We start from the raw sequence: 144,179 nt of genomic DNA on the forward strand, positions 1-144,179 counted from the left end.
AGTAGAAATGGGGTGATTTTTAATCAGTAAGATTGACACTTTCTCACCTCACCCAGGGCGGGAGAAGTCATTGGATAATTTATCCCCTCCCCCCAAGAAAAAAGAACGATTAATATTCGAGAAAGAAACGTCTGATCTCGTAATCAATTTGTTCATTTAATATTAATTGACAGTAGTTAACGAAGTGGATAGTTTGTGAAAGTAACAACGTTTTTATAAATTGACATTAATATTGAATGGGAGGAAGCGAGATAGCAATAATGCGTAGACGTCGACACGTGTATGTTGTTGAAACTTCTGGGTTTGTACAAAGACCACTAAAAATCCCCATTATTTTACACCTAGTACTCAACTCCTGTACATCTATATATTAATACGTGATGCAAAAACTTTGGACCGCTTTTTACGAAAATTGCGCGGACGTAGGAGCATAAAATTTGGTACACTTATAGTTTATGTGTAGGAGAAGTGCAGGGCGCTAATATTTTTCAAAAATAATGCTTATAAAGTACATTAAATTAATAAATAAAACATTACACACACATGCATAGTATCTGATCGTATTTGACAAAACGTCAAAATCGATAGACATTGCGATGATATTGACGTCTCATATGAATAGAGTTTTATAAAGAGTTTGTTTGAGTTTGAGTTAAATAAAAATTATCCTTGAACGTATGTAAGTGGTATTGTAAATTAAATCGTATATGGTTGAATTTCAACCACTAGGCGACCAAAAGTTTTCATAAAAATGTCAATGTCAAGTACCATTTAACCTCTTGTCTGTAGGTAGACACAATAGAACACATTTTTATTATAACTTTCGTGAGACATACTAAATTAATTATTATGTTATCGGCTTACTCACGTAACTGTTTGACGAGTTGACGAGGAACTCGACTAGTTTCAAGCCATGCTAGAGGCTCATATTCCTGAGCAGCATCCAGCAACACATGACGTGTCGATAACATCTAATTTAAAAAACACATTGTGTCTCCCGTAGATTATATCTGTGTTCCGACATACTACGGGTTAAGGAAGTTACTACTTTGTTTTAAAAGTTAAGCCCGGTCTATCCACTTTGTATACTTACTCTTACTATGCTAAGAAGTAGTACTTCGGACGAAATTCAATGTATTTTACAAGCCTTTTAGTCATTAAAAAACGCTTAGTATATTATATACTTGTTAAAACTATCCTACCCTAATTCTGATCCGGAGACGCGGATTACCTAGAGGGTTTACCGGGATTCCAGCTCGAAAAGTAGGAGTAGGAACGGGGTGGTTTTTAGTCAGTAAGAGTGCCTCGTCCAAGGCGAGAGAAAGTACCGCCCAATTAATAGAAGTGACTAGTGAATGGCATAGGAAAATTAGATATAAGCATCGCCTGTAACAATAAGTACCTGTATTAATAATAGTTACCTTAAAAACCTTAAATGCTCATAAATGTTATTATGCAAGTTTGTTTGTATTTTGCTTCGGTGTTTGGCTTTATTAAATCTACTGGCATGTGGCGAATAGTCTAATTTTGGCACACCGCTTATTTGTGCATCTCCCGAATAAAACGAATAGCGATGTTGTGTCTATTTCTGTGAAGAGTTTTATTTATACTTGAGAAGCATGTTGAATTCTATAAATGTTATGTGTGTGAAACATATGAACAATGAAAACAACAAAATATTTCACAAAAATTTATTAAACTTAACATAATTTAACTTACCTAATACTGCTATATACTATCTTACATTTATACAATCAAAACAAATGCATACCACACTCTATAATAAAATGATCAAATGAGATAAAATAATATTGCATAAACACAATCACATTTCTATACTCTCGTATAAAAGTATGACAAACTACTTCAATATATTGGGTAACACTCACATATAAAGCACTAAAACGTGCTTTTTTTAAAACGACAAATACATTAGTTGTTTACGGTGGTAAAGTTAGTGAAGATATAAAGAAAAGTTTAAGTAAAATATCAGCGAAACTGATACAATGTCAGGGTTACGAAACTATATTATACATGACTGTAGCTACGCTTTTACTGAAGCGGCGTCTGCGCATGGACATGAAATTACATGACGAGAACGTCGCGCGGTTTGATGTCAGTTTATACTGCCGCGTAAACACTGTTATTGTCGAGTACAAGTGTTATTAAATATACGTGTATAATAATGTATTATAAACTAAACCTGTAAATAAGGAGAGAACGAAAAGTTGAAGGCTCATTTGGTATGTTGAGATCAATGACACATATGGTGCACGTCACAGTGGTCCCCGAGAGCGGCGCGCGGCGCGCTCACTCGTGCGGCATCTCCTCTGGATGTAACCAGCTGTCGTTCTCTGCACGCGCTAATTGCTTCTTCAGGCTGCAGTATAGCTTGATCAATGAGTCCTGGAAACCAATTTTATTGACGTTTTAGTATATTGTAGCTGTTACGAACCTATGAAGTTATAATCAACATTTGAGAACTATTTGAAAATGTGAGAGGTCAAAATACTATAGAATTTTCAAGTCATTGGTAGTTGTCGTCAGTTACTCTATCTTTGCTTTGTAGAATCATTGAAGTTTGTTATGTTATAGTTGCTAAAGAAAGCTTGAACTTGTAAGACGATTAACTTGATGTTACATTTGGAAATTGCTTGAATGAAATTCTAGGTACATATTTTCTTCGAAAGATCTATGCATATAGATATTTACCTTTTCTTTCTCTAACTGTATAATTTCTCTTTTCTGCCGTAACTCGTCGTCGTCCATTTTCTCCTCCAACTCTGCTTTGTGGTTGCTGAGGTAAGCAAACTCAGTCTGTATCTGGAATTATAGAAACAACAAATTGAGTTTGTTATTAGGCAACTACTACCGGGTCGTAGGAAAGTGATATTAGTTATGATGGTTAGGGAGTATTTGCTGATGCCTGAGTTTGTGAGAAAAATCTAGTTGCTCTCATTTTATTCTACTTGTGTTTAGACTTGTTGACGTGTTAACGCGATATTTTGAAATCTATTTGCCAGTACTTAGATCATTTAGTTAATAAATTAAAGGTTTAAATATGTGGCTAACAAAAACTTTTGTGGCTCACACATCAAGCTAAATCTAAACAGCAAGTTATAAATTCATATTTTGCAGTGATATAAAATCATAAACTGATATTTGCGTCTAAATTATAATTGAAGTATAAACAAGGATTACAGTCTAACAAAATTCGCATACATTTATCTAAAATGCATGCAAGCTATGGTTCAACCAACAATGTAGTCCGCACAATCTAAGAAGTCAACTCTGACAGTTGTCATGTAGTAAGAGGTAAATAAAATCGGTTGCTGTTTATGACCGATTCCTAAGTCATATCGAGTAAAAATAATTAGAGTTTGTAATCACTGGATTAGAAAATATACTAATATCTCAAGCTCTTCCGAAATAGCGTAAGACTGCGTAGAACATTGACTGATCGATAACATCAAAACAAAAAGGGTTTTGAAAGACCCACATCATTTTATACAATGTCAAAGATCGGCGTATATTAAATTATAGCAATAAAAAAATCAAGTTTGATATTCTATTTTTTAATATTTTATAATACAAGTATACTAAATGTATTAAAATAATAGACTTTTAAGAATATGAATTGCAATCGATGTGAATTCGGACAACTGACACATCACCAACCAGAAGGTTTGAAATTGTAATGGCGGCCTCTTAGTACTGTATATTATTCTATGAATAATTCGTCTATTTAAATGCATTTCTATAATATAAAGATAAATTTGATGCTTATAAATGATATCCTTTATGAAAGTGTATGAGTAACGAAGTAATGAATTAATATTATGAATTGGATTTTTTCATTTTTACGTTCATAATAACATTAAAGCGGTATATAGACTGACAGATGTCAGAGTTGACCCCTAGATTGTGCAGACTATAGTTTTGATGTTAGTAAGAACCTATATTTTCCTAGAGTGTGCCTAGTGTGTTCCTAAACGGTATATATTTAATGTATAGTTAGATTAGTTACCACTTTACAAGACAATAATCGGTTACGAACATTAATTCTTCTATTCTGTAGTTAGATTAGTTACCACTTTACAGAACAATAAATCGGTTCCTATTGTTAGGTTATTCTAGGTTTACTGTGTGAAGCGTTAACAACTTGTTATGATTCTGTTAACACTCATTAAAAGATATCTTACCTTTAGGTACTCCTGTGCAAGTTGTTTGTGTTCTTCAAATATTCTCTTGGACTCCTCGTTATTGAGGTCCGGGGAGATAGGCCTGAGGTGCGGGTCCAGCATCATGTGCATGGAGTCCAGCGCCGGGTCGGGCTCGGAGGGCGGCGGCGCGGCGCCTTCGCCCCCTGTCGACGCACTACTGTTACCTGCACAACAAAACAAAACACTGAATAAAAGAGGCATTTAAAAGAGAAGAAATAAAGCGCTGCAATCGCTTTGCGGACGTGCTATGAAATAATGGCAATCGCGCTGCAGCAGCTATTATTGCGATATCTATCGGTATATCCAAACATTTATTATAATAACAAATTTTAAATAATAAATCTCTATAGGTACCTACAAATAATTAAGAAACTCGTGTTCTGAAGCGCAGACTACGTCAACCAGAAGCCAGTACGGCCAAACATACATAATTCACCAGCGAAACAGTGGTAGCAACAAAATATTACGTATCATAAGACGCATACGCCACTAATAATAATGATGCCGCGCGCGATTCAATGACGCAATTAAAACAATGATCGTCTAATGGGAGCCAATGCGAGAACAATCCGTATGTTTGGAGGAATCGGCGGCAGTCCCACGGCACGGTTAAATACGTCAAGAGTTAAATTTACTCCGGAGTTGCTGATGTCAGACGCTTCACCTAGATTTCTTGCTTTCAACATTATGATTCCTTTCCCGCAAATAGATGGCAGCAGCGTACTAACAAGGCGTTGATAAGCTATTCATCATCGATACAAAAGTGCTTCGGCCTCGTCCAACACTATAGACACATACTGTCTGTTCTACCACATATGTTTCTGTAACCATTCCATTATTTTTATGAATTAATTTACTTGCCAGTGAGGAACCGCTTTTCGTCTATAAAATAAGTATTGGAGAGTTCACTCAATGCGGAAGTGAGGAGATGTTTACATCTATTCTACGCCTATTTCGATAATCCGTTCTATCACTTGAATAGCTTAAATATGAAAATACACCCAATATTTTCAGTTTACATACCACTAGACTTTTCGACACGTAGAAATATTTTTTCCAAGAATATTCACACAACGATAAAAACCGAAAAGTAAACCGCAAAAAATTTAATAATTAAAAATCACTAAACAGCGTCAGAACAAACGAGGAGTTCCTGAAACACGCTAACACAGAGTGTGATCCACGGTGAGGGATGGCCGAGGCTTTCCGCGGAGCGTCGCGAGTTGGGAGCGGCGGCGGGCGCGGGGGCGACACTCACTGTAAAATATCCAACTACAGCTGACTGTGTCCCTGATGGTGGTGACGATGGCTCCGGCGTCACACGCGTCGAGCGCGTCGAGCTGGCGGCGCAGGCGCGCGGGCAGCGGCGGCATGGCGGACCTCGCGGGCACTCGCGGGGACGCAGCGCGCAGGACTGTGCGCTGCACGCCGCCCGCTCGAAATACTCGGCGGGAGAGCCGGGAGCGGCCGTTGCAACAAACAAACCGCCGCTATTCGCGGACCGGTGACTCACCCACGTCAGCCCGAGCTAAATGCGGACACCGTGTGCTGCCGCCCTTCGCGAGGTTTTCTGCCGTTTTCGCTGGCAGGGCGCGCACCGCGCTCTGTGCAGCGGTCGACGACCTGCGCCCACGCGCTGCTCTTGCACCCGGCACCGCGTACTACCACCGACTCCACTCCACTCGCTCGACCGCACCCCGCTTCGCCTGCACTTGATTCGCTTCCTTTGATTCATAACCTACAGGTTATCGGTGATTGCAAACTTCGGTTGGCTTGTAAACATTCAGTAGCGGCGGCCCAGTGCCGACGATGCACTCGCGTCACATGACGCGTGCCGCGCGGCTGATATTCGCGTGGCCGCTCGCTGCGATAAATTAGGGACCAATGATTGCAGCATCGCAGCCCTAATTCAAAGGTGCGATTGCGCCGTGCATCGCCAGGCGAATGTGCAGTGCGCAAAAGCAAGCGTAGGTCCGACGTAAATGCAATGCATGTCGCCATCACAATGTGACATGTGTTAAAGTCTATAAAAGTGTCACATCACTTGGGCATGTTATTGGAAGAACTCGCCAAAAATGAAGCCCGTACTGACGGTAGTGGCACGCGAGTGCAGCCCGCTGCCCACCTGGTTACACGTACACCAGCTTGTTGTTGTGTGATAAGTAGTAAACATATTAGTCAGGATCTAACTACGAGGGAGAAAATACGTTGTACAGCAACATCACCACGTACATTCGATGCCGACTCGATGAACATGAGTTTTTTTTTTTATCAGAACGTAAACATTTGTCAGTTACAAGGCTTCTAATGCTTCTGGATCAGAATTCAAGGTACAGACTACCGCAGGAATAAATAAATAAAAAATAATATATTTATTTCGCACGAAATGAACTTTTTGTATGTTCAAAAAAAGATCTTAAAAGTAGTACCAGTCCAAAACAATCCTTTGGACTTGATGTTTTCAATCAACAGCAGGAGGAGGCTGTGACAACAGACCACAAACAGGTTGTCATCGAGCGCGAGCAGCACGTGCCCTTACAGCGCAGTGCACCGCTCGGCGTGCCAACTCCACCGCTTTAATAGCTCATTACACCCGGAGTGTAACTTACGCAGTCCTACAGAGCCCAGAATAATCCAACGCATAAATCGCAACAGCGGAAGTGGAAAACGAAGGATTTGTTTTAAGTTTCCGCAACTAGACTTTGTGTTTTAAAAACGCTTAAAGGAAATGTTTATAAATTTATGACCGATGCTGCCTAGGATGCTGGAATCCGCTTGAACTCTGAATTCCTTAGGCGAGGCGAGAGGGAGTGTCAGACTTTTACTGACTAAAAACCACCCCGTTCCTACTCCTGCTTTTCAAGCCGGAGCCCCGGTAAACCCGCTAGGTAGTCCGCAGCTCCGGAAACTCTGAATTGCCTAGTACTGTTATATGCAAATTACTGAGGGATAAAACAAAAATGTTACAAAGATACTACTTATGGGTCTTTAATTTCAAAGACACGGTAGGTAGTTACTAACGAACGAGCTACGCTATTAAGTCCCGCGATACCTACGTTAATGAACAGCATGTAACTGAAAGTGGCTAATTGCGTTACACAAGTGATAATTAACGAGCGGGGGGCGTAGAAAAGGCATCGGGAGCAAACTCGTTAACAGATCGAGCGCCTGTTGGGAGACCATGACTAACACGGCACGTTTTACGAGTGCAAACTTCGATGAACTATAAAATTAAAATTGAGAACTGTACATTCTTCTGGCGCAATCTACGCAACGGAAAGATAAGGGGAGAGATTCCTCAATGATGATGGCCTCATTGAGATTTGTCTATCAATATGTAATCCTTAACTGTTTTACGTCTAGATAAGCTCAAAATTTAAAAGCACTTTGTTTACAGAATAGGATTGAAGCATTACATTCCTATCTCAAAATGGAGATACGGATGCGATTAGTTAATGGGTTAAGGTAAAAGGAAGAACGTTTTCTACGACCAGAAGCATTGGACAGCAACGTACAGTTGGGCGCCCTTCAATAAGTTACAGTGACGATATCCGCAAAGTGGCTGGCAGTAGTTGAATGCGAGGAGCTGAAGATTTAGTAGTGAGGCTTTAAAGACCTTAGTCCAGAGAATAATCGCGTTCAATATACAAGATATTGTTTAACAAAAACAATTCCTTAAATGTCCAAACAGCCAATTCTCATGGTTGTCTAAATGAACCAAAAAAGTTTGCGGTCAAAATCACGAAATAAAACAATGGGAACAAAAAACTTTAATATGTGAATAACTCAACTGTTCTTAAGGTCGTTGTACGAATAGTTTTTTACTTCAGTCCGAAGACTGATGACCGCATCCAGTTCGTTTCCATAGATTTATTGACAAAAAGTTAACAATACTTTATTAGGGAACATTACGCATGATTAAAACAAATAATTGCTGTGGGATTTACCATCCGTAAATAACGACAATTATTCTTTTTGGACTGTATCGGATCTGGAACCATGTTCCTGATCCCATACATTTTCATTTGAGATCTTTCAAATTCCTGGCCAGTGTCACATAAGTTTACAAAGAGCGGTTTACTGCACATTTTATTTAGACGTCTCGTAATCCTTGTTTAACGTAACGTGCGATCTACAAAACATTTCGGTAATACCATAAATCTGGTGAGCGAGGGAAAGCTCTCTTTGATCGGTGGCTTTAATATGTTTTCGATTTGGCGTCGGGACGGGCCGCAGACCGCTCCGATTGCGTCAGTCGTGGTGACACCTCGCGGAAACTGTCCGCGGGCCGACACTTATTCTATTAGCGGGCCGATTTATGAGCAGCCACATGACAAGCAGGCAAATGTCTGTCTACAAAGTCGGTTAACGCTTCTAGACGTTGAAATGTTACATCGACTCACGGAAACTTTTGCATGTGTCATTAACAGAGTATTTTTTTTAAACGTTTCACTATGTTAAATAGGTGCCTTTACCCGCCCAAATTAAAATACCTTTTTACTTTACTTACTTTAAGGACGAGTGCCAACAATTCACAAAATGTCCAGACTTTTAATGTTGGGATCACGATCACGTTAGGCAACTGACAGGGAATTACGTCGTACATTTAAAAAAGTCTGATTCACCGGAGACACTTTCATTCGATCCGGAAATATCTACCGAACGTATTTAGGCGTCCTTGTGTACGATTTTAAAGCACCTAAAGGACAATAATACGCGCGAATCTGTAACGGTAGCAGACAAACTCATGACTCATTCGAGTTTAAAGTAGAAATATACATTTGTATTTTTTCAACAACTGTTTAAATTTATAACGAAGAGCTTTACTCGTAAATCTATAAAATTGAATATGCAAGTTTGGATGAGCGGACAGTTTACCATGTTTAGCAGCAGATGGCGAAGAAGATAATTTTATAGTACAATGCTATTTGGATATTTAGCGCCTTTAGTAAAGAGGGCAGTTTACAATTTCGTGCCAACTTCTACGGCGAAACTAGAACTGGGCCAGTCACCGTTAATGTGCTATATAGGTGATTGTATCCAGATCACATCAAAGAGCTGCCGGCGGGGATACGAAGCAGCAGGAGTCCGTAGGACAGATGCGACTCACGATTTGCTATCTCAAGGAAAGTCGTAAAAATCAATAGAAACGGACGTACGCTGCGTTTATTCTGGAGCTCAGGCCGAACGTAAAGTTCCAAGTATATTGATGGTACAGTCAGCGTGAGGATTGAATTCTTTATAGCGGCCGAGCAGAGTGGTCGGCTTGTGTTAATATACGTAAACCAGCAGCAGTCGAGGAATGTTGGTGTGGAACAGTTTACTACGCGGTGCGCAGGAGTGGGTGCTCAGCCACTCGGAAGTGGATTACATGAGCAACTCCTATCCTAACGTCCTATTGACAATCATGTATTTGCCTCTCATTCCCGAAACATTTAAACAGTTACATGTATCTTGTTTTCCACTTATTTTTCTGAAATGTTGCCAAAAAGTTAATGAAGAACATTAAACTTCAAGTATCAGAAAGTAAATATTTGTGATCAAATTAACTGATAAACAAACAACGTGACGCTACGCATGTTGTGCCCTAAATGGTTAATCATGATATGACAGGCGTTTGTTTTACTTTCTTTTTGCTGAGCACACGCTCAGCCAATGTTATTAATCCAGACATTTGATGGATGATGATTTGAGCATGTTATCTATTAACAATTATGTATTTTCCTCTTAATCTTGTCCAAAATATTACAATTGCAGTCTAACGCAGTGATACAATGCCTTCCGCCGCCTTTTTCTTTACTTATCCAAACCTTGTCAGAGCCACATTCCATTCGCTCCTATCAGAGGACATCACAACACATTCCTTCATAATATCATCATAATCAACACAATAGAATACTTTATTTAATCTTTTCCTTCCCTCCCTTCCATCAACCTTGCACCTTATAACTCTCTAAATAAATTCCATATTATTGCGACATGATTTCATCCTAGATCTGTGAACTTTTTGCTGGGATCACGGGTTAAAGTTTAGTTTATGCTGTAAGTATAAAATAACTGTATGAATCATCAATTCGTAAATCGGAGCTCTCATGTTATAAACAGGAAATTATTGGATTTCTTCTGCGAGCTAATCAATATGGAATGTAAAGTACTTTCTGAAATCTTTTTGGAAGCAGTTTTATCTTTTTGGGTTGATAAAATAACTAAAGTTTGTGTCATTACATTGGCCATGTTTGGTCGTTTTTGGGAAGGTTAGAAATGAAGATCTACTTCATCGCATTTCCTGTTCAGTTCAAACTATTGTGCTGTGTCACTTCTTAACAAGCTTAGTTTGATGTTTGTATTTCTCTTCTCTAATTCTCTGTGTTTTATTTACTATTAGACATGGTAAAGATGTAGAAATTTGTAAAAGGTGATTATTTTTTTCATACCACTTTTATTTTCAAGTGTACTTAACAAATACGTTTTAACAGAAGCCAAATTACCCAAACCCAGAAGGAATCTTTGAACATATTTTGGTGGAATATAGTAGCAGTAGCAGCAATAGGAAGTAATACAAAAGCTATTGGCAAAGGTAGCGTTGTGAAACTCGCGCTGAGTCACGGAGTATTTCTGAGGTGCGCACCCGAGCGCTCAACCAGCCCCTACGCCACATCTTACGTCGCTGCTATCTTACATATTATATCTACACATTTTCTTCCAGATCAAATCTTATAAAACTCTTGTTTTACCTAGTTTGGTCTGAGCGGTGGGTACATTTTAAATTATACATAAAGTTCGTGTATAGAAGCATTTTTGAAATGACTTTATGGGAGTCTATTGTTAAACCACGTAATAAAAATGTACTATGTTGAAGTAATTCTTTGACTGGAAATGGGAATATGTTGTAAAGGACGTTCCGATTCGAATCAGGAAATTATTACAATGTTTACAAGTACCAATTAGAAGATTATTATTACAAATTGCTGAACTTTTACGGGACCGAAAAATTCCACTAATAACAGGTTGAAAAATTCAAGAAACATTCTGCAAGTCAGGCTCATTTGCTGGGTGTTTGACCCTCAATTGCCTTTAATGATCAGAAAGAGAATTACATGCAATTTAGTAAATGGCTTTCTGCTAATTAGAAAGCGGGTTCCATGCAGTGATAGCTGGGCATTGCGTATAGGTGCATCGGAACATATAATAGAGCTGACGATGCGACGGCATAGAAAAACAGCGTAACGATTTCGCGTAAACGTAAGCGCACGGTGAGCGGCCGCGGCCAGGGCGCGTGACGCAGATACGAGCCCCGACCTACTTATGTCGTAGAAAAAATCAGCAGATGTTCAACTTTGAGGCGCGGGATATATCGAGCAGAATGTGTTGTTCCGAATAGAAATAAACTTGTCACATATTTTGATTGTATCTAGAGCGGGCAGCGGTTAGTCATGTCGTGATGCCGATGCCAACGGCCCGGCCGCTGCGACCAACCACCAACTATAAAGGCAATCGCGCTCCAGACTGAATCACTGTAGGCGCCGTCTGCAAAATGTCTCATCACTGCCGTATTTACGATGTTTATTATACTGGTTGTAGCGACCACATATGGTACGCTGCGGCGCTGGTTCACTCCCAAGGTCACGTGAGACCATTGCTATTGGTAACAGATCAAGATCAAAGAGAATGGCCGGTTTGGCTCCAATACAACGGTTATAAACGTAACGCGGCGTAGGCTGAAGAAAGTCTACGATCACTGACATAACACTACATGATTGTCCAACTCGAGTAACGCCTGTACGCTGTTCTGGGTCAGGTGTAATCGATGTCTCGAGCGCTTTATACATTCAATCATAGATTTGTTTAAACTGCGAGTTATTTTCAAACGAACCAGATGCAACATTCGAGACCGTTACCATAGGTAAAGGGTTACTTGTTGCTTGTTAATACTACAGAGTACACACGGAGCGTGTAAACAACACTATTTTGGAATCTTCAAAGAGGATTGTTTATTCACGTCTCTTAAAGATCTCTTACAACAAAAGAGTTAACATTGGGAATAATTTTAGAGTGGTAATTTTGGACAGTGGCCGAGATGTTACGGTCACAGGCCGGTGTGGCCGTACGAGGCTGGTGAGGCATGGAGGGTAGCAACCCGAGTGTAAGTGGCCCGTGTAATTGTTCGGTGGGAGCGTCGCAGGCGCAGCTCTAGTCGCGAATCATAAAATAATTAGCAGTGATTCATCGTCGCGCCGAAAGCGTCACTCGTCGCTGCTAGATAGCCGTTAGCTGAGAGATTTTGGCATTACCTTTTGACAGACGATTATTTCACTGTCGCCAATCGTTAGGATAAAATTTACCGCGTCATTACTGTGTCAGTCAATTCGTATTTTGATATTGATTGATGGGAGCTAATAACTGCAATACATTATTTCAGAACAAGTTCGAATATTGCGGAGTATTTTAAATGTTTATTTACAAAGAAGCAGTGTACGTACATTGTAAATCTCTATTTTTGAAATGAATTCCCAGTATGAAGATAGTTTTAGTAGACATTTGGGGAATTTGAAGTTGAAGATTGTTGACCACGCTACACATTAAGGATGTCCCAAGTAGCACAGAAGCGCTGAATAGTAGCTGAATTACTGTTCACAATGAAATCTTCAGCTGAATAAACCTGCTGAATAAGAGCGTTAGAGGCGCCTACTCAGCTGATATAACTCTGATTTGGGCACAAATTAATCAGCTGTTAGCTGAATAATGTAGCTGGTTGCACTATATCAGCGTTATTTGGGCATTATTGAAGGTAACAGTCGCCCCAAGAGCTGAATAATGACCGATTATCAGGGTATGTATTACTTTTTATACACCACAAGGGCTGAATAATAGACTACTTGTTCCTTGTTTATCACCACAAAATACACTCCAGGATATTAGCAACTCTTATATGGAGCTGACAATTCACAAGTGGCAAAATTGTGAATAATTTTCACCCTACTTCTTATTATTTTGATATGTTTTGTATGAACCATTTTGTAAAGTGTTTATGGGGAACAGGCAAATATTTATCGGGAAGTAAAACTTTGTTTTTCCTCATGTGCATGAAATTCGAATGGGAAAGAAAGTTTATTGTCAAATATTATATAATTATAGAAGAATATTTTCACGCGCTCTCAAAATATCACTGCTTTCCTGAAAATTATAGTATTAAAAACGTTGATGATATTATTATAAAAAAATTAAGTCTTTTTATTTTTCCTTTGTAATTTGAGAATAAGCTGTAAAATGAAATCATTACACTTTCTATTCAAATTCTTTTGAAATTTTCGTTAACTAAACAAAAACCAATTCTTATTTATTATTTATACATAGGTTTGAATCTAAAAAATGGCAGACAAGCAATGTGTACCGTATTAATTAAAATTAAACAGCATGAGCTGTTGAAGTGTTTACTCATGGTACATGAATCAGTGACGAGCTGATAGGAGTGGTTCTTGTGTTACACAAGTCAGCTACAGATTCATGTAAAGCTTGATAGTGGGTAACCCATAGTGATCATGTAGGCTTTATAAGAGCTATTATACGATTGCGTGTAACAAGCTGATTAACATTACACAAGTTCCACTGTGTGCAGCAAAAGGCATTATATCCTTGTTATTTGAAGCCACAGAATAACTGATTACATCATAATAGCTCACGTGATCTTTCTTAAAATGCAAGTCGTCTAAGAGTTCAGTTGTGGTCTTCAATTCAGAATGTAGCGTAGTTAAAGTCCACAAAAGTACTTCAAATTGCTTAAAGCTGTATAATACTGAACTTGTTACCTATATTAACGCTGCAAGCGTTGCAGCGTGGTCTCCGTGACGCGTAATAACGTTCTTATTCAGGTGGAAGCTCACTTTTCACCTATTGCAGGTCGAGTGTACTGTAATAACTCTTTATAAGTGCTAAAGTAACCGAAGTTACCTCGTGTGACATCTTATAATGCAGTTTTGTGCTACTTGGGGTATTAAAGTGATTTGATTTGAAAAGGTGTTGGGATTTTCCCAGTTATGTGAATTATTCAAAAGACCAATTTTAATTGAACTCTCAAGTCTCCTGATCAACTTGACCTCTAATCAATAAAGGTCAGAGGTTAATAAATATATATCATACATAATATCTACACGTAGACATTTTATTACATTCAATTAAATTGTAGACATTTTTAGTGATCATTCATGAAAGAGGTTCTGAATATAGGAGAGCTTACATTGTTCTTTTGGGAGAATCCAATAGCCCATGTCCATGGATGGGAACAGCCTGACGATTATGATAATGATGGCTGATCTTATTTCTCCAAACTGATAGAGATTAAGACCTAATAGTGAATTGGTCCCTGTATATTTTGTTGCTAGAAGATGTAGGTTTATAATTCTGTTTTAATGCAGCTAGTGTATGAAGACTATATAAATCAATGACTTTATTTGCCTTAGTAAAGTGACGTAGGGACTTAAAGGGTTAGATGTGTCTGCCAAACATATGACTCTGATATGTGGTCAGCAGCTTTTTAAGAACAAGCTCATCTATCTGAATGTATTAAATAAGAATATAATTTACCTCAAGTTCAAGGACAATCGGTGAAAATACTGTTAAATAAAATAGGGAAATTATTTTTGATGAAATTATGCAAGTTAAACGCACCGTCCGTTACCTGTTATCTTCCTTTTGAAAGAAACTATCTAATGTGTTTGCTTACATAATATTTACTGTTGACATCATAAATGTCACCACTACAAACTACAGTTCAAAACGGACTACTCACTCATGTAAACGTCAACGAACACTTGCAATTTATCGTAACCGGGTTGCACTGTTATCGAAACCTGGACGGAACAGTCTGTTTGCGGCATTTCAGTGCGATCACTGCGATCACTACGAGCACTGGGAGGACGGGCACATCGAGTACATCGAGTCGCCGTGCCGCGGAGTGCCGCGGTGGCGCGGTGCAGCGGTGCAGCGAACGCGGGCGATGCGCCGGCCGCGGCGGGTGCGCGAGACTGTACGACGTCGCACGTCGCCGAGCCCGTCCCATGCCTCCCCGATAACCTTAAATTAGATTAATTGTATCGCGCTGATTCATGCGTGGCCCGCGACGCGCTTCTTTTTGTTGACACCGGATAAATGCGTTAGCTTAATTTAGATTTGAGGATTATGAGAGGTGAATGAATTTTTTTCGTCCATGATGCACCGTGGACCGTGAGTAAATTAACGACGTGTGAACGGCCGAGATTGTATTGTAAATATTTTATACTTGCATACAATAATAACATAAACTGACGTAAGTAGATAATTGGAACAACAAAAAAATTGTTATTGCAACGTCCGTTTTAGCAAGATTAGTTTAAAATAATAAGGCATCAAATAGTAATAACAAAAGACCAGACAAGAATAACAATAAACGTGCTTAATCAAGATTTCATCATGAAGCCGAAACTACCTGCTAAGATAATGAGTTCGCAAAAAATGGGTTTCGCGTTAGCTGTGAGTTAACCGCACACATTCCGAGTAGCCGTGTTGAGAGTAGAGGCGGTGCGAGGCAGATCGTTCGCTGGAATCATGGGGAGATGTGTTCGAGCCGCTAGAAACGCCGATACTGTATAAAAATCAACACGTTTGTTTATTTGAGCAACGCATAACGGGCGAGGTGCCCGCCGCGGCGGCACCCATGAAAATATTACGACTTATTTACTTTACCGCGATACTGTTCTTACCGCATTGACGTCTGCTCTCTGACTCAGCAGGGCCGAGACACGAGGCACGCCTCACTTAACACTCACACTCATTTGCAGCATTTCTGTATGATATTAAATGCTGATACACTGACACATGCATTTTGATCATTTTCGCATCCACAGACAGACACCAATACCCATGTTACCAGATACCAGTAGGTACTAACATTAAACTTATAAAATTTTCTTTTGATACAGATCAAGAAATTAAATTATTTTATTCAATACTAGCTTTTGCCAGTGGCTTTGTCCGTGGTCCCGTCGTTTTAGACCATAACCTACCCCTGTTTCAAATATCATCTTGATCCCTTCAACCATTTTGACGTGATTGAGTAACATACACACAAACACATAGACGTACAAACTCACAAAAATTCGCATTTATAATATTAGTAAGACTTCCCTTGTTCTGCTTCGTTTCTTAGAGCAACAGCAGCAAAAACAATTTTAATGTCTGCAGGATTAATTCTATACAATAATACAACATTAAGCGATCTCAGTCAAATAGGTTTTACAGTTTTTCTATATGCAATTAACATAAATACACATCTATAATCATTTGCTTGAAAACTGCAAAAAGTATTATTTTCCAGGATGCAAAACGCTATAACAATGTAACTATGCAAGTAATTATTTGTGATAAAAACATATTCATTTGTTAACGTTTAATAGCGGAGGACAACAATGGTCAGACATAATATAAACGTTATGTTTTATATGGTAGCGGTGTGTAGTGCTTTGTGACATTCGCGATGTACTTGCCCAACGCGCCGCTTGTTGCGACGGCAGGAAGCGACAGATAAACAAAAGGCGATCCGTCTAGCCATCTGCGCGGATGCTTGTCAATACCGACAAATGACCATCATCTAATGAATTCTCAGATCTAACAATATCAACCGCCATTGAGTATTTACATTACATTTGGTGCTTTTCCGTTACGAATAGGTATGTCTGGGAAAGTTTCAAGAGTAGACGCGATTAAAGAAAAATTGTTGAGCTGGAAGTCTGGCCGAGTGAATGACATAAAGATTTAGTTATTACCCGAAACAGAGCAGAAAGACAAGGACCACTCTAACAGTAATGTCTACTGAGAAATATAATTTCCTTACAAACTAATCAACAAGTCAAACACGATCAAACGCATGCCAAACGTAATGATTTAGAACTACGCACGAACGAGAACCGCTCAACCAAAAACGACAACAGAGTTGCAGCACAAGTAAAGACTTCCTGGATTTGGTTCTTTAGCGAGAATAAAACTAGGAACCATCGGTGGGCAGGAACAACCCCGTTACCGATCTAACAATACTTTGGCTTTGCGATCGGTCGTTGGTCCCACACCACCCGGTTCCTAGAAGGTAAGCGGACACAGTCTAAAATAGTCGCGGCCCCTTCCGAGAAGCGTGACTCATGTCGGGACCGTCCTGAGCCGCATCTGGACCGCATACACACACGCGTATAGCTAATCAATACATACGTCACGACTGCTGCTGTTTTTATGACATTTCTGCATGCGCACGTTAATATTTTGTGGTCGATATAAAGATGGGGTTGGAAAGTTTCCTTGTAAACTTCCTGGAAATTGGATGCGATGTTCGTGATTTGATTTCGTGATGGCAACACATTGAACAGGTGAACCAAGACCCGTTATTAAGGAAAAGGACACAACAGGCTTAGGCAGCAGAGGCCGAAATCGAAAAAATCCTCCTTACTCATGTGATTTTTGGTAGCCATTGCCAAATCTTGGAAATCCAGATTATCAAGAATGTTTTTGTACAAGGAAAACTAACAGTTTTATAGTTCGAACCGTTTCAAAGAAGTTGGCCATCTTGTTTTTATGCGACGTCCGACGAGATATTCCTCCTTTAGCCGAGATTTATTTTGTTGCTGAGTTAGAAGCGACTCGACTTAGTCATGGAATTCTCAATAAACTCCATTGGTGGCGGGATAGCGTTCTGCGAACTTTGTAATCAATACAAGAGATTTATTGTATAAATGGGGCTACTGTTTTGCATTGTTTAGCTCCTAGGAACTATGATTTGTAATTTATTTTTGCTTCAAGAAATCGGGTCGGCGTATTTTATTTATTTTATAAATTATTTAGGAGTCGATGAGACGCAATCATTGTTTAATTTAATACGCAAAATTCTAGGCATTACCGAAATAAAAACGCATGAAAGCACAATCGAGGTCATGGACTCTCGGTATTTTTAATTTCGTCTAAATTAGTTTTGACGTTATTTATTTAAAGATTAATGCAAACTTTCCTATCTTTACGAGTAGTGAAATTAATTCATAAAAAAGACTGAAGAATTGCTCATTAACGCATGGCGCCACGGCGCACCGCAGCCAGTCCCGCACTCCACGCAACTTGCGCCTACGCACCTCGTGGTACGTGCAGGTTTACGACATTCACGACATACACGCAACGCTTTTATTGCGAACCAGTAAACTCTGCTATTACTAAACACTTCGACGTTAACACCAATCCAATTTGACCCCAATGTGTCTGTTGCAAGTTTAAAAAAAAACACACTTCTATTATGTTACTGGCTAAATAAATACGCGCATGATCTCATCCAAAATCTAATCTAGAACTCGGCGTGTATGAAAAATTCTAATAATAATAGTAATGCCGGAACTACAGCGGCGACCTCTCATTTATTGTAGAGAAATGTAAAATTATTCTATGTATTCTGGTAGAACGCTTCTCCATTCATCAAGGCGTTAGTGGTTAGCAAATAGGTTACACGATAATTCTGGCAATGTTTGTGCTAATATTTCTTCCCCATTGACAGTTTCTTTAAACACAAGAACTAAGTCAAAGAGGCGTGACTATAAACAGAATTGTTGCAAGCAATAAAAATAATAATATCAAACAAACAAGATTGGCTCGATCATCCTCATATAAACACATCCACTTATAATGTACAGGATGATTCACTTTGTGTTTAAACGCCTGGATTAGACGCAGTAGTATCTTTTAATACCGTACCGCACTTATTTCGAGCAAAGTGCAAAAATAAGTTATGTAATAATAAAACTAGTATAACATGTCTGTTCGTATGACTAAGCGCTTGATATTTGAGTGCGCGGTATTTGCTGTCAAATGGCGGCGCGCCTGTACCACCGGCTTCTGAGAACTGCTAACACTATGCATTATAATTAACATTAGGGATCTTGTTGTTGGCCAGATTGTAAATGATACTCCAACATATCCTCCGCTAGAGCTTCAGTTAACTCTGTTTTATTTGTGTGAACGTCCGTTGATGCGTTGCATGACAGAATGACAGATATGTATGCCTACTACTGTTTTGTTGCTTCTTAACCCCTATTGTGTTCATAAGATAATTTCATATGCATATTTTGTCTTATTTTATAAGCATTTCACAACAGAACTTTGGGTTCTAAAGTAGATTGTTGATCATGATTTTTGGTATACATTAAAATTAATTGTATGTATTGTTCTTGACATTGATTGAAAAGGATGTTGGTTATATGCAAACAACCTTTTTGTATTTCTACAGTCAGTAATGCATTCTTGTGAAACTTGTGTTGCCAAATTAAAATATTATTTTAAAACTGAGAAATCAGCAGTACTGGAGGAGTTCTTACTTTCTGGAGCATAATTCATAATGCATTTTAAACATTTAAACTAAGCTTTGAAAATCCACGACTAACATGTCTTAATTATCTGAAAATAGCAAATTTAATAGCTTAAGTTAACACGACAAAATAAATAACAAACGATAAAAGGTCAAAAATAACGAAAACAAACGGCAAAAACACAGTTAGTAATGTTAGTAAACAAACAAATAACAAAAACAAAGCGACTAGTGGTGCATCTGAAACTGCGTACGTAACAAACGCTAGCGTGCTGAGTCACGGCGTGTCCTGCCAGGATCGGATATTTGCACGCGGTTACTCACGCACTGATGCACCCGCACAGCTTTAGACGACAATCTCCGATCTGAGTTACGGCTGCCACTTGTCTTGTACTATACTATAACTAACTATCGCATTAAATATAACGTTTTATGGCCTGCTTCTACTTATCTCTAGGTAGATTTGTGTTTTAAAGATTGATATAGAAAATAGTAGTGAACGTAGATACTACTATATTTTGTTAATCTTTATATGTTATAAATCAAAGACTTTTGTCACTTTTGTTTGGTGTTAGAGATTAAACTTATAATAACGTATGGAGTAGTTCCTCAGAGATAAACTATAAAAAATTTAATGGTTCTTTGAAGAAGAAGTTTGTTCGTTGTTTGAAGAAGGTATGCAAATAGAAATAGTGTATTACTTTTTAGTACAAAAATAAAATCTATCAATGTCGAATGTAATTATAATTAAGAACAATAAAGGAATAAAAACCAAAGCCGAAATGAGAAAGATATTTCGATTGGAAATGTAAGAAATTAACCAATAAGTATTGAACCCTACTCTGTATTTTGAAAAGACAGGCTCACTATTAACCCCTTGCATTTTTATGTTTCACAAAAAAAAATTAGATCGAATGAAGTGACAAGTGCAAACAACAAAATCTTGTCTTGCGATGTTTTTTTAGGATCCGAAACAGGCGATCAAGACTTATTTGGCCGTACAAAAAGTTTATAATGACGTATAGAATCAGACTGAGTCTACGCTACAAGTGTATCTAGTGCCAATTCTTTTTACATCAAAAAGCTCTTCTGGGACAATACGTTACAGACTGCGACCGTCTATAGTTTATTTTCGCTTCAAATCGTTAGATGACTCAATCTCTAACACCTTAATTCCACATTAAAACAATAGCAATAAAAATAGGGAGATTTATGAGCATTTCTAGTGTTGGTACGTATTTATATAGAGTTAAGAGCCATTTTAAATGAGTCTCACGTGCCTGTACGTCAGGCGGGCACACGTGGTCAGTAGACGTATCTGTGAATCATCCAAAGTGCGCTACTATTCTTATACCGTACTGTGAAATATTAGTTGCAAAACGATTATAATCTCTCCTCAACATAAGGCCATTTTTAACGTAATTTGGTGTCTACGGTAATATTTCGTTATACACGTATTGTTCATATTTTCATGTTTCAAATCAAATGTTTTCATGAATTGTAGTTTTAGATCGTGCAATACAAAGCGTGCTTATATAGCCCTATATCACCAGCTTCAGTTACAAATAAAGTACCAAACACGATAGAAGTAAAAGTTTCGATTCAAGTTCTGTTTTCGACCAAAATACGAACTGCGAAATGCGCACTAAATTCCATGACGGCGTGGGTAGACGGGAAAAAGTTCAAGTTCACGTACGATTTATGTAAAACTATTCACAGGTAAGACTGTCAATTTAAAAACACTGTTTCGATTGGTGAATTACTGTTAGCGCATATAAAAATTCTTTGGTATTTACAGACACGATCACGGTCAGACACAATACCAATTAACACAAAGAGAAACAACACATTTTAAAATATATAAATAACAATGATTTTTGAAAACAACATCGAAACCCTGCATGCGTGACTCACCCACAGTATAGTATTTATCAAAGCCAGCAGTATTTCTCACTTCCACATAATCATCATAACTGATCGGCACGTCGAGCAACTCCCACGAATTCTGAAAAATTAAACAATATGCTTACAATCAAAAAGTCACAAGCCACTAAAAATAAAAACAATATAAATAAAAAAAGTAAATTCATATATACATATAATACAATATATTGTGTTAGTTGGTCCTTCACCAATTTTGCTATCTTCCACTACAGAATTTCTCGTCTTCAAGGGATAGGGCAAGGTAATAACAACATACGGTGTGTAAGACTTACTGGATCCACTTCGATCTGTAATGGTGTTTGATATCTCGGATCGATCGGTCTCTGAGACAGATTCCCGTTGTACTCTTTGACGGGCGTCATGGGACTGTTGGCGGCGCTGAGCCTGTCACAGTAATTCTGGTTGTAGTCCTCCTTCCTTACGGAGTTGGAGTTGCTGGTGACGGACGGGCTGCGCGTGGACAGCTTGTCGTTCTCGCGGCTCCAGTAGTGGTCCATGTCGACGTGGCGCGGGTTCATGTTGCCCACGTTGTAGTTGGCGATGGGCGACAGGCGGCGCGGCGAGGACGTGTCGCTGAACACGGCGGGGCTGCGCGCCAGCAGCGACTCCTGCGGCGTGCTGGCCTCGCTGGCGCCCGCCGGCCCGGGCGAGCTCGACGTCCTGTTGATGGTCACGGCCGACCGTCCCGCTTCCGTATACGCTTCGGGCTTTTTAAACTGCTGTGGGATCCGAACCGGTCCTATTCTGTTATGTACATCCGGTTCATCTTTAGGTAAAGCCGAGGTTTTGGGGTGCGCCTCGGCGGCCATTAAGTTCTGTAGCTTACTCACTTGAGTTTCGACGAAGCTGCGAGGCCGGGGCGGCTGGATGGTATGGTCGATGTTTCGCAGCAGTACGGGGTTGGAGGCGGTGGTGTCGGGGTACTGTGTCGGGATGTGTACTTGGGACAGGATGCCCTGGTCGGTGTCGGTGTCGAGGCTGTCCTGCGTGTCGTATTGCATGTACTCGTCCTCGGAATACTCCGAGTCCTCGTCCTCGCAGTCGTCGTAGTTAATGGGCGTATCCGCGCCGGGGAAGAACTCGCACAGCGCTGACATTATGTCTACCACCTGAAACATTAATACACGGTATTAATATAAGGCTTATACATTTTAGTTAATTTTGTCTTTTATGATTCAAGTCAGTGAATAATATAGTTATGGATAATGGTTGGTTCCTATTGTTCTACACTAGCATTTATTATCATATAAATGTTTTATTTTTTACATTCCTGAACCTTAATTTCTTTTATTTTAAAAATTGCTTCAGAAGAAATAGGTTAACAGTTTCTCAATACACATTGAATTTTACAACAATTATTTTATTACTTTTAATATACTCACGACACTAATAATTTCAAGAGTCTGCTGCAGTTTCTAGCCTACATAAGAGTATATATGACAAAATAAAACAACAGCTAAACAGCTCTGCGACAGGTGGCTATTTCAATGAATTACTTGCTATTGTCTATTTGTATTGTTTCTAGTTGCCAGGTGGCCTGTGCAGTACAGTGAGTAATCGCTTTATAATAGCATAACCTTTACTATTGGCAATAGATAGGCCCACTCATCATTTATATTTGCACTAGCTATATCACGCGACGTGGCCTCGCGACGCACAAATGTTTAGATAGAAATATATCATTCATACATAAGAATAATTAAATTTAAATTAATCTTTTGACTGCCAGAAAGCCACAAACAAACTTCGATTGCATTTATTGCTATTATTGTCATTGAATTAGTTTGTAATTAACTACATTAACTACATAGAAATATAACAAATCAAAATTCGACTTATGTATATGGAACGGAAGAATTTGAAGTTTGGCGCAGAGGGCTTCTTATTATTATATTTTTATGGTTGACATAGCAGTCAAAAGATTATAAGATATCTTACAATACCTACGAAAAGGTCTTCTATCTAACACAATGGCGATTGTCTAACTTAATTAAAATAATAAAATTACAATTGTATTGTCTTATGCTTACTTTAGCCATGCTGGGTCTCTCCGCTGGAACTTTGTGCCAACATTGTGTCATTAACTGCTCTATTGGCTCAGGACAACCCTCTATCAAATTTGGCCTTTGACCTAGAATTTTACAATAAATACTTTTTTACAACAATTACTTTCAACTTATCTAAAGATCACACTAAAATTAATGAAAACACAGAAGAAAGAAGAATTAAAAAAAAAAAGAATGACAGACAAAAATTTAACTAGTTCTTAATTTAAATATGATATTGTCAGATCTCAAAGGAGTATTTAAATCAAATGATGTTAGAATGATCTGCAGTATTTAAGGTAAAACATAATAGATGGTAGGCGGAAGGCTGACTGAATCACATTGTAATGATATCATGATTCACTGGAACTAAACCTTTAATAGGTTGTTTTATTGTTTAGGTTTGATGAGTAAACTGGTACAATAAAGGTTGACTACTTATGTATTCTTTTATTGAGGGTCATAAAATATGGCATTAAATTATAAGCTATAAGGTTTTAACTGGTAAAACATAATTTCATTTATAGATTAAGACATGTTGCTATGCACGCTTTTGATAATACATAACATATTTCTTACAATTTGCTTGTCATATTAACACATACATAAGTAGGTAGTTCATTAGTGCAATGTCATAATTTTGCTAAAGTCTTAGTCAGGAATTAGTGTAAGAATTTATTTAATATCACTCACAATAGTTTAAAAGTAAGTATAGGTATATAGAAAATGGAGAAGATTGAAAAGTCACGATCCTCAGCATGAACGAAAGGACATATATAGTAAATTAAAAATCCCTCAGCATGAATTGGTCCATGCATAGCCATCAGACATCTTTCCCTAGTTACGAGACACTCATCAGTACTACTGTACTACTTACAACTAAATCAGTATATAACAGTACCTGTATGCACAGCCCACATTATCCTAAAAGCTGACCCTCCTTCCTCGAAAGGTTTCCTCCGGGATAGTACCTCCCATAGTATAATACCCCATGAGAACACATCACATTTCTCAGTATATGTTGACCCTTCAAACACCTGTAATAAAAGAAACATTCATATAAGGAAAATGATACATAATTTACTATCTTTACTAAGAATAAAATTATCAATAAGAAAGAGCAGAATAAATAGATTTTAGTTTGATAAGATATTGATAATGTTTTTATTGCTGTGTACTTATAAATGTGTACTGAGCAATGTACGGAAATGTTGGAATGTTGTTCCTGATGTTTGGCCTACTTTGGACAATTTTTATAAGTATATCCTTAAAACATTGTTTAGGAGTGATTGCTACATGAGGTTTTGAATAACATTTTAGATCAAGCAAATTTGAATACATATTTAGATTCAGTTGGATATCCAGAGGGATTTATTTAGTCAAGCAAGAGGCGTATCAAAATAGATTTTGTTTATTGGCTAAAATAAGATAATTAGCTACATTAGGATTAGAAGCTGCTCTTAAAAATACAATCAACAGCATATTTTAGTTAACTACACAGTAATTTAAAAACAATCTTGTAACTATTACAATTAAATCTGGTGTTAATGAAGTAGGTTGATTAGCAGAACCACAAACTATCTAGATAATTATATTTGGCGCCATTTAACTATATCTGTTTATAAGTCTTATCATTATATTCACATAATAAATCTACTTATCAATGCATTTATCAATATATTTATTGTTTCCTTGTTTACATATGAAAATGTGATCTAAAGTTTGTGCAGAAACTTTATCATTTCTTTCAAATAGTAGATTGTTTTAATGAAGAGATAAGATTTGGCAAGCACTGCTTAATGTCTGGCTAGATTGTTATTTAGATACAAACTTACACTTTATCTAAGTACAAAGTCCTTTTTGTCTATGAGCTTGATCCTGCCCATGTTAGTACTATGTTAGAATTAGGACCTGTTGCACAATGTCTAGATAGCCACTTTGTACCAAAAACATTACAATTATCTGTCACTAAGTTGAGGGTCACTTATATGAAGATTGTGAACCCAGAGCCTAATGTATTTATTTATATACATACAAATATTATCAGTTTCATTTGCAATTTAACAATCTTTATATTATCATTATGACCTTTTAGTCCAATATGCACACTTGTTTGGTAAAGTTCAAGAATATATCTTATTTGTATTCATTTATTTAAATTCTTGATTTTCCTTTAAATCCCAGAAGGCAGATTGATAATATGCTTTATTTACTTTAAAGTGATTCAAAGTCAAAGGATTTATTTGCTAACTAGCTTTTGCCCGCGACTTCGTTCGCGTGGAATAGTGACTTCCGGCAAATTTTTGGTTTTAACCACATAGTTCCCAATCTCGCGGAATCTCTTCAAAAATGAGACGTAGAAGATATTCCAGGGAACTCTTCAAAAATCAACATAATGAGCTCTGCGTTTGAATTTAATAGATGTATACTCACTTAGGGCATTGAAAAAATTGTTTAAAAACGGACTTAAACTAAAGAAATATTATAATCTTTCCGAAATTAAGATGAAAACTAACTTAAAACTAAAGAAAGCTACGAATTACGAATTTATAACATTTAAAAAAGAAATTATATTACAACCTATCCTCTATGCTATAATAACCAAGCTTAAACTAAATAATTTAAAAGAAACGACTTAAATCTAATCTATCTAATTAATAAATAAATTAGACTTACAATTTTATTAAAAAACTAACTACAATAACTACTAATAAATCGATATCAAACTAAACCTACGTTAAATAATTTAACCAGAAAACCAGAAAAACCCAACAAATAAACTTATTAATTGTATTTACAAATACAACGAAACCAATTTATTTAGAATATACGAAACAGCAGGACCACTACAGACAAATAATCATACGACTGATAATACACTTTTTCTACGATAGTACCGAAGCGCTCGGCCGATACCCAACCAAATGAATGTAACGAAACCATAGCGCGATCTATTTCTATTTTTATTTTTTGATTTTTGAAATAAAACTATCCTATGTCCTTTCTAAGGTTCTAAACTATATCTGTACCAAATTTCAACCAAATCCGTCAAATAGTGGCCGAGATTAATGGTATAAGCATAGAATAGTGTTCGACGTGATTCTTTAATTTGACATAACTTTTTTATTTATGAACCGATTGACATGAAACAAACACTAAATGTAAATTTAAGCATCCCACAATATATTCGTGAAAACCGCATCCAACTCGGATCAGCCGTTTCTGAGATTAGCGCGCACAGACGAACAGACAAACAGACAAACAGACAAACAGACAAACAGACAAACAGATAAACAGACAAACAGACAAAAAAAAAGTTAATTACATTTTTGGGTTCGACATCGACATAACAATAACCCCTGCTATTTTTTTTATTTTTATTTTCAATGTACAGACAGCACTTTTCTACGATTTTATTATATGTATAGAATATAGATGAATACAGTTATATAAAAGGTTATATTATAAAAGATTCTCAAAGCAAATTAAAAAGGGTATTTATCATGAAGTTGATTCTACAGTAGTGAATAGAATAGTAGAATGTCAGTAGCCATTCTTTTGATGCCGCCAACATAGATGAGACACAAATTTTCCTCAAACTTTATAATATTATGTGGCGGACACCTAAATCACGATTCTCACTTTAATTTTTGGTACAACCATTAACCAATTGTCACTTCTCTTAGAATTTAAGTCCTAATTCTATTTTTGGTGGTCAAAGGTGGTGGTCCAAGTGATGTTGGACACGCCACATATTCATTAAAGTAATCAATCTCTAATTTATTTGCATGCTCCGGCTGTAGCCCTCTTTAATTTGCACTGACTCCATAATAAACATTAAGCCTACTTAAAATTTCAACCGTTACTTATCAATAATGTCTAATGAAGACAGGATCACACACAGATTAATAATATTACAAAGAATTTGTTATCTATTAGACATGAAGCCTGTTGTCAGGCATTAAACTCTTATAGAATATAGGTGATGAATTATTCTTATCTATGCATTTTAAATTATTAATTATTGAAATTCAATCTTTACTTTTAAAAATAATGTTTGTTTTTATAGATATCACAAATTGTAGATGTTGATTGTGATTAGTGCAATGTATATTTACATTCCATTGGTAAAAATCTCAATATCAATATGTTTTAAACTCTTCGGTAACATTAAAGGTGTAAAAAGTTTGCATATAGTAGTTCAATAAATATTGGAAATAAAATGAAAATATTAAAAGATTATTAAGATAATAAAGTTCATTGGAAACAATAACTAACCTCAGGTGCCATCCATGCAGCACTTCCTTTGTTATTTGTCATGTAAGTAGCTTTGTCTGCAGCCGTTCCAAAGTCACAGATCTTTAGCCTTTGCCCTCCTCCCACTAGTAACAAGTTTGGCGGTTTTAAATCCCTGTGTATCAATGGCTTTGGTTTCATTGCATGGAGGTATGCTACACCCTGGAATGTTACAATGGATTATTTTACTATATGTACACTTAATCATTTGATTGCTCACTTGTCCAAACAAATAAATAAGTTTAATTTAATTTAAATCATCAATAATAACTGTCACAACCTAATAGTACAATGACATGAGATATTGTGTTTTGATGAAATATGGAAACATTTTATATAATTGAGACAAGAGTTCACAGATATCTAGTGATTAGAACTAAGAGTATAACAAAATTTTAACCTCGGCACATTGTCGAGCCCAACTCATTGCATGAGCTGCGGTGTATTTAGGTTTGGGGCGGTTGTGCAGCACATTGTATAAGGAGCCTCCCTCCGCGTACTCCATGACTAGACAGACGTGGGCGCCCTTCGTGCACGCTCCATACAACCGCACGATGTTCGGATGTGACACACGAGACAACTGTCGCACTTCTATTGAAAATTCCCGCTTCTCAGCCTCAGAATTAATGTGTTTTACTGCTACTAGTGTGTTTCTCCACAAACCTTTCCATACTACGCCAAACGCCCCCTTGCCCACCACCTGGCGACACAAATTGAACACTTATAGTCCTAATTAACGTTCTACTGCTTAATAAAAACCAAATTACGTCCCAATATTTACCGATAACTCCTGAATTTCATTGTAATCTATCTCCTCCACAAATGTCTGCTGAACAGGCGAGTCTTGCACATTGGAAGCCATGGGTACACTTAATATCACATTATCAAAATGACTAGCACGTTAATATAACGTTATTTATTAAGATCTACCTAATTTTCTTTATAAAAATGTAAAAATAGTTGGTTATCTCAATTTTCTCAGTATTGTTTGGCAGAGAAAAGCAACTGCGACAAGGCAGCCATCTTTGAAACTGTAGAACAAATGTCACACCGTGATAGTGGTGTATCATTCCGATAAACGAAAAATCGTAAATATGGTGATTGTTTACGTTCCAGTTTTTACCAAAGATTTTTTTTGTTCCTAGATTATCGACTAATTTATAAACATAGAATCATTTTTATAATTCCAATAGAAAAAAATACTTTTACTTCGTTATAGTTTATCTATAATCACTTCTTGTTTGGTACTCTGCAGACTGCAAAAATAGTAAATACTTAAATTTTATTAATCGTGCTAGCTATCTAAATAGATAGATGTATAAATAAAAATCTACTTAAAATTAATTTTGTAACCCGATTTACCAATATGTTTAGTACTACTTACTGACCTTTCATGTTTTTGATTAAAAACTGTTGCCATCTGTCTCTATTAGAATGTGGGTACTTATTCAAAGTATATACCAACAAAGATACTATAGTTCTACTATAGGTAGGTACCTAGTTTATTCAACGTTATTCGAGTGTTTAGTGACCGGACAAACAATAACAACAAGTAGATGTATGTTGTTTATTTTTCTTTATTAAATTACAAAGTACAGGATTTTAGTACCTAAAGAAATGGATATTTTCTTATATACCTACACATGGAAATCTAATAGGGATAGGACTAAACGAAAAGATAAATTAGTTATTGAACCTCACATTATCCCCAATAATGCTTCGTGAACTTGAGCCCACTAAAGCCTCTTCGTCGATATCAACAATTAAACTGCAGAGCTCTTCGAATTGCTCCAAAAGACCAAATGCTTCTCTACAATTGAATGTCGCTGCGACTTCTTTAGGTGTTTGATTTCTGTGATTGACTGCATATAAATCGGCTCCTAAGTCCACTAGGATATTAATAAGCCGAATGTTGTTGCTCATGGCTGCAAAGTGTAAAGGTTGTCGCCCACCCGGTGCATCAGGGTCATTCACTATTGCACCTTTCTCTACGAGAAGACGTAGTATTCTTTCTTCTTCTCTGGTTGGAATACACATCATAACAAATTCTGAAAGATAAATAAATAATAAGCAAAAATATTAAGAGCTGCAGTAGGTGTCTTTTTTTTTAAGAACTCACGTAGGAATAATCCTGTGTCCATTGGAGTTAACCTTGGCATAAGTCTAGCGCCATGGTCGAATAACATAGACGCCATTCGCCAAGATGGCCTGAAAAATAATTTGAATAGGTTGAAACATAATTTCTGCTACGAGAATAAATACGTACCTACTTACCAATATCTACCTACTTGGGTGCCGTTAAGAAACTAGAAATATTTACTCGTTTACGGGTGGACTATGTCCAGCAGTGGTGCTGGACATAGCCCTCTCCAAAGTCTCCCACAGTACCTACACCCACTGCAGCCTTTCGCATCCCATCACTGCCATCCCCCTTGCGAATATCGTCACTCCAACTAGCTGGATGGCGGGCTACACTACGTTTTACCATTGCCTAGAGGTTTTTGATTTTGTATTGATTATCTACTTGGGAAAAAAACTTCTCCACCACACATTGGATAGGGTTGTTACAAAATATAAAATACCTTCTCATCAAGCACAAGGAGAGCGGTGTCATGCCCAAATGGTCTTTAATATTGACAGTCACTCCAGCTTTTAACAGCAACAAGACTGAGTCTTGGTTTCCCGAACATACAGCCAGGTGCAGAGCATTGCGACCCAAATGGTCCTTGTCGTTTATATTAGCTCCTCGGCTGCAAGGTTTTACACACACTTACTAAGAATTATGTCGTAATATTGTGACTAAGCACAGAATGAATAGATAGGTACATGTTTATAGTACAAAGACAGGTTTGATTATTAATGTAGCAAAGATGCTATGATTCGGTTATATCAAAGCTGTAGGTAATGTATGATAGTTAATTTTATAAATTTCCTGTCTAATGCATTCTTGAGAATGTGCGTATTTATGTAGCTATGGTTAGGTAAGCGCACATTACGAGTATCAGTAAAGAAGCAAGATACATAGTTGGTTACTTAAATGCAGATACTTAGGTGTAGTAAAGAGTAATTAAGTTATTTACTTTAGTAATATCTGTAACATCTTTTCGTCGCCCATTTCAGCAGCTATCAAGAAATCATTGTCATTGTGCAGGAATTCAATTGCCTTTTTGTACTTATTCGTGTCTTCATTTGAAAATAATGATAAGACTGATAAAGAGGCATGAGATTCAACAAATTCTTGATCGAATAGTGATCGCATTGATGTTGGAAAGGAAGGTATCTCGGCATCTAAAGATTCGTCCGAATACGCTGTGCAGACAACATGAATTAATTAAAATAAGTTAATCTAAATTTACTATCAATACTACACACATACACAGGCATATATCTAGTTGAGAGCTTAGTAGGTAGGTATATCAATTACGAAAAGTGAGACTTACCAGGGAGGTCAGTGTAGGTACTTACATGGGAAAGTAATTTAAAGTAAAAAAAACGCTTAAAAAAACTTAAATAAAAGAAAAAATAAAGTCATGAAAATTTAATGAAATTAAGACGATAACAAATAACTGCATAATTCATTTTAAGCTTTCATTACGGGCTATGTTGTCCTCCGTTCTTTAGAAAACTGAGCGATGCGGCTTCAGGTGTAGAAGTCAATGGGAACGTGCTGAATTGTTCACTCTCTAATATTGTTTCCAATTTTGGTACATTTTCTAGCAGAGACGATTTCTTTTTCGTTGACATTATCGTACCTTCGAAGTCCAAAAAGGCATCCTTATTTCTCAAGTAAGATATCACTATGGAATCATTGTCACAGTCAGAGTCACCAATCAATAGTTCGTTATCACTTTGAAGGTTAATGTCTATCATTTGCATTTCATCAGACGAATCGGTTCCTCTCAGCAGCGGCGGTACCAATTCATTTCTGAGATCGGTGCTGGTTGACGGCAAGTCAACAGGCGCACCGTTGTTATTTAGGTATTTCGTCAAAACCGTATCTCTGGCGTGAAACCCATTGTCGATAAGCAGTTCCTTAGAACTTGGATCACTGATGCAGCTTGAGTCCACAAGGACGAACATTGGCTCACGGTCACTTCCAAGGAAATCGAGATCTCTAGGCGTAAAGTGGACGCCCACCTCATCTTCGCTGGAAAGAACATAGTACGTAAGTGCGTTGAAGAAGTTTCTCAATGAAACTGGCGAAGTTTCCTCCCCTTGTTCTCTGGAACTAACGAAATAGTTTGTGTAGAGCGCTCGTTCGTTGACGTAACAGAAGGGTTATTGAATAACTTGTACCTGCTGAGAGTGACCGCGTGCGACTCGCGTTCTGCGCGGAGCCTGCTTTGCACTTGCATTAGATTCACGATATGAGCCGGTAAAATCTCGCGGTCGGGGTACCAATACGTCATGAACGATATGTATAGGTCGTTTGTTAATCGAAAGGAGCACATTTTAAGGTAATTAAAGAACCAAAACCGTGATGCATACGTCGGTTGCGCAATCTCCCTGGTCGGTTCTCCATCCTGCAGTCGCTGGCTTTCAGTGGATGTAACTGCGTCGTTGTAAGTCCCTCCTGGCGTACTCGTTGTAATACTTATCCTATTGTGGATCTTTTTATTCATATTAACTTATGAACGTGCAGTTTTGCTTAAATTACATTTACTTTTTAGAAAATTACTTTATTTTTTTCTATATTCTCTTTATTTATTCAATATTGACAAATGTACTTAACACTGACATTGATTTACGTAGGCCAGCATTTTGAAAAAGTATATGCCTATGTAAGTATTGCAGTAGGTAGGTACCTATCTAAGGTTTTACTAAAAATGAAACATCAATTTAAGATAATACTATTTTATTTAATACAGCAAGTTTACATTTACATACATATATAATAATTAACTAATACTAATTCAATGTAGAGTACATTAATAAAATGTGAAGTTTTACTCCACCGTAAACTATGAATGTTCAATGAAACTAACAACTATTTGATAAAAATTGGTTACATTTTATAAAATTATGTAGATAACAGATAATAATTATGATGAAAACCGAAGTACTCCAAGAAGAACATACAATCCACAAACTTTAAATAAATTTTACCGAATTACCTAACATTTTTCTTGGCAAAAGAAATTACAAAATCAAAATAAACAAAATAAAAAAATTAATTGTGATTTCATATAATTTGAATACTACTTAGGCCTTAATTGTAATTTATGTAAAATAAGTAAATATTAAATATTCTGACACTGTTATAAACTATTCCTATCACTAGGGTTTGTTAGGTATCCGCTACAAACTGCGAATTAAATGCACGACAATCTCCCACTCCAAATCAAAACCTGCTCTGGCGTCCATCCGACAACAAGCCTGGCCACCACTCTATCTGCTGGATTGCCTAATGTTCCATCCTGGCTGTTTATTCAAAGACCTGACCGTTTAAGGAATCTCAGGTTGTTGGGAATGGACACCGCTTTCAAACAACGCTTTACAGTATCAGTCGCCGATAGACAGGAATGTCTTGCTCTTGTACTCGCGGAGCCGAGCGCAGCAGCTCGGCCAGAGTGTAGAGGTCGTCGCGGGGCCTGTAGCTGTTCTGGTGGTTCATCATGCTGTCCGACCGCTTCCTGGCGACCATGAAGCGCTTCATCTTGTTAGCATATTGCCTCTTTCGACGAGCCTCCTCATACCGTTGTGCTAACTCTGCCGGACCAACTTGATACATGTCGGGGTAACCATGAGCGAGGGCCATGCGGTTTTGTTCAGAGAAGTATGAGTGGCGAGGATAGTCTCGTTCACGAGGTGAGATGACGACGGGTTCACTGTACCAGATGTCTCCATTCTCATCAACCTCGGGCTGCTCGTCTTCCGGATTTACATGTCCAACTCCATAATAGCGTTCTGGAACCCATTGGTTCTGTGCATTCCATTCCTGTTTCTTGCGTTCCTGTGCCTCCCACAAGTTGAGCAGAGCTCGGACATCGGCTGCGCTGAGACCAGAGTCTCGTTTGCGACGTTCTGAGGTAGGCCTAAACGTAAATGAAATTATTTAGTTACGATAATACTGTGATGACTTACATACTTACACCTATTCAAGGATGGAGGTTTATGTTGACCTGAAGTTCTTTTTATTTCCACCGGAATTTTTGGTGGCTGTTTTGGCAGAGGCAGCCGCTCCGCCCACCTTTGTGCCACTGCCGCGCTTTCGGCGGTGTGCGTCGTGTTCGTGAGTCATCGAATCCACGGGCGAGAGAGCATCGTGCTCCTCCGGTCTGAAAAATAGAATACTGTAAGTCTAGTGTTCTTATAATAGCAAATGCAATTGGTATTGGCCGGATGACTAAAGCACTCACTTCAGATTTTTCTTGCCCGAGCCAGATTTGGTGGCTACTTTAGTAGCGGCCCCCGCGCCGCCGACTTTAGTTCCGCTTCCTCGTTTGCGACGGCGCGAGTCGTAGCTGGTGGCCAAACCTTCCATTGCTGGGGGTTCACCATACAATTCCGGCCTCATGATCAAGTTATCGAGCTCCCCGTTGGGTTGCGGGGAGTCGAATCTCTGATCTACGCCCTGTTCGAATCCTTCGGAATTTCCTGCGAAAGATTGTGTTGTGTTTGAAAGTCGTAAAGTTCGAGGTCGCAAAAACATGAATAATCAGCAATGCAGATACTGCCATACAAATATTAATTTTAAGACAATGGATAAAAGTATGGCCCATAATTATCCGTTGTCTTGAATTTTTTTTTATAAAGTTATGTTAGTGTTGATAACCTAGGTACGGCTAGTTTATATTAGAGGCATTGAACCATACGCAGCACCAGAAAAATCCATAAAATGAGGTAGGTAAATGTTCCTATAACAAGTAACTTCATCACTATCTACATATTTGCAGTTCCAGATTAAGGTTAATGATTAGTTAACGTTTGTATAAATCCTTACGCCTATAACTCTATTCTTGTCCACTTAAACTGCATCAGGCAATAAAAGATGATTATAGTCGGCGGATTTGCAACTTGTTCGTTCGTACTGGGCTATTGTAGTACACAATTTCACAATCAGTACGTTATTATTGTACAGTGCACATTGTCAGTGTCCTGTTAAGTCCTAGGAGTTGCCTGTTCAAATACGAAATCTTTACTTCTTTAAATACCTACATAAATAATAATCAAAAATATGTGAGATGTCTTGTTAGGAACCTAAATTACCGATATACATAATATTAACGTTACGTAATAACGACTGATTGACGCCGAAAATAAAATAGCGATTACGTAGGTACTTACGACGAACAAATGTGCAAAAATTTAAGTTGAAGCAAAATTTCTGAACAAGTGAACACAATAATAAGTCAACTTATAACCCTTTTAATAGATACATAGAGGTACAATATAAAGCAACAAGTTCTCAGGGACCATTGACATTACCTTCCTCGCTTAGAGCCAACGGGTAAGGCTCCAAGTCATTTTTATCGCTCTTATTCAGGAAAAGCGATTGAGTGTCGTCTTTTGTCTGGTCCCAATTCTCGGGAAGCTCACCAATTGGGCCGCCATCATCTAAAATGTTATTTACATTGATAGTGTGTCTCGAAAATGTTCAAGACATTGTGCGTACCTACTGTGGCTACTGTGTACCTATTGAATTGATTATGTATAGACAGATAGACACTATAGATCATTATATTTTAGTCTTCGGTAGCGGTCGATTGGAGAGTTTCTTCATTTTGAGTGACATAAAAATTAAATGAGCAATTATTTTAGAACTACATTTACAAAATGAAACCAGGTATTCATTTCACATTCCTGGACCTATGAACCTTTGGTGTTGTTAAATAGGTCCATGTGTCTCGATTGAGTGTTATGTGCTGCAGATACTACCTAACCCTTAGACTGAGGGAGAAAATATCTAGAAACTTGCTTGCAAAACAGCTATGTAATTTACATAGAAAGTTGTGTGTTTTATGTGAGAGACGCAATAATTTTGTGAATGGATGTGATTACCAAGAGTAGGTAGACTGATACTTAGTATAGTGTGGCTAGCCAGGCCGCTGTCGATGGGTAGGTACCTATAATGAAAAGCTAAGTCATCTGGAAAGTTTTAACCTTTTTATCTAAAAGATCGAAGAATGTCTAAAGGAATACCTACATTGACCTAAACCTTCAGTGGAACGATAAGAAACTACACCTAGAATAGGAAACAGCGAGCAACCTGCTTAGGTATGATGAATGACCTAGAACCCTACCCTACTAGGTATGGTTTGATTAATCAATACTTTTCATGTAAAGATACGTACTATCCATCTTTCTTTTTTTAGACTGCCTCCCTAGGTGCACGGATTGTAGGTAAGTTTGTATCACGTATGATTCCTGTGTCAATAGAGATATAGCCGACAATATCAATATGATACCTGGATAATTTGTAAAACGAAAAGGAGGTGTAGGGTCCTAAATACGTGCCTTATTGGAAACTCCATTGGGAAAGAGCAGTCGTAAGTTTGAGCTTTAATTTTTTAAACTCTACAATTTTAAGATGGCTTAAACGGAGTAGATGTACCGTACTTAATCTGTAAGTATATTCTTATAATTAAGACATCATTTTTTAATATCGTCACCATGAAACCATCGTCACCATCAGAAGAGTGAGATCGTTAATTCTGCTATGTGCACCAATGTGCAGACATGTTTACGAAAGCGCAGGTGACGATGACTTATTCATACATGAGGGTGTTTTTATTGGTGTCCTTTATTTTAAGGAGAGTGAAATGGTCTCCTAGACTCTTTTATCAAGGAAGAGGATTCATTTTTATGTACTCCCCGACTACCTTACGTTATGCTCAATATGTCTCAGCAGATATGGCCAAGATTTTACCTAAGAGGTCTCGACTGAAGAGAGTTTTGGCTCCGGACCAGGAAATTTTTATTGATGTCAACTCAAGGCCATCCCTCAAAACATCAAAAGAGCTAACCCACTGTATATACCTTTAAGAACGTAGATTGTCTCTCATCTGTTTGAAGTTTCGAATAAATTTTATATCAATGAAAGCAAAAAGGGTGGACGACCACCTATTGATCTTAATTGGCAATATTTTGTGTATACGTACCTATGGTATACGTATATATTCTTTGTCCATATAATCCAGATAAATTCTACTTTGTGAAAATGCCTAAAATCGTGTTCATCAATAAATCCATTGAAAATGAGACAGCTCCGGCCTCCCTATCTTTGACCTTGAATATTTATAAGCCCTTTGTTGACCGAATGAAGACATCAAAATAACAACGCCCACATTATTCTCCCTTAAACTGTGACGCGCTTTCTATAAAATCTTTGTGAATGGATGTCTTGAATCGATAAAAGCTCCTATTTATAATCTATTATGTCCCAAAGGTCACAGTTTATGGAGAAAATATGGAACTACGCCGCAGAACAACATCGGCGCAGAAAGGACACCTGTTGACCTGTTGCTATATATAGATAGAACACTCCCGGCCGCGGCTGATCGATACTCTCACCAAAACAATACAAACGAACCGACATGATACCGATATCCTGCGCGTAGATTAGTAAGCCTGACATATGCTAAAAACTTTGATAAAGCCGTTGAAAAGTAAAGGGTTACGTACCTTTATTTGTAGGTGTAGGCACCGCACCTCCCATCAGAAAAACCGCAAAAAATGCGGCTAAATTAAATAATAACATCGTTGCCGAATTTCAGTATGCAAGGATAATTAATGTAGAATTATTATGAAAATGAGGAGGAACACTGGTTGCGACTGTTATGTGACCGAGCGCAGGGAGCGAGTGCCGTTTAGCAGAGCTCAAGCTGGAGAGAAAACCCATTGCTCCTGTCGATAAATTCGCGACATGCGCAGTGTGGAGTACAGGGACGTATTCACAAAGAATAAACACCCACGCAATTTGTTGTTGTTTATTGTTTAAATACCTTCCTAGCTGCTTAGCATAAAACTAAACTAATTGATTAGGTTCATTGATTAGTAACATTCTTATCTACCTAATTATTATAGAGGATTACAACTTAACAGTCCATTAACATTTATTTTATAAAACTTACAGGCTATGTTATTAAGGACTGTTTTACCTAACTTAGTTGTTACTAATTGATTGATCACCTAACAAGGGCCCTCAACTCGGGTAGCGGTGGTAACTTAGTTATGCGATCATACTATAGTAAGCACCACTTACAGCACTTTTTACAGAACCCCTATATACTTAGCTAACTGTTACTCAGTCCGCCCCTGCGTTACCTAGGTCTGACGTCCGCACGGCAGAGCTAAATAAGCCCTTCATAAAATAACATTATCGTGATGATGAGTCCCGACGGTAGAGGCGTCGGTACATATTAATTACATTACATTAAACATGTTCAAGCTTTTTACACTCACTTGAGATCACTGAATTAAGATTGTAACCAAGTCCGTGCCTTTAGTAGTGAGATTGAGCGCACTTCCCTTGATTGTAGTTCTATTGTGATGTGTACCTAGGTTAGAGGTATTAGGACGAAGCATCGTCTGAAATGGGTTAGAAGATGTTACATTTACAATGGTTATATCTATAGACACATGCTTAGATACCTATCTACAATGTTATACAATTGGCCCGTACCTAAATACACGGTACGTAGGTACCTTTATCAAAAGCTTGTATAATGTTTATGATTAGTTGGGTACCTATTTATTTATGTTAGGAGCCCCGTGTATCAGACCTACGAGACTTACAAAATCAAATGTTTTAGTTATCGACGTCTTACCCTAAAGATGTCAATAGTTCTCGAACCTATAGCCACCTGGGACTCTTTATCGGTAGCTAATGTTTACGACCATTCTACCAATGTGACCATTGAACGAAAATGTTAGCAGTCTATACCGGCCACCCTACAAATATTTCCCTTTAAACAAATACCAAATAAAAAAATATATAAACCGTAGTACGTTCCCTCATAAATGTAGGTAGGTACATTGGCAGATGGCGGTACTTACACACTTCAACAATAGCAGCTGAAGGTGCACAATGGTCGCGTAACGAGGCCCATCTTCTTGTTAAACACACAAAGGCAAGCCAATGGAACGTTCCCGTTTATGACGAGACCACGTCCTGTAAATAGACTCCGTACTCTGTATTGCTAAGAATTACCTACCTTCCATTTTAAACTTTGACATGGTTTATGATTTCCTTTGATGTAACTCTAATGGGGATAAAATGGCCATACGATATCAGACAAATTAATTTTTCTAAGTAGTTTTATGTGTGGGAGGTGACTATGTGATTGTGGGTAGGTAGTAGTAGTAGGTACGGAGTCCTTGGTCTATCGATTTCCCTACGTCGGGTAAAGTATTATTGAGATTTTTCAAGCTACATACTTTCTAGGGATATGCCGTAACAAGCAAAGCAGGTCTGTAAGAGGACTCAGGGCTCCTTAGAGGTGCTGTGGGTACCATTACTGTAGTTTTAGGGAGGTAAGAATATCCCTTGTTATGTTATTTATGGGTTCAGGTATTACGCTAAATGAATATTATATTGATGTTAAGTAACCAAACACCGTTAGATTTAATTATCATCCAAGTGTTTAAGTAGGTAAGTACTTCGACCTGGGGCATTACGTGTGGGAGAGCCAGCTTTGGCACTTCCGGCGTAATATAAGAAAACGAGCGTGAAACAACTTTTGTGTAGTTTCCCGTGTGTGAGGCTACCGGAGGCCGAATCCCCCTATTCCTATTTTTATGTAGGGTAATAAATATTTCATAGACAACCTCGTTTGTGCTTGTAAGTGCATTTAGCGAGCTAGGAGGTGCGTTCGATTCTTGGGTCGGGCACGGGAATGTTTTATTGGGGAATATAATTATTAGAAATTATACAGAGGCAAATTTACCTAAATTGAAAAAATTAAAACAATTTTGTGCATTGAACGCCTTTAATAATATACAAAAATATTCATACATAAATATGTAACAATTACCTACAATCTGATTACTATCCTGGATGTGAATATCTTAGTATTCCTAGATAAAATGAAAGATAAATATTTAAAACTAGATCATAGGCTCTACAGGACAAATATTAACATCTATTGCAATTACAATAAAAAGTAAAAAGAAGTTGTGACATTATGGTGTTAAAAAAAAACATAATTATGTACAAGTAAAAACAAAATGAAAAAGAAAAACAACTTATTGAGAATTACCACATAAATAAAACCATTGAAAATGCACTCCAGACAAATTGATTCATGCAGTAAGATAAGTGTTATCAATTATGTACTACCTGAATTGATAATAATTTATACCTACTTAAACATAGATACTCAGATAATTACAAAATTAGAAAGAACAATAAATGAAGTTGGTATGCAAGTTACCATCAAAGGTAATGCAAATACATACAACAATGACTTTATACCTCCTAAACTTTTAATGGTTCATTTTCAGTCTATTGCATTACATTAGTGCTTAGTGCTTAAGTGAACATGCAGTACTAGCTACTTTATTTGGGCATTATTACATCAACAATCCTAATCATAAGACAAATTGTACTAGAAAAAGGCGAGTCTACAATTACACATTACCCCCAGGTATGATAGATACCTGATCTACGTTTAATATCAATATTTTATTTAAAAATACATAATACTTTACGAGTGCAATTTTACTGCATTTTCGGTTAAAAATCTATTGGTGTTATATTAATTTAAATCTCATTTTTAACATTATTTAATTGGTTCCGAATTAGGCATAGTTGGATGCAATATAAAATAGGTCTAAGTTCACATTTGAATGTCCTAAGTACTTAATGTATTTGTATTATTGCTTATTAAGTTTGTAATAAAAATGACTATAATATCAGTGTCTTTTACTAGAATAGTGTACTATGTAAGTATGCTTTCTCAGTCTGTCAAGTTCTAAGTTATAAAAATTAATTAATTGAAGGCAGTACACATACATGGCCACATGGAATTTACATTTGAGAATCTTAAAACTATATGACATGCAAACAAGCCACTTTAACTTAGCTTCAGCAAAGGTCAACTAAACACACACTTCAAATGTTTTAGTCTATTTAGTATTTTCCTAATATTAATAATATCCTATAACTTTTTCTTTTTATTAGAATGTTTCCTACTTTTTTTCTTTTTACCATCATCAGAGCTAGAGCTGGAGGAGCTACTGGACTCAGTGCTTGATGATGAACTGGATGTGCTGTCACTACTGCTAGTGCTAGAGGTGGAATACTTCTTCTTTCTCCTTTTCAAAGACTTTTTCTTACGGTCCTCTTCACTTGATGAACTAGATTCAGTACTACTTGAAGAGCTTGATTCTGTTGAGCTATCAGATGATGTGGATGGTTTACGTTTCTTTTTGACAACCCTTTTAGTTTTGACCTTCTTTGAGCTGTTTTTGGTTGAGGTTTTCTGTTTTTTCTTAGTGTCAGTAGGTGTGGGAGTTCTGGGTTCAATATTCTGACCATCTTTCTTATGCCTCTTACTTTTGGTGTCTGGTTCTTCTTGGCTTTTGCGTTTTAATTTATTATTTTCTCTTTCAGTATTTCTGTCATTGTTCTCATGCCTATTCTTATGTTCTACAGATTTTTCTGACTCTCTTTGCCTGGCTGGTGAAGACCTTCCCCTTGGTTCAGAATCAGAATTACGTCTATTTCTTGTATATTCATTTCTTTGTGACTCTTGTTTGTACTCTTTAACATTTTTGTCGGAATTCCTTGAAGAGTTTTTATCATTATGGTTTACTTTACTTCTATCATTTTCATGTTTGTCTGAGTCATATTTGTACTCTCTTGTGCTTCTCTCTGAATTTCTTGATACACTATGATCATTATTTCTACTTCTGTCATATTCTTTCTTATTAGACTCATGTTTATGATCTTTACTGTTTTTGTTAGAATTGCGAGAAATATTATTATCAGGAGAACCATCTCTTTTTCTATTATTATTGTGTCTGCTAGACTCATTTCTATTATATTCCTTATTATTTCTATCAGATTTTCTTGACACATTATTGTCATTGTTATGATTATTTCTGTCATCCCTCGATCGGTCACGTTTTGAACGGCTTCTACTTCTCTTCCTATGTGACCTTTCTTCGACCCTGTGGTTTGATTCTCTTTCACGTCTGCTATGTCTGTCTGATCTATGTTCTCTTTCTCTATCTTTTTCACGGTCATCATGCCTTTTATTATTGCTGTGATGATGTCTATCATGATTCCTATGTTCATCATTTTTGTTTCTAGAATGTGTAGGCTTATCATTCTTCATATTGTTTCCCTTTTCCCTTTCTAGAGCTTCTTCATCATTGAAATACTTTACACCTCTGCCTTTGCCTAACCACTTCATCTTTGACACAGATTGAGAGAAATCTACATGAATTCTTCTGTCATCAATTAATACATTATCCATTTTGAAATATGCATCTTCACAAGATTTTTTATCATCAAATTCAATGAAAGCATACTGTAAAGAGTCACCAGTTTTTTTATCTCTAATGACCTCACAGCTGACAATTTTACCAAATCTACTGAATATAATCTCTAAGTCATCATCAGTAGTAACTGGATTTAGTTTGCAAACAAATAGAACATTTTCAGGAGGAGCAATATCAGCATCTGGCAGGTCACCTACAATTTCTAGAATAGTTGCACGAGCTTTAGCTTCTTTCTCTTCAATCATTTCCTGTATTTCAGCTGCAGACTTGCCTTGTGTTTCATCAATTTCCTCATCTGGAGCGATTCTACCACCCTTCAGACGCTCAGCGCTTGGAGATGGTGATCTTGACGGGGCCCTCAGTCCATGGGGATCATTGAAGGGATCTTCAAGTACTACAGTGTGTGTTATACGTACATCGCGATACGGACGGTAGCCCTCGTCACATATAACATCGTTCAATTTCCTCAGCACATCATGCCCCTCAGTAACCTCGCCGATAACGCAGTGAATGCCATCCAAGGAGTCTAAATCAGGCGCCAAGGTGAAGAAGAACTGCGAACCGATCATCATATCTCCGGTGCCCACCATTGAGAGCAAACCTGCGCCTGTGTGTCGAATCTTGGGCATTTTTTCACCAGAAAAGAATCGTTTGTCTGGTCCTTCCAGCAGACCGAATATAGACTGTCCGCCAGAACCTTCACCTGTTGGGTCACCGGTCTGAGCTATGAAGCCACTTCTGATCGTATGGAACAAGTTGTAGTTGTAGTATTTCATCTTGCACAACTTTAGAAAATTCAAACATGTTACGGGTCTTTGATCTAGATATAAATCCACCGTAATGTCACCAAGAGTTGTTTCAATCACAACAGCCATTGTGTAAACAGTGAAATGTGTCCAATTGTCTTCACATTTATATTAAAATACTTTAGAAACAGTAAAAACGATAATCACTATTTATGCTAAAAAATTTGACACATCATACGAAGAAATAAATACATAACCTAACTTTTAGAAATATTTGATTGTTGCTAGAGTAAAAAAATATTTTTAGGTTATGGGTACAGGGTAAATTAGAAAACGCTTTAGAAACGGTAATTGTTCAATAATAATAATTTTGGGCTACAAATAGATGCTTTTTACACGAGTTGATAAAATATTGTAAAAAATTGTTGCTAACGCCCTCTTACTATGAATAAAAGCATTAACTGTACCAATCTTCAAATAGTGTTCCACACAGAACTGGTTTAGTAACACCAATATAAAGAAGATGGCGCTCATTTGAACTTTGAAGTCTTGAAGAGTTGGGATAAGAAAATAGCAGCTATTTTAGTGATATTATAATACAGAAAATATAGTATATTCACAGAGATGTAAAATCACTCTATAAAAAATGCTCCATCGAAGACCAATGCTTACCGGATTGTAAATAAGTAGGAAAGGTAAATAAGTATGTACCTAGTAGTACATTTAGTAAAATAAATGACCGACGTAAAGTATTTTAAAGATTTCTTATAAGTATGGCGATAGAGAATATATTTACTTAAATATGTAGGTATTATCTAGGTATTAAAAATTGAATAATTTGTCTACTTTTGATAATTTCGTAAAAAAATCCAATACATAAGGGACTGATCTGGGAATGTGACTGCGGAGCAGAAACTCTGTCCTGTACATGTACCTACTTAGATATGTAACTAACAAAGTAAGTATCAATGTTTCATAATAACTTCCAATATGGAAGTGTCGAACGCAGGCCATGCAATTCACCAATTTCCGACTCACGGTTCTAGAAAATCTAATAAAGGCAGTTTCACTCACCCTGCTTCCGCCCGCACCCCTAATAAAGTGACTATTGAAAATTTACCAACCATTCTTCCAAGAATATAAGGTTAGCCAACATGAATGACGATATCACCTAAAGAAACGTATATTGCGAACGAAATACAACACTATAACGGGGTGTTAAGGTTGGTTTTTTCAAATCAATTTCGTGTTAAGGTGGTTTGAAATTGTTGCAGCTTCCAGGAGCGAGGTTACGTGTCGAAATAATAAAATAAAGTGTACGCGATGGAAAATATGATATAAACAATAGGAAGTAGTGTGCGTCTTTTTAAAATTTTGCCAATACATTTTTTTTTTATGGAGGCAAGGGTAAGTGATATTTAATTTAATTTAATATTTAAATATTAAAGGTACTTACGTATAATTTAGTAATTGGTTAAGTACTTACCTACGTACATGTTGAGTATTTTTAAAAGTTACCTCATCTTATATTATTTTTACGTAGTTACACCATTCTTCTATCAATTAAGTATGCATCTACACCACAAAGATTAGTCTTATTTTTCAGTGATCGCTAGATTCTTTTTTTGTGATAAACCAAAATAAAAGTACAACCAACCAATTTTTCGAAACACCATTTCGACACCAGCAATTTATACTACGCTAACTCAAAAAGCGTACTTTACAGTAGAGGCGTTTAAAGGGAAAAACGTGATAACTTTTACATTAATTAAGATACTTTTTTGAAATTTGGTATGCTTAATATTTAATTTATTCATTGTAATATCTCATATTTATATTTCCTTAATTATTTCTATTTTTTGATTTAGCGCAAGTTAGCCGTATATAAACGTAATTCATCAAAAAATTTTTACATCTTATACACGTCTAACTTATGTTAGCGTAGTGTAGTACGGGACGTCGTAGTGCATGATCAATCATCTGATGCATATTTCAATATTTTTATAAAGAACATGTACTTACTTACAAAAGGAATAGTCAACGTACCATTAATAAACGAATTAATACGTTAACACATAAGTATTTACTACGTAAAAGTCGCTAAGTCGTTCTATTTACAAACGAACAAGTATACACACGAACGCACTAAACTACGCTAACTATGAGTTAGTGCAGTGTTGCACAGATTTTGACCAAAGTGATCCCCGCGCACACTCCGCTAATAATAGTTGGCGTAATATAAATCGAGTGATTTCAAAAAGTACCTTTACTTAGCGTTTTATAAGATTTGTAACTTTCTTATTTTTGCATATTTCTTCTCAATTTTTTAATGACGTATGTAAGAACACATTTTAAGCAACTTGGCATAAAAAAAGATTTTACCAAATTTCGAGTTAGCGTAGTATAAATTGCTGGTGTCGATTTGCAATTTGCGAGCGCGGGCGCGTGGTTCAAAATTCGAATTGAAGTAGTGGCGCACGTACGAATAGAATAGAACCGTAAACATTTACACTAGTGATTGCGAGTGTTGTTTGTTGTTGAGTCGGCGGAAACTGCCGTATGTGTTGGGACACCTTATAGGCGGCCTGCCTCATGGGAACGAAATACAAATAATACCATAACAACATTGATTTTCACCATACAAATAAAATAACAAAAATACACAAAAAGTGAAAAAAGTTTGTTATCTTTTTTTTGTTAGACTTAATACTGGCCATTTTTGCAGAAAAAATTGCAGATGCTAAATAATGACAATAAAAATAAATTCATTTTTTTTTTCATTTCAGCTAATGGCGTTTTATATTTTTTTTCGAGAACTATAGCCAGTTGGCGTACACAACTTAGTATGTAAACCTCTTTGCGGTTATTGAGTAGTTACCATAGATATAAATATTTATGTAGTTACTATAAGGAGGTTTTTCAAGGTTTTCAGTTTTTTTTGTCAAAACTTTTTTTAATAGACCAATAGAAGAATTTGAGAATACTTCAATTAAGTAAGTGTAATAAAAAAAAATAAGTTCTTTTCTGCATGGTAGGTACCAAAGCGTAAACTTTTCTACGTTTATCGCGATATGATCTCCATGAAAAAGCAATCAAATCGCAAGTGAGCGTCAAACCGAGGCTACAAATAACTGTGGATGTGTTTTTAAGGAGGCATAGGCCACGGTCGCCAGGGGTGACGCCTGTATTTCCATACAAATGTTGCATAATTTAAAAAGGACTCTGAATGCGCTGCTCGCGTTATAAAACTCGTGTTTTATACGATTCATTACGTAGAACGTCATACTTATATTATGTGCACGCGTTAAAGCGTGAAGTTTCAATGCGGTATTATCTTAATACTCGTATCTACACAACTTTTAATCCCGGTTTAACTTAATGATTATTACTTTTATGCTTAATGGCGTACACATGCCTTAATAATATTGATTCTTTTTCCAACTTTTGGTTGCTTAACTTCACCTGACTGATCTGGAAGGCTTTTGTCAAGTTAATTAGGTACGTAGGTGTTTTAAACGCAAAAAGTTTGTATACATACATAAGTTCACGCCTCCCAAGGGGCAGAGATAGGACCGCCAATTGCTACGAATCTTACATACCTCTTTCGCTTCACTAACAGTCTTCAGTCTTTTCATGCATGCTTTTAAAGTTTGCATTTACAAAATATTACTCGGGCTCACTTTCAATATCATAACAGGTTCCTTATACAACACGTTCCTGATATTTACCTATAACGTAGGTAAATACAATTTTTATATCGATAAACGAGGGATAAGAAAGAAACTCTTCGACAAAAATCCCTAGTAATCTTATAAAGCCAAAATACAAGCCAATAAATGAACATTGTGTCCGGAAGACTCCCTACTGGTAGATTTAATCTGTTTAGAGTTTGCCATAAAACGTAGCCGATAAAATAAAGTGAGGCGCGCAAAAATCTCCTTGTCTTATCGCTATCCGGCAAGATTACACATAAAAATGTTAAATGATCTTGAACGCGTATTGAAAAAATACGAGGAAATGGCGGGAGAAATTGGAAAATGGCCGCGCGCTACTTTCGAGTGCGGTGTTTGGTGAGATGTTCGGTGTAAACACGTTCTTTGAAATTATAACATAGTTTTTATAAACTTAAATTTTTGTTTGATATCCATTAGTAGTAATGTACTGAGAGTCATTAATTTTACCAATAATATGCCATATGTGTTGTACAGACAATCTATAGATATTTTAGAACTATATACCTAGTTCTAAACTTAAATTTTATTATAACTCAGCAAATAACCATCTAATCATATTGTTTTTATCTTTGGAAACAGATCAGTTAAAAGGTGAAATCAAACTATAAAATTTCGCGTATCGCATTTCGTATAAAAAAAGATTTTTTTAGGTGAACATATAAATATCGTGTATCGTTAAGTAGGTAAGTATAATTTTAAGGTTATTAGACGTGTTAATTTTAATACCATTAGTTTTTTTAATCAGAAAATATATTTCTTTACAAGTGCACCGTAAATTAGTGAATGGGCTGTAGCTTAGCGTTGGGGTCGCGAAGTGTTAGTGACGGCGACACGCGAACTTGTCGCCTCTCGTGAAATCTAATCTTGACGAGTAATGGCGACTATAACATCATGTTGTTACGCCGTTCATTATATTCATAAGAAACCAACGTCAGTAGTTTTAGTTTACCGTTTATTTTGTAAATGTAGGTGGTTGCATTTTTATCTTCTCTTATACCTATATAAAAATTAATTACTGTTCGTTAGTCTTGAAAAACTCAAAAAGGCTGAATGGCACAAATAATGCAAGACCAAAATTAGCTAAATAGATTGTGGAAGTCCAGGAAATGTTTAAAAATAAAAAATATTGAGGCGGTACGAAGTTTGCCGGGTCAGCTAGTTTTAAATAAAAGTGTTATGCTTGTTGTGAGATTGTTTAGTGATAACGTTATGATATAGGACATAGGGTGATATAGGTTGATAGCCTTTTTTGTGACCAAAATATATCCAACTAATTCATACACGTATTAAATAACGTAACACAAGTACCTGTTTAGCGGATGTTAAAATAATTTATAAACTTAGGTAAGACGTGGAATAACCAACATACACTATAGTATCTATACGAATATAAATTGTTATTACTTTGAAACTGATAAAGGGAACTTAACACTTAAATATCAATACCCAGCCCCCTCTTAACTAGTTCGGGCTAACAATATTGCGAAATCAGAAGGTGTCTACACGTGAACATAAAATATTCTTTACGATATTACCATACAGCAAAGTAATGGTATAAATAAAGAAAGTGTCGTGTCGGGGCGTTCGGTGGGCCGATTGGCTTCGATTATTGCCCCGCGGAGACTAATATCCCTTTCTTTCGCAAATGTTTTTTGGGGAATGTTATTTTTTGGCGCGTCGGTCGCAGATGGCGGGCGGGCCTCGTGAAATTGCTGGCTATTGGAGTGTCTCCGACGGCACAGTTGGGATTCTGTAAGTAGGGTCACTTACGTTAAGTAGGCTCTTAGTCGGGCACGTGTTGTCCCGTCACAGTCAGCAGGTGCGTTTCAGGACAGTTGCGCAATTGTGATTGAAATTGCTCCCGGTTTGTGGGGGTTGATTTTATTGCTTATTCAGCTGGTATTGCTCTTTTGTATTTATATATTTTTTCGTTTATTATTATTGGCGCTCTTTGTTTCTGATTGGGTATATACCTATCTGAGTTTTTAGAAGGAGGGTGGATTGAAGTTAAAGAACAAGGAAGTGTTAAAATCACCGTACGAAACTATTTTTGTGCACTACAACTACATTATTACGGAAAATTCACATTTACTCACCATAACTAGGCAAGCAGCGTACGCAGTTTCTAATATAAGAACGGAGGCAAAAAGTAAACAAGGCACAGAGGCAGTTTCCGGCAGATATTAAAGGCATATCTCTCTATTATGAGCGGGAAGTTCTGTAATTTAAGGGCGTTCGCAGCGCCGCGGCATATGGCGGCTCCAGAAGGGTTGTGACCCTCACACACGTGGAGCATATCGATGTTTTGATTTTCCATGATGAATTAGGGCTGTTATTGTTATTTATTTACGTAAATGATACTGTGTTTGCTTTTTATTTTTCTGAGTTAAGTATAGGTACTTACAAACTTTTTAAATAATGTTGAGCGTATAGATTTATTTAAATGATAAATACTATTTAACGGTAGGAGTACTAAGTAAAGACATCTAAAATTTTTAATTTATTAACATATTAGACATTACAATTACAAACACAAAAATGTTGATACCGCTACGGATGAACTACGTGCTACGAACCACACAAGCATTGCTGTCGTAGCACCGCTACGAGCTACCTGACTACGTTCTCGTAGTAGGCTCGTAGTTACCCTTTAATTTTCAATGTCTTTAAAGACATGATACACTTAAATAGAAGTCATGGATCACAAGATCGATTAATCGGTATTTTAGAAATAGGTCAAACACTGTAATATTGCTAACTGTTTTCTATAGTAACTACCGTTGGGAGTAACAAAGCTTTTTTCATTTCTTCACTTTTAAATATTCAAGCATCGTAGCCTAAATAAACTTACAACACTTGATGTATCACAACAAATGCGTTGCAGATTACCTGAGATACAGTTAAATTAATCTCTTGTATGCCAGTATATCTATTGGGACACAATAAAAAACACATTGTGTCTCGCGTAGATCTGTGCTTCCGACATACTACGGGTTAAAAGTAGTCTTCAGTGGTGTACCTTCAAGATTATCACAGACAGAGTTTATCGATAAGTTTCTCGACAATGCCCATCACTACTGCCGGCGCTCGTTGCTCAGACACAGCTGCAGTACGGGCCGGTTCTCGATTATAACTAGCTTAGTGAAGTCGCGATACAGGCGAACGTGTGCGAAACTTTACTTGAATGCTTCATTTGTATCGCTATGCATGAAGATATGACGGAGGTGTTAATTGGACCAACTTGTTTAGTAAAATATGTATATTTATTTACCTGTTATAAACTTACGTAATAAAAACTAAAACAAACCCTTATAGGGTTAGTTTTTTTTGGAATAGTAAAATAGTGTTCTTTTCGCAGATGCAATACTTAAGCGAGAACATTCAAACTTTCATGATTTGAAATAATTAGACTTGTTTCTGTAATTCAATTTTGGCGATGAACTGTCATAAACATAATATTATTATTGAATAAAGTTTTATTTCTAAAATACAGGACAGATCTAAGCTATATCTGGACAGATCTAGAGTTGTTAAACTTATGGTAATTTCTCAACTCTATAATGCTTTGAACAATATCATTATTTTAAACACATCTAACACAATAATTGAAAATACTCGTAACGCACAATAAAATAATCCTTACAGACATAATTTTCCCAACAAAACATTAACATCTGCACAAGTCTACAGCCGTAGGTTACGGAAACGCAAACAGCTTTAAAATTGGTTGTCAGAAAACATAATGTCGGCAAGAAGGGTTGGGTTGCGTGCCCTTTGCATATTCTTGACATTTTAAATTGTTTATTTGCGAACAAGTGTCAAGTTATTTATTCAGTGACTGTTTGCTTGGCACCGTATGTCGATTGCTACGGTATTTTCGTACTTAAAGACTAGATATTACTGCTTCGAAAATGGTTTAAGTTCGCTTCCCAGGTCGGGCAATGTTATCGAAAAATCCTCAGTTTACAAATTATGTAGACATATGTACTAGCACTAGGTTCTAGGGCCACCCGCTATTATATGTGATTGTTAACATAAAGTGAGTGTTACATAGTATGAGTACATCCTTGCCATTCCTTTTAATGATTATCCAAAAGGTATGACGTTGTATAGAGACTACGAAACAGTTTCTAGTGTTTGCAGGCAATTTTTTGCGAATTGCTTGCCACAGATGCTTTTTACAGCATTGTATGGCGACTGGAAGTGTCGTTAGTGCCTTAATTTTGCTTCTTCTTCTAGTTTATTGAAGTTTTATTCCACTAGTGTAGTTACGGCTGACTTTCTCTATGATATTTGTAAAAAAATATTTTTTGTATTGTAATCTTTCAAGTAAATAGTACATAATATAATTTTATTCACGTTAAGTCTTAATGAGATAAGGTGCAACCAAGCAGACTGATCACCTGATGGTAATCAACATCGCCCATGGTCGATAACAGTAAAGGAGTTACAAATGCGTTGCCGACCTTTGTGTGTATGTAGGTTGTGTGTATTGATTAATGATAAAGAGATAAATAAATAAAAATCTATTCTAGGTCGCCAGACAACAGACAACTTACTTTAACAGTTAACAGCGGCGTTTCGAATAGTTTTCAACAAGCAATAGCTGGAGTGATGACGTGAGCACTAAGTGCGGGCGACCGATAGTAAGTAAACGTAACTTTATGACGTGTACGCAAGTGTCGGGCGCCGGGCCGGCCGCAGCAGCGGTCGCGGCTAACCTGTAAATTGTCAGCGGACCGACCGCGTGATTAGCTCGCCCGTATCGCTGCCCGTTTTGTTTTGATATGCCCTACCCGCACCGCTCACACCGCTCACACCGCTCTGTGGCCACATGCCATGTAAGTTTCGGGTTAGCTACGAGCAGTTTGTGGTCGACCGCCCACTCGCAACTTCAACTAGTTCCATACCATTGTTTGTTTGGATTTTGTGTGATGACAGCCGTAAATATGATTTGATACAAGCTGTATTGTGGTCTACAACAACAATATTAAGGCTTATTATCAATAGTTCACTACTTAGTACATTGTCCTAAGTTCATTAATTCTATCAGTAAGTTCAGCAGCAGCTTCTGGTCTGAAATAGTTGTGTTAGCTCGTTACATACAAACGTCTGCGTCTTCGTAGCAAGGTGCTACGCTTGCTACGGCGTAGCATACAATTTTAAAGATTCTCCAAATAAGAGTGAATAGTCTTTCGTATTTAAAACTTTACCACATACCTACTTATTGTATTTTAGTATCAATATTCCTATTGCTTTTCTTTTATGCTTGTTATACATTAATACAATAATATAGTGCTACAGTGTTTAATTACAATATTTAAAAAAAGTTATCATTATTGCATAGATAGGCACTGTGTGTAATAAAACCCAAGACGAACACCTCTCCGTCCGTTTGCCAAAAGTTGTACTACAAACTGTCAAAAGTTGCCGCGCTGGAAAATCTTTGAGCGCAGGCGTGTGAGGGTAAGAAAGAGACGTCAGTATGGGGCGTCTCGTTCTTTCTGAACGAGGTCTGCGGGTCGCGGCTAACCCTCGGCGCGAGGTTTGCGGCGGGAAAAATGTGTGTTTCGGTGTGCCGATAGCGGAGCGCCGCAGCCCCGCAGCCCCGCCCAGTGAGCCCGCGCCGCACCCGCGCCCGCTAACGCGTCTTGAGCCACTTAGTCGCTAAGACGACGCACACACTGTTCTAGAACAGCGGGCTTTAATATCTACACACTGATTCTGTTATATCTTACTGTTAGGGACTTTGACTACGAGATGTTTCAGAGATATTCCTTCTTAAGATTTCAGTTACAAAAGTTCTTACAAAAAATCTCAAAGATTTTTTTCAAAATTGTAAAGAATGGTACTGATATACAGATATAAAATACGGTGGCTGCGGTTACTTATCCATATCTCTGAGATAAACCTTTCACACATGATATTCTTTAAGCTTCTGACAGGTCTATTCAGCCAACCCTAGATTAGAAGATGTTCCGAATTAACCACACTGTAAAGATGGTTCTCACCTAAAACATGCTTTCTTTCAGGAACATTTTAGTAATTGTTAAGATAGAGAACGCTGAAATTCATGAATTTGAAGGTAATTTCTTCAAGTTCTGTGAACACCGTCTTAGTTTCCGGCCAGATATGGAGCCGCGAGCTGTCAAAATGGAGTGGGAAAAAAGGCGGGAATGTGGCGTCGCTTTATGTGAAGCTCGTCATTGCGCTAGACAGAGAGCGCACGCCGGCGCGCCGTGCTCGAGAATGGGACATCGAACACAACGTGGTTTATAAGAAAACCCAAGACGTTGGGCGTGTTTGGCGGGTGGGCGTGTGGGTTCTGTACGTGTACTGGTGAGCCGCGCCTGTGTGAGTGTGTAACTACAGCCGCGTGGTTGTATTACCTTGCTAGTGTGCGTGCATCTACTGAAAGGTTGTTCTGGAAGCACGCTCATCCTTTTGTCAACGATACGGCGCTATATCGGCTTGGTGCTTTAGTTATTAAAGTGCGCAGTTAAATTTTACGATGAAATAAAATTTCCATTGTCGGCTAGCTCGAGGGCTCTGAGGTCCTTTATGCGGCAATGTCTGACATTGGAAGCACTTTCGACCTTATGTTACCATGATTAATTTTGCTGTTTCATGATATTTCAGCAGATGCCGTCTTTCGGGAATAATTCTATGAAAATGTAGCAATGCACGATCAAGTTCTACTCTGATATGATTCCTTTTAATATCTAACACATTTTGAGAAAACTGACCATAACTCGTGGTAGATCTCTTGTACATGTTATCCCAAGGGCTTAACTTGCGGTTGTTAATTAAATGTGGTTGAGAATACATTAAGAGAGTCAAGAAGAGAGTAGGAAGTTTGAGTAAATTATTTACATGACATGTTAACGGTACTATTATTGAATTCAAGTAGTTTTTTTTTTTTATAAAAACGTATTAGTAAATAGTGTTTTAGTCAGATGCTAATTAAATTTTCAGTTGATAGAAACCTTTAAAAATATTTTCAATATTTTTCTTTTGTACTTTTTCTGTTAAGGTGAAAAAGAAAACAAACCATTAAGTAATCTATTGTAGAAAAACAAAAGAGAATACACAATGTGTGTAAGGTAGAGTACATTGGAAGATTCCTTTGAAGCGCAGATTTAGCGATGCGAGGTGTGTGCGGCGGCGTATGGTTCACGTGCGCTGCTTGTCCCGCACCTAACTATCTCTTTTAATACTTATTTGTAGCCGAGTCCCCACACCCACATAGACACGTCCCCTCGTGTCGCGTTGCAGTGCGCCGCTGTGTGAGTGGACTTCTTTCGCCGTGCCCCTGTGTGCGGGCGAATTTCTTTCGAGACGTAATAAGGGGACCGTTTCTTTCCCGCTAAGGTTTTAATGTCGACCACGTTTCGGTGGCGGACGCCCGCGCCTTTCCGCGGTTACCGGTCCAAACTTTTTTTTCCATTTAGTGCGGACATTGTGTATTGTGTTTTTGTGGATTTTTCTGAGACGTCTTAATTTTTTTTCTTTGAGGTACGACTACTTTTTCTTAGTTTTCGATAAATAGTTTCAGCAACTTGCGGAATAATTTTCTTGAATTGATAAGAAACTAAAATGATAAGATGCCTGAAATTAATTAGTAGAAAGTTTGTTTAAGTCGGCAAACTTGTGTTTGTCGGCGGAGCGTGGAGAGGGCGGCGGGCGCGGCGCTCACTTGCGTGTTGTTTTCCCAAAAACCGCAGGCTCATTAGCCTCGGCGCACACTACGCCGCGGCGATTAAACTCCCGAGATAACGGCACATATTGTGATAACGTTGGGTAAACGCTTTGTTATGTACAGCCTATGACTTTGATTAGATTACTTCTAGTTTTGTTTATGTTATGTTGTGGGATGATGAGATCTTTTGTGTTGGATATAGATTTTCATTTGGAATAACAAAACTTTATGCCTTCGTATCTTGAATTAATTTTACGGGCTGTTATGTTAATTTTATGACACACATATAGATTTAGTTACACGTACCATGAGTTTTCAAGACTAAACTTTAGAACTATCTTTAAAGCTACAACGGAATGTAATAATTTCGTAAAAATGATTTTAAAGAAGTCCGTAACGTGTGTATCTATACTTCAGTGCCATCACTATACCAGAAACCCCAACACCGACCAAAAACATTAACAAGTAACATAATTCGCAAACTATTACGAAGTAACACTTTAGAGGAGCGATTCGCGGCAATTTATATTTTTGCGGGTCCGCATCGTAATACAATTATGTCCCATTTAGCCGGCGTCGGTAGCGGAAACTTGTTAAAAAGTAAGCGTGAACTCCCATTAGAGTGGTTGTAGGGATCCCTAAAGTTTCACCTGTAATCGGCGGGCGACGACTCCACGGCCGCCCTGTGCTACACGCTCGTTAACTCGCAACTGATAATTGTACGTACGTGAGTATGTGGGGCTCGTTATGGACCAAATATTATTTAAGCAGATAGGTTTTCCATTTTAAAAAGTAATTTTAAATTTGGTTTAATGTATTTTATTGACATTTTTTTATTTTTTTTATCATAAACAAAGTCATCTTTACTAAGACTTAGCTCTTAACATAAGTTCTCAACTCTTAAGTTACTCAATGTTAGACTTTCAAGGCTTTGATAAATGAGTGTGTGTGTGTGTATGGTCGCAACCGACGGTTCTTCTAGGCTAGATCTCTTACGGAATCTACAGATATTGACTGGTTCATCTAAGAACTAACTTCGGCTAACTTAGTTTTATAAAATAATATTTTACTAGCAAAAAGTTGTGGGTTGATATAATCCGGGTCTAAGTTAGACTCCTCAAATAAAAGTTGATAAAATCTATTTCTAATATTAATCTTTAAAGAGGATTATAACTTTTTTGAATACCTACTTATACGAATAAACAATAGTTTGTAGGTTTTATCTCGGGTTCCACTTGTTTATAAAATAAATACTCAGATTTTGTTTTATGATTTCGGATTAGATTGTTAAATAGCCATTGCTGCCATCTAGTTAGGTAATCCTTAACTAATATTATATGAAAAACATGTCAAATTGTTTGTCAGTTACACTAACAGAAATTGAATCAGTTATACAGGCTTTTCCCGCCGTACTTAAAGTCATTTAATGGTTGCTTAACCCAGTCCTAAACAAAAAACTCGATATTAATAACTAGTTTAAGTATTCTTCAAATTTCTCTGAGTACGGCAGTTAGACTAGTTTATATGTTATACTTAATAGCAAGAATAATTAGCTATGCCTGATTACTAATCGCCTAAATGGTCCGCTGATAGCGGCCATGAATTCTGTAGCCCTTTAGGAATTAGTGGCGTGAATTAATTATTGAAATATATGCAAGCGTGATACTGACAGTTCCATTTGACTGACAGCTTGTTTCACCTACATATTATAATACGGCGTTTCCATATAGTCCATTGAAATGTTACAATTTGAGGGCCGAATTATGCATTTCTTAGAGGACGTAATTTTATTTTTTGATCATGTAGGGGGGGTCAATAGAAGCTTAACTTGAAGTTTGTGGGGTCGCCACCCTTGTCCCTCGGCCGCCATCTTGGAAAAAGGGATGGAAACACTTTTTTTGCTATATCTCGGAAACTATGCATCGTAATAAAAATTTTAAAATCATAATTTGTAGAAAATTATTTTGCCTACAAATATGTTTAATAACTTTTTGCCCTAAATTAACAATTAAAGAAGTTATAAGTAAAAAAGTGAAATTTTGTTAATAAAATTTTCTCTTTTGCTCTATAACTTTTTTACATTTTATAAATAAATGGCTTCAGACCAATCTTGTAGAATATTTTTCGAGAAAAAAATTTCCCTACAACTGTTTTCAATTTCATTAATTAGAAACTCAGTTACAGCGCTCCGAAGTTAACCGGGTTCGTCAAATTAGTCCAGTCAAATAAGCTTAAATTAGGTAAGAATCTCGGAATGCGAGATGACCAGCTGTAATTTTGTAAATACCGTGCGTTCTCCGCCCTCTAAATCGACAACGGTTCACCGTGTAAAAAAAAATTTAGACAAAAGTTGTAGAAAATTTTATATTCTACAATATTGATGATAAGTATGAATAGCAAAAACCCATAGGAAATGAGATATTTCCAAAAAACCGCAAAAGAACGATTTTTGGGACCTTTGACCTTAAATTTTAAGAGTTGCTTACACCCTACCATATATACCATGGTTTTGAGACAAGTTTTAGGGTGTCAATATACAAGTATTTACAAAATTACGGCTGGTCATCTCGCATTCCGAGATTCTTACCTAATTTAAGCTTATTTGACTTGACTAATTTGACGAACCCGGTTAACTTCGGAGCGCTGTAACTGAGTTTCTAATAAATGAAATTGAAAACAGTTGTAGGGAAAATTTTTTCTCGAAAAATATTCTACAAGATTGGTCTGAAGCCATTTATTTATAAAATGTAAAAAAAAGTTATAGAGCAAAAGAGAAAATTTTATTAACAAAATTTCACTTTTTTACTTATAACTTCTTTAATTGTTAATTTAGGGCAAAAAGTTATTAAACATATTTGTAGGCAAAATAATTTTCTACAAATTATGATTTTAAAATTTTTATTACGATGCATAGTTTCCGAGATATAGCAAAAAAAGTGTTTCCATCCCTTTTTCCAAGATGGCGGCCGAGGGACAAGGGTGGCGACCCCACAAACTTCAAGTTAAGCTTCTATTGACCCCCCTACATGATCAAAAAATAAAATTGCGTCCTCTAAAAAATGTAAAGCTCATGTAACATTTCAATGGACTAATAATTTATACGTAATAATAAACAGCTTCGATTGACGTGATGTGACGTCAAAGTTGTTTGTTAACTGTAAACAGTTTAAAATTATTGACTTTTGAGCGAAAATATTGTGTACTTGTTTTGTTTCGGATTTAAAATATGTATATTATTTTCCTATGTTTAAAAAAAAGTCACTTAGCGAGAAATTATATGGCATGTTAGGTCTGCACAGATCCTTAATAGTTCTTCAAAACTAAAGTCTTTCCCATTAATGTTAAAGAATTTAAACAAATAATCGATTAATCATCAATAATAAATTGAACGTCAATATCGGAGGAGGCTGTATCAAATAATTCCTTTGTACATTCATCGGGTGGGGTTGGCGGCATTGTTCGCGGGCTCCGACTTGTTGTTTGCGCGACCTTTGAATTTGGAACACGGAACGTTTTGAATTTTGCACGACGTTGCCGCCCTCGCTGCATGTACGTTGTACTGACATCGTCTTCGAAGGGAGGAACGTGTCAATAACCGAATTGTCAAGCCGATAAATAAATTCTTGTTTGTCTTATCTGTAATTTTGTTTTCCAGCACATTTTTATGATATTTTGAATAAAGTGTACGCAAATTAGTACCTAATTGGCAGAAACAAAGTTAAATTTAAGTCAAAACTATGGTCCGTTTTCCTTAAATCTTAAAAGTTGATGGTGTAGTGTACAAATATTATCAAAAGAAAACAGTCACTACATCAGAAATAGTCTTAAAGATCATTGAACAAACCAGGTTTATCTCAATGTTAAAAATAATATAAATGTAGGTATCCCTTCAAACAGTCTCGCAATGTTGACAGCTCAAATGTATTCTAATTAATTATTAAAATGTGAGCGTGCGTGCTATTAGCCAATCCGCTCCGTAATTATAATGTTTTATTCACTGGTGTTTCTAAGAAGGCGTGAAGAATGTTGTTTATTTCTAAGGTATAAATATTATTTCTATTTTTGGTTAAGTTACAAATTGCCGTACCTATTATCAATAGAAGTACCGACTTATTGGTACCTATTATCTATACGTATACGAATATGTGTGCCTATACATGTTATATTAGACAGTTATCTATCTTTTTGTTAAATTGTAGCAATCCATCTGCATACAATTTTGTGTGAAATATGTAGGTAGGATCTAAAACCTATCCACCAATCATCAATAGTTTTACATGGCAGACATAAAAACAACCCTGACTTGTAAATGACATGTTCGTTTGATAATGTGGATTATCTTTATATAATACTAGCTCATGCCCGCGGCTTCACTAGCTGGATTATAGACTTTGTGACTAATAAAAATAGCCTAAGTTACTCCTTAGCACATCAACTTTCAATAAAAGTCCTAAAAAATCGGTCCATCCAGAGATTAGCCAGAACAAACAGACAGACAGAAATTGTAAAAAATATTATTACGTATGTATATGTATTTAGTAAAAATCGGTTATTTAAATATTACAAATAGACACTCTAATTTTATTTATTAGTTTAGATTAAACTATTATTTATTATATGTATCGAATTCGCTCAATTCATCTCCAATGTTGAACCAGCGATAATGTTTTACTGATAAAAAAATTGTACTAATAATTCACTAGATATACCGAAATATCATCCTAGCTCCTCTGATTACCTTACCAAAAACACAGAAAAACCAAAGTATTTGTAAACGGAAACCTGGCAACCCCAGTGCGGGTGTATTTTAATAAATGACGCCACATCACCCCGTCACATTCCTCGCGATTCTTATTTAACTGCTTGATTGTACTCCGTTGTTTATTGTCACCAATATTGCAGTGGGGCGCCTTTTATTTTGCTGTTTAAAGTGTTTTTATAGCTTTTAATGTTTGTTTAGCGTTTTAGGAAACCATGTTAGTTGGTAAGGATAGTGGACAGTGTTAAAATTACACGCTATTCATGAAACAAAATTGTAAAATTTCTTTTCATCGTCTTACTGCCGTACTCATGGTCATTTAATGATTACTTAACCACTAGGTTAAGTAAACAATCGCTAAGGACTACCTAAGCGATTGTTTTAGGAACCAAATCGTTACTAAATAATAGTTTAAGTAATCATTAAATGTCTTTGATTACGGCAGTTAGACTACAAATAAGAACATTGTTCTACGATATATCTCTTGTGAAAACATTGTATAGGAGAGCTTAGAATACAATATTTTAAAGAAGTTAATTAATCATGGAAATAAGTACGAACCGTACCTTACAAGTAGTAATATTTACACCTACTTAGAAGTAGTACCTATCAGTAAGTAGGTATCTACACCTACAGAAGAAGCTGTCTTTTTCACTCGAGTAATTCTAATTCGAAGAAACCTAAATCAGTTTCACATAAATTCAGGACACGTCAGAAAACGCGTGCCGACTTTAAAATCAGGAAGTCCGTCACCGTCTTACAGCTTGGGCTTTCCGTTCATTTGAATATCTGAGCCTTGAGGGTTCGGACACCGTCGGATATTACATTTGCTAACCCATTTGTACCCGTCGCTGGTCGTACGACGATCATTATCCATGTCCGACCGTCCTCCTGGGACCACCCTCAGGAATTTGTGTCCCCGCTGTCCTATTGATTCCCTTCACATTCGCTCCTCTTTAAAATTGGGCTGATAATAGATGTTATTGGAACTCGGAGGGCTTGACGCCTTTTATTACACGCACAGATGCTACGCCATTATTGAGATTTCTGAAAATAACGCTCCGGTTCATAGGCGCTTACTGTATCCACTGAAGGTAATTTTCAAATATATTATGTTTTTGAGTATGTTTATGAGTAACCTTGTCTTAGCTGTGTTTACGACGTTTAATTTTAATAATACAAAGCTTCATAATGATTTTGGTTACATATAAAATTATAGAAACATATTTTACAAAAAACATTTTTAGAAGAATCTACTTACACATCTCATTCATCATAGCGATAACAAAGAAAATGGAAGTCGAATAAAATTCAAAATTCAAAATTCGAAAACCGAACGCAGGCGAACCAACTTAATCATGGTCCCAAAACAGTATTTTATAAAACAAAAACGTTTTCAAGTCCATCGGCGCGTAAGGTTTTTATTAAAAATATTGTCCGAATGCTAACGGGCGCAGTGAAACAGAAACGGCTGGTGTAATGTATCTTTGCCCCATTCGGGTTCCTTTGTGAAGGGCATGGGTAACGAGCATTATCCACTTGTAGGGAACCCCTACACGATCCTACATGCTTTATTATTTACGAGCTTTACCCTTTATGTATGTTTTTACGCTAAGATTTTATTGCGAAGCTATTCATGAGCCAAATCCGGCGCGGAACCAAAACTGGGAGTGAACTTTGATTGTTTATCTTGCGTGTAATACTTTCATTAGGTTAATGTGGAAACTCTTTGGTATTGATAACGTTAGAAGATTATTTGTTACTTCTATAATTTCTTCATTGATGAACATTGATACCTATACCTTTACCCCATATAACTTATTTATTTCTCAAGAACGCATTCTGCATGACCTGCAACTATGTTTTGTACAAGAAGATCTTCTTATTACACTTAGGGTTCTTTTCCACCAGAAATGTGCCAGGTTACGTTGCTGTGGATGCGTTTGGCTTCCACCAGTCAGGTTCATCGGTATACATAGGTTAGCACTGGTGGAAACTTTTTTATGTGAAAAGATGCGTGCTGTGGATGGGTGCGCGTACGCGCCGATACATCGCATACTAGAGCTTCGCATCTTCCTCGCACAGCTACATCATTAGTATCAGTGGAAACGGTCACATAGTTTCACAGCTTAGCTATTACATCTTCGTAGCAGCTACATAGCATATCTCTGGGAGAAAAGCACCCTTAATCAGTTATTTTTGTTAAAACTCACTTAGTTTACCATTAATTATAATGACAGTCATCCCTTAGCTTGTTCATCACTGTCATTAGATCCATCTATAGCACTTTTACGAGTTTGAATCAAAGTGAATTTGTTAAAAGATAGTAAAAGGCGTGTTGTTGACTCACCCCTAACCCGAATTAAGTTTAACATCCCAATCGACATATCGTGTTTCGCGAACGTATAACAGACTATTTGTACGCCTAGGGGACGTAGGGGCCAACGCTCTAAGTATTATTGTCAGCTATCAACCAGCCGAACTGTGAATGGGTTTGAAATTAGAACTCTGATGGTAGGCTGTTGATGTACAGGTGGATTATTTTTTGTTTAATCGTGTGATTTAAGAATTGATATAGTTATTTTTTTGTCGAGTTTGATTTTGATATGACTAAGTAGTTCTAAGATACCTACAATTATTTTATTCAGTACCTATAAGACCTAAGATTAAGACATGTTAAACCGAAGGACCCTTCTTGTTTATGTGTCTGTAAGACAAAGCGCCGTATTGCAATTAAACCTAATCCTTGTTAGGTGGCAAAAGGATATAGGAGGAAGGATATAGTACTAGGTATAAAAGTGGATACATTTTTATTTATCGCATTTTTATCTTTAACTCCAAAAGTAAACAGATAACAATATAAGAAGCAACCCATTTTAAATTTCCTCCGTAATATAATATCGTGGAGTCAATATTAGCAAAGTACAAAGTCGTATGTTACAAAAATACTAATATTTTATTCTATACGCTTCATTTGCGACCCTACCCCGCTTGTCCCTGATTGTGCGTGCTTTCGCCACGCGGAAGTCACTTTGATGCTTCACACACCATTGTCAATAAGTAACCTGCACAAAGTTCAAAGGTTTCGCCTCGGATTCACTCTAGCAGTTCGTGATGTCATGTCACTTTGAGTGTATTACAAATTGACAATAACTATGCTTTTTATAACTTTATAAACTCTTGGATATAAATGTGCTATGTCAAAAAGATTGCAGTGCATTTTCGCTACATTGGGAGAATTATCGGAGTGGCAGTTTTATTAGCCAGGTTGTTAGAAGTGCAACTTTCGAGTATTAAGTACTCTTTTAATCGTATAGGACAAAAACCGTGTCCAGTATTTCTGTTTTCTGTGGAAAGACAGAGGAAAAGTAGCACATATTTGAATGTATTTTTACTGGAAACGCACACAAAGTCTATGATAATAAGCAACTGACTTATGGTCGTAGTTTTTCAAAGAGATCGGCAACTATCCTTTCCGCAATACTTTTGGCAGTCATCTATTAACATGAACGTTTTTCTTCACAGATACAACTTGCCATCATGTCATCACAGTTCTCCTCAAGACATCTGCGTTACAAGTTGGCTCATACTTCAGTCTCCGATCAGCCTGTATCTGTCGAAGTCATGTGACGGTTGTGACCTTGACAAAAACTTTAATGACGTAATGTTTAAGTGTGTATAAGTGGACTAAGCATTGGGACGATGCATTTATCGAGTGAAGTGAGTTCGACGACGAACGGACTGGGCCATGAGGCACCATCGTCGAGTTATGGAAGCGCGCTGCCGAGTCAGCCGCTGACGGCAGAGTTACTGGCTGAAAGGACCTTGGAAGGTCTCTTAGCTGATCATCCTGGAGAGTTGGTGAAGACCGGTTGTCCTCATGTGGTAAGAGTTTCTTGAGAACCATTTTGTAGTAGACTGGGCGTATCATTACATTTATTGAAATATGAAATTGGGAGCTTGAGAAGTAATTCAGAGGTGGAGTCACTTCGATATCCTTTCAAAAAGTCAACCTACAGACAATGATTTCTGCATGTATTTTTAATTAGCGTATCACAAAATAAATATAATATTATATTGCCTTGTTCTAGGTGTGCACAGTCTTACCTCCACATTGGCGATCAAACAAAACCTTGCCGGTAGCATTCAAGGTGGTAGCGTTAGGAGAAGTAGGGGACGGCACCCTGGTCACCGTCAGAGCTGGTAACGACGAGAACTGTTCTGCAGAGCTAAGGAACTGTACAGCGGTGATGAAGAACCAGGTTGCCAAGTTCAATGACCTCAGATTTGTTGGAAGAAGTGGGAGAGGTGAGTTATTGATATTACTTTCTTATTTGCTAATATTTATGTTTAAGGTAGCATGCGTCGCTGGTTAAATAACACATATTTACTTGTAATTATTTATTAAGAGATAATCGTTAGTAATTTAGTTGTAGTCAATATTTTGTATAAGGATGGGATTGTATGAAGAACACTGTCTAATAGAAGTAATAGAAAAACAGGACTAGTGCCGACACCGGTGAATAGGAAGGTGTAGGACAAATGATAGGATTACAAACATGTATGTATGTATTTGTGTTTATTGTATCTCACTGTTACCATATCAGATTTGTAAGTTCAATCAATCTCGTCTTCAAATCAACACATCGTTACCTAATACCGAATAACTTCCGCAAATTCCGCCGCGTTATTAATTTAAGAGGTTATCGGAGCTCTGAACATACCCACCTAACCTGTTTAAAGATTTATGGCATAGATTTTCGTAGTAAGGGCCTTAACAGATCAATTACCCCCATTGACTTAATATTCCAACAAAGCGAAGACCTGTTGAAATATTCACAAGGCAAGGCGCCCCGAGCTTTGTTTTTGAGTGCTCACCCACGGGAGAGGGGGATTTTTTATGAGTAGATGTCTGCATTATCGTAAACATTCATATATGTTCACAATTTTATAGCTTCATAGCTAGAAACGTGAATTTTTTTATTCATATTTTTTATATTTTAGTTTCGTCTCTGTTGAATTAGAATTCTAATAAAAATGCTCCCTGTCCAACTTGATGTCGTAGTAAGTTGATTAAAATTGATCTTGAAACTAGTTTATGAATGTCACCAAAATGTGTTAACTTATTTTGCTTAGTCAATGTGGTAGCAGGTTTAGGCTTGCACCTCTTTATACTAGTGGGTCATTCAGCAAAAAAAGCTAATTAACACTTATTTCATTAAAATTATAATCAAGAAACCAATAAACGGTTTAGCTGCTTCATTGTTGTGTGTATTGAATTTTGTATCCTATAATGGAGGTGTCGTTTTTCTATTAAGAAGAAAGCTCTACTTAAAAAATAAAGATTAAAAAAAAAACAAGGGTATCAAAAGATTACTTCAGTCACAAACATTAAGATTTATGTAGTTCAAAAACAAATATCTTCTCTCTTTTTCTAACTTCTAAGAAATACAACGTAGTATTATAAGTTGAAAGTATAGAACAAGTACATGGTATAGTGGGTGCTAAAGTAATTGCGCGGTCAACCGCCTTTGCGTAGTCGCGACGTCGACACTTGTGGTGATTCTGTGAGCGATAGTGGCCGATTAGGTGTGCCTACTGGGAAACTCTGGGGTTTAACTTAAGTTGTAAGAAAACCTACTCAACTAAAAGGTCTTGGCCTCAAACAGGTTGGATAAAATAATTATTAATTAATTTATTAAAGCTTGCCAACTAAGATACATTACAGACAATCTTAAATATATAGGAAACAACAGTTAGTGTATGATCTTAAATTAAAGGTCAACATAAATATTATAATTATAATTACTTTTTCGGACGCGCTGATCGGGTCAATGACATATTACTTTGAGAGAAATATTGAAATCTTAGGATTATAAATTTATCGGTGCATGGATAAAAACAATATTAATGTCCTTCTATCTATATTTATACAGGACTAGAAATTATTAGTACGGTTGTTTAATCCTTTCTACTATAATTACTGATATGATAATAATAAGTTAGGTAGGTATGTTTAGAATCCAGTAGCAAATATAATATTTCGATTTTATGATTAGTACCTACATGAACTATCTCAAAGAATGTCAATTTTAAACCCAGTTTCTCAAGATTGCATTCTTCTAAAGATTTCGTCATTCCTAGAGAATAGAGCGGGCGAATTTTTACTGTTATAGTTAAACCTAGTATAAGTAATAAAGTTAAAGCTAGCTTTTCTTGAATTAATGGAGGTTTTAAACCATAAAATACTTGGTACTCAACTTTTACTTATTATTTTCTATCCGCCGTACTCAGAGTTATTTAATGGTTACTTAACCCAGTCCTTAGCAATTGATTTCGATACAAAATCGTTACTAAGGAATAGTTTAAGTAATCATTAATTGTCTCTGAGTACGGTAGTATTACATTAATGTTTTGCGAAGTAATGAACCTAAATAGTTGTCCCTCAGTGTATCAAGTTCTGCGGATAAGTAATTTGTACCTAATCGTTTGCGCACTTATAGCACTTCTCATTTGCGGATCTCTTTACAGTTAAAACTGATACTCTTTTGTTTTACCTTACTTACAAGTGGAGCACGCAACAGAAGATGTTTTCTTTGAAACAGAAGATTTGATGTGAATTTAACTAAAGAAATTGGTTTGTAGTAAGATATTCTAAAGTTATAAAGATGTAAATATTTTTTAACATTGCCCCACACTTAGATTTTTTTTCCTGTGTCGTGGGTGCGTTTAAAAACATACAAGTTTACCTGCACATGACATCCGGACAATAATTTGTGAATCACACAAAGATTTGTTCAATGCGGGAATCGAATCCGCTACACGTTGCACGGTAGCAAATTGCCCAGCCACCGCGCCAACCGTGCAGTCAGTTAATTTAAAAGCTATTCATGAATTCGATTATTCCAACATTATGAAGTAAAACAAATATAGATAGGTATATGTTGTGCATGCGTAAGTATACAAGCGACATTGTAGCTACGTCTGACGAAATTTCGAAAATATTACACATACCTATCACTCGGTATCTTGTTACATTATTCAAATTCCACAGCCATCAACGTAACTGAAACTAGAATTAACGTAAACATAGGATCGATGTAAATGAACAACGGTGCGGAAACGAACTTTAACTTAGGGTAGCAAACAAGAGCATACGAACTGTAAACTTGTCGCGTCTCATATTCAAATAGTGCAGGGAACTAACGAGGTAGGGATGGGGTAGTGTTCGCAAGAAGCTGGGAAGAAAATATTACGGGATATGTCAACCGTGTTACAGTGTCGTGTCGATGACGGATACACAGCGTGTACGGGGTAAACTGTTTGTTTTGTATAACCATGTTAACAAAATGTTTAACGTTGTATACTTTTGATACACATTCTATATTTGTTGGTATGTATAGAATTTCGCTTGTTCATAATTTTTAAGCCAGTCTTGATCCTCTCAAGAGTGTAATATTGTCATTCGTAAATGTATTTTTAAGGCCAACTCCTAAGTTAATTGTACGAACGCCCATTTCCCCCGCGAAGTTGATAGACGCGTGAAACATTAAAGTGGATTTCAGTCCGTATTGTACAAATATAACCCTCATTAAAAATTCCTTAAACAAACAAAAGCTTTCGGCTAGCGTGTACACGAAAAAAACCAATATAGCCCAGAGCGGCGGGAAAGTGGAAAAGAAGTTAAGAGGTGTCTATTTGTCACGTTCCTTCCTGAATAACGCTCTGCTTTCCAATTAAGGGTAAGCGCTCTCTTTGTTTATCTTAAATTGCGAGAAAATCTCACTCAAATTATCGGGTAAAAAAGACAAAGGGGGATCGCTGCGGAACATAACTTTTGCTTCGTTCCGGGATAAAAAGTTGCGTATCTAACGCTGAGGGACGGGGCGCGGGGAATTTTTAATAAGCGAAAAATTTAATGAGGGCCCCCGACCACTTTTTTGCCACGGTTTGCCGTGTCAGCTAGCCCGGCGGACCGCCTTTATACTCCGTATTGGCCAAGAATTATTAATTACTTGTAAGATCTTTTCCTTTGTTTCCAAATTATGTTGAAGCTTGTGTAATATCCAATTACTTAATAAGGAACATGATGATGTTGGATGAAAGTAACTAAGGGCAGGTAATTTATTTATGTCACTTTGAGATTGATTAACAAACTAAGTTTCCTCAATAAAGATCATTCATTATTGTAATGTATAAACATAGAACGTCCATACAATTTCTACTGTTGGCTGATTTAAATTTAACCTTACCTTATTATACCCTCGAGTGGTGTAGTAAGAGGCCAATTTACCGCACCAGTAGTCAAGGAGCGCCATCTGCTAATCGATTGATTGACCCCACCTTACAGCTAGATACGATAAAAAATACGCCCCTAGTCTCATTTGTTCCCGATATACGCAGTCTCTATAATTGCCTTTTATATTGTACTTTAAGATTTTTGGCTAAGTCCTACTTATATGGGAAAAAACATAATTATGAGTACTGCGAAAGATTTATCAAAAAGCTGCTGATTGAAATTGTAAAAAGACAATACTTACCGAACCAATGTCTTACTTATCGTTTCCATATTTGATAAGAAAATTAAACATTATCATTCTGGAAATCACCACTAACAATTCACGTACCTTTGTCTGACAAAGAGGAGTAAACAAACAATACTAGCATCATCTTTGAGCTGGTAACCTCTTGTAACAAAGGTCTGTAGTTAACCAAACAGTGTCGGTAGAACACAATGGCCTCTCACGGCTGCAGACTTCACCCCATCCGCACCTCCAGGAAAATTATTTTTGTATAGAGAGCGAAAAATTTCTCGACCTCACCTTTCGTTATTAACCCGAGACCCTCCTTTGATGCACTGCCCCTTACAGCTAATGATTTCTATCCCACTCTGTTATTTTGAAAACCTGACACACTATGTTAAAGGATGATTGTGCATGTAAATTAGCGTTGAGGGTATGTTATTTGAATACTCAAGGTTTAATATTGTAAGTGGTTTTGTAAAGAGGTTGTTTATATTCCATTGATTAGCGTATGCGGATAAATCTAATCAGAGATCATATTTTAAGATAGTTGAAGAGTTTCTAAAGTGAAGATTTCTTTGGTATTTTTAAAAGTATGCAGACAAAATCACAATGTAATTTTTGACATGGAAAATAGCTATCGCTGCTTAAGATGAGCATTCATTTTAATTTTTATTAATTTAAAGGAGCATCATAGGGTGAGTGCAAAAAATTCATAAGCGAAATTGAGACGGTCGTGCAAGGGAGATGGAGATAGCGATCTCTTTAAACTAAAGTGGGACAGCACAAGTTTCTTTTCATTTGAGTCCGTCTTTTTGGAGTTGTTCTCTTTCCGTTTTTAATTATTGAACCACTCATTCCTAATTATTGTTATTAGCGTTGGGGAGAGTGGTGAAAATTGAGGGTCTCGTCTCGCAATATTGACCGCTCGCCTCGTTCGGCGGATGCTTCCTAGGGGACTGTTTTTAATTGTGCACGCTTTTGACTTTTCCTCTTGTTCTTTTGAGACGCCTCAATAAACTTGGATTTTACGGTGTCTCGCTTGTATTAGTTATTTTATTGGTTGGGGAAGAAGTTTTATATTGCTTCCGAGATATAATTCAATATACGTATACGACTCGCAGCTACTGGTTCCGCATTGTTTATATATTTATAGCTGTGTCAGCTGTCAGAGTATACTCGTACATACGCGTATACGACATGTGTACGTGAGTAGTCAATTCGCTAATGTCCCTAATGCGTATCGGTTGGCTTTAGGTATTTTATATCCAAATTGCCGCTGTAAGCCGAAAATCCCCCGTAAGCCATGAAACCGAGATCAAAGGAGCTCTCTGCCATTACCATTGTGGCTCATTTTTTATTTAGCTCGCGAACGGAGAACTCTTATCTTAATGCGCCTCCCGCCTACTTTATGACGTTATAAAGCTGATTTTTAATCCGACGTGAACGGGAAATTGCCGAATTTGAATTTCGGACCGAACTTGAATTTGGAATAATATTTTAACTGTTATCAATTTTGTAAACGTACTTCTAAGTTATTTATGAGTTCGTTAGGTATTTTCGTATGTATAAAAGTCTATGAAACTATTTAAAGACCCAGTTTTATTTTTGTAAAGGATACCACAGTACTTAAGTATGCCCATGAACTTAATTCACTTCATTGCGCTTAGTCCTTAAGCTACGACAGCAAAAAATGTTGTCCAGATTCGATAGATGGCGTTGAGCGTTCGAAAACTCCACTGAAAAACTTTTATCACTGAACCAAATAATACTACGTAATTAACATAAACTTTATTTTAGAAATAAATAAAGAGAAATGTTACATTTTTATAAAACTCGAGATGTTTTCGAATAAAATTGAAATTAAAATAGAATTTCAGCCCCTTGATATTTCGGTTCTAAACACGATATTTTTATGAACAATCAGTGGCTCCCCCTCGCGGGATCAATACACACAGTTTATGAAGTGTGTAGCACGTGCAAGTGCAATATGTTAGCACGCGGCGCCAGAGGGTGGGCAGAAAGGATTTTTATGAATAACTAAATGATTTATGGAGTTACAAAAGTTCTGTTATTTTGTTTTCTGAAGATTGTTTAGAGAATACCAGTCTATTGTAGGGGTGATGGGATTGGTTTCTAATGAATCGCTAAATGATGAAATTGAGTGAAAGTTTTCATAATTAGACGGATTTTTTGTTAAATTATAACTTCACTGAAATAACAGCGAAACCTGAAAAAAATACAAAAGAGTTATTTCACTAGACTGTAGATTCTTTAGTTGGTACAAGTAATAAGAAAACGTCTAGATAAATTACGTAATAACTCCCAGAAAAAAACCTAATTTCAATAACAGTAAGTACGTAATTATTTAGCCTTTGACATGGAATTGCCAATAATTTGGTATTCTATGAATACTAACCGGCGTAGGCTCGTCGAGAGCAGTACAAGATGCCGCGCGGCATGTCTCATGTAGATTCCTTGCCTCCATTCCATCCATATTACATAAGTAGTCGGAATGGGTAATTCGTATCTCCGTCCCGGAGACAATAAAACTTTTCTTTTCTGCGTATATTTGCGCAAAAACAATTTCTTGGTCTCTCTCTTAAGTTCTCGCCGAGTTTATGCGGGTTTTATGAAAATAAGCGGGTGGCCGCTCATTTCGGGTCGGGGGGTGCGGTGGGGCCGCGGGCCGCGGGGGAGGGTGTTTATGTCGTTTTCATGGCTCGGAGGACCACCGCCGCGGCTTTTGGCTTCAAGCCAGACGCTGGAAATACAAGTCTCTCTTTTGTTTTGCACGGAATGTTATCTCGGTACGTTTCTTTTATTCAGAATATAATTTGGGATCTAAATATGAAATCTTTCGTTGTTTGGCTTGTTCGCGGAAAATAGTGTTTGCTACACGTTGTTTGCGTCGCTCCTGCTTTACTGCAAACAGATAAAATCCAAAACTAGGTTTCTAACAAAGCAGTGTTCCGATTGTTTATGTTCGTAGAATCAGAACGTTGAATATTTTATCACATTTCAACAAAATTAATATATTCATACACTGTACCTACCCTACATAATGTATGTATATTATTCCTATAGTGGATAGTTTCTGTGTAGTGTATAATTGGTTCCAAAAAACGGCGCAGTCAATTTGCGTTAAATACAATTATTTAATTAGTACGTGTGATCATTCATTACGGCGAGAGGGTGTAGAATGTCAACCGATGAACTTTACCAGAATTACCATTTGGTATGTGTGTCGATACGTCCGTGATTGTTCAAACGCTTGGCGCCGTGTTTGTGGTCGCTCTGCGGTGGATGTGTTACGATGGCATTTCGACTACACTACTCCTCGCTTACCATCGTTATATAGCACGCTAATATTCGATTGTTAAGCATCCATTGCTTTCATTATACCCACGCTACACAGCAGAATGGTACATTTACGGCAATGGTTGTTGTTTAGAATATTGCATCGTTACGTGACGTCATTGTCGCGAGTTCCAACACTTATTAAGTGATAGGATGGCTGACGACCACATTTACACAGTGCTTATCATTTTGTACGTTGAGCGGTTGTGCAATAGAATGGCAATGGCTTGCGTCAGCATTTGTTCAATCAACCTTTAGAAACTATTTAATGAGTCGACTATGAAGTAAAGTTGATAGTGACGTCCACATTTTTACAACTATCTACATCTTTTATTTAAAACTTATCTAAAATATGTTTAATTAACAAATGACTGATAGAATGACGTTTATGGATTAATTAAAATAAATATGAAGTAACATAAAAAATCACCATAGGCATAAGTAATATGTATGACAAAAATCACTGCTTCTGCAGTGAACTTGGAAATAACACTCAAAGTTACTTTCATCGAAAATGGGTTTAGACAGTCAACAAAGCTGTTTTAATCAACAACTTACAGTACAAAAAACAACAGAAAAACGCTAAGGAAAACGTGGATATCTTAGTAAATTTGGTCGTAAAGTAATCCGTGTGTTCGTGACGGCATGCGGGCTACGATTGCGTCGGCGGAGCTCCACAAATCAACCGCTGCCGCCGCCGCGCCCGCCGACGGCAACCCAACGGGTTTGACGACTTCCCTGCAAATTCTTTATACATTCCAGGGTTGAAACTTGCTAGATGGTTTTCGAACGTGCCTTGGTTGGTCTATGTTTTGGTTGGTGGAAAAGGGGTTTGTTTAAAAAAAGGGAATAAAAGGAGAGGAGTAGATACAGTTCAAAAGATAATCGCATAGCTTTATTTTTATTGTTCAAACCTAGTTCATACTTTTGTGTTCAAAAATATTAAGAATCTGCGGTAATTATTTACATGGAATAATCGAAAATAATTTAATGTTTGTTGTTATTCCAAGAATATAATATTTTTGAAAACTGCTCCAACATTACTATATGTTATGTATACTATATAACGGTAAAAAGTACCTAATCATATAATTTTTCTCCCGCAGGTAAATCGTTCACGCTGACAATAATGCTGGCGACCTCGCCGCCTCAGGTGGCGACGTACCAGAAGGCGATCAAGGTGACGGTGGACGGTCCTCGCGAGCCGAGGTCCAAGACGAGGCACCATGGCTTCCACCCCTTCCACTTCGGGCCACGGTTTCCACCTGATCCCTTGATGGGGTCACTACCTTTTAAGTTATCAGGTAATCTATTTAAGGCTTTTATCTATGAACAGAAACTAAAACTGCTAATGTTGGTATGCCGTTTTTTGAACAGAAGAAAGTATAAGTATAGCCCATTATTTAATCTGTCTTTCAAAGGAACCAAAATAAGTACAGTACTTACTTACAATGAGTTCCGTAAAAATACACTCGAAACATAATATTAGTTAAGAAAATGTAAGGTCTAATAAATGTACCGAAAAAGTTATATATAGACTTGTATAATTCTGCCTTAAATTGAGGAAGCGTGTAGCGCCTCACTCTAAATATAGCCAGGGTGTTTATGACGTGTCTTCGAAGTTGAGTTCTGACCTGCCCCCGTCCCGGCGAGTAGCAGCGATGTTTCTATCCAAAAGATATTAAATTGTCAGCCGGGACCGTTGTCACTCGCCTGCGCCTCAAAAGGGGATTTAATTCGGTCGAGAAGTTTTGCGTGACAATTAATTATCAATTTGGGGGCCTCAGTTTGACACCTGCGAGCACAAGACTCGTGTTTTAATATTCAAGAAACATTAACAATTTTCAAGTTTCTTAAGTTTGTTAGTGACGTGCTGGGAGATTATTAAAACGGTTGATTTGAATAGTTAGTGTTACCTGTTTAGTTAGAATGTTTCATATTTTGTGTGCTTACAATTAATTTCTGTGGTTTTATGTTATTATTGTCTTGTTTAAGGATTTATGATTTTAGCTGCTTAACGATATAAGTACGCATTTCTTTCACGTAGTTTTAACCGCAAAATACCGAAATATTCTTAAATCATTGAAGTAAGACATAATTATTATACCTTAAAACAAAGGAATATGAAAAATAGCATATTCCATATGTTAAGATATATGGCAGGTGAATGAGACTTCCCCAATATTGTGACGAGACGGCTGCCTGGCAGGGCGCCGCCGCACAGTGGACCGAAACGGGCCGGTAGTGGACTTAGCAATGATAAAAAAAGTTTAAATATTTTTAATTTTTGAATATCGGGTTGCATTAATCTATTGATTATAAGAAACTATTTCTGAGGTGGTTTTTCTGATAACTTAGTATTTTCGGAGTAAATAACACTCAAACTTATTTTTGTATGGAGCAAAACAAAAAACAATCCAAATCTCGGAATTCTCAAATTTTCTCAAACAATTGACTTCACCCATGGATAAAACGTATTTTTGTCCTATTTTAGCGCCTATGCTCGGGTCACGATTTTTCCCGATTTGGCCGCAATTTCAATTTTTGTTCTTAATTCCACACCACCCTAGAGGTTAAGAACTAGGCGCGTTTTTAGGGTTCCGTAGCCAAATGGCAAAAAACGGAACCCTTATAAATTCGTCGTGTCTGTCTGTCTGTCTGTCTGTCTGTCCGTCTGTCCGTCCGTCCGTCCGTATGTCACAGCCATTTATTTCCAAAACTGTTGGGCCTACATAGTTGAAACTTTGTAAGATGGTGTATTTCGGTAACCGCTATTTGAATTTTTAATAAAAAATAATAAATTTAAAAATTAAAGGGGATCCATACATGGAAGTGATTCAAAAAAAATTTTTTTTTCAGTTTACATATCCGTGATGGTTGTCTATGGATAGGTCTTTAAAAAAGACATTAAGGTTCCTAAAACCACTTTTCGTCAAAATCAATCGTTTGAAAGTTAGACGCTTCCAAAGTGGAAAAATGTGTCCCCCCTCTAACTTTTAAAATAAGAGAGTGAGAAAACTGAAAAAAATATATGCTGTAGATTTCAATGGAAACTAACAAAGAAAATTGGTTTGAACGAGATCTCATTATTAGTTTTTAAGAAATAAAACATTTTCAAAAACCGCAAATATAACTTTGTCGCTCATACAAACACTATGTAAAACCAAGTTATTTTACAACTTTTATATTATGTCATCTACTTGCTGTTACGGAACCCTTCATGAGCGAGTCCGACTCGCACTTGGCCAGTTTTTTTTATAGTGGTGTCCCCTTTAGGTCTCATCCACCATGAATCAATAAAATAAATAAAAAGCATTATTAATAATCGTAAATATATATTCATAACCATAAATCTTAAACAAAATATACAAATACATTTAACATTATTCTATAAATTATAAAATCACAAATTATTACAAGTAAATCACACGTAATTGTTTTAATTTAATCACTGTCAAGACTATCTACGTTAACGAATGCAAAATTTTCCTTTGTTGAAATTAGTGGATCAGAGCTGCTCAAAATACATATCTTCATTTATAGATGTTCTATTGCATTTCCTGGAATGGTTTTGACGGTACCTACGAAAGTCTTTATTTCTAGATTCGGCCGCTTCTTCAGATAAGTGTCCAATTGGTATTAGACCAAAACTTTCAATGATAGCTGCACCATACATAAGAACTTTATGAACACTTGAAGGTATATAGTACCAGCTGTACAATTTAAATACAGTTGCATTATGGCTTGAGCATATTCGTGAAATTTGTCTGTGTCAAGCTGATAGCCCGACGAAATTGCTACTAAAATTATGGAAAACCGCCTAATTAGGTCCTCATTGATACCAGTTATTTCAGCAGTCACGTTCGGGCTTGCAAAAATCTTCTAGCGGTGTTTCCGTCATTGGTGGAGCCATGACCTTGTTTGACAACGTCAATCAAAAGTCCCATCCTATTTTTAAACGCGTCTTGTATATTTTTCTACCTGTTTTCCATAATGCACTTGTTGTCTCCCTTTACAGTCCATGAGCTTTTTGCCATCTTCTATTTAAATTAAAACAGTACTTTGCACAATTTGATTTCACGGTCTTTTTACGTTCATCACTTAATTCGTCTACAAGTTTGGACCTTATCTCATTGTACAAGCCATCACTATTTTTATACTACCACCATTGTCAATGTTTTTAAGGGTAACGAAGAGGTCAAGGTTTGTCACAAAATTTTGAAACATCTTCACAAACTCGGTTATCACAAATAATGAATAATGTGTAGGGGTAGTACGTCTTTTACGTTGGATAATAGAACACTGAAGTGGATTTGAATGCAACTGAATATCTTGTGCTATGTTGATGCACCAATCACGTTCCGACACGTCATAACTTGTGGTTGTGTACGTGCTCTCTTATCACTAAATTCTCGGAAATATGTGTAAAACAAACGACTGCGAATTATAAAACAAAAAAAAATTTTTTTTTCATTCAAAATACAAATGGCTATATCTCTCAAACTACTAGTTAAATAAAAAAAAGTTCCTGATGATAAAAGTTTATAAATAATACCTAGATACCAAAAATATACATTTCATTTCTTAAGTCCAAACTTTGTAATCCCAGCCCACTGTGCGCCGTCGCTAGGCACCCGCTCCCTTCTCCAGCACCTAATAAACACCGTTGTAATTATGTGCTAGATTACTATAGATACACATTTTATATAATTTTTATGGTTGGCAGTCTCAAAGGTGCCGAGTTGCCTGAATTGTGCATCGAATTTGGTCATAGACTTGTCTCCTTTTGTACAAATTGAAACCATATTGAGTAACACTTAAAGATTTTTTTGCATCAAGTCGCTAAATGTGGCCTCAATGCTACACTGAGTACTCGACTACTAACCAAGAAATCTTAGTTTTAATTCACCTGTGCCTTCAGTGAACAAAACATGTGATCAATGCATGACATCCTTTTACAATCTTGTTTCTCCTGATTTGTTTCTCAACTAGAATTGGCTTAATATTAACGCTGGGCTTGATTGACCCGAACTAATATTTATTGAACATTATTTTTGTATACCCAAATATCACTTATACACAAAACACAATTCCTCAAATCCGAACAACAAAAGATTAAAGCGTTCACGTTACAAGTCGACATGTAACGTTTATCGCTCGGTAGTGTGCGCTGTGCTCTCGTAGGCAAGGCAAGTGTCGTGTCGTCGCAAACCTCGTTACGTCGGGTGTCAAAGGGCTGTAACTCAATTACACAGTACGTAGGTGCCGCTACCCGGCCGTGCCAAGACACCGGAATTAATGCTTGCTAATTTACTTACGATTTTTATATCGGATCTGTAATTAGAATGTAGATTCGGTATCTTTATTATTAGTATTGTTTATCGTACAGTCAGCGTCAAAAGTCAATGATTATATTATTTTCTTTTTAAACAGTTGTACACCTAAATCGCCTAACATAACAAGCGCTAGGAATACCTATACTTTAGTACCTAACTATATGATAGATGATTAGATAATGGTAAGTGTATGGACACTTCTATCTATGAAGAAACGTGATTTTAATGTAGACATTGTTATTGTTAAGCCATGTTTAATTATATTATTACAGCACAAAGTATCCATAGCTATCTGCTTAGTGTAACAAAATTAGGAAATATGAAAGTTTTGTGATCGCAGTTGGACGTAAAAATATTACATAAACACCAAGTCGTTCACCTCAGTTCACGTTATCTTAGACAGGTAAATGATCATTCATTTAAAGATCCAAGTACATATACTACTATCTAATTATTAATTACTTTGAACAGCAACTATTCTCCATTTTCTCATTAAGCCGAGTACGCACATTATAAGATTACTCCAACGGCGGCTTCTTTCATCGTAGGGCGTCGACTTGCTTTGTTTCTCTTTAGAAACAATTTAGCGAGCTCTTCAATATGTAAATTCCACGCTTCGCGGCTGTTCTGACGAGCGGAGGCAGCTCTCTACTGCCCTCTTACCGGCACCAATAACCCTTGTGAAATCATGATAAATTATCTACACTCACGTTCGCGCGTACCTCTTATACACGCGACTTTGTTACAGATCTTATTAAATATGGATGTGACTACTTGTAGTGGAATATTTTGTGAAATAGTAATAGGAACGATAAGTTTATGTTATGTCGCTAAAATTAGAAGAAAGTAAGAAGTTGTCCTTAATCTTAAATACATACCTATTTAGGCACTGGCTCTTTCTGGGAAGTAACCTTAGGAAAAAAGTAACACAACAAACGCATATACCTACATTCCTTATGAGAAAAAAACATTTTTGGAAAGGTTAAAAGAAGTAAGGATTCTGAAGGATTCTTTTAAAAATTCAGTACATGTGACTCGTGTCTAATTGGTCTAGACATCCAGCGACGATCCATTTTCGTACATCTGTGTATCTCACGTCGCCGTGTGAGCGCCACTTAAAGTCGCAGCCTTCGCATTATTAATGAGGGAGTCTTAGAGAAAATTAAATATAGCATTAGGCCCGGAAGCCCGGGATTGTGGGGGCTGGGGGGGAAGAAACAGGGGCCACATAACCCTTCACTGCTCGCGACAATGCGGGTGCATAATTACGCATTTGTAAATTTTAAATGTCCCACCCACCTCATACAGCCTTTTGTATGACGTGATTCGCGCTTTTACTGTACATTTTAAACGGTTTTAAATGGATTCGTATGATGATGACTCCGAGCGATTAAATCTAATTGTGACGTCAGTTTTTATTGACTCGCTGTAGAAAGCTGAAATAGTTACAAAATTAGAGCTGATACAAATTCATTATCATTTGTATTTTAAGTGTAGTATTTAAATATTTACAGTAGAGTTTGTTGAATACTAGTTCAAAGTTACACAATACACAACGAGGGTCAAAGTTAGAACAATAACTAATTAATCGTATCTATCAGGTAACCCAAGTAACCTTTACCGTAAACTCCCTTGTCACAGCTACTTTTCTACACCGAAAGGTTAATTAAGCAAAACAAAAAGGGGTTAAACAAAATCAATAGAAGCAAATTCATTAAACGCTAAGCAGATTGAAATCCAACATGGCAGCCAAGATGGCGCCGGCGGGTTAAGGCGCGTTGACAAAGCGGCGTCGTTAGTTCACGAGCCCTCTTATTAACCTTATGATGTACGGAGGGCATCCGTCTTGCTAACTCCCGGCTGTGACGTCAGCCCTTAGCACTAACTACAAGCTTATGGTGTCATAAGTTACGATGTGGAGCGAGCTGGCTCAACACAGCCTAGTGGGTAGCAGCCGTGGCTTCACTGTGCGAATTGATGTCTTGATCTTTCAGCTTTCCGCTTATAATGATAATGTAGGTAGGTACCTTTTACACCAGAGAAGCCGCTGAAAATAAATAGTGTATCCAAGTCTCACTGAAGAAAACAGTTATTCTACTGGTATTCTACACTCTATCTGCTAGACTTTCTTTATAAACTCTGTATTATTTATAAGCATAGATACCATCACTATTCTATTGTAAACAGTATTGATTAAAAAAGGAAATCCTATTTTTATGCTTTCAGTGTCATATAATTCTAACACATGATATGAGAACATGTGTTACAATTAAATTTAAGTTGTTAAAGTAGCGGGTCTTTATCAAATTGACATGATATGATATGTGGTGGCTCAGTGATTTGCATATAGCCACGTTACATATCGTGAAAAGTTATCAAGAAGTTGGTCATAAACATACACACATGAGATAACATGCTTAACAGATCACAAAGGCAGTATTGGTCTCTGTGTAAGTCATTGGAATTGAAGTTGTTACAAACAAAAGAAAAAGGGAAGCCGCTCAACTAAGTGTTCTATAAACGATGTTCGAAGAAATGTAAAATAATTACTGGAAAGTGCTTCCAACCCTTTCTCTAATCACCGAGGGTCTCAAAGAGTCGTTAAAAAATTCCGCCCTAATCCCGGCACATTGGAATCACACTAAAAACGTAAATACTTTTATCCGTGTAATCCCAGTCGTCTTCGCGGATTAGCGCTGTAGTATCGGGCGGCGGCAGGAAAAATGCAAGACGCAATCTAGCAAATGGCATTAAAATGTTTGGGTTCAACCCTCTCGCGGCGCGGTGCGATTTTTCAAAGTCGAAGAAAAAACCCCTTCGTCCGGGGCAATGTAGCGGACTGGCACGTCTTCGGATGCGGCCAATCCACTACTACTGCCAGCTGACGGTTTTGATACTTTTGGTGAAAATGTCTTATGAATCTGAGTCTCAGTAGAGTAAACGACACATCTTTGTCTTAATTCATGTGTTATCTTATATACCACTACATAAGATGCTGTGTGTTATGAGATTTTGATGTAATAAATACTTCATATTTTATCGAAATCTATGATTGAATTTTTGTGTGTAACTGTGTACGGTGAATGCAATAGTTAAATGTGTCTACAAATTGTTGTTCCCGGTCTGAGTGTTAAGTGTGTAAACACCCTTGACACAAGAAAAAATATAAGACTGGATCACGTTTTCAAAAAATAAAATCACTTATACGTGGAAACAATAATTTAAATCCGCGCTCAACACTATTAGATCGCGGTATACAGCGATTACGCATCGTGCACACAACAAAGAATTCCAACATTTTTTAACGAATGCAAATCGTCTAGTGCTGCCCTCTCTTGTGAATCTTTCAACAGAGAATACATAATGAAACAATGTCTTACCATTTTTCAAGTGGCCGACCAAATCCATTTTAGTAAAATCTTATTTCTCTGTGTTTTGAGCTAAATTTTATTGAAAATTTTGATAATGTAGGTGTGATTTTTTGTAGCTGATCTTAATTTGTAACCAGGGAGCTATTTCCTATCTAGGTACCTAATATTTTGTTGGGAAAAGTATCACTTTTTTCTTTCTCGGAAATTAAAACATGGAAGAGTAAATCCGTTATTAAATACACATTACTGATAAATATCTAACACAATTTTAAAGTTTGAAAAATAAAGTTTAAATAAACAATAGCTGTTCTATTCCACAAACATTCTTCTCGAGTCTGTGAAGAATAATCCGGGTTCGCGAGCCAGCGAGTAATCTTGAGCTTTAATGTTATTTTTTTGCGTTCCGAGCAATGCGGATATTGTCTGAGCTACGGATGCTCTTAGCTAGAAGAAAGCTTTGAATACCGAGTGCCCGGCTACTCGGCTCGGGTCCACTTACTCTACTTATTAAAGTCTTTAAATTGTTCATTGATGACAGTCTATTATGGCACTTAATGGCTAAATACTTGCACAGTCCATTTAATGGTCACTAGAGTAATTAAGAAATGCACATAAATGAATATCCATCCTTTAATCAAAAGATAATAAAAATCATGTTTCAATCAGTTCCAAATTTTACGATGAAGGCCCTTCGGTAGATAATAGACTATTTAACCCGCTGCCGGCGATTCGATATCTCAAATCATTATCGTAAAAGCCGTGAGGCGCTCCGAGGCAAGATTAAGCCCGGCTTAATCCTAAAAAGCAGCTCTTGTCTAATTGCAACGAACTCATAAAGCACTACACCTATAAAGGCTAAGCGGTCGGATTCAAAATAATGTGTTTTACATTTTCGTACCGTCGGTATCTGCGACATAAAACGGCCTGTAATTTATTCTATTGCTGAAAGGGTTGGGTTGGCTCGGGGTGGGAATTACCCAAGGTGGGTGCTAAAGGGTTAAGCCGAATATACGGGGTCGCGGCGCCTGCAAACTTTGTTAATTTATGCGCTTAAAAATGTCAACTGAAAATTATGACGCCAAAACACATTTCCTATTTGTATGATTGTGATTGTTGTGATAATACTTTATTTTGTTTATTTACATGTGAGATTAAGATTTAGGACAGATTGACTGATATTTCCAGATTTCATGTTAGGAAAATGAGCATTTAAAATAGAATATTCAAAACATTTGCACACTAAGAAAGTTTAGGTAAACTTGAATCCACAATATGAACAGTCGGGATGAATGGAGCTCAACAATTGAGGAGTGTCGTCTGCGATAAGGCGCGAAGTGTACAAGCCGCGAGGGGGGCTCGTCTCACTCATTATTTAAATATTCTGATGAGTGCGTTAAGTAGCGCGTTAGCGTTAGTGGAGCGTTTCACGGGATAACTCTTAACGCTATTGTTTTGTTGATTGAATTTTGAGCAGATTGAGGGTGGAAACTAGGCGCTGATGAGACTGTTTGGTTAGCAAGTTTCAATGAGGACCAGACATCTAAATAATAACAAACAACTGATAGAAATTGCTTTCTTATTGTTCAGGTATAGCCCACCAGTTAGCTGGCCTACCGGGCGGTGAATGGGGAGCGTTAGCGCGCCACTACCCGCCTCCCCTGCTGCCCACACCGGCGCACTTCACGCCGCACGTCCTGCCGCCGCACGCGCAACCTCAACATGTACCTCCTCCGCCACATGAGACTGGTAAACACATACCGCTTGAACTTGTAGTTATTCCCTTGTTTTACCTGAATGGAGTCATAATTGCAATCATTTTTTTAGATGTGACGTCAGACAATCCTATAACAATGCACGCGCACAGTACGACGAGTCCAGCTAACTCGCGTCCAAGCTCACCGCAGGACGATGACATCTCAGTCACCGCATCCAGTTCGCCGCCGCCTGACGACCGTCCTGGGGCCTTCACATCAGTCACTAGATCACGGAAACCGATGCAGCCCTTACCTGCACCCTCCAGTCTGTTCCACAGCGCACTAGCAGCTCAGTTATTCCTAAACTCCCCCCTACTTCCCACTCCACCCGCGTGGTTATACTCCCAACTATACGGAGGCTACGACTGGTGGCTACGACCGCCTCCACCACAAGAAGACTCCAATCATTCCAGCCCGGAAAGAGAAGATGAAGGGTCAACAGCATCAGGGACGGGGAAAAAGCGTCCAGCCTCTCCGGAGTGGTCAGAACAAGGGATGAGGACTCGTAGCAAATCTCTGATTACGTCAGAAAGACGACCTGTTGATGTGTGGCGTCCTTACTAGTCAGTGTTTGTGGCAATTATAGAACAAGTCTACTGTCCACTGGTATGTATCATTATGGATGTACAGAATACCATGTACCGAAAGAAAATTTTGCAGGTGTTCGTGGCACCTTTAGCTTTTTTGTGCAAATTGCAACCCCTAGTAAAATGGTTAAGGTCTAGGACTCTCTAAGTACGAACAATCATGAACTCAAGTGTAACTATGGAAGTCTAGATGACGATGGTTATGATAATACGTGTAGTGGACAGTTTTAACTTTAAACGTTCGGCATTCCCGTCCCGAGTGAGACATTCAGACACTTGAAAAATGTGCGCGTTTTAAGTATAGGATTAAATAGTGTTTATTGTCGATCGATAGGTGTTTTTACGTTAGATAACTGAATGTGAATTTCAAATCGTAACGTTTAATGAATTGTTGACTGTATTATAAGATAATGCAAAAAATGTAAATAAAGTTATCGAAATTTTTATACTGCAGTGTTTTATTTGAGAAAATTTTATTTGATTTACAGTATAGAGGTATATGTGAGTATAATAGTACTATAACAATGATTTATTCATAAAACGTAGCCACAAAAATAAATATTTTATAAAGCTGCGCGAGTAAAAAGTTTTGGATTGTGTCCATTATAGTCGAAACCACAGCGCGAGCTATTTGGCACAGGTCATTGCGTCCAGGCATTATCAATGTATGGAAATGAAATGTTTTATCGCCGTGTATTTACGTACTGAGCATTTCATTAATTTCTGTTCATCAAATATTTATTTTTACGGTCTTACTAATAAAAATATATTAAACAACTGTTTAACGTCTGATTACTTATTCAGTGTTTAAGGCGTGAATAGCTAGATATACAACACCTTACTAATAAACAGTGTGTAAGCCTTGAGTAACTATTTAATTGTTATAACACTAACTACTGGTAACATTTTGAGAAGTGTTCCGAAACCTTAAAACGTTAAAAACACCACACATTTCTATTTCTATTTTTCTTTCATATTTACATGATCTTATTTACCAGTCACTAGAAAATAAGAAATGAAGGACTTCTGTTTATTACAAAATATTTTCAGTATACATACATGCAGATATTTAAATTATTTTATTTAATATTTTCCAATCAGTAAAATGTCATCTATAATTAAGAATATGTTTTGAACGCGCTTTGAAACGTCAAATGTCATTTTCCGCAAGAAATGTATATAAAAAGATAAATACAAATCCAGGTCGTGTGGTTTTTTGTATTAATATTTCATATGCATTCATTTTATTATTGATAACAATGAGAAATGGAGTCGTTTGTATCGTAGCAAAGAAGAGAAAGCGTGCTACTAATTGGGATCCCTTGTGATTGAGTTTAAAGTAAGTATTATTTACCAAATTCTGCTCAAGTTAATTCTCAAAACTATATATTTTTTAATTACTACCTATTTGTTTCAGCATAAGGATGAGCAGATGATGAGAAATCAAGTTCTCAATGAGAACTGTCGTAGACTGAAAATGAGGTAACAATGAAACACATGCTAGTAGAAGCCTATGAGTGGACACGAGCTGAACAAGAGCTTCGTCTAAGAAATTTACAATAACATATTTGACTAGAAACTCAAATAAATAAAATACATTCTCAGTATAAACTTGTTCTTTTATTTTAAGGAAATGTTTGTTAGAAATGTGTTCTTATAAACAATTGCCTTGCAATTTGTCCAGCAGTATTGTATGCTGGCTGTCTCTGTTGTTGATGAAATGGTGGCCGATTACCAGTTTCAAACATTTAACGAATTTACAGTACAGCAAGAGGAAGTAAGTGTTTGATTTTTGACTCTTGCCATGTATGTTGGCTGCATCGCCTTGTACTTCTTAGTGCGCCCATACCCTGAGAGCTACACAAACTTGAAGCAGACAGAGAAGCCGCCAGCCTTCTTTGTTTGTTCTATGTCTTCTCGGATCAAGTCCACCACTTCTCTGACATATCTCTTAGTAAACCGGTATTTACCTTTACATTCATCTTCTTCGAAAGAAAAGGGATGAATACGTGTTTTATAAGGTTTTGTCTTTCTTGGTCGTTCCTCATCGTCCAACTCGAGAATATTAAAATGGCGCAGATATTCTAAATAATCCATAATAACCACTAAATTAAAATATATTACGAGATAAGCCACGACAATAAGTTATTTGTTGGTTATTCACGCGCTAAACAAGCTTATTTGACTGAATAAGGATTGTGTAAAATGACATACACTTATACAACTGTTATAACGGGTGTATAAGATGACAACCCCTATACATTGATTATTAGTAATGAATATGCTATAACACGTGTATACAGCGTGTATACAGCGTGTATAAATGTTTATTAGTAAGACCGTTAATGTACAAGCAGCTATTATTTACACTATTTACGTTATATTTATTACAATATTGTAAGACCTCACTTCTTGTACTTAGACTATTCAAACTGGGAAATTGTACATCTTTGGAAAAAAATCCTTGGTAAACATGTCACAGGAATGGTAATTGAAAAATGCTACGTTGAAACTTTTTCGTAATAAATAGTGTATTAATTTGAAACAATAACTTAAAAGTAGGTTGCAAAACTTGATTGGTATAAATGTCACTGTTGATAGAGATTCAGATCAAGAAGTAACCCAGACCATTGAAACTGGTTCTTTAAAGTATAATGGTTTGTTTAAACTAGAATTTTCTTGTCACTTATTATTTTATTTCGTCTCTGTATCAATGTAATTAAGATGTATTTTACAGTGGTCTCAGTTACTTCTAGATCTCAAAAGATTCTGTTTGTTACATATCCATTGTTTATTTCGGACAGACACAAGACTGTGTTCCCGTGCATCGTCTGTCTACAAAGTCCATAAGTCTTAACACACCATTTAATATTTCTGTGGAAGTGGAAATGATTTCTTCTTTGGGTAACAAAAATCTGTGAGTCTTCCCTCTAAGTTCTATCATGTAAGAGTACGGAATGTTCGTGACGGCATAACTCCAGTCGATACTAGTCCCTGATGCATAGTACATAAGGTCTTTTGTGCTTCCAACTTTGTATGTGCGACCGTTTGTGTTGAAGATTGCCTGGAAAAAATGTTTAATCAAGGTAACCCATTCTGTCAAAGTTCCTTAATAGATTTTCAACTTTATAGCAAAACAATAAAGTACAATTTTCTTACTTTAGCCATAGCCGTGCCTCCTTCTAGCAGCTCAACGTAGTCAGGACAAGGTTCACTAGTGTAGCCCCATGGGAATATGATGACTTCTCCGTAACTATGAAACGACAGGAACACCTTGAAATTCGTCTTAGCTTCCAGTATTTGGCGCTGGAAAATATATTCATTTTGTTACAACCGATGTTTATTTAAGAGAATAAAATATTTTACAGCTTACAACTTAATTTGATTTGTTAATAAGGCATAATGTTGCTTACGATGAAATATAATAAATTGATTTTATTGCTTTGTAGGATTAGGTATTACCACTAAATCATCCTGTGTATTCAATAGCTATAGAGGTTTTTACCAACCCTAACAGCAGCAGTCTCTGGCTCGGAGAAGGCTTTCGGTCCTCTGTAGAACACGTTACCAGGGTCATCTGACGACCCTTCTTCTCCTTTCTCACCGAAACCGTAGCTAAAACAAAAGTTTGAGAAACCATTTTTTTATTGTTATTTATTTACTGTCTGTCTGTCCTTTGTCGTGGGTGCGTTAACAAACGTACACGTTCACACACACTTGACACCCAGGCCAGAAACAAAAAATTGTAGATCACACAGAGTTGCTCCGTGCGGGAATCGAACCCGCTACACGCGGCAGCCGCGCCAATCATGCAGTCGACATTATTTGTTTCACTGTATCGCATGAGCTTCTGAAATACTGGAACTCAAATAAACTATATGTATAACAACTAATATTAACACTTTACACTAACAACTTGCTTACCTGAAGTTTCTATTTAGATCTACTCCCACACACTCCCCGAAGCGCCTTCGATTCTTTCGCCACATCCTATCGTGTGTGTGAGTGTACTCGTAGCCGTCTGGATTCATCACTGGTAGGATGTACCTGTATGTAAAGCAAGAGAATTATGTTAGGCAGAAGTATGAGAAGATTAGAGAAAAAAGATCCTTTACAACATGATTTAGATACTTAGTATTTACAAATCCTAGCGGGTTACCGGGGCTCCGGTTCGAAAAACAAGTGTAGGAAGCCGGTGGATTTTAGTTAGTAAGAGTCTGACACCCATCCAAGGCGAGAATCATGGGGTGGTTTACCCCCCTCAAAAAAGTTTCCATTTAAATTAAAAGAGTAATTTCTTCTGTTCTCAGTAGTAAGTGCCTTATTTTATAATGGACTACCTACTTCCATTGTCACAATAGCTCTTACCAGTCCTTATTGGTGACGCTTTCAGGTTGTTCATTAAAAGTCCTGACTATCCTATCGGCTATGTACGTGACCACTGCTGGGCTGATCCACTCCCGAGGATGTATGGCACCGTCCACCCAGACGCCCACGTTGTTCTCGTTGCCATTCGATATTTTTAACATCTGAATAAAAATAAATAATTATGGTAAAATTAAATATAGGGGGTACCCAAAAATAAGTTTGGAATCCAAAATATCCAACTGTAAAATAAATGCTTGTTCTTTTTTTCTTATTTTCAGGAATAGTGATATGGAGTGGAACAATTTTTTGCATAATGTTACTTAAGATACGCAAGTAATTAATTGTCATTTAGTTCTACATTAAAATTGTAGTGAGTTAGTACGTGGAGGTAGAAATAGACACCAATATAGCCAATATTAACAACTGTGTATTATCAACTGTGGAATTCCTATTAGTTCAAAACGAAACAACAAAAACAGGGAAACACAGACGTTGAAAACCGAAAATGAGGAAAAGGTAAACAATATGATCGTTATTTATAAATAGAATACCTACCTACATATTTTGTCACCAACCCTACTCTTCCCAAGGGGATCGCACTGGCTAAGGGACTACACATTTGACGGAGATTATAGAAACCAGGCAGCAATACTCTCTGAAAAACCTTTGTGTAAAGGAGATCCATACTTTAGCAAAGGATTATGGGACAAGCCCGCCACAACTTCCCAAAACCGCTGCTACTCCTGTAAGCCAGGATCTAGCAGAATACTCTCGTCAGCTATTGATGATGACAATGACTCTCTGTGAGGTCCATGACTAAAACAGAAACCTATAAAATCACTTACTTTTATATCCCTCCCTTCCGATGATTTCCCGATGACGATGACTGAACACAAGTACGGATATTCAATAACCAGGTTGTCCATAAACTCATAAATGGTGTCCAGTCTGTGGTAACTCTGCCAATCCATCTTCTTATCTGGAAATTGTGGTCACTTGTCCAATTATACGAAATCGGTTAAAGAAAAATCGCTCTTATTACTTTAAAAGGAAGATTTATTTACTGTGTAATATATGAAATTGTTTTGTTTAAAACAAACCGCTCGTTTTGAATGTCACTTCGTATGTGATTACTTGGTGGTTTTATTTCACTAATCGTTGCATTGGGTCAATCATTTCATTTGTGACCACACGCTGGCCCGGCTATCATAACGCTGAGTTCATTACGTTTTAATTTGTTAATAGTACTAATGAATGTAATGCTGTTACTGATAATTTGATTACTTAATTGCTCGCTATGTTGCTGTATGTGTTAGGAATTTGTATTGTCGACTAGTTAACGTTAACCGCTTAAACGCATCTATTTAAATAAAAAATGAATCAACAATATGTAGTACTTAATGGGATTTTTTTTTGTATTTATTTATTGTATAAGAATTTAACACTTTCATAGGAAACATCGGAAACAAATGAGTGAAACTGCAATGGGCTGCGTGTTGTATTTATCTTGTGTTTATCAAAGAGATATATTTTTTTATTAATTACTGACATTTTTATGTTATTGGTGAGAAATAAGAGTGACACAACTACACTTTCTTGTGGAGTAATAGTATGTAATCTTATTATAATGCTGCTCATGAAAATGAGCCTATAGCATGGCTTGACACTAGTCGAGTTCTTCGTCAAACAGAACTACGTGAGTAAGCCGATAACATAATAATTCATAGTATGTAATATATTTAATTGTACTTACGGTCTCCGAAAGTAGAAGACCTCTTGAAGGTCTTTGACAACACATGGCCCTGTTCCCTTTCAAGCAAGACGGCAACATCAGGTATGGCTATTGAGTATGGTATGTCCCTTTCATGGAGTATTCCAGCCACTTGGGCAGCCCGAGGGCCGTTCACCATAATATCCATTGTACTACGTTCTTCTTTCCATATATTTATTGCTGCAAACACCGAATTTACAAGTTTTAGGGAGATCAAATTTGAGAAAAAACAAAAAATTTACCTTATTTCTAGAATGCCTAGGTGTATTATGAGTCAGGTCTGGCAAAATCCTTAAACGATTTTTGGTTATGTTCTGTTTAGAATAGCTGTAGTACTAAAATTCTAATAAAATAATCTTATTTTACCATTATTCATAATAGTCCCCATAAGGCATTTAAAGCTCTAAATATGACAGTTCCTGCTGAATAATGCCCTGGTGGGTCAAGTTTGGATTCATTCACAAAACATTATAATTTAGAAAGTGTAAAATGAAATAGAATTAAAAGGTTGTCTGAAATCGATCGCCATATGCAATAAGATCGCCTATTGTACTGTCTTTTTATATGAGTTTTTTCTTTTATTTTTGTGTTAATATGGTGTACTATAAATTGTAGGGTAAGTCCGGGGTTGGCCATAGTTATTAGTTATATCTTATGTTAGTTTTCACTTATGAAGCTGTAACTCCTCTTAGACTCCCTAGGAATTTGTCCTCAGACAAAAAAAAAACTAACACCACAATTCCGCCAAACAATAAACATCAATAAAATTTTCACAGTAGTTGAGAGAGACAAAAAACTAGTTGAAACAGAAAACTAAGAATTTACTTACATTTTATTTTATTATGCCAAAATTTTTGCCACGCTATTGCCCTGCACCACATAGCGGGCGAACTAAACGCTAAGCAGTGACATCTAATGAAAGATTCCTTAAAATATCTCTCCTTTATGGCCATCTACCCCGGACTTAGCCTATAATCAATAATAAAATAATATAAAAAATATTGACGGCTAATTGCCGCTTTTACAAAAATTAAACATAGGATTCCGGCCCTAATGTCATAGTGGGAACCAGTCTTGTTTGTTGGTGATAGGTTTTTAACTTTTAGGGAATATTGTGTACTGTATTTGTATGCTAAAATAAGGTACGCGGCCACAGGCCCACTCCGTACGCATCACACGCAACGGATTTTAGTTTGTTTTGTATAGAAACTCATACAACTGCGTCCACTGATCCGCATCGTACGGACCGCATCAATAGCAATGCCTACATGTGATGCGCACTGATGACGAAATGCGTATGATGTGGGCCTTTGGACGCTTACCTTAAATTACTATTATCATTCGTGTTTGTTCTACTACTGTCGAAGTACGCACCTCCTACAGTATCCAATGTCTTCACGAAATGTCTATGTCCTTCCTTAAGAAGTCTCACTTCCCATACTTGGGTGTTAGGAACTGATGATGCCACTTTGACGGAGTTAAATTAACTTTTAGATTTAAATGAGTGTGTTTTGGAGCACTAAGAATTTCGGGACTGTTGTTGTGGCTGAAAAACTGGTATTTTTAAGTGACTGAAAATTTTGAAGTGCAATGACAATATGCGTCAGTTTATTAGGTGACATTGTCAGCAATAAAGGAGTTTTCTATAATGTAGATACTTACTTTTAAATGTGGTGAGGGCCAAGCGTTGTACACAGAGGTTTAAGTTTTACATTGAGGTTTTATACATCAATGGTGGGAGAAAAATTAGTGCTCTATTATTCAAGAGCGTTCTTTGATTTCTGCACGAAACATTGAAGAAGCGCTGGATTAGGAAGGTGAGGTCAAAGATGGCAGTGGTATGGACAGGAATAGCTCGAGTTACCTATTAACCAAAAAATCAGAATGTAAAGACAATAACCATATCAGTACAGAGTAAAATAAATAAATAACAACAAATGTCTACACATGCATACCTTCGAAAAGCAGAAGAAATTACATTTGGCCCTTTATTCGCGTGTTGTCTCTGTTCGGATAAGTTTTGCAATACCAGTGAATTCTCTCTCTGCCAGATAGAATCATCAGAGTTCAATAGAGTATTACTCTTTTCAGGATACACCTGAGTATTGGTTTCTTTTGTGAATACATCAAACTTATTTAAAGACTCTCTTTTATTAATTATGGTCTGACTGCCATTATTGGGAGGCGATTGACTGTCTGCCAAGAGGAAAATTTCACTATCCAAGTCATGAGTAGATCCCTTTAAGAAAATATCATCCACATAACAGAAAGAATCAGCTTTTTCTGCACCTTTATTGTGTCGGGAACTAGTTTGCTTCTCGTAAGAATCTGTTTTGTGCAGGTAAGAACCCCTAGAGCTACGAAATCTATTATTTTTTCGACTGGTCGGATTATTCAAGTGCAAAAATGATCCGCTGTTGTCACTTGAAAGTCTGATAAATTTCATGCCATCAAAGGAATCATCATCATCATCCTCATCACCATCATCATCAGATTCTACTGTTTGTGCTGGAACTTCATTTCCATTGTCTAGATAATGGTCGAGGCTACCACTATCGACTTTAGTAAAGTTATCACTCATATGGTTAGGATTTTCCTTCTTCAAGGCTACATTAGGCCATCTAATATAAGAGTTGTCCCTTTGCACGAAAGAATCACTTTTCTTTGCATAAGAATAGGTTATCTTATCGTAAGATTCACGTTTTCTTATGTGGGAAGCGCTCGGAGCCATATCGGGAAAGCTTTTATTGAATGTCGGCTCTTTCTTGTTTATTAATATCTTTTCTTTGTGTGCGTGTTTCTTAGGTTTGTAGGAATCAACAAATTCCATCAGTGCTTCAACGCAGTTGTATATTTCGTTACCAGTTTCTTGTATTTGTTCTTTTGGTAGTTTGAACTTGTGTTTCTTGCTTCTAAGTTCTATAAGGTAGCAGTAAGGTATGCCGGCTGCTGCGTGTGCAAAGTCATTGCTGGTGCCGGCTGCTCCATACATGACGTCTCTTGAAATGCCCACTTTGTATGTATTACCATTGGTATCATAAATGGCCTGATGAGCAAGATAATTACGTCAAAAATATTGAAGAAATTAAACACGGATGTGATATTTACCTTAAATATCAATATGTTTGTTTGAACATATTATATATTTGATTAAGTTACATGCCTTTGACATAGCAGTGGCCCCTTGGAGAAGACGTACATAATCTGGAGCCAGTTCATGACTGCATGCGTACGGGAATATTATGATTTGTCCGTAGCTGTGGAGTGTTATATACACCTTGAAGTTTATTCCTGAGTTCATGAATATGTCCTGAAACGTAAAACGGTAACAATATCGGGATGAATCGCAAATGTACATTTTACGTATGAACATCATTATGTTTGCTATAAATACTTATACTGGTAATAATGTGTGAGAGATTACTGAGATGAATAAAATGCCAGATAAAAATGAAAAAGTACGTTAAAATATTATACAAAACATAAACCTATTTAAAAAGTATAATGAACAAAATGAAGTGTAATATATCTTATTACTGTATTATTTAATCATTAACTAAAAATAAAAGCTGACATATCCAAAATGGCTACATGATAATGAAAATTGTATGAATTTCAGGTAGCGCTTTAAAGTGCAAATAGCGAATTAATTTAATGTAACAGAATGATATAAAATCGTTGGGAAAATTGATTTACGGCTAAACCCTGTTTGCAGTTTAATCTCTGCGTGCAATGGCAACGACACGAAATCGGCATCAACGGCATATTACAGGCAAATGATCGCGGACGCTTCACTCCAATGATCATTGCGAACGATCTAAATGTTTCGAATAGTCACCACTTCCTGATACTACCTATCAATATAATATTATATGCAAGTTTGTCTTTTTTGCTTTTTATAATTATTCAACTGTTTTTCAAAATAATTAAACTTTAAATGCAGTATTCTTTACGGACGTATAAATATCTTTCATTTATATTGAGAGGCAGTTAGAAATATTTATCATTCCTTATCATATATCAGTTTAATCGATACGATACGACAATGCTGATACGTATGTAAATGAAATAATACCCTTATAGCTGATGATTCTGGCTCAGAGAATGGTTCAGGACCTCTGTAGAATGCATTTGTGGGTTGATCTGATGATCCATGGCCACCCCAACCGATACTATAAAAAAAAAACACGACAGATATGCAACAAGAGTCTAAACCTCTTCACGCCTACAATTCTCTATCACTAACATAACTGGCGAAAAGTGGGTATTACATTTTCTGTGTCAGGAAAAAAATCCTCTTTGATGTTTGTTTAAGAGTATGGAGATTAAGGGCTTTATCATACTAGCGGATAGAAAGCGTCCTTAAAGCAAAACAGGCGCGCAACGAACATGCAACGCATATGCAGCGAATTTGTAACGTGATTACCGAGAATAGCAACGTAGCCGCGATGTTACTGAGTATAGTGTACGTCATTAACTTGCAATAAACATTTGACGAATACGTTGCGAAATTGCCCAGTTTCCGCGACGTCTTCGCTGTGCAGCTGCGGCATGTTCGCGGCGCATTCGCTGTGCGCCCGCTGCCGCTTGCAAACCGCTAGTATGATGGCTCTAAGTGAGATTGTGTTAAAACTCAGAGTTGACCTTGACACTAGATGATTAAGAAGGAAAAATAAATTTGTTGAATATAATGAAAACACAATAGTACCTGAAGTTTCTGTTAAGGTCTACTCCCACGCATTGACCGCGGTGCCACGCACGATTTTTACGCCACATGCGATCAGTGGTGTGCGAGTAGTGGTACCCATCTGGATTCACCACTGGTAGAAAATACCTAGAATTTAAGGGGCTGTTGCCAAGCTTGGCCTATGTTCAGATGGACAAACAGACGTATGCTTACAATTACATGCGTTTTATTCAGCCTAAAGCCTAGGCCTCAATAAAATGTATGTAAATATCTGAACGTAGGCTTAGCTTTAAGGGATATATAAAATTTTATTTAGTGTGCTGTATGAAATAATAGATAATATTAGACCTTGTTGGTCAAATAAAATAAATAAGCTCAGGGTCCGTATTTTTACTGTAAATGTTAAAAGACTTTTGTTGTTTTCCGTTCCAAAACGAAATGTTTGCCTTCGGAAGAAATAAAAATACAGAAAATCTATTTTTGTGTTAATAAAGGGCGTAATTAAGAATTTGTGAAGTAATTACCAGTCCTTATTTCTGATGCACTCTGGAAGCGTATCAAAGTTCCTGCTGATATGGTTGGCGAGGAACGTGTTGACGGCGGGCGCGATCCACTCACGCGCATGAATGCCCGCGTCCACCCACACCGCTGAGTTGCTTGCGTTGCTGTTAGAAATCTTTAGGATCTAGGTACAGATAGGAATAATCTAAACTGATGCTTAAGAAGAACAGTTCATTAACTTATTGATATAGTTGAAGAAATAATTATTGTACTTTAATATTTAACGGCCCAATTGAAGAGGCAGAACTAAATACTATCCAACTTCAAGGTACAACACCTACGTACGAAGCAAAATCTATAGGCTTTGTGGGTAAGAGTTAAAAATGTCACCTTCAGCCCTCGACCTTCGACTGACGTGCCAATGATCCCCGTAGTGCACAGTGCGGGGAAGTCAGCTTCCAAGTCATCCATGAATTTGTAAATAACTGACAGCTGGTGGTAGTCCCGCCAATCCATGGCCTCGTCATAGTGCACCGATTTGACTTTCTCATCTTGCAATGACACAATTAGAATGGGGTTTACAATCCATATTGACGTTGTTGACTAAAGGTAAGTCTACACGCTCTCATCGTACGCATCGTACGCATCGGACGGATTGCGTCATATGGATAATTTTTTCAGACTGCGTCCACTGTATCGGATTGCTATTGCCACTTTCACTCGGATTTTGGCCATCGGCATTCTTTATGTTATCATCGGTACGCATCGCATGTAGGTATTGGCGACGTACAGCGTCCGTACGATGCGGGTCAGAGGACGTAGTTCTATGAGTTTCTATACAAGGCAAGTGAAAATCCGTTGCGTGCGATGCGTCCGTTGCGTACGATGCGGGCCTGTGGACTTTAACAATGACTAGAAGTTCAGTTAAAGGCTGACATAACTTACCTTTTGGTACATTAAAGTTTATCTTCTTGATAGGAGTACATTTCTTCATTCTAGATTCAATGATGACGGGATTGTTTACGAAGTTCTTATCAATAAAGCATTCTATAATAGGTTTGGTTGGTGCATTTTCTGCAGGACCAAAATATTTATTTTTATCTTTCTTTGTTTTAGCTGCAGCTTCTTGTGGGTGAGATTTTTTTCTGTTCTTGCCATCTTCAGTGTTTTCATTGGCGTCGAGGTCACATTTTATATTTTGGTTGCTAAAAGGTTTCGGTTTAATGGGTCGTGGAATGTTTGGCATAACACGCTTCCGATGGAAGTCACTCCCAGCGATGTTCGACTTTCCTGGAGTTTTCTGCATGGTTGGTTTAGCAGCAGAAAAGAGTTGCTAAGACATCGAATGGAAAACTATCTTCTAATTTTACGCTAGACTTTTTTATTGATGGTTCCATCATGTCCGGTGATGGATCCATTGTGTTAAAATCATTTATTGAGTGTGCAACGTTCTTTTTAAGGTTTATTTGCAATTTAAATACCTAACATGGTTCGTAAAATTGAGATCTGTTTGATTTATGTCATTTGACGCGTTGATGCTGTCAAGATAACTTTGGTAAGACATAGTTTTGGACGAGTCTTGCACATAAATAAAAAGTTTTTAACACTTGTGAGATGTTGATTCCGATTGCCGAACGTAATATTTAAAAAGTAATCATTAACACCCATATACCCACATACGATGAAAGACGAAAATTCTCAATAATGGCTTTAAGTTATTCAATCGTTACATTGAATACCTAAGTGACATTGTAGACCTAAGAACAAAAGGTTCATCTGCCTTCAAAGGGACGGTGAAAACGTTTTTCACATTGAATACTAAGTCAGTACTGGTAGTTAAGTGCTTAGCGAGGCGACGACGGTGCCCCATAAGCAGCGTCTAATGAAAAACAAAGCAAAGTCATCGTGTATAAAAATATCAGAAGTACAATTTCGTTGAGAGTTTTGAAGATATATTGAATATTAAAAAAAAATAAGATATTCTATCCTGCTGAGTAATTAATGCATAGTATTAAATCAGGTAGTACTGGTGCTTCATTCAAGCTATTATCAAATATCTACATATTTACTGAAAAGTAAAGGTCGTATGCTAACCCCGGGCACAAGACCTGGAGGACAAAATACTATTATTCGGTCTTGTTTTCAGTAGTATATCAAAACCGAAAAACACAAAAGCACTTTATTCCTATGGATTGAATATGAGATTCCACTCACCAAGACAGCTATTGCCAGTGCAAAACTTGATAGTTCCTTGCAACGATATTAATAATTAAAAAAAATCATTCTTAACCCTTTAACGCAGTTAAGCAGCAACTATAAAAGTTACAACTGCGAAAAGTTATAAGTTGCTTATTTACAACTGCGGCGGTTAAAGAGTTAATAATTTCATTGATTTTATCTAGTTACAAAATAATTATAATTTTAAATAAGATGTCTTACCTTCTGATTTCTCCTGTATGATGGTATCGTCCGCCGATTTACCACCCCTGAACACCCACTAAGCGTCGGTGCGTACATTTTGCGACTAATTGTTAATCCTCTTTAATTTCGTCTGAATCAAAGCAAAATAGACTTTATTACAGAACTTTAAGAGTGAAAGAAACTGCAAGAGACTGTTTGTGCAGTTCTGGTGACAATGTTTTGAATAGACAAAAAGATTTGGTGACACGTTTTTAAGGAAAGACAAGATTGTTGTATGTTACTGGATCAATGTTTAATTTCCACTGAAAGTTGTAGTGGCAAGTTTATTGTTTAGATACCGGTAAAAGTAAAAAGAACAACAAAGCATTAGACACGTTATAACTATACTTTTTGAAGACCTTATTACCATATGCCAAAGAACATCAAAATTCGTTATGAATTACTTTTGGCAATCAATATAACTTATATGTTTACCTTGACTTAAACGAAAGAGGATGCGACTGATGGAAATCCTAAAAGATAGCGTCTAACAATAGCAAAAAAAGAAAAGATAATTAACAAACAAAAATACTTAAGAGAGGACCGAGCCTAAATCTTCTTTAAGCAATAAATAAGAAGACGTATGAGTGATTCGCTAAATCTAACGAGGTAGTAACAAGAGGGAGTGGGGGTTTAAAGGTGGGAGGTTGGAGGCGGAGGGGGTGTACAATTAAAAAGATAAACGCGCGTAAGACCGAGCCGAGGTGACAGTCGGGCGGGTCGCAGTTTGAGTCCGCCGTCTGGTTAGCGGGCTACCGACAGTCTTGCTCCTTACTAATTATTGCAATCTCACTTTATAGTCTTAGTTCCGTGAGTTTGAATATTTTTTATTTATCATATTTAAGATATAGTAGATAATAAAAATAATGTGTGCAACATTGATCGATTGTAACCACGGAATAATAATTGAAACCTAAAACAATAGTAATCACTGTACTTTAAAGGTGAGTATATATAAACTACAACATTTTCTCTGGAGCATTTCTGTGTAATGTAATTTCTTTACTTAAATCTTATAAATGGTAAATACAGGCAAAAGCTCAGTTTCCTAAGCATTTTAGTTCGTAAAAGGATGATACACTAAAACATATTACAGAACGGCTCGTCGTTCTGTTACAAGTAAATATTGTAGTCTATACTCTCTTTAGAATCACTGTATTGTATCCTTCCTACATCTCAAAATCTTGGTTCATTAATCGCAATATCCATAAACATAGATTCTGACACTATATCAGAATCCAGAAATATAGCCTGAACCATACTTAGCTAGCCACAATACACCGTCAACAACCACTTGACCAAGGATTTCAATTTTATGGATTAATATTTTGCTGAGTAAAGTACTAGGGTCGCAGAGGTTGTGTAGAGTTGTACGCATATCGCAGTAAACAGAATGGATTGACTGGCTCACTACACACCAGTAACCCAGTTTGCTGTTTCAACTTGCTATGAGTATGAAGCAGCTACTACTGTTTCTATATTCCTTTTTGGAATACTTTGAAATTGTATTGTATTATTTAAATTGTTAAGACATTAAATTGTATTTTCGTTTATTGTATTTATCTGAGTTTTCTTCGATATTGGACCATAGCCATATTTCGTTACAATGTGGCCTATAAGTATTTATTATATTAGAGCTTACTACTACTATGTATAAAAATTGGTCATATATTTTTAGGTAGGTACCGTTTTATAATACATACACATCTATATCGACAAAAAAAGGAAAATGGGATCTATCCATTAACCATGTTGTATCTTAATTTTATTGACCTTGAGTGTTGGGGTTTACAAGAAACACACACTGAGTACTAGAGCAGAACAGTAGAGTGAGGATCAAGTGAGAATTTAAAATCCCCGTACAAATGGTAGGGGAATCTGTTTCATTAGTGGGGAGTGCATAGGCGAGACGAGGGTGAGTGGAGCGCTTACAGAAAATATCTGATTACATGTAATTATCGAGCCGGTCCCGGTCCAGCGATACTCGGCCGCAATTCTTCTATACAATAATGCTGTATAAAGCAATGCTAATGATTAGAAGGACTTTACAGATGGTGTTTAAATAATTATAATGAGATTATGATGATAAGAATAAAAAAAGATTTCTACTTTTCTTGTACTTTGTCATGCTATGCCAATGTGAGACATGTGTTTTATTTAGTTTGTTTTTTAATTTAATACCTAATAGTTGTCCTATTATTCAGTAATGATATTAATCCATCTACCTAAAGGCAAAGACCTGATTTGACCATCTTGATTTCTTCATAACATATAGTGTTACTAAGAGCGTAATAGGAACTAAACTAGAAACTGTTCCGACTCCCACACCAATCCCTGATGAGACAAATCGTGATTTGTATAGTAATGACCTCAATAAAAGGCTTTAAGTAATGGATGTCAATTCATTATGTTTATTGGATGAAGGATTAGCTTAGTGATCTCATGGAAGTGAGACTGCTTAGCTAGTAGTGATTATAAGTACTACTGTTGATAAAGTTGGGTATATTTTCCGGGTCATGCAAACCGATAGCTTTTCCACTGAGTTTTAGAGATTAATCTAGCAGCTAGCGGCCAACAAAGAGTTGCTCCGAGGGGAAATCGAACCCGCTACGTTACGCTACGTTACACGGCAGCCGGTTGCCCAACCACCGCTAAACGTTTAACTGGCAAAACAGACATACCAAAATAGTATATGCATTTCGAAGAATAAGAAGTGTATGTAATTTAAAAATTACAAAACAGGTATGTAACCTGTCAGAATCACAAAGATGATACGACCATCAAATCTTTTTTTCCATTCTACGGTAGAACATTCTAGTTCACTGTCCGTCGTACATATCAATTAGACGGGGTGTAGTCGTTCGCGCCACTATCTTCACGACCATCCCCTTAATTATCGGGTAGACGGTAAGCCAAGTTATTGCCACCCACTGATGCTTGCATCTTAACTAGATTAGCTGTCGAATTCTGCTCTTTACGATCTCCTACACAGCTTAACTTTCTACGACTTTTGTTGTTTAATGGAGCGAGAGATAGTAAATTGATTATGGGAATTGTATCTTATTTTAAGTAGATATTAGGTTTCTTTTTATGTCTAAATAGTGTAAATATTTTGGGCCTTATTGGACATATGTTTAAAATGTATGAGTAATGGCCAAACGTCGACATAATAATATATGTACCTATAGTAAAACAAAACAAAAATGCTAGTGTAGTGTTGGTAATCTTTCTTGTAACTTATTCATAGTCCTAAAAGTAAAAAGAAAAATCGTAATGATTCTTCTTTCCTATAGAAAATCTTTTTTATTTATTTTTATAAATACCACCACCATTTTCGTCCAATCACAGTGAAATTCGAGCTGGGAAAAGCGTGTAACAACAACTAGTTGTCGGAGCTAAGTCAGCGTGAGCCGTGTCCGTTACAATCAATCTCATTTGTTGCAATTAGCGGGACGCCGTCTGCCGTCCGCGTCACAGTTCGCCCGGGGAAGTTTGGAGCGGACGCTTACTAGCGATGTCGTAGCGATCAAGTTTTGTCACACTTTTTGGCTGCTAATTGTACTGTTGTAGATGATTGACTAAGTAGTGTTTTGGTCTTTTGCCAGCGGATGATATAATAGACCTAATGGATTTCTGGATTTGACTATAATAACAATAATGGTTTCACGTAGATGCAGACTTTAGACGTCACCCCTATCCCCCAATGCAATTTATGCTATGACTATTATAAAAACCTATATAAATGGCAGATATTTTATAAATCTGAAAGAAAGTTGTAATAATTCTTGGCTGAACATACAACCAAGTGTTCAAGACCGAGATTCCTGATCAGTTTCTCAAAACGTTATCCTTTCTACGACATAGGTACCAAAATGTCCAGTCCACCAAAATCCAGAATAGTGATTCGTCGCATCGTGTCATTGTGCCCGTGTGATTGGCTGGCCACCGCAACGTGGTGGAACGCGCGGAGTTTTCTGCTCGCGGTTTTCTAATCTGAGCGCAAAATTCGTTCGCGTTTTCGACAGTTCCATTGAAATGTTTTATTCGTTGTAAAAAGTATATCTACTCTACTCAGTTTGTTTATAGTGTTGGTTTTTATTTTAGGAATGTTTAATCTTTAGTCGATTTTATAGATACAGTTTCAAATTAGATGTTTTAAATTGTTACAACATACTAATCAATTGTCTTACACCAATTGTGGCGTATGTACGTTATACCGAATTGTATAGAGGAGAAAAAGAATATAAAATCGAACTTTGCACTGTTGTACGAATATTTGAAAAGAAAATCTAGTAGCCACGAAAGGAGGTTTCTTGATCAGCAACTGCAGACATTTTCAAACAAATTGTCAGTTGTCAATCACATTTGTCTATACGTTTTTTTTTTTATCAAACGTTAAAATCATTAAATCATACAACATAAATATTTTTATACAATTATTATTTTGTACAGCATTATATTTGGTTTTTGATAAATCTTCGTGACAAGTTAAATAAATAATGGAAGAAAAAAACAGTAAATTCATTTAAATAAATGCAAAAGGAAAAATTACAAGTGTTTTGGTTGGTTTCGTATCAAAACATTACGGGAACAGTTTCGACCCAAGTTCTTAAGTAGCAACAGGAATATATGCAACGAAGAACTGGTGAATTGTTTCTTCATTTTGAAAACACTCGTGGCATAGGTACGTTATTTTGTAAGAACCCAGTGAAAATAAGACTGTGTAATTATACAGGGTTAAAGGGTAAGTCGACCTAAATCCTTTAAGACGTGATAGTTTACATCATTCCTGACTGATTTGACCATGGGACCCCATATCCCAAACTTAACCGTTTTCAAATTATCGGCATTTTAACTTTTTTGATAAAATTTCCCATTTTTTTGGCTATTTCTCCCTTGTTTTGTCTTTGGTGGCTAAATTTTGTTTTGTTTTTGTACTTTTGTGTAGTAGATTAGTTGCTTTATTATAACTAGAAAACTAAAACTGTAAATAACTGTACCAACTGAGTCGTAGCAGACGATCGAATGTTAAAAAAAGTAAATAAATTTGTGATAAGTTGTTTTTCTTTGTAAGATATTTAAAAAAAGTCTATGACAACTGTTCTGCAAATGTGCGTTAAAATATCTACAATTCTTCAGCTTTCTGATAAGGTCTTTGCCAAAACATCGATGAAGTACTACAAGGTAGTAATAAGAATATCGATATTTAAGCTTCAAATTTAACTTGAGTCAGATAACAAAATAAAACAAATCACTTCAGAAGGAGTGTCAGGGAGTGGCTTTTTTTTGAGTGGAGAAAATCATCCAATGACTTCTCCGCGACAGTGTCGATTGACCATTCCCCGGAGCCCCACAATAGGTAGTCCGCAGCTCCGATCAGGCATCAGCCCTACTGGGCCCCATCTGTGGTGGTCTGATGGCTCTTTGAGGCGCACACATAAAAATCCATAGGGGTCAGGTTTGAACTTCTAGCTGGCCACGGTACAGGTCCGCCTCTCCCGATCCACTTATTGGGATAATTAGTGTCCAGTGCGGGCCTGCGGACGGCGAGCAAGGGTAGCTCACCGCCCGAACAGAACCAGACCCGAGCGTGCGACGCGTAGCGTTCCGCGCGCGCCTCAAAGAGCCATCAGACCACCACAGATGGAGCCCAGTAGGGCTGATGCCTGATCCGGAGCTGCGGACTACCTAGCGGGTTTACCGGGGCTCCGGCTCGAAAAGCAGGAGAAGGAACAGGGTGGTTTTTAGTCAGTAAGAGTCTGACACTCCCTCTCGCCTCGCCCAAGGTGGGAGAAGTCATTGAATGATTTTCTCCACTCAAAAAAAGCCACTCCCTGACACTCCTTCTGAAGTGAAGTGAACCAGTTTGTTTTATTTTGTTATCTGACTCAAGTTAAATTTGAAGCTTAAATATCGATATTCTTATTACTACCTTGTAGTACTTCATCGATGTTTTGGCAAAGACCTTATCAGAAAGCTGAAGAATTGTAGATATTTTAACGCACATTTGCAGAACAGTTGTCATAGACTTTTTTTTAAATATCTTACAAAGAAAAACAACTTATCACAAATTTATTTACTTTTTTTAACATTCGATCGTCTGCTACGACTCAGTTGGTACAGTTATTTACAGTTTTAGTTTTCTAAATAATAAAGCAACTAATCTACTACACAAAAAAGCAAAAACAAAACAAAATTTAGCCACCAAAGACAAAACAAGGGAGAAATAGCCAAAAAATGGGAAATTTTATCAAAAAAGTTAAAATGCCGATAATTTGAAAACGGTTAAGTTTGGGATATGGGGTCCCATGGTCAAATCAGTCAGGAATGATGTAAACTATCACGTCTTAAAGGATTTAGGTCGACTTACCCTTTAACCCTGTATAAGTTGATGGTGTTCATGATAATTTACCCGGGTATAAAGTTTTAGAAGAATAATCTCCTCCTATGTATCTCCTGGTCATTTTACATGTATTCAGGCCCACAATATACAAACAGAATTGTTCCGGACATCGATTGCCATTCCCTGACCACAATGACTGGCACTCGATTTGTACACCCCGCTTGGGAATATGAATATAATTCACCAACATATTGTCCAATGTTTAAAATAACTTCACCTGTAAATTAGGACGAATATTTAGAATGATATAAATGCGAAAATCGGGTTCGTATTTACAAGATTTTTTTTTGTAATTTTATAGTTTCTTGTTAATATTTTTTTAAACGTTTATATCAGTTTTTTCCGATAGTTGATTTGATTCTCTTATATTTTTTTGAGGGAACAGTCTTCTGAAATTGATTGATTTATTTTATTTTTAACCGCGGTCGTTCCACTATCGGGCAAAGGACTCCCTACTTCTTACCTTTTGAAATGCAATAGTTTATTTTATCTTACTCTTTTTAGTCGAATAAACATCGTCCAAAATGAGCGTCGCCTTAAATCCCATTCAAGCACGGCGAGTCAACGGCACACTGCGAAGACCTGACATGTTCTACGTTTATGATGATGGAACTGAATCAGATAAGAGCTCTGACAAAATATTGACTGCTGACTGCGCCGACAATAGCACGCAGACCAAGGAAAACCCAAGTAAAGTATCATTGTATCAGTCACAAGTCGTTGAACCCCGATCTAACGATTAACAATCACGATAGTAAAGCTCCGGTTTAAAATAATCTCAGCGGGCCCTTGCTACCTTAATTTAACTACATCTATGCGAAGCTGGGGCGGGTCGCTAGTAATATTATAAAGCTGAAGAGTTTGTTTGTTTGAACGCGCTAATTTCCGGAACTACTGGTCCGATTTGAATAATTCTTTTTGTGTTGGGTAGTGCATTTATCGAGGAAGGCTATAAAACATCACGCTATAACCAATAGAAGCCAAGCAGAGCAGGTGAAACCGCGCGGAAGTAGCTAGTATACTAATATTCTACAAGAAGTCACATTTTTGATTTCAGGGCAACGCTTAACAATACCAAAATGTTTAATAACGCCGCGACGAAAACTAAAAAGAGGAAAATGTGAGATAAGTTTACAATTCAGTATCTTAGTACCAGTTTGCTTTACGTTTAAAATAATCGAAACGAGAGCGCGTTTGCCGCTCTGACTGGCCGACTCAAATAAACCAACCAATCTCTGACTGGCCGACTCAAATAAACCCACCAATCAGCGCTGTCGTTTCGATTACTTTAAACGTAAAGAAAAGTCGTACTAAGGGTACATATAAAAAGTAGTTTAGTAATATTAGGGAAGATAATGATTTGATTGACGAACCATTTTCTCATTTTCCCCTGAAAACATGACTCAGTATGACGTTGGTTGTGTGATGATTCACAAATTTTGCTAATTAGTGCAGTTTCTGACCAAAATTTTAAAACACGTTTTCTTATTTCCAGTGAAATTAATGGACTGGAAAAAATACCACAGACTGAGCGTAATATACGCATTCATAGAAGAACTAGAAAGGGACTATCCAGCAATATGTACTGTGTCTGTGATTGGAAAATCTGTTGAAGGGAGGGATATTAAGGTAATGTTTCTTATTAGTCTAGAAAATGTTAGTCTCCTAATAATGTGAAAGTTCATTACTTCCCTCATCGTGCATGGGGCATAGCTCGCAGGAGTCTAGTTTAGAGACCTAAAGCAAACAGCAATAACTTTATTTCTCTTGTTGATGAATTATAGAACCATGTCGTCTTTCAGCAATGTCGTCGGTAAGCAATCGCTGATGGAAAATAGACACCCGAAACACCAGACGCATTACAAATGTGTTGCCGGCCTTTGAGTGTTAGGAATTTAAGGGTTGTTGGGGAATCGGGATTTGGGAAGTTCCAAGCCCATTTGTGCCGAAGCATGGCTCTCCCACGCTTTAATCCGTATCTTACATGTTAAATGATAATTTGGTTATTTTGTCAAAAAAAAAATTGACTCACGATAAAGTTACCCTGATCAGTGATCATAACATAGGCACTGAACACTAATTACTATGCTTTTTAGGTTATTTAGGCTAGTGCTTTCTCTATCTTCTCCAATGTCTACTTATTTCCAGATGTTGAAAATATCCAATAGCAACGCAGATAACTCCGGAGTATGGCTGGATGCCTGCATACATTCTCGAGAATGGATTACTGTTGCAGTCATTACCTACATAGCTGATATGATTGTCAAAAACTTTCATACGCTTTCTTCTGCTGTGACTAGTAAAGATTGGTAATTTGTGTTATTTTCTTAACATCTTTTCTAAATTACGTACATAACTAGCAAACCCGTCGAAATCCGGTTCGCCGCCAATGATTTTCCCTGTTTTCCTGCTTTTCTCTTGATTTTTCTTTGCTATAAACCACACGCAGCCCAAAACTTTTCCAACGAATGTAAAACCGTGGAAATCGGTTCGTGGGTTCTGGCGTTATAGCGCCAGGAAGAAAAACCCGACTTATTTTTATATAATAATATCTAATTTAATATTATTTATAAAATATATTAAGGGTTTTCTCAAAAGTCCTTTATTTATGAAAAATTACAGTCTGTTTTTGATTGATGTGACCCGGTTTTGTTTCCAGGCATATTATACCAGTTCTAAATCCAGATGGTTACGAATACACGCACACACATGAACGAATGTGGAGAAAAAATCGAGCGAGATATGGAGGAGAATGTGTGGGTGTGGATCTCAATAGAAATTTTAGGTACGTTTCTCCATGTTGAGTATTTATTTACTTTTTAACTTAAATTAATATGAATTATTTATTGTATGGTTCATGTATACAGTTCACAGAACAGCACATTTTGTTTAGGTACATAATTATTGTTGATATTGTTGACCAAAAGAGTAAATAAAACGTTACGATATTATATTAAAAATACTTCAACCTATGGATCATTCTGACTCGAGACTTCCCGCAACAGGAGAAAGCTACCCAACAACATCAAGTTATTGATTAACCAACTATTAATTTCCATAATGTTCTCTAGCTACGGTTGGGGCCAACTCACCGGGGAAGACGGCTCATCAGATGAACCAAACCATATCTTCTATAGAGGTCCTACGCCATTTTCTGAACCAGAAACTATTGCAGTAAGGGTACGTACAACTTGATTTTGATTCGACTAGAACATATAAATCTGATGGAAACTAGAAATATATGTAAAGTCCGTAGCTAGTGGCAGTGAGTTAAGAATTCCTCATTATAACTCTTCTGTTTCAGGATACAATACTGGCATCAATAACACCTTTCAAGGTGTTCATCTCCTTTCATAGCTACTACGAGCTGATCATCTTCCCGTGGGGCAACAGACAGGATCCGTGTCCCGACTACCTGCACCTGCTGGAAGGTGGCGCCGTCATGGCAAGGGTAACTCCACGTAAGAACCTAGTAGATTGGTAGTATTTGACTGTTATTTATTTACGATTCTCATTCAGTTTGTAAATAAACTGAGTGATACTATCAAAAGCACCCACTTAATAAGAAATATTCTGGCCTTTGCCCTGCAGTGGGACGAACATGGTTGAAATCTAAATCTAAATCTAAGAAATATTCAGAAGTGTTATGTTTCAGGCAATACATGAAACGTCCGGAAAGACTTATAAAGTCGGAAACACAAAGGACCTCACTTACTACGCATGTGGGACCAGTATCGACTGGAGCTATTCGATAGCGAAGATACCATACTCCTACATGCTAGAGCTTAGAAGTAAGCAACACAGGTTTAGACTGCCGAAAGACCAAATAATAGAGAACTGCAAAGAAATTTGGAATGCCGTCAAGAATTTGATGGACTACGTTGATGAACATTGAAGTAACGAACGTCTTCACCAATACAGTGTGCTGTTAATATATAATTTGGTGCAGTTGCTGTTACGTGAACAAAAACTGCCGCCAGTAATGTAAGCGTCTAAATAAAAAGCGATATACACGTATCATTTGCACGTTTATTTGTGTAGAACTAACAAAACATGTACGGATACTTTTAAGTTTAAACGTATTACAAAACGAATTAAGTGCGGAGTTTTTTCGGAATGACAGAACAATTCAAACATTTCTTTTTGTCAGAAAATTCGACGAGAGCTTTAACACCATTTAGGATTTCTTTACAACATACAATGATTTCTTCTCTGGGTAGCAGGAAGCGATCCTGTTTGCTTCTCAATTCGACAAGGTAGGAGAAGGGGATGCGAGCCGTGCCATAGCTCCAGTCAATACTAGTTCCAGAAGCATAATACATTATATCCTTAAAGTTACCAACTTTGTACATACGACCAGTTGTCTCGAAAATGGCCTGGAATAAACGTAAAACTATAAGAAAAATATAAGTTACAAAAAATAGCATGCTGCGTACAGCACTCCTTCCACTCATTTCACACTCATCTTGTGAACTTAATTGCTAAACGCAACAAGCTGGGTTTGGTTAAAAACTTTGTATTTGTTGTTGTTTGTGTTTCTTTTATGACGTATAGATGTCTTTGGAATTTGGTACAAGTATAATCTTCATAATCAGCACAACATTAATTAGGTCTATTGCGCCTACCACACGTGCATGCCTGACCACAGTTTTAATTGCACATGCTTGTCGCATGAAAAGACTGAACACTGATGTGTCTACCACACGACACAGTTAAGTACGCGCAAGCCACATTCTTGTCGACATCGTCGGCGTGGAAACAATGGTACCCAATGAAGAACTATTTCTTCTGCTATTATTTTTCAAGTGTTTGCTTGTGAAAAAAAGAAAATACAAAAGTCAAAGTGTAAACGATCAAAGTGGATAAAAAAATGGCTGTTGAATAGAAAAATTCATTCACATATACATCTACTCAAGGATTTAAGAGATGAGCCAAGCGATTGGCGGAATTATTTACAAATCCGTAATAGTAAATCCGCCATTTTTAACGACCGTGCGCTGTACTACCAACTCTGCGCTCGCAGACAAGCTTGTACAAGTATAGCTTGCGCATGCCAGAATTTCAAGCAAGTTTAAAAACCATCAAGCCAAGCATTGGAGTTTGCGCATGCTACCGTTTTACCAACTACACGCACAGTGTTCAGTGTACAAGCTGGCATGCGCAAGTAAAACTGCGGTCAAGCATGCACGTGTGGTAGGCGCATATGTCTAATGTTAATTAAAAAAAAGTGTTGGAATCTTACTTTAGCCATAGCAGTTCCACCTTCAAGTAAATTGACATAATCCGGGCATGGGTCGGCTGTGTGACACCATGGAAAGGAGATTGCTTCACTGCAAGCGTGAAACGATAGGAATATCTTAAACGGTGTCCCCGAGTACAGAATTATATCCTACAAAAACATTGTAACACGTTTCTTTAAAAATATAGAATGTAATAGATCTAATGTTCAAGCTAAAAACATCAAACCTTAATTGCTGTAGTTTCTGGTTCCGAAAAAGGTTCTGGACCACGATAATTTAAATGATTTGGATCGCCAGATGAATGCTCTGTACCACCACGACCCCAGTAGTACCTGGAATATACATGAAATATTCTGAGCCTATTTCACTGTATTTATATCTGTTCAGAATGTGACGATGGCTTGGACATCTAGAAAGAAGGGCCAAATTAAAAGTATCCTTAACCGACAAGCTTGCATGAAAAGACTAATGACTGTTGATAAAGCGAAAGAGGTATGTAAGATTCGTAGTAATTGGCGTTCCATTTTCTCTGCCTGCCCACATGGGAGACAGCCGTGAGGTTATGTTATATCTGTTAGTCGAAATATTGTAGTGACCACTTTCATCAGTCTGCTAGTTCTTTACTAAAATCTTCTACAGTTGTAAACATTAGATGTCATAACAGGAACGTACATGTTCTTCATTACTATAAAGAGCTATTATTAAATACTTCAAAGTTCATACCCAAAATTTCTGTTAAGATCAACTCCGGTAACAGCATTTCCAGACGGTGCTCTATTTTTCCGCCACATCCTATCTACTGTGTGCGTGTGTTGATAGCCGTCTGGATTCAAAACAGGTACGAAATACCTAAAAATGTTATGTCAATTGAGAAATTATTTATAAGTCTTATGTTTTCAATAACACATTCATACAATTTTTTGGTCTTTTTCTTAAATATACAGGATTCAGTTGTTTAAGTTAATAAAGGTTTAAGTACTCTACCAGTCTTTACTCGTATAGTTAACAGACAGGGTATCAAAATTTTTGGCTAAATAGTCAGCTATGTATGTTACAACTGCTGTGCTTATCCACTCCCGCGCATGCGTTGCACCGTCCAGCCATATCCCTGTATTATTGGCATCGCTGTTTGAAATTTTCAGCATCTGAAATATTTACACAACGTTAAGATATTTTAGGGAACAGAGAGTAAAGTTCCCTAAGAAAAGAAGGATCCTCGGATCAGGCGAGGTGATTATGCTTGGCGAGTTTTCTGCCCAACTGTTGTTCGTTGGGATTGTCTATCTATGTTTATTGGCATGTAAACTTCACATGTGCGATGTAGGATTTTTATGACGTCATCCGTTGATTTGCTCGTTGATAGTCTATGTGCGACTTCTGTCATCCGTCACTTGTCTTGTGTCACCATAATATTAAAAAATATGATGATGATGATACAATAAGGATGCTCAAATAATTTCAAACCTTGATGTCTCTTCCCTCAACAGTTCTACCAATAACGGACACTGTGCATGTTGAAGGAAATTCTTTCTCCAAGTCATTCAAAAAACTGTATACCACGTGCAGTGGGTAAAAATCTCTCCAATCAAGCGTTCGATCTGTAAATAAAACCATAGCTATTGGTCCACATGTTGTGTACTAGCCAATAGTAGCTATTTTAGGACATTAACTAAGCTGAGGTGAGGAGTCTTAGTGAGTAGTTTAAAGATATTTAAAAAGTTCATAGAAATAAAAAAAAATCCTTACTCAAAGAACATTTTAGCCGAGTGACGAGGGGACTCCGAAACCGACGCGTACCAACACACGCTGAAGCGTCACTCATTATCACATCGAAAGGAATATCTCTTCCTCGGAACAGCTTCGCCATTTGCATAATTCTCGTCCCCTCTACCAGTACTTCCATCATGTATTGATGCTCTTTGTTGATGATTATGGCTGTGGATTAAAAGACGTTTCTACAGTTTTTTTTGTAAATATTGTGTATATTAAAGTTTGCAAAACTAATTTTGATCAGCATAGTTCCAAAAGAATACTTTTCTATCCAACAGTCCCTTCTTCTTCATCAGCTCGATTATCTAGTCCATAAGAATCTAAGCATTTAACTTGACTGCTCATTTGAGATGGATCGAGTATCCAAGATCTTACTGATTTTGGAAAAAAAACTATTTGGCTTACCACCCTTACTATCCAGGGTCTTTAAAAACATTTTTTGTCCTTCTTTTGAGCAGTGTACGTCCCATATTTGATATCTCGCGTCTTTTCGTGCCACTTTGAATGTTGTATTGTAACCCTTATACAGTGAATTTTGTCCCAATTTATTTTGGGTTGCACCGAAAATTTTAACAAGAATTTGACATGTTAGAAAATTGTTTGAAGTTATTTTGACATTACTTAAGTTTTATTTTTTCTGTAAAATAGAGAGAATCTTACTAAGTATTTATAAATCGACTAATGTGTAGCTCCTATTTTTTACTATACTTTAAGCTGAGGTCTTTGTTCAATAACATAATTACCATTGACGAACAACAACGTTCAATATTTTTTCAACACCTTTGATTGCCGAATATTTTTAACTTTTTAAACACAGCTAACATGATTTCTTTGGGTCACTTTTTAAAGTGATATAATTTTGTTGGTAAAGTTATTAAGTAAGTATGCAAGTCTTTTAGGTGCACATTCATCTCTACAACTATAACAAACACATACTCACAAAACCAAAAAAGGGAGTCAATTAACAAAATCACTAGACAACACAAGACCGTTGGAACTACTAATGAAGAGTATTTTGACACAAGCTCATTGGCTAATCCGGGCTGAGCGCGACACTGAATTTCTAGTGCTTTCAATTAATTGGCTAGCTACTGCGGGAGGTGATGCGATCAGCGCGACTAGTGCGTGCACGCTGCATCGTTTGTCTATCGTAATTGGTCAAAGAGTTCGCTAGCTTTATCATTAGGTGCTATGGTTAGATAGCGAATTCCTAGTATACGGGAATATGATGTCCTGTGCCTTGTTCATTAATGCGGAAACAAGCTGGTATTTTGGGATTTTGGTAGCTAAATTGGGGGTAAGAAAGACAGTTATTTCCAATGAATAAGATATTATTTGATTGGTTTAAAATGTGGTATCATTAAACAATCAATTGTCAATTTTCCTCAAACGTTTAAAAAAGGAAAATTATGTGAATCAAGAACCAATATGTTAACAAATCGAAATGGTAACATCCCCTTTTGACAATATAATACAATAATCCCTGACAGATCCGAATAATGCCTTAAAGCGTCAGGGGTATGCTTTTAATGTGGACCCAGTTCGTGTAAACAAGGATTTTGTTGGCTTCCTACGCCTACGGCGACGGTTCCCAGTTAGAAGCCTATTTATAACTGAAGAAAACGGTACTATCTCCAAATCCGTCATACATTGCGTTTTTTGTTAGACGACAATGTTCTTGTAACGTATTGACATGGGTAATGTATGTTGAATTAAATAAAAACTGAGATAGTGTCGTGTTTTAGGTGAGGGTTGGAATCAAAAAATGGTGGCTCCAATAAAGGACATCATTAATTCCCGCCGGTCGCGATGTCGGGCACATCGGGGGATTGCCTGCATTAACGTAATAACGTCTGAGAAAAATATCCGATCGATATTCGCGAGACATTGTTTGTTGTGGTTGGAACTTAACCAACTAAGTGGGTGGGTGTTTGTGGGATTTAAGTGGCTGACACAATCTGATTGAGCTTCTTGTGTTTTTCTCAGATCATTACAAACTAGGATTTTAGACTTATTCTTGAAACTAATCGTTACATCAGAATTTGAATTATGATTTACAGCAATTCATATAGTCATAGTAATAAACAAAAAATGTTCTGGTCTCTTTTGGCAAAGCAAAATAAATATTCTTTAAAAATATACAAATATCCACACAAGTACGACCAAGACGTTTTCTCGTCAGTTTGCAAAGCGTCGAAATCAATTTCCCAAGTGGACGAGGCACGGGGCTCCTAAGTATTTCTTTCAAATAATTATCCGACAAAAACATCCCAAGATTCTTGCGGAGTTCGTTAGGATGTTACGGGATCCCTCCCTAAGCAGAATTAATGATTCCCTTTATTGAAAGTTCAATTTTTTGATTAGGAACCGGTGAGCGGTGGGGCGACGCCCTACACTGTTTAAACACCGGATAACACGGCATTTATTTACATTCGGCCTCTATTGATTTGATTTATTTTTAAGTTGCTCTTTTTGATTTTTTTATTAAAAGATATTTTAATATTGAGCCTATTTTTTCATCTCAAATGTCTGTGTCACACATGTGGATAACGTAACAGATAATTGAATACGCGTTATAAACGATGCAATTTCAATACTATTCCAACCCCATTGTAGCCTCTAATCCAATCCCAAAAAGGCATAAGATCTATTTATCGAGACGATACAAATTGCACCGACTCCGGACCCAAGTGCCGTAATCTGTTGGCGAGTGAAGGCGATCCGGCGACCGTCCGGCGTCCGGCGCCGTCCGGCGGTCGACGGGCCACCGGCGGCCGGCGAGAATCTAATTTGGTTCGGTAGCAGTCGCTCATTTGTTCAAATTACACCCCACGCCGCCCACTGAGATCCAGAAACTGGGAGATGGCGGGAGATGCTGCCAAATTTATAAGTATGTGTTGTGTTTCTTCTTGGTAACTTTAAGAGAGTAGGTAGTGATGTACGCGTAGTTAGTAAGTATTGAAATATTGTATTACGTATGAAATGTTTTTAATAGATGTATGTAGATCCTTACATATCAAAGCAATCATTTCGAACAATAATATTAATAAAAAAAAATATTTTTTTTTATTAGTTTACTTTAGTACAATATTCTGTTAATTAACCTATATTTAATTGTCTACGAAATTTGAAGATTTTTACACGAAAATAATAAGAAATTCATACAACAATTTGACCCATTTATACGTATATTTCTATAGTAAAGTAAGGTCTCATACCCTCCCCTGCCCTCCGTGACCTCGGTGATCGGAGGACTCAAACTATTCAACCCTCAGGCACTTCCGGGTCCTCTCTTTGTTGTGCACGATCTTTCCTTCCTTTATCAATCGAAATATTCTTTGAACCGACACATTCTGCATTTGATGGCGCTAATCTCTTTTTGATGAATTTGTCGATTCTACATAGCATTTGCAAACGTATGTTGGAAACATGTTATTAGAAAAAGGGTTTTTTGTCAATAGATATAACTAGTTTTATATACGTTGCACGAATGAAAAGTAGCCTATATAATACTTTTTCAAACTAGAAGAATTTGCTTATATATCAAATTTCGTTTCTACTGATCGACTGATGATGAAGAGTAGCAAACAAATATCAATATATAATTATATCCTCATAAACTTTCATATTATTATATTATAAATAGTACAATTTAAAGTTTGTATATTTTCGTAGCACATGTAGCGCTACGCTCGTAGTACCCGTAGCATGTAAAGTGTAGCTCTCGTAGTATACATAAATTTTGTAGCGTGGAAAATGTCTTAAAATAATAATAAGTACGTACATTTCTGTTTCTACAATGTCAATGACTTTTAATACATATTATGCTAATTATTTATTTTAAATCTTATGTAGGTTTTGCTAAATCCGGAAATGTCGTAGCCACATTACACAGCACTTTTTGCAACCTGTGACTTACACAAATCCTGTTAACAGTCTAATCATAAGTTCTAAACCTAAGTAACAATTAATCTTAGCGTAAAATAAGTCCGCGTGCACACGGTAGGTAGTGGTCGTCGAGGCTCAGGTAGAAGCCAGGTGTCGTTCACGCTTTGCGCATCGGTACACAGACGGCGTTACTACGCGACGCAAGCTCCAACAATTACGCCGTCGCTGACACCGACGCCTGTCGCTCTTATGTAACCCCCCTTATACTGTTCCTTTACAACATTTCGAGTTTGAGTTTCAGATTAAATTATTATTTTATTTAGTTCGTTCTTTTTACTTCTTAATGAATATAAATAATGTTTATGACTGATTGGTCTCAGAACTGCGTCGTTGATTGATTAGCGTTTGGGTTCAATCATTAACCGACCGTATTATATTTTCTTAAATTTCTTTTTCAGCATTGTATATAGAACTAGCTTTTGCCCGCGACTGCGTCCGCGTGGTTGTGTTAGTGGTTGGTGGTTAAAATAAAACGCCTTCTACCCTTTTTATTTGCTAAAATACAAAGTTTCACTGTTAGAGCTTTAAAAATGACGAATTTCCATATGATCATTCATCCCCTATTTTTACCCACTCTTACCTACTTTTTTTTTTTTTGCAATAAATAGTAGCTTATGTTCTTTCGTTCCCCATTAAGTGTCTAAATACAAAGTTTCACTGTTACAGCTTTAAAAATGACGAATTTCCATATGAACATTCATACCTTATTTTTACCCATTCTCCCCTATTTTTTTGCAATAAAAAGTAGTCTATGTTGTTCTTCAGGGTCTATTCTATATCTGTACCAAATATCATCAAAATGTTCGGTTTACTGGTTTAGGCGTAACGGCGTAAGTGTGAGCCGCGACCTCTCCCGGCACGCGCACCCCTGGCCTTGGCGACGTCCACTTCGCAATGGGCCGTGAAGCAGAAATCGTAATATTTTAATTTCAACACAACTTCAAAACCAAACGTCCAATTTTAATCATTCAAAGACCAAATATTATCAACATAAACTGTACTTATTGATGAAATAATTTATTTTGATAAGGATTAATAGCATGAGTAAAATAAACGCGTTTAAATGAAGTCCAAAAAAATCAAGATTTTTAAATAAAAATGTGGTTGTTGTGCCTCACTCGACATAGATAGGTATAGTGTGTCGCGGACTTTTTTGTAGATATTTGTCAGATCTACAATTAATTATAACATTTTATGGTTCTATCTTTTGTAGTTTAGGCAGCGTACGCAAAATAAATAACTTCTTTGGTTGATTTTTTTCAGTTTGTGTCCGAAAAATCCAAATATCTTACGGAACCCTATTTTTTTCCAAAATGAAATATAGCCTATGTTACTCGTGGATAATGTAGCTTTCGAATGGTGAAAGAATTTTTAAAATCGGTCCAGTAGTTTTTGAGCCTATTCATTACAACCAAACAAACAAACAAACAAACAAACAAACAAAGTTTTCCTCTTTATAATATTAGTGTAGATTGACGTTTTCCTGCTTACCACAATGCACTTTCCAAATAGTGAAAATCATAGAAGAGGATTGAATCATAAATAAATAATATCTTTTTACTATCCTCTGCTCTTAAACTCGTGACCATGAGCTCCAGGCGTAGCTTGAAACTAGTCGAGTTGCCTCGTTAAACAGTTACGCAAATATCCTATACTTAACTACTCTCACTCTTCTGAAAAATACGTTATTTAATTATTTCATAAAAAAACAGTATATTTTCAGTACATTTCATAGAGCAGATCACTTCACAGTACTGAAGCTTAATTTCGTAACTAGTTAGTGGTACAACTGTCTCGATGTAGGTCACTCGTATTTAGTTGTGACGTTTCGCTGATTTTCTCATTAGCTTTGTTAACGAATAGGCATTTAAATTGGCTTCGAGATTCTGAGGTACAATTTTGGTTGTTCTTTGCTTTTTTTATATTTCTATGATTTTTAAGCATGAAAAATTTGAATTCGAAATTTCCAGTAACTTAGTGTTGCTTGTTAAAAATCTTGTCCCAATTTAAGCTAAGTTTTAGGAGTAATATAAATAATCAGCTAGTAAGTCTCCGCTGTTGGAATACTGGTCACGTTTGCCACATTCTTGGCGCTTGGCAGGTGTGTTCGCGATTACAGCAAAAGGTTCAGGTTTATTAGAGTTTGCTGCTACTCGGCTTCTGTCAGATGTTTTGTGGCGATACATGACAGAAGTCGCACATAGACGATCGATGAACAAATCAACGGATGACGTTATGAATCCTAGATCGCATATGCGAATTAACATGGATAGAAAATCCCAACGAACAACAGCTGGGCATAAGCCTGGTCTGATGATCCTCCTTTTCTTAGAAAACTACTATACTTTCTGTTCATTAAAATCTAGTCCCTTAGTCGGCTCCTACAGTAAGTACCTAAGAGAAGCAATAGGGGGCGGTTGGGGCTAAATGTAGTTTACTGTGCCGTAACTACACGCCCTTAAAATAAAAATAGTCTCATATAACTTTAATTTCAAAGGCAAAAACATTACTTTTGACAAAAACATCTCACAATTTCCTTGTTCGAGTTCGACCAGTAGTAGTGTCGTGGTAGATGCGTGCTGGTGCGAACGTTCACGGTGATTGCGTTTCACTAATGAAGACGGACGTACACCGGCGTGTTACGTAGAGTAACTGGGTGACTAAGCTGAATGCGGGCACGGATATGTATTATGTATCTAGGTTACACTTGTGGTAGTGTTCCATGTTATTTTCTGAAGAGTTTAGGTATTTGTTAGCTAATATGTACTATGCATTTTTAAGTTGTATCGTCGCCACGCGTTTTATCCCCGAAGGTGTAGGCAGAGGTACACATTATGACACGCAATGCCTTTGTATAATGTACACCTAATTTTCACCACTTGTGTTATAAGTCCTATGTAATAGGGGTGAGCCTATTGCCATTATACATTGGACACAAATCCAGCCTCCGTGCACCTATTGAGAATTTTTCGAAAAACGGAACCAGTAATATTTTGCCCAACCCGGGAATCGAACCCGAGACCTCGGCATTCTAGCGACCACTCGACAAACAAAAGCGTGGTTGGTCGAGTACGCTATCTCAGCTGAATTTAGTTTTAAGTCTAATTACGACTGGCTGGTTAACTACTTATATAGGTGAGTGAGGAATCTTGGGCCTTAGGTTCTAGCAAAGCTTTCATCACTTGTATAAAATTACAGATAAGAACAACTAAGGATCGTAATAAACCTCTGCACCGCTACCAATCAATACGATGTAGCTCCAGCATCAATATTTGACTGATACAACTCCGTCTTATTACAGACTAACGAACGCAAACGTTAAAATTCTACAAGATTAACTTGTGCCGACTGGTATGACTTGATACTTGGATTTTTTTCACAAGAAACACGGAATCTGGTATATAGTAGGAAGTTACAAGGACTTATACCTGTGCATCTTTACTCATTTCCTCGGGGTTAGAAAGCTCGATGTTATATTGGTATCTTCATAATTCAGGTTTTAGAAATGACCGTACTTTTCAGTAAACGAGCAGACGGATAACCTGATGGTAAGCAATCGCCACCGTCCATGGACGCTTGTAATACGGGAGGCGTTACAAGTGCGTTGCCGGCTTTTTGGGGGTTAGGAATTAAAGGGTTGTTGTTCGGGAATCGGGGATTGGGAAGATTGGGAAGAGTGGAATTGGGACTCCGGTTCAGTTATTAGTATAAGAATAAGAAATACATAAGAAAGACTATTATTCACTCACGCACTCATAACTGGTACCTACTCAGCAAAACTGGTTAAGATATTGAAGAATATTATTAAAGCTGTTGTGGTATATAAGTAGAAAATATTAATTTTTGGTTCAAGTACCAAGACTTTTCAAAAATCGCTGATCAAGTTTGGTGTACCTTCGAAGGAGAGTATTGATTGACTTATTTTTACCAAGTTTTTATACTTGAGTAACATTTATTTTATTCATTAAGAGCTCAACGGTTCTCGTTTTTTTATTTATTTTACGGCTTAATTGTATTTTGTTAGTCCGTAGAAGATTTTTCTTCAATGAAGGTCGTGAATCATTGACCTTCGAAAGAATATTAATCAATTTAAAGATTACTTAGAGGAAGTTTTTTTTTAATTAGAGGTAAACTGAAGTATTTGCTCTGGAAGTCATCAGAAAATATATTGACCCGTTCCGATAAGCATTGTATGCTAATATCTCTTTAAAAGGTTGTATATTAACCTAAAAAGAAAGAGGAACATAAATATCAGAACGAAACCCGCGACAAGAGCAACCCGTCGCTCCCCAAATATATCGCGTATCAAAACAGACAAACACGATGTTCATTAAACCAAACGTGAACTGTTATAGTTCTACTTTTCATAGTTGTTATCTCAACATCCGACTAAAGTTCCTCGATTTCCGTACTACCATAACAAGATGTGTTTTATGTACCACATAACTTGACACTCCCCCTCTCCCCGTGTCTTCAAAATTAGCACGAGCGAGGGGAGCTTACACGAATATTGGCAGGTCATGATAATGTGGTCGTTAGATATAACAGTGGTAATGCGTTGGGGTGTGTTTTTGCTTTATGTCCCGTGAAATTTTATTGTCGCATCTCGGCGTCGCGCCAACATCGCTATCCGGCAGGATATATACACAAAATATGTAAAAAAAACTATAAAAACCGACTACCAAAGCTCTTTAAAGAGGGCGTAATGAAATCCCTAATTTTTTAGTCAAACAAATTATACATGCACGTAGACTTTGGAGGTAGCTAAAAGGGTGACTCAACTTCATGCATTTTTAAAGCTGACAAAAACTGGTAGGGCACATAATGCTTGCAAATCTACATATTTGCTTAACATTATCCAAATAAGACAGACGAGGCTTCACCGGACGTCTAACTTCGTAAATGAGAGCCGTACTAAGTAAACAGAGGACGACCGGCGGGTAAATAAACGTAACCTCGCGGATCCGGACCGGACAGGGCCCGTTGTTAGACGACAATGCTCCAAGATTTTATACAGCGCCGGGATATGTTTGGACAGCTAATTGTAGAAGCATGATTGTTACTTGGACAGGTTAATGGGGAGAAGTACTTCTATTAAGGTTTGTTGGGGAGTGAATCAAGTTTTATAGGTCCGACATTTATGTTTAGATTGGTCGGCAAAAAGGCAGGTAGGATAGCATAGTGATCTATGTAGATGAAACAATTAATTCTAGAATTGAGTCTATTTCTTTGAGTTCCAGATCGGAATTGCATAAGTGATACATATAGTCTAAAAACTAAAAGAGATCATAATCTACTCCCAGACACAGTCTTCTCAAACAGTACGCCACCAAGTCCCAACAAAATCATTCCCAAACTCTTAAAAGTATCAACAAAATATCCCATTAATGTTTGACGTAGCATTTTTTCCCGTTTTCGTTACGTTTTATGCTCAAGGGACGTTCGATCACCGTCGCGTCGCGCCGCGTCGTGTCGGTAAACAGATGACACGTCGTTCATGTTGTCGACAAAATTAAATCTTATTGTCGACTAACTCGATGGGAATGAGTCGGAAATTCTACCGGGATTACTGCTTCTTGGTGATCGCTTCGATTAAATCTCTTTTGATATTTTCTAAGGTCTGTATACTTATAATGTGTTTATGTATAGTGTGTTGGTGATTCCGGATTGATGAGTTGGCAGAAAATGTAAATGTGTAGAGATATTATTGTGTAAAGTAACGTATAAGAAACTTGGAAGGCATCGGGCAGCATCGTTCTTTGTCATAGGTATATAACGCTCTCTGATAAACATACACGTAATTTTTACAATGCGATCTCCAACCCATTCAACAAATCCATCTTTACTTATGTAGATGAACCCATAGTCTATTAGTGAACAGAAAGAGTTTGACTTGCAGAAACATTGCTATAAATAAGTTCTTGTAACAACAACTAGCTTAGTCTAAATTGACTTTTACTTCAGTCTATTTTATATCATATTTAGTCATATTATAATCATTAGCTTTATCTTAGACCAAAATTACTTCACAATACATATAAATCACGGTGTATTAGTACAGTGTAGTGGCTATAACAAACAAATGATGTTGTCTAACTAATTGCAGGATGACAGCGAGGTATTTACTTAGCATTAGACCAGATTACTAGCTGTCATTGATAATTACACTGTTGAACCAGCATTAGCATGTTATGACATGTCACTTTGATGTCTATGACTTACAACGTTATACATTTACAATGAATACTCGTATCTGTCTATTTATTCTAAGACAACTTAGTAGGATGTCGGTCAAAATATTATTGAAGAGAGTGAACTTATTTAACAGTGTCCATTCTTAACATTTTTAAAATAATACTTCGTGAGTTGACAATCTAAAGACTTCTCGCTTTAGGAATTGTGTTTGTGAAGACTTGACCAAAAAGCCAGGATCATCATCATCATCATCAGCCGGAAGACGACACTGTTGATCAAAGCCGCCCCTTAGTCCCCTACATTCATTGGCTCAAGCGACTTTGACAAGCCTAGGATATTAGCTGTTAATCGTAATAAAGTTGTGACTTCAGATTCTGAGCTAAAACTGTAATATACATACACTGTAATGTAACTGAAAGTACTTATATCATTGTTACGTCACTCCACCCATCCCCGTTCTCTATCGTAAGCGTCACGATATATTATAGATATTCTAGTCTTCATCAATATTCTTAATTACAAGTTATGAGCAATAAAAGAAACAAAATACAGCAGCCAATCAGAGTCGGCGGCTAATTTCACACGAGAGTGAGCGTCGCCCGCTTCTTATGGGAAAAACTTGTGCAATCTACGTAAGTAGTGATTTTCCGACTGGACCCCTTGTTGTGAGTATGCCGTACTAAAGATATTGGATACGGTAGTGAAGTTAGTGTTGAATGTACTTTTATTTACGGTTTTATTCATTACTGTCCTACTTCTGCGTGCGGCTTCGTCCGCGTTCCCGTGGTATAAAATGTATCCTGACATCTAAGTCAACTTAGATGTATCCTATTATCTAAATTTCAGCTCATACCTCGTCCGTATACCGAATTTCATCAAAATCCGTTCAGTAGTTTCAGTGTGATTAACGGGAAAACATCGAAAGTAACCTGAAAAATTAAATGTTGTCATTGAATAGGTATCTAGAAATATCAACGATACGAATGTCACGATGGCTTTACTATAGAAAACCGGTGTGGAGAAATACTTGCAGTTGCGCTACTACATATTTTGACCATGTAAATTAGGATACTAAAAGCCCAGAATTATTACAACAGGTCGGCAATGTACTTACAACTTCTATGGTGTCTTGGATGTACATGGGCGGCGTTGTTCACTCGTTTGCCCCCGATCCCATAAAAAAGTAACGACAGACGATGCATAAAAATTGTCCACCATAGTTTATTTCTATTCGTGACTCCTTGGTACTTATTGAATTAAATGGCTGTCTGGTCTCAAGACGTAATGGGCAGGAACAAGCGATGTCCCCCACTACAGAGCTCGATAGCCCAAATATGAGTTGACATTTGATTGCGTGTTGTAAAAATTATAGCTGCACCCATATTTCTATATCTATACTGATATTATAAAGCTGAAGAGTTTGTTTGTTTGAACGCGCTAATCTTTGGAACTACTGGTCCGAATCGAATAATTTATTTTTGTGTTGGATATTGCATTTATCGAGAAAGGCTATAATAGGACCAATAGGAGCCGAGCAGAGCGGGTGAAACCGCGCGGAAGTAGCTAGTTTATTATATTTTTGTTCAATATTACCAAAAATATGTGTATGACAACAGCATCTGTAGAACAGCGTCAGAGCATACTAGGCGCTGTCCATAAGCAATAAGTTTTAAATTAAAATAAACAACCCCTATGAAATTCAAACTAGAAAATGTAATCGAGAACTGGGCAGTGAAAAGAGCGTTATCCCTAAAAGGTAGTGACGGGCCATCAATAAAGTTTTCAAACTGTGTACTAGTTCCCATGGGTTGTAAAACATCCCATGGCGATGGGGTCAGAGGACGGATGCCTTAAGTGGCTGGAAAGGGCTCGGGGCAGGGTATTTTGTATTCCTTGTAAGTACATCCGAGAGGCTAAGTTTGGCTAAACTTCTTCGAAGGGTGATGTCAGAATATGAGTGATGTGCTGGCGAAAGATGTGATAGTTTACATCTTTTTGAGATGGGTTGTGTGTTAATTTAATTTTACACCATGTTTTGTTGAGTGGTTGAACATTGGTAAATATTATATGTTTACAGAACAGGAGACACGGAGAAAACTGTGGTAAAAAAAAAAAATTAAAAACAGTCTTCCCCACGATATTTGATTGCTGGTTACAAGTTCAATGACTATTGACTAGTAGTAGGGTTCTTCCGTCGCTTCAATGACAAAAACCATGTACAACTCATTATATGCTTTATTACAATCTCAATAAGGTCAAACAATAATAAGCATTCCGGAGCACATTGTTGTAATGTGTTGTAATCAGTTCTTCCAATATTTATGTCGGATATTTTGGCAAACAACAAGATTACCAATTAATTTATTTCTTCATTCTACTGGCGCAGTCTTATGTGGAGTTCGGTATAATTTTACTATTGCCAAATGTATATTAGCTATTATTTACCCATAATAATGAGTTCGATACTTACTATTGAGGACAAGGTCAATTGAAATCCCAAGTCAAATATCATTATAACTTATTCCTATCTCTGTGAGAATTTCGTTTATCCTCTGTTAATATTTTCTCAAGGAAACTAACTACATGCTACAAAATTACACATTCACATTACTTTTAGCTGTGTTAAAACAATCAGTAAGGCAATAAAAGTTTTTAAACTGACATGACCACTAGTAGTATCATTAGAACTTAAAACACTATCATCCGTGATCATAGCGCTTGCAACAGTGCCGAAATATCGGAAACTCAATAAAACTAATAAACATGGTAAATATCCCGTTTTAAGTTCTAATGATATAACCAGTAACGTAGTTGTCAATTTGTATATTACATACATATCGTCACGCCTTTTATCTCCGAAGGGGTAGGCAGAGGTGCTCATTACGGCACGTAATGCCGCTATACAATGTACACCCACTTTTTCACTATTTGTGTTATAAGTCCCATGTAATAGGGGGCGAAGCTCTGTGCTACCACTGAGAAAATTCCGAAAATCTCAAAAAGCCCAGTAATACTTTGCCCGACCCGGGAATCGAACCCGAGACCCCTTCAGCAGCTTCAGCGGCAGTCGCACTTGCGACCACTCGACCAACGAGGTAGCCTATAATTTGTACATTATTTAGCTGATATACTTGTGATATTATAATATAAGTACCTGCATACATAGTTATAGTGTGAAGTGTATACTATATTGACAGTCAAACTGTACCTCATAACATCCACCAGTGCGTGGGAGGGTGAGAGAGGAATGCGAAACATGTTTATCGGGAAATATTTGCACGTCACGTCTCCACTAACAGGTTGATAATATTGTTGTGTATAAGTCAAATATAATCCAAATCCTCGGGTATTCTACAAAGCAGTCAATAAAATCACATACCTATTTAATACCTGAATAGGTAGAGTGAGGAAGGTACTTGTAGACACATTTTTATTCTGAGTACATATATTGTGTCTCTTGTAATATGTCAAAAAGAATTCTTAGCTTCGAGTCGTTTCTGCGAATTTCCGAGAATCCGAGAAATTCCCTTCTTAATCCACGATTCCTCAACAATCCTCTTCTTTCGCGTATTTTCCCAAACCTCGATTCCTCAATAATCCTCATATTCCTAACCTGCAAAGGCAAGCATTGCATTTGTAACGCCTCTGGTGTATCGGGTGTCCTTGGCGGCGCTGATTGTTTATCGGATTATCGCATAAAAAATCCAGTAATACTTAGTCCGACTTGAGATTGAACTAACTTGCGTATTATAGAGACATGTATAATTTGTCAATAACGAAATCTGTTTCCGATATTCCAATACATCTTAACCCTACTTCAGAACTTCTCAACATACACTTATAACAACTATAACATAAGTAAATATAACCAAATTGACAGAAAAATATGCGTCGGCAACATATTTATTGACAGTGAACCCCCTTTACCCCAAAGGTGCGATAGTAAATTCATGTAAGCGGGGGGTGCGTGTGAACGGCGTGAATTGTGGAACGTGTGCAGCGGCGGCATATTTACTAAATATTTGCGTTTCACCTGTCGATCACACCATGTTATTGTGTGCGGAGAGGCTTGGTACTACGTCTGTTATTTTGTAACGGGGTAGGTAGACATGACGTGGTTGTTTCTTTGGTCAAGTGGTGAAATCGATATGGTACATGTTTGATAGAGAACGGTACAGTAGTGCTCTCTGAAGAAATTGGAGCTTTTTAACTATAACTAGTCAATTTAGCATAGTTATGACCAATCTACTAATATAGATAGAGGCCTGTTCTGTAATAGTGTACTGTCACAGGTTGCTCATAATGATGAAAAGCGTATGAGGTTTTATAATAAGCTCACCCCTATTGTAGTCTGAAAACACACATAACTTGCAAACGAAAAAAAGAGATTAAGGTAAAGCAACAATTTTACTTCTGCGAAATTCCTCTACCACGAGTAATAGCATTACATACTTGCACGGTCACAAGTATCATCGTTTCATAGAATTGTAGTAAAAATCTCAAAGGCAGCATTTCAATGTATCGCCAATCGACATTTCACACGAATACAATTCAGAAATAACTGGACTGATACGTGGAAACTTTGGATATCTTCGCCAGCAGACGGGTAGACGTCGGCGAAGTTTCTAGAAGCCTCCGTGTCAACTTACTGATCACGCCAATATCGCCACATTTGCCATCCAACGCTCCATTCACGGCAAAATAAACTTTAATCCCTCACACTAAAGTTTAACATTCCTGCATAATGTGAATGTTACTGAAAAATACGCTGCTGAGGTTTGACTTATCGACTACACTGGTGTACAGTGGATATTAGTGCTTATGTCTTTGGGATAAGGTGCATGTGCATAATATATGTGTTGCAGATTAAGTCGAGTGTTAACTTGGATGGACAGTGGATTGTAGTAGAATGCATTCATTGTGACTTGCTTTCTGTGAAATCGAGTTAGTAAATGGAAACAGCCTTAAACTGAGATAGAACTCATTTAGAACATATATAAATTAACACATTAAACCCAAAAGCGATCAGCGCAAGCCGAGGGTTTGCCTTCAACAGATTTTTGTTGGCAGTCAAAGTTTTAAAAAACGTTCGTCTCACTCTGATGTCAAGTACTTTCGTTTTTATTTATTGTCTTGTCTTTCCTTGTGTATTACTTCCCATTTAATTATTTATATTTCTGTGTTAAAACACATTTATACAAAAAATAAACTTGATTTAAATAAACAATAAGTGTATTCTACAAACACAACAGCACAAAAGCCGCATAATTTTCCGTATTCCTAGTAAACAACCGCATCTTTTGTTCAGCAATAAATTTTACATGGACGCTATAATAATCCTGATTATTTTAAATTCCCCGTACGTTAATTGTGTAGAGAACGGAATGTGCCAATAATATTGCTGGTTGGCGACAGAATTCGGCATGCCTAGCGTGCCTCCCAATGTCCCGCTATGCAAGATATGCATCTGAACTGGTGGAATTTGCCAGCGTGTTTGGTTCTGTCACTCCATTGTTGGAGTGAAGGTAAAGGGTTTACGGATAAGTAGAGGTTTTGGATGGTAAAGGATTTTCTGATTGGCCAAATTATTTCTAAATGGAAATAATTGTACATTGATAATGTTTAGTGTGATTTTTCGTAAAAGGAAAAGATACTGATCAATAAGGGCTAATTTGCTCTGGTAATTACTTACACTAAAATCGTTAGTATACTATCAACTTTTCATTATATACTATCAGCACAGGTAGCGCGGTGGCTAGGCTGCCGCGTAGCGTGTAGCTGGTTCGATTCCCGCACGGAGCAACTTTTTGTGTGATCCATAAATTGTTGTTTCGGGTCTGGGTGTCATGTGTATGTGAAATTGTATGTTTTTAAACGCACCCACGACTCAGGAGAAAATCCTAGTGTGGGGTAACGTTCAATATAAAAAAAAAACAGCTATCAATCCTAATCCCTATATCCCAATGATACATACATTTATATCTACTATCTATAAATCTAGACAACAAACCAAAATGAAGGCATTTTAAATAAATAAATATTTGCACAATTATTTATATCCCCCAAGAGAACGTAACAAAATTTTAGTTTCAATAAACCTATTCCAGTTTACAAACCAATTTCATGTTGTCTACATATTTTCGTCGAAAACTTTCCTTTATGAACGGACAACCATTAGCGAAATGGCGTGAATATTTTACAAGTTACATGTATTTGTCAGAATATTATGGACATGGTTAGTCGTCCACATGAATATGTAGACGGACAGTGTGTTCAGTACGTCTGAATTAATAATTAAAGGCGAAAGCAGGCTTAAGAGCTCTCGACTACGATCTGTGCTACACAGTTACACCTACAATGTACCCGGATATTTAATTAGCTATCAGTCGACGAGATTTTGCTGTTTTAGTGAATTATTTGTCACGTTTTGATAGTGTAATGGTGAGGGAATACGATGTAAAATGGTAATTTTAAAAGTATATAGTGGTTAGTGCTTTTGAGATACATTTTTTGTTATTGATTGACTTTGATTTTGATTTGGAAACTTACTAGACGAATAGACTTGAAAAATGTCAACTCATATTAGAGCGAGATACATACATAGTGTAATATTAGAAGAAATATAAGTTCCTTATTATGCATACGCATATATTTATTTTAATAACAAAGCCTTTATAAAGCCTCGGTATTCTCACATACCCTTTAAGTCTCACACGACATACGATCCGCCAAGAAAAAAAATATACAAGAGAAAATCTTTTCTTCTTTCTTTTATCCTTTAAGAACTTAGCGAAAGCAAAAAACCTAAGCTCTAAAGCTATGCAAATGTGCGAAGGTCTTGAGGGTCGAAAGGGGGGGGGGGGAAAGTGGGGTGAGGGGGTGGACTGGACAAGGGGCAAGGAGAATAAAATGCCAATGCTTTGTACCACGTTAATCCTTTAATAGCAATCGAGCCAGAGATGCAACCCTAGTCGTGAGGATACGATATTTTACAAGGACTTGGATTCTTTCTTTTGTGTTTTTTGTCTTTGGTTGAAGATGTGTTGTCTAGAGGAATTGGTTCTGTCTTGTCGGGTTTGAAGTAAATATTATTATGGTGGTCATTTTTCTGTAGGTAGGTGATAGGTATGTATGATTGTATAAAATAAATGTACTGTACATAATAATATATTCCCTCTTTAGACTGCCTCGTTGGTCAAGTGGTCGCAAGTGCAACTGCCGGACAAAGGTCGGGTAAAGTATTTCTGTTTTATTCGTTGTCGTAAGACACGATAGATTCTGGACGACACGACCTTTGAAACCTATCGAAACATGATAAGATTTTAAAATTTCAGCATTTTTGTAATAATTTTGTTTCAAAATTACTGCGTACTTCAACCAAAAAAAAAAAAAAATTTTACATTTTTTTCCACAGTAATGTACAACATCTTTTTTTTCTTTTACTGAATCTTATGACATTCTAATTTGCCAGTCAATCAAAGTTATCATATAAGATATGAAGCAAATAAATAACATTTTAGTTGATTTATATGTAGGGCTGTCCCTAAGGGCTAAGGGTCGTCACACTTGCCTCGATAAATCTCTAGGGGTGGACAAAGAAATGATAAACACTCTTGTGTGTATGAGTTATGTTGGCCGTATGATATATTGCGTGGCACCCCTACGTAGGTCCTACGTATGTACTTGTTTATTGATATCTTAGTATGTTAATAAAATATCAGATAAAATATAAAAATATTTTTAGATAACACATTCTGAAATTTTGCCCCTTTTCCGCCCTCGGTTGGTGTCCTGTATGGTCAAAGAAAAAGAAATGCTTTTTTATATGACTTCCATCTTCCCAACTATCTTCAGATACATAAAGCATACCACAAAAACGGACCTTTGCAATAGGAAAGCAAACAAACAAACACGCTATAATATAAGTCTCAAGATATTTCGCAGTTTAGAAAACAATATAGGCTATTTTTGACTACACAGGCGTAGCTGCGGAAAACAACTAGCAAAGACTATACATCTAACTAATGTACCCCTTTGATGAACATATTATGAATTAAGGGGTGCTGTTCTCATAAGATACCAATGTAATCAGATACCAATAATGAGTTTAAAAAATCAATCTCCTTATTCGCTGACGTACCAAAAGTTTTCTATTAATTAGGCTAACGCTATTAGAACATTTCCGACTTGTAATTTAATACTTTGTTGTTGTGTTTCGGATAGCTGATTAATTAGTAGGGCTGATATGAAAAGTAGCCGAGTTTCCGAATTTGTTTGACGTAATAGGCAAAGTTCTACAAAACGTCTTTTTGAGTCAAAACTTTCGAGTCTTTGATGAAACGAGGGGTTGACTTAGATGTGATTACAACATCTTCGTTTTCTCTTCATAAATAAGTTGTCGTTTTCGACTGTGTTTGCCCAGTACTTTTTTTATTAATAAGAAGTCATGTACCTACTTTAAACGATTTTTCTTTTAATTGTTTTTCGAGTATCTATCTATATTTTATGCTTTCTCAAATATAACCAACTATCATCTAGATCATCATAGCTACTTATGTTTTTGTTTAACCCCTATGGTAGTGAAACAGTTTTGTAAATGTCTATCTATTCCTACTTTAAGAAGTGTAACTGTGGTAGAGAAGTACTTTTTAATAAACTGACTCTTCTAAGATGCAATAATAAATGAATGTATAGGTAAGTACGAGTATTAATGTAAATTGTAAAGATAAGGTGTGTTCACATTGATGCGTATCGCGTTATTGCGTAAGTTGTCAGCCGATGTCCGAAAGACGTATGGTGCGATTGTTTTATTGTATAGGGTTATAAGTTATTTTTATGGCCTGCCTATTGTTGCAAAATGATTGGTAGGTCAATTAATTTTTAATATGTTTTTGAGAATGTTCCTATTTTTATCTTTTAGCTTTATGGTGACTTTAAATTAAATAATCATACAACTCAACAGCACAACACCAACACGAATAAATCACACAAGATTGCCGAAGCACCGCACAGTATCCTTAATCACCTCAATTAATAAATAGCATCTACGTTCCCCACACACGGCTTCTTGGCAAACGTCTCGGTAAATGTAACAAATGGCAGCCCTGGGACCGCTCCCGTCACGCCAACCGGCCGGCATAAATCATACGCGCCCGTCTGATGCCGCCTTAATATACTGCGAGAAAAAGTAACCCTACCCCGCTGGACACGAGAATACACTTAGCACGGTGTATCGGTATACTTGTACCAAGTTCTTGGACTTCTTTATTGAAAAGGTGGGATGCCTCGCGCCTTTCGGGGTTGAAAGGGATTTTAAGCCTTTTTCGGCGGGTTAAAATGGGTTTTTGCGTCCGTATGTGTATTTTTTTTTGGGTTGGAAGAGGCGATAGATTATTATGTTGAATATGATATACTAAAGTGTTTTGGCCGTTTCAAATACATATTGAATAATTTTTAGGATATTGGATTAAGGAACAAGTTGTGTGTGTTATAATAATTTACACGAAACTAATATTCAAAACCAAAAATGAGACTAAAACCAACATTAAAAACAAAAAATTTGACTATAAAACCCAAAATATTTTTCGTACCAACAGCAAGATAGCACTGGGTTACTGCGAACAGTTCACAGCTCACACGGTGACGGGGATCGAATGACAAATCGTATATCACCGAGCTAATCTATAGATATGTTTACAGAACAGATTTCAAGCAACATAGATGTATCGCCCAATCCTTTAGCGTAGGCCTGTGAGGCGGCACCTCGCGGCCAGAGGCGACAATAAATCAACCCCCGAGGAAATTGCCGACGACGCGAGCGGGGGTGAGGTAAGCGGAGGGGGGCGAGTTTCCCTAGAGGGGGCGATTTAATTAAATCTTGCATCGAACTCTTGAGGCCAGCCTAACGAACGGCCATTGTGTTTAAATAATATGTATGCTGACTTTTTGCGTGATCGAATCACGGCTGAACGGTCTCCGTAGAGCCTACATTAGGCGGGGTTCGGGGATCAAATTATTTCCATTGTAATTGTTTGGCAATTGAGTTCGTTGATTACCTAGTTATTAAATGTTGTCGTTTTGAAGACCTTCAATGGTTTGTTAAAAAGGATTGTTCTGGTAGTCAAAGTTAGTTTGGTTTTCTTCAGACTTTTATTTTGTTCTTTATTTGACCAGGAACTCGACTAGTTGCAAGCCATGCTAGAAGCTTATAATCATTGCTATTGCTCACATAATCGCCGCGTCGTGTGTCGCGGAATGCTGCTCATGAATATGAGCCTCCAGCATGGCTTGAAACTAGTCGAGTTCAAACAATTACGTGAGTAAGCCGATAACATAATAATTAATTTAGTATATCTTACGAAAGTAACAATAAAATAACAGATGTGTGAATAAGATTCAATAGTTAACTAAGTTGCAAAACTAGGTTTCTATCTTCGGTTTTTGGAAATCGAAATCCAAAAATAAATTGTCTGTCAATCATGAGGAAAGTCTATTTTGTTTATCTACTTTTTGAGAATTTAAACTAAAACTTTTATGGAGACTGTGTCCTAAAACTAAAACCTTACTCATAGTAGACGTACTACAGCCTGTTAAAGCAATAAAGTAAGTGAAAATTACGAGTAACGAGTGTACACCAAATAACACTTCCCGCGCCTCCACTCAATGAGGTGACTACAAACGACCGCGCTAACTGCTAATTCTCCTCAATTGCTCATATTTTATCTTGGGGGGCTCTAAATTAGACTTTATTACGCAAATAATAACCCTCAAAATATTCCGACTAATTAATATAAGGGCCTGCCTGTTGAGTTCAGTTTATCTTGAATTATCTTTAATTTAGAGGCTTTGCTCTAAGCCCTATGTTTTATTATTGTTATTATAATATGAAGTATGGTTATGTGTTTCTGTGTCAGTTTGTACTAATTATTGTGTTGGTAATGGTTTTGTTTGGTTAAACTCGATGTTTTAGGTACTAATTGTAAAATGAGTTTATAGTTTAGCTCGATAACTTTACACTGATCTAGGACTAGGAATGATCCTAGTCATAGATCAGTTCAATTCAACATTGATCCATGAGGATCAATGTTGAATTAGGTAACTTTGCAGTGTAGTAGTGCAGTGTAGTAGCCTGAAGGATGTTATTTATGAAACTTCTTGATTACACTAAGAATGAGTTACCCCACACCAGGCTTTTCTCCTGTATGGTGCATTTACAAACTCACGAATTCACAGTACACGAATACACATAATATTTGGATCACTTGGCCGTTGAGCCGGTTACTTGGCCTCTGCGGCAACTGTGCAGTTGAATTTTCTAGGTATACCTATATAGTAACCTATTATTTAAACATTATGTATGTAATATGTATAAAGTATGTATGTACAGGATACACAATGTGAGGTACCCGACCTCCTCGCCGACATGTCCTCCGATGAATACTTAATGTGCACTCAATTCACAATAAGAATTCCACTTCCAAAGGAAATACTGCTGAATATTCTATTATAGGGATTTCTTCAAATATTATTTTTTATGATGTTCTATTCTGGAATGTTCTCTAGTAAATATAAAAATGATATCACGTTAAAAATATATCATACGGCATACGATTCAAAGTTCAAATTTAAATGATAAGTTATTTATGGAGTGATGGATCCGGAAGGTGGCTGGTGGTTGGATGCGTAGAGCTGAAGACTATGGTCAGTGGCGTACCATTAGAAAGGCCTATGTCCAGCAGTGGACGAGAAGAGGCTGATGATGATGAAGTGGTGATTGAGTAGTTAGTGATCTTAGACTCGCGAATGAACGCGTTCTTATACTTAGAAACCTAAGTATAAGAACAAGTTCAGTTCAGACCTAGATCATTAATATGTTAAAAATAATAATAAGAGTTATAAGAAAAATATTTATGTTATCGCCTAGTTATACGTAAAACATTTATGTTATTACCTATTTGTTCCTTAACCAATAATTGTGTATGACCATTTACCAAAGAGTAGGCGATGTATAAGAATCTATTTCTTACATTGTTACCTGTAGGTATCAACAACCCTTTAATTCCTAACCCCAAAAGGCGAGTAAGTAGTCAACTCGGACCACATACCTACGGCCCATTTGGGACGAGTTGCAGAAAATAAAATAAAATAATATTTTTAGTGGTCAACTCGTCCCACGTCACTACCACAATGAGATAAGGTACAGTCAATAGCAAAAGGGTTAGTGTGGAAATAATAAACTTCTATTACTTTTTTGAAAACAATAGATTTTCTAGGAACCTTATCTATTCATAAATCCGACCTGTTATCATTTACTTCATAAGTGACCGCCATGACCATTGTTTAAGCCACACATGTTTACTATTCTTAGTAATTTTGGATAACACATGAATTTGTGCGATTGCTAAAAAAAATTTAGGTAATAAATTATTTAACCGACACTAAAAAAAGAGGTTCTTACTTCGTAAGGATTTTTTAATATGAAATAATCTATGAACAAAACGAAAGTAAAGAAAAAAAAGATTTTTAATCTTGTGTTGCTAACTGTACCAAACATTGATAAAGTTTAAAGATCCATACAAAAAAAAGTGGGACGAGTTGACCACTAAAAACTTAATTTATTTTTAATTTCCCCAACTCGTCCCAAATGGGCCGTAGGTATGTGGTCCGAGTTGACTACTTACTCAAAGGCCGGCAACGCACTTGTAACGCCTTTGGTGTTTTAATTGTCCATGGGCGGCGGGGCAATTGCTTACTATCAAGCGATCCATCTGCTCATTTACCAGCTTATCCCATAAAAAATATCTACCGTATTTAGTGCCAATAATGTTCTTATTCTTATTCTAAGTCACTGTAAGCAATCATCGCTTAATTTAGATAAGTAAGTCTTTAAGTCTTGCAAACGGAAGACTTAGGTACTTCAAAAATTTCCGAGAAATACATAATATATCTATCTACTTAGTAATAAAGACATATTTAATATCAATGATCACGTCAAGATTTCTGAGAAATCTGCTCGAGAACAGACGACTTTGAACTCTATAACAAAGCTAATAAGTATATTGTTAGCGTCTCTGTTTCCAAGAACTTTACTCTTTGCAGTTACCACTAGAATTCCTTTTGTCACTTATTTTACTTTTTTCTTTTTTTTAATACGTTGTCCCATACTATAGGATTCCATTCTTTGGTGTAAAAAAATCTCTGTCGAGAATTCTTCACCCACATTGAGATAAATTAATAACGTAATTGACTACATATTTGGTTGCTGGACAATCGGTAGCAGCGCAGCAGTTCGATTCCCGCACGAAACAACTCATTGTATTTTTTTGTTATGGAACAAGCCAGTAAACGAGCATACGGATAACCAAGTAAGCAATCGCTGCCGCTCATGGACATTTGAAACACCAGAGGCGTTACAAGTGCGTTGCCGGCCTTTTGGTGGTTAGGAATATAAGAGTTGTTGGGGAAATCGGGGATTGGAAAGATTGGGAGGGGGGAATTGGGATCCAGTAACCTCACTCAACCACACACAACGCAAGCGTTGTTTCACGTCGGTTTTTTGTGAGGCCGTGGTATCACTCCGGTAGAGTCGGCCCATTCGTGCACACACCTAATAAGTATGATTGTTGTTTCTGTAGTTCTGGATGTAATGTTTACTTTTATGCATTTGTAAGTTTGTAATAAGTATATTTATACATAGCCACTTAAAAAAATGAGAAGTGACTTTTCTATTAACATCCACACGAGTGATATTACTTGCTAAACTACAGGATTACGTACAGTTTTGTTTTGTGAGAGATTCCTCTACACTTAGAGACTCTAGCTTCGTAGCTTTGTGTCTTTACAAAAGGAGGAGAGTCGACGTTTCCAAGAAAGGTAGACTTAAGTAACAAACTCCAAGCTTCTCAAGTCTAAGGCAGTTAGAGTATCCTCCTCAGATAACTAGGTACCTTGCAGTAACCATAATATGATAGTAATACATGGTTTTTCAGGTGGCCAAGTTCCATCGATCCGCTGCGGTTTCAGGCGCGCCACTTAATGAAATAGAAATTGGCGACCTCTCGAAGACAAACTCCTAACTCTCACCCGTCCCTCTCCCGCGAGGGGGAAACGTTCGCTCAAGTGCCGTGCGAAAGGGACAAAATATATTTATACAAAGTCAAAGACGACTGGCGAGTGGGATAGCTGTATTCATTATGAATATAATGCGGTCGCGCCTGTGTCTGTGCGTTTGTACGTGGGACACGCGTGTGTGGGTGGCGCGCCTTTCTACCACGCGGTGGAATCAATATTTCATCTTTGTGGAACGCGGCCACAGATTTAATGTTATCCTGTAACTTGTTATACCCACACACGATACGCCACTCCGCATTCAAAACTATTTCCAACACAACACAATACTCTCCAAGCTTCTAGTCGCCTCCATAAATCCTAGTAACGGTCCAAGAATAAATTTCGAACCATTTAGCCGTAAATAACCAACCGCTGATCGTAATTCGAAAAAAGAATGTTCCCGTTACCACGATCGATGACGTGAAGTGAACGTCTCGCGTTGTGGTTGGTTTGCGGTTAAATGGGCGTGGCTTGTGGTTATATTTACAAGTTGTGATTGGTCGATCACCTGACCTTTGTGGTTAGTCCTGCGGTTTCTAAGATTTTCACCCCCTGGAAAAATAGATAGAGGAAAATATATGTCGTCGAGAGCTGTGATTGGTGGATTGCGGTAATTTTGCGGTTAACCGCGAAGCGCTATTCGTTAAGATTATAATGGGCTGTGATTGTGGACACAGTTGGTAGGATTTGTCGCGGGGCTGTTCGCGCGGCTGACTCGCCACTGGCCGCTGCGGTTACGAGTGTTGATTATCTATTTTATATTCCCCCAAGTGTTAAATTTTCGACGAATCAGCATTAGGATACTGTTTAGGGGTTTATTTAATAGGGAAATTGATTTATTTCGCTTTGTCACGTATACATTTTATTTAACGAGTTAGAAACGATAGAAATAGGAATAACTAACTGTATTATTTAACTTAAACCCAAATCACAATACTTTTTCAATTAAGTCAACAAAAAACATGAAACTCACTATAAGACTATTTCAAACCAAGGAACTAAACTCGACATAAACACTTCTATCATAGTTACATAAAAAAAAGAATGAAAAACGCCCTCTAACGGTCGAGGCATGAACCGTTTGCTCCCTATTTTTAACAAAACGCCTTCAAGTGCGAACATTTTCGCTTTCTTCGCGTTCTTAAGAAAGCTAAACTCCTTGAAGAAAGTTCGCGTACACTGCCCTCACGCACACAGGCAAGCCGGCACTCTCCCCTAAGAAACGGAGAGGGTATTGCGCAAGTCAAAACGACGTAAGAAACACTTTTGTACCACTTTAATACGACCTTTTGCTCTTACGAAACTAACTTCCAAAGCACCCGTTTCAAAAACGTCGTAAAAGACACGAATATAGGGCAACGTTACATCGTTTTGTATCTGTCCTATCAATCCCCCTACAAGCAAAAATGGCTATTATTTTTATCGACCTACATTCAAAAGTCAACTTTATTCCCACTGCGAACAGTTTACAATCGCCCGTCCAATCACACTAACTTTACAACAAAAGTCGCGTAGAAAATTTTTGGCAACTTTTCTACGACGCGGTGTGAGTGAGTGTATGTACAGGGTGATAAAAATGTGTGTTGTCAATGGCGCTAGTGTGTTAGTAATACGGGAATCAACCGTAAGATGGCGTTACTTGTCTTTGTGGTTTTACGTGAAACAAATGAGTGTCTGAAAGTGGATAGTCATTTGAAAGATGAGTTGGAAACGCTTTTAGAAGATTAGTTCGAGTATGCATTGTGTGTGTGCTTAGTACTTAGAAGGTGTAGCTTCTTAAATAATGTTGTGTGTTAGGTTTACTTAGATATTTTTGTTTAGGTACTTTAAGTTAGTGAGAAGATAATTGAAAAGGAATGTTGTTAACTTGGTTTAAGTAGCTAGAATTATATCTATGTAGTTGTTGATACCAACTTAAGTTTTGAGTATAGATACTACTTACTACATACTACTTAAGTAATCAAAGATTCGTATTAAAATGTGAACTCATTTATGTATCGTAAGGATAATGTTTTCAGGTTCTTGGTATGATTATGCTATTTCAAATTGAGTGAGACATTATTTTAAGTTAAGTTAAACTTGTTACATGTCACTATGGACTATGGTATAAGAGTTATAAGTAACTTTTACTTACCCATTTAGCCGTACCTAGTCAGTCTATATACTTATATATATTAGTATCTATCGTAGGAACCTGTTTCTACCTAGCTTATCTTCCTTCGGAGAGTACCAAGTAATGTTCTAACGAGTTTTAAGAAACCCCCACCCTATTAGGGGCATTATTTGAACACTAATTATGATGGAGCGTCACTAGTTAGCGGTTAATTGTCCTTGAAGGTTACAAGGAACCCTCCGTTGTAATAGTGCAGCTTAATGATACTTGGAAAACTTTGAGGACATCCTGTAGGGAAATTAGTGAAGGAGTAGAGAAGTATCGATAACGATAGTTTTGGTAAGAGTGTCTTTAATAGTTATAATATTTTATGTAGGAAGACGATTCTGTATGCTTTTAAAGTTTGTGTTTAGCTTTGTGGTTGTGCAGTCGCCTAGAGGCAGCCCATAAAAAAAAAGAAGAAAATATCCTATTATCTTCTTTTTTTTTAAACTTTGCCCCACATTAGGATTTTTCCTGTGTCATGGGTGCGTTTACAAACATACAAGTTCAGTTGTAGATCACACAAAGAGTTGGTCCGTACGGCAATCGAACCCGCTACACGTTGCACGGCAACCAGCCACCACGCCAACCGTGCAGTCGAGTCGTTCGTTATTCTGTTTACATGCAAGTCCTCCCATCTCTCTCATTCCGACTCTATTGTAATATATTATAATAATATTTTCTAAATCAAGCCAAAGTAAAATAAAACCATTAAGTCTACTACTATCTTTAGTATATTTTCCAGAACTTTCACAATGTAAATTATAATTAAATAGGTACTTGTATGTGAGTGTATATCACCATATTATTATCTACAAACATTAAACTACTATAGGTAGTTTGACTGGGGTGGGGTAGTGGGAGGGGGTGAAGTGACGGGCTGTGGGGGGGGGGGGTTGGTTGGTAATTTTCTGGACTATTTATTTCTCGCTGGTCACATTACGCCCCGCTATGTTTTAATGTTCCTATACGGCCTCATTAAAGTTATTAAAGTTGTGCTGTCGTATCGTATGGCTATGGGTAGTGTTATAGGTTTTACTATGATGTGATGTCATGCGTGTTAGGGGTAGGTAGGGGTCTCTCAATAGGACATACTTTTTTAAGGTACTTAAAGATAGTTACGTTATTGTTAGCGAATTTGAGACCTAATGCTAAATTCTGTGCAATTATTAAGCACTACCTAATTAATACACTTTGAAAAATAATAACGAATTAGTAGATGCACTATGCATCAGATTTAGAAATGAAATCAACACAAATGTATTTAGTAATATTTATTATACGTATAAAGCTCAATGATTCTAAAAAATAATTATACTTCCCGCCGTCAAACTGTCTTAACAGTTTGGTGGGTTTATGTAATGTTTATTTTTGTAAAAAACAAATAAAGGATTTTATTATTACTATTCATATAAAAAAATCTGTTTAAATTAAGTATGCAGAGTACCTAACATTTAGGTACACAAATGTCTCGTCTTTACAACTAAATATAAACCTTCAATATAAAGATAAGTACCGTACTTAGTAATACTCGTGATAATAAAAATCATTCGTTACGGCAAGGAGGTCGGCAGGAAGGGTTGGTGGTGTCGAGTGGCAATCGAGTTGTGACCGCTAAATAGTCACCACGGGACCATCTGAGATGGTAGCCCTACGTAAGAATAACTCTGTAAGATTGTGTGGGGCTTAAGATGAAATTCTTTAAAGCATTCTTCGAAAAATCTGAACTTTTTTAAATTGCAATGTTCTGTAACATGTATGAATTGTAGAGAGAGATCACAATTCAGCAGCAAACTGTCATAGTATATGCTATTTTTTATGGTATAAGCCACTAACAATACATTTTTAGTTTTATTTCCGATTATATTAAAAATCGTATGTATTGTTAGTGTAGCATAGAGTTCCGCAAGGTAACGTCTGAATCTATTCTATGATATAAGCCAGTAAGGGTTTAAGGGTTGTTGTGGGAATCGAGGAAGATTGGGAAAGTGGGTAATTGGGCCTATTACGAACATTAATAATTAATTTCATATTGTAGAGCCTTTATCTTATCACATGCTTTGTTAGACCCAATGTGAGAAACAAGGTATATCTACAATCCCAGCTTTCAGAACCATCTCCTGACCTTTTATATTTGTTGGTTACTAGACATTTAAGACAAACACCAGCCAAATAATTCCTTTACCAATAACTACCTAATTCATTATGCAATAGTAATTTTGAAGAAACCAGTGCGTTCTGCTTAGCCTCCAGTTGTGGAGGGGTCGTGAACGTTGGTAGGTAGTTAGATAAAGAAGGGTTGAAATCAAGACGGGGCGTAATCAGGCGGTGACCGCGTAATGGTACCGCCGGGAGCGGCCGCTCGACGACTTGAGCCATTGCTCTTTAGGGTTGGCTGAAGTGGAGAAAATATTTTGTTGTACGATGATTTTAGAATAAATATTTACACCTGTTATTGTTAGTGACATTTGTCCATAATATTATGTAGCTGCTTTCGCTCTTTAAAAGGTTTAGATAGATAGTAAATGTATATGCACGATATGATATCAATTCAACTCCAGTGCTCGATTTTGGAATCAAATCCAAAATCATTAATACTTACTGACTAGTACTTACTAATTTGCTTTTAATACTTAAAAAGATATAAAGAATTTGTCTGAAAATTCATGCAATCAAAGAGTAAATTAAAAGCATATTCGTTTTATAACATCGACACTTCAATCGTAACCATAGGGATTTTTGGAAGAGATGCAAAAAGTGAAACACTTTATATTTGCTTTTGCTTCATGCCTAGCAACCCTTACTTGCAGTAATTCTTGGCGGGGGTTTAAGACAATGCCGATGTTTATTCTTTATCGCAGTCGTGGGAAATTTACGTGCAGGCGCCGCGTTAGTGATAATTAAAATATTCCCATTCACCGTGGCTCGTACCAGCTAGCTTTGTTTAATTAAAACCGACAACCCTAATCAGTATTCATTGATATTTTCGGCTGATTTTTTTGTTTATCATTTATGATTAATTTGTAAAGGGTGTTTAGTTTTTTAGTTAGGGGCGAAAAGTGTACAGTACTAGAATTATCTTAAAGTATAACAAACGGACTCGAGTCCGTGAAGATTAATTAAATATTTAAACAAAAAAAAATACATATCAATTTTTTCATAGCATTCTCTAAGTATAATTTTGTTAAATCCGATTTAAAAACCCAAATTACATAGTCTTCAAAAGATATCTCTTAGTTGCATACAACTCACTAATTAAGTATCAATCTACAAAAAGAAACACATACCAACATGAAATCGCCAATCCAAAAACACTTATCCAACTTCACATTCAATCTAACTCCCCAATCAGCACAAAATACGAAACCACACAGCCAAAACTCCAATAGAAATCAGCGCTAAAACGTAACCCTTTCAGAATGAGACACAAGAACACAATACATGAACCTAATGACAAAGCAACATCTAAGACGTTCTTATTATTTGCTTAGTACTCAGAATAATGGCGGGGGTACACAAAGCGCCCTGTAATTAGAAGGGTCCACGGGAAAGGTGCAGTAATTACATACATTCGAATAACAAACAATGGGAATTGTCTTTACATGGTGAGAGAGGATATATTGATGGGTTCTTGTGTGTGTTCGTCTTGTTCGAATAAGTGTTATGAGTTTGCATGAAAGGCGGTGAAGGGTGTTTCGATTTCTTGAATTGTCCTTTAGAAGTCATATAGAATCCTGTAGAAATTCTCCTTCTTTTGTTTTTATTTTTTTTAAAAACCTTTGTCCCTCTTTAGGATTTTCTCTTGTGTCGTAGGTGCGTTAAGAGACATACAATTTCATATACACATGACACCCAGACCCAGAATATCAATCTGTGGATCATCACATATTGTTCCGTGTCGGAATCGAACCAGCTACACTTTGTGCGGCAGCCGGTTAGCCAGCCGACGTGCTTACTGAAAAGTCAAATAACATACTCGTTCGTTATATAATAACTTTGTTATTTGGTAGGTAAAAAAATACTTACTATCTCTATCTTTTACCCCATATCTGCTGTTACTGTTTGTCCCTTAGAGCATTGATGTAAGTCATCCAAGTTATATTAGTATGTAGCTAAAGAAATAAACTTTGAATCAATATAGAAACAGTAACCATTGGTTGGCTACTGAGCCGACCGACAACAGTAATTTTAAGCTCCAATATTAAAAAAGCATTCATCACGTTTCTTTGTACACAATCGCATCGTTCACAAACATATTTACACCAGAAAAATATTTTACTTGTAAATTGAGTTCAAGCTTGAATGTAATGTCGGTTAACTGGTGAGGCGTGTATGTACACAAAGGTGGGTTATTAGCGGAGTTTTGGCATCACATCATGAAATCAGCGGCCGCGGCTAGCCAACGCGTCGGCTGGATGTATGATTGATGTGTCAAACCCCGCAGCGGTTTGTGCCGACATAGAACATGTTCGATCAGTACCTGTTTAATGACTTTATGAACTGGTTACAACTGGTATATAGTAGTTTCTGTGCAAAGTAGACCTGTTTACATAATTGGAGTCGAAGAGGTAATGAGAAACTTGTTTTATTACATAAAAACGTTATCCGACAATAGCTGCCGTACTCAGTGACATTTAATAATTACCTAAACTATTCCTAAAGAACGCTTTTCTTTTGAAAACAATTGCTAAGGACCTGGTAACCATTTAATGACTCAGTACGGCCGTGAGATATTTTCTTGTATCCAAATACATATATAGATACATATCACATAGCAGAGACCCCTTCAATAGTAAGTGAATCACATAAGTAATCGTGACTTGCTGGAGTCGAACCCACAACACGTTACATAGCAGACAAGAGAGCCAAAGCGTCGTAACCATGTGAGTGTAGAAAATATGTACCTATCTAGGTATGTACTTCAAAATGTTCAATTACTCTTTGGTTTCATCTTTTCTTCAGGGCCAAAAATCGACTTTGGGCGTCGAGTGCAGCTGTTACAAGTCATTTGACCATCCACATCATGAAGTGTAGCTGTAGATATTTTATCATTATTACAGAATTTACAAAACATTCAATCAACATAGACCTAACTTTGAACCTTAAAACCTTACCTCATTTACTAAGAATGTTGGGACTTGGGAGAGAAAAGCAACCTGTGACGCGACACAAATGAAGCATCACAATTAAGGCGGGTACACACGGATAGGCGCGTCGCATTTGCCGGTGTCACGTACCTACTGCCTCGCACTTAATTTCGCTGGGGGGTGGTGGGGTGCAATGCGGTTTTAAATTACGCCCGTCCCAACGATTGCAGTTCGACAGCCCGTCTAGCGGGTAGTTGATCATTTTGTGTGTGTACTCAGCTTTATAGTTGTGTTTTTTTTTGTTTGTTCTGTGCGAAGGGTGTCAGTGTGTCATTTTCGGGGAATGTGGATTATTGTTTCTTTTTGGTTGATTGTGTAACATGAGAAATTAAGTGAATCATGAAGTTTTTAGTTCATTTTTTCTTTAAAAGTTGCTTTATTCGATAAGTTTGCTTAAGTAAAGATCCATCAGTGTAACTATTGGGCTCGCTGTTATAGCAGCGGTAAGTCCCCTCTTTGAGGAGTGGCTAGAGAGGCGTCACGGCGTCCTCACCTACCGCCTGACGCAGGTGCTTACCGGACACGGAAGTTTCGGTAGGTTCCTGTTTCGGATTCGGCGGGAGGAAACGCCCGGGTGTCGGCATTGCGTGGATCACCCGGAGGACACGGTGGAGCATACAGTAGCGGTGTGCCCTGCATGGGCTGAGCACCGCCGTGTCCTTAGGGATGTGATCGGCGACGGTGACCTCTCGCGTCCGGCTTTGGTTCAGGCCATGATGCGGAGCGAGAGGGAATGGGACGCCGTCTCCTCCTTCTGCGAAGCAGTCATGCTAGCTAAGGAGGAGGCGGAGCGCGTGAGGGAACGATCCTCCTCACGCCCCAGCCGCCGCAGAAGACACTCCGGGCGTCGGGGATCGCGTGACGATCTCCGGCCACCGTAAGTGCGGGTCTGCGGACGGCGAGCAAGGGTAGCTCGCCGCCCGACCAGAACCAGACCCGTGCGTACGGCGCGTCGCGTTCCGCGCGCGCCTCAAAGAGCCAGACCACCACAGATGGGGCCCAGTAGGGCTGATGCCTGATCCGGAGCTGCGGACAACGTAAAAGGTTACCGGGGCTCCGGTTCAAAGCAGGAGAAGGAACGGGGTGGTTTTTAGTCAGTAAGAGTCTGACACTCCCTCCCGCCTCACCCAAGGCGGGAGAAGTCATTGGATGATTTTCCCCCCTCAAAAAAAAAAAAAAAAAAAATCAGTGTAACTATCAACAAACCGTAAAAGTATCCAATAGGAATATAGGACTATAGGACTTAGACATAATTGTTCTGTCTTTAAAAATAATTTATGGTTAAGAAGAGAGACGTGCAGTAGAGAGTTTTACCTTTTTAAATTCAAGTATTGCTATAAAATGGCTACCTACTAGTTACTAGTCCTACTTTATATCAAATCAGTCAACAAGACAGACATTTGTTTGTTTGTCTGCCTGTATCTCCGATGTTTATATTATGGCAACTCTATGGCCGGATGATTTATTTGAGTAATCTTTATAGTTTATTTCTTTAGGAAATAGATTTGAATATTATGAGATAGTTAATTGCTTTTTAATGGCTACTTAGAAACGGACCAATTATTCCTGTTTTATAGTTCCGGTAATATTGTAATACTGTTTAGCATATATTTAAGATGTGTATATTTTTCAGATATGTTCAGAAGAAGATTAAGTTAGTAGTATAAAAACTAGAGAAACTTAATTTGTTTTTCGACCTAGGTGGGAAATCCTTATGGAGCCCCGTCATCTGGGTAGGACGAAAAGGACTATCAGACTCTTACTGACTAAAACGCATCTCGGAGTCCCGTCTTACACCTAGGTACGAGGGAAATACCTAGGAAGAAACTATACCTAATGTATAGTAAGAATCGATTATTTAACTTTTAAACTTCATTCAGAATTTGCCATTTCCATGACATCCCATTTTCACACTTTACTTTATCCAGAAATGTAACCCAAGTTCATAATTCATTACAATCATACCACCAACCAGATCACGGAACTTATCATTGTAATGTTACTAATAATAGAGCTTCATTACAAATTACTCAAAAAATGTCCCAACACCAAAATCCTTAACAAAAAATAACTGAAAAAGCAACAGCCACCTCATTACTTAGGTCACAATTGCAGGCAGGCAGCTCGAACAATGTTCGTGTTTAATACTAAAAATCAATAATTAAAGTGTGTGTGTATGTGTGTAATTAATAGTGCGTCAGTGTGGCTGGGCGCTTGCATTATACAGGGTGGCTAAAATGCATGCGGCATGCATTATGAAAATGACATCATGATAAGCCTCGCGTCATTTTGAAATGCTTGTTTTATGTCCGATAACTTGGGTAGTTTTATGGGTAGCTTTATTATTTTGTTTTTGTTTTTGTGTGTGTTAATAAAATTATGTTGCATGGTTTGTTTGTTTTGATTTTGTTTGTTGTTTCTTGCATAGGATCATGGACCGTATAGTCTGCACAATATTTTTTTGCACTATCATTATCTCTGGATAATGGTTGTTATCTCTCGATAGTGGTTATTACACTGAGGGCTGATTTTTCAATCAACAGATAATTTTAACTGTTGTATAAAGTTGACATTTGACCAGTTTGTACTATGGAAGAATTGTCAAATATTGAAAGTTATTCTTCCGATAAAATTTGTCTGGGAAAAATATTGTTCCAGAAAGTTATGACAAACAGTTTTTTCTTCCTATTAATTTTCTTTATTGCTTGTTTTCGATGAAAAACGCAATAATTCTTCAAAATAAATAGGCCATGCGAGTGTTCCCGGGGGCAGAACATGTCCCATTTATGTTTTCAGTTAAAATTCCTTTTTGTATACTTTAAATTAATGCGCGACGTTAAACAGCTTTATGTAATGAATCACCAATATTATTTATTACATAATATTAACCGAAAAAGATGGTAAACATTTATTGATCGTTTATATTTATTTACATAAAATATATGGGATGAGGTACTAAAAGTAACCTATATAACCTTTGTTATGTTATATTACTGACCCCTACAATAGTGAGCGTGTGTTTGTGTATTGGTAAATCCGCAATATTGGAAGATCCTCCATATTAGCATTTTCTCTTGTGACACGGAAAAATCTGTTAAAAGAAGTTATATAACGGGCAAAATAAAAAAAAATAAATACTTCAAATAACAGAAACATCAGTCATACTTTTATAAATACGTGTACAATCAAATTAGGACTCAAAAATACTTTTCATAAAACTCCAGTGACAGTGACTCCAGT

General features: G+C 37.0%; 8 protein-coding genes across 13 annotated transcripts; 2 read left to right on the plus strand and 6 right to left on the minus strand.

Annotated features, from left to right (window-relative positions):
• Nucleotides 1-1,677: 1,677 nt before the first annotated feature.
• LOC118271699 (mitogen-activated protein kinase kinase kinase 7) lies at nucleotides 1,678-28,908 on the minus strand. Of its 2 annotated transcripts, XM_050693569.1 has the most exons (11): nucleotides 28,651-28,908; nucleotides 28,270-28,569; nucleotides 27,852-28,031; nucleotides 24,475-24,610; nucleotides 23,559-23,659; nucleotides 22,359-22,637; nucleotides 21,801-22,247; nucleotides 21,499-21,589; nucleotides 4,203-4,387; nucleotides 2,713-2,823; nucleotides 1,678-2,406 (listed from the first exon to the last, which is right to left on the minus strand). In XM_050693569.1, exons 1-11 carry the CDS (start codon nucleotides 28,729-28,731, stop codon nucleotides 2,311-2,313), a joined length of 2,007 nt encoding a protein of 668 aa, XP_050549526.1. In that variant the 5' UTR covers nucleotides 28,732-28,908; the 3' UTR covers nucleotides 1,678-2,310. The 2 variants fall into 2 exon arrangements, with proteins under 2 accessions (XP_050549526.1, XP_050549525.1); XM_050693568.1 differs by having other exon boundaries at nucleotides 21,801-22,637.
• Nucleotides 28,909-29,422: 514 nt separating this feature from the next.
• On the minus strand, nucleotides 29,423-32,627 carry LOC118271798 (L-asparaginase). Of its 3 annotated transcripts, none has more exons than XM_035588014.2 (6): nucleotides 32,358-32,627; nucleotides 31,622-32,097; nucleotides 30,950-31,178; nucleotides 30,452-30,619; nucleotides 29,989-30,077; nucleotides 29,423-29,917 (listed from the first exon to the last, which is right to left on the minus strand). In XM_035588014.2, exons 1-6 carry the CDS (start codon nucleotides 32,489-32,491, stop codon nucleotides 29,553-29,555), a joined length of 1,461 nt encoding a protein of 486 aa, XP_035443907.2. In that variant the 5' UTR covers nucleotides 32,492-32,627; the 3' UTR covers nucleotides 29,423-29,552. The 3 variants fall into 3 exon arrangements, with proteins under 3 accessions (XP_035443907.2, XP_035443908.2, XP_035443906.2); XM_035588015.2 differs by having other exon boundaries at nucleotides 31,622-32,016; nucleotides 32,358-32,625; XM_035588013.2 differs by having other exon boundaries at nucleotides 32,166-32,625.
• Nucleotides 32,628-32,707: 80 nt separating this feature from the next.
• Nucleotides 32,708-37,718, minus strand: LOC118271799 (putative neuropeptide precursor protein). Of its 2 annotated transcripts, XM_035588016.2 has the most exons (5): nucleotides 37,494-37,718; nucleotides 35,298-35,426; nucleotides 34,229-34,466; nucleotides 33,992-34,147; nucleotides 32,708-33,904 (listed from the first exon to the last, which is right to left on the minus strand). In XM_035588016.2, the coding sequence occupies exons 1-5, from the start codon at nucleotides 37,567-37,569 to the stop codon at nucleotides 33,364-33,366; spliced, it is 1,140 nt and encodes a 379-aa protein (XP_035443909.2). In that variant the 5' UTR covers nucleotides 37,570-37,718; the 3' UTR covers nucleotides 32,708-33,363. The 2 variants fall into 2 exon arrangements, with proteins under 2 accessions (XP_035443909.2, XP_035443910.2); XM_035588017.2 differs by lacking the exon at nucleotides 35,298-35,426.
• A 2,062-nt stretch (nucleotides 37,719-39,780) lies between these two features.
• Nucleotides 39,781-43,324, minus strand: LOC118271816 (peptidyl-prolyl cis-trans isomerase sig-7). The gene has a single exon (XM_035588047.2). It carries the CDS (start codon nucleotides 43,190-43,192, stop codon nucleotides 40,970-40,972), a length of 2,223 nt encoding a protein of 740 aa, XP_035443940.2. The 5' UTR covers nucleotides 43,193-43,324; the 3' UTR covers nucleotides 39,781-40,969.
• A 10,850-nt stretch (nucleotides 43,325-54,174) lies between these two features.
• On the plus strand, nucleotides 54,175-83,726 carry LOC118271959 (runt-related transcription factor 1). Its single transcript, XM_050693678.1, has 7 exons — nucleotides 54,175-54,312; nucleotides 62,781-63,140; nucleotides 63,347-63,563; nucleotides 72,244-72,441; nucleotides 81,432-81,590; nucleotides 81,669-83,524; nucleotides 83,603-83,726. The coding sequence occupies exons 2-6, from the start codon at nucleotides 62,958-62,960 to the stop codon at nucleotides 82,160-82,162; spliced, it is 1,251 nt and encodes a 416-aa protein (XP_050549635.1). The 5' UTR covers nucleotides 54,175-54,312; nucleotides 62,781-62,957; the 3' UTR covers nucleotides 82,163-83,524; nucleotides 83,603-83,726.
• Nucleotides 83,727-84,527: 801 nt separating this feature from the next.
• On the minus strand, nucleotides 84,528-95,037 carry LOC118271961 (uncharacterized). Its single transcript, XM_050693805.1, has 14 exons — nucleotides 94,458-95,037; nucleotides 93,903-94,063; nucleotides 93,536-93,696; nucleotides 93,033-93,158; nucleotides 92,400-92,496; nucleotides 91,488-91,634; nucleotides 90,260-91,370; nucleotides 88,307-88,504; nucleotides 87,399-87,532; nucleotides 86,554-86,714; nucleotides 86,110-86,232; nucleotides 85,695-85,800; nucleotides 85,345-85,491; nucleotides 84,528-85,249 (listed from the first exon to the last, which is right to left on the minus strand). The coding sequence occupies exons 1-14, from the start codon at nucleotides 94,816-94,818 to the stop codon at nucleotides 84,977-84,979; spliced, it is 3,306 nt and encodes a 1,101-aa protein (XP_050549762.1). The 5' UTR covers nucleotides 94,819-95,037; the 3' UTR covers nucleotides 84,528-84,976.
• Nucleotides 95,038-100,320: 5,283 nt separating this feature from the next.
• LOC118272223 (carboxypeptidase B) lies at nucleotides 100,321-106,395 on the plus strand. Of its 2 annotated transcripts, none has more exons than XM_035588583.2 (9): nucleotides 100,321-100,656; nucleotides 102,880-103,065; nucleotides 103,433-103,495; nucleotides 103,871-104,004; nucleotides 104,524-104,684; nucleotides 105,035-105,160; nucleotides 105,447-105,555; nucleotides 105,680-105,826; nucleotides 106,031-106,395. In XM_035588583.2, exons 2-9 carry the CDS (start codon nucleotides 102,900-102,902, stop codon nucleotides 106,268-106,270), a joined length of 1,146 nt encoding a protein of 381 aa, XP_035444476.2. In that variant the 5' UTR covers nucleotides 100,321-100,656; nucleotides 102,880-102,899; the 3' UTR covers nucleotides 106,271-106,395. The 2 variants fall into 2 exon arrangements, with proteins under 2 accessions (XP_035444476.2, XP_035444477.2); XM_035588584.2 differs by having other exon boundaries at nucleotides 100,324-100,656; nucleotides 105,680-105,836; nucleotides 106,031-106,180.
• LOC118272224 (carboxypeptidase B) lies at nucleotides 106,385-109,995 on the minus strand. Its single transcript, XM_035588585.2, has 8 exons — nucleotides 109,791-109,995; nucleotides 109,362-109,550; nucleotides 109,080-109,213; nucleotides 108,600-108,760; nucleotides 108,339-108,464; nucleotides 107,842-107,947; nucleotides 107,618-107,764; nucleotides 106,385-106,751 (listed from the first exon to the last, which is right to left on the minus strand). The coding sequence occupies exons 1-8, from the start codon at nucleotides 109,819-109,821 to the stop codon at nucleotides 106,470-106,472; spliced, it is 1,176 nt and encodes a 391-aa protein (XP_035444478.1). The 5' UTR covers nucleotides 109,822-109,995; the 3' UTR covers nucleotides 106,385-106,469.
• Between the last annotated feature and the right edge of the window lie 34,184 nt (nucleotides 109,996-144,179).

The sequence above is a fragment of the Spodoptera frugiperda genome, chromosome 5 (genome assembly GCF_023101765.2).
Source record: "Spodoptera frugiperda isolate SF20-4 chromosome 5, AGI-APGP_CSIRO_Sfru_2.0, whole genome shotgun sequence".
Taxonomy (NCBI): Eukaryota; Metazoa; Arthropoda; class Insecta; order Lepidoptera; family Noctuidae; genus Spodoptera; species Spodoptera frugiperda.

Excerpts from the sequence above, each read along its gene's own strand:
- LOC118271959 (XM_050693678.1), top strand. The coding sequence starts at position 62,958 with ATGCATTTATCGAGTGAAGTGAGTTCGACGACGAACGGACTGGGCCAT. Across the intron at positions 72,442-81,431 it reads ACTACCTTTTAAGTTATCAG|GTATAGCCCACCAGTTAGCT; the intron begins GTAATCTATTTA and ends CTTATTGTTCAG. Across the intron at positions 81,591-81,668 it reads TCCTCCGCCACATGAGACTG|ATGTGACGTCAGACAATCCT; the intron begins GTAAACACATAC and ends TCATTTTTTTAG.
- LOC118271699 (XM_050693568.1), bottom strand. The coding sequence starts at position 28,731 with ATGGCTTCCAATGTGCAAGACTCGCCTGTTCAGCAGACATTTGTGGAG. Across the intron at positions 21,590-21,800 it reads TACAGATCGAAGTGGATCCA|AATTCGTGGGAGTTGCTCGA; the intron begins GTAAGTCTTACA and ends TTAATTTTTCAG. Across the intron at positions 2,407-2,712 it reads TACAGTTAGAGAAAGAAAAG|GACTCATTGATCAAGCTATA; the intron begins GTAAATATCTAT and ends ATTGGTTTCCAG.
- LOC118271961 (XM_050693805.1), bottom strand. The coding sequence starts at position 94,818 with ATGCAGAAAACTCCAGGAAAGTCGAACATCGCTGGGAGTGACTTCCAT. Across the intron at positions 92,497-93,032 it reads GACCTTAACAGAAACTTCAG|TATCGGTTGGGGTGGCCATG; the intron begins GTACTATTGTGT and ends TTTTTTTTATAG. Across the intron at positions 85,492-85,694 it reads CAGAGACTGCTGCTGTTAGG|CGCCAAATACTGGAAGCTAA; the intron begins GTTGGTAAAAAC and ends TATATTTTCCAG.
- LOC118271798 (XM_035588013.2), bottom strand. The coding sequence starts at position 32,491 with ATGAATAAAAAGATCCACAATAGGATAAGTATTACAACGAGTACGCCA. Across the intron at positions 30,620-30,949 it reads ATGTTACAGATATTACTAAA|CCGAGGAGCTAATATAAACG; the intron begins GTAAATAACTTA and ends AAAACCTTGCAG. Across the intron at positions 29,918-29,988 it reads GGACACAGGATTATTCCTAC|AATTTGTTATGATGTGTATT; the intron begins GTGAGTTCTTAA and ends TTTATCTTTCAG.
- LOC118272224 (XM_035588585.2), bottom strand. The coding sequence starts at position 109,821 with ATGTTTTTAAAGACCCTGGATAGTAAGGGTG. Across the intron at positions 107,948-108,338 it reads GATCTTAACAGAAATTTTGG|GTACTACTGGGGTCGTGGTG; the intron begins GTATGAACTTTG and ends TGTATATTCCAG. Across the intron at positions 107,765-107,841 it reads CAGAAACTACAGCAATTAAG|GATATAATTCTGTACTCGGG; the intron begins GTTTGATGTTTT and ends ATGTTTTTGTAG.
- LOC118271816 (XM_035588047.2), bottom strand. The coding sequence starts at position 43,192 with ATGGCTGTTGTGATTGAAACAACTCTTGGTGACATTACGGTGGATTTA.
- LOC118271799 (XM_035588016.2), bottom strand. The coding sequence starts at position 37,569 with ATGTTATTATTTAATTTAGCCGCATTTTTTGCGGTTTTTCTGATGGGA. Across the intron at positions 35,427-37,493 it reads GCCTACACCTACAAATAAAG|ATGATGGCGGCCCAATTGGT; the intron begins GTACGTAACCCT and ends ATAACATTTTAG. Across the intron at positions 34,148-34,228 it reads TCGGGCAAGAAAAATCTGAA|ACCGGAGGAGCACGATGCTC; the intron begins GTGAGTGCTTTA and ends TCTATTTTTCAG.
- LOC118272223 (XM_035588583.2), top strand. The coding sequence starts at position 102,900 with ATGAGCGTCGCCTTAAATCCCATTCAAGCACGGCGAGTCAACGGCACA. Across the intron at positions 103,496-103,870 it reads AAAACTAAAAAGAGGAAAAT|TGAAATTAATGGACTGGAAA; the intron begins GTGAGATAAGTT and ends TCTTATTTCCAG. Across the intron at positions 104,685-105,034 it reads GCTGTGACTAGTAAAGATTG|GCATATTATACCAGTTCTAA; the intron begins GTAATTTGTGTT and ends TTTTGTTTCCAG.